Genomic DNA, 120,740 nt, shown 5'->3' with positions numbered 1-120,740 from the left:
CGGTAAAAAAAAAGAAAAAGAAAAAGAAAAAACTCCCTTGGAACTGATGTCAGACAGGACAGAGTCCCACCTCTCCCTGGCAGTTAACCTGCAGTGACTCATTCACACGTGCAAGCCATTAAGCTGCAAGTCAACAGGCAGTTTCCCATGACACATGTGGACCAGCCTTCAACAAGAAGCGTAAGGTGGGGTTACAGCAAGGCTGGAATTTGGTCCACCCAGCTGAGCGTTCTTCAACCTGGGGTCTCCAGATGTCGTAAAGGTAAAGGGGCCCCTGACCATTGGGTCCAGTCGTGACTGACTCTGGGGTTGCGGCACTCATCTCGCTTTATTGGCCAAGGGAGCCGGCGTACAGCTTCCAGGTCATGTGGCCAGCATGACTAAGCCGTTTCTGGCGAACCAGAGCAGCGCACGGAAACGCCGTTTACCTTCCCGCCGGAGCGATACCTATTTATCTACTTGCACTTTGACGTGCTTTCGAACTGCTAGGTTGGCAGGATCAGGGACCGAGCAATGGGAGCTCACCCCATCGTGGGGATTCGAACCGCCGACCTTCTGATCGGCAAGTCCTAGGCTCTGTGGTTTAACCCACAGTGCCACCTGCATGGAACCATAGAAACATAGAGTTGGAAAGGACCTTGAGGGTTATCTGGTCCAGTCCAGCTGCAGTTCCCACCTAAAGCATCCCTGGCAGAGGGCCACCCAACCTCAGCTTGAAAACCTCCAAGGAAGGAGGTCTACCACCTTTCCACAGAGGAACAGCTCTTACTGTCAGAAAGCTCTTCCTGGCGTTTAGCTGAGATGTCCTTCCTTGTCATTTGAATCCATTGGTTTGGATCTCACCCTCCGGAGCAGTGGAAAACTATCTTGCTGCAGTTATAGGAATGGCTGTCCCATGGAAGATGAAGGTGGGCATCCCATCTCTTCTCACTCTCCACTTTTCCAGGTGAAATATACCCACTCAACTGTTCCCCATAAGGCTTCTGGGTTTCCATGAACCTTAATTGTCACGGTCACTCTCCTCTGCACACATTCCCATCTCCTTCTTAAACTGGGGTGCTCAGAAGATATGGGAGAAAATGTCTGGTAGCAAATGTTGGCTTTGAGGCTGACTTCTTGCCTCCAGGGCAACTGGATGGGAAGTCATTGGGTAAAGGAGAAGCTGATTGCCAAAGAATGGATGCTTTTGAATTCTGGTGCTGGAGGAGACTCTGGAGAGTCCATGGACTGCAAGAAGATCAAACCTCTCCATTCTGAAGGAAATCAGCCCTGAGTGCTCACTGGAAGGACAGATCCAGAAGCTGAGGCTCCAAGACTTTGGCCACCTCATGAGAAGAGAAGACTCCCTGGAAAAGACTGTTGGGAAAGATGGAGTGCAAGGAGAAGGGGATGACAGAGGACGAGATGGTGGGACAGTGTTCTCGAAGCTACCAGCATGAGTTTGACCAAACTGCGGGAGGCAGTGGAAGACAGGAGGGCCTGGCGTGCTCTGGTCCAGGGGGTCACGAAGAGGAGGACACGACTAAACGACTAAACAACAACAACAAAATGATCTCTGTACAGCTGATCCATGTCTCTAAAAGAGGATCTGTTGGTGGGTGGTAGAGAAGATGCTTTGTGGACTCTCCTTCCTTGGAGGCTTTCAAGAAGAGGTTGGATGGCCATCTGTCAGGGATGCTTTTAGCTGAGATTCCCGCATTGCAAGTTGTTGGACTAGATTGTCCCTTCCAGCTCTACAGTTCTATGATTCTATATGATGTAATCTTTATATCATATAATCGTTAATTATATAAAAATCATATCATCTTTAGTTAATTACTTACTTAATTAATTAATTTCTATAATGCCCTTCTTCTTCTTTAAAAAATCTTTATTGTAAATTCAAAAAGTACATAATTATATGTGCACTAAACATGGTGTGATGTAAATAAAAGAAAGAGAAATAGAAACCGTGTAAGAGGGGGAAATAAAGGGGGGATATTCTGCCCTTCTTCTGAAGATCAGAAGGCAGTCTGCAAAAATCATAGAATTGTAGATCTGGAAGAGATCCCAAATGCCATTTATTTCAACCACCTGCAGTACTGGAATCACAGCAAGGCAGCCTTGACAGATAGCCATCCAACCTCCGCTTAATAACCTCCAGTCGAGGAGAGTCAGCCTCGTTGCTCTGATCTTCAAACCCGTGCAGTGCAGTTCCATCTCTGGCACCTTCAGTGAAAAGGAACTGCGACCATCATAGAACATCAGGGTTTTCATGGAGGAGATGGCTAGGGACAGCTCTTAGCCATGATGGCTCTACTCTGCATCCACAGTTGAAGGCAGCAATGCTCCTGAATTCCAGTTGCTGGAAACTGCAGGAGGGGAGAGGGATTGTGTGCATGGATCCTGCTTGTGGGTTTTTCCCATTGGGGCATCTGTTTGGCCCCTGTGGGAACAGGAGCAGGACTAGATGGGCCATTGGCCTGATCCAGCTGGGTATTCTGATATTCAGAGGTTAGACGTTTTTCCCTGTTGAGGAGGAAGGCCTCCCAACCCAATAGCCACTCCTTTTGCAAACTGGTTCTGAGTTGTAACTGTGTCCTGTGTTATCACTCTTGCCAGCAAGGGAGCTGCCTAATGCAGAATTGGACCATGTAGCTCAATATGATGTAGCTCAGATGACACAACCTTGATGGCAGAAAGTGAGGAGGAATTAAAGAACCTTTTATTGAGGGTGAAAGAGGAGAGCGCAAAATATGGTTTGAAGCTCAACATCCAAAAAATGAAGATCATGGCCACTGGGCCCATCACCTCCTGGCAAATGGAAGGGGAAGAAATGGAGGCAGTGAGAGATTTTACTTTCTTGGGCTCCATGATCACTGCAGTTGATGACAGCAGCCGCGAAATTAAAAGATGCCTGCTTCTTGCGAGAAAAGCGATGACAAACCTAGACAGCATCTTAAAAAGCAGAGATATCACCTTGCCAACAAAGGTCCCTATAGTTAAAGCTATGGTTTTCCCAGTAGTGATGTATGGAAGTGAGAGCTGGACCATAAAGAAGGCTGATCGCCGAAGAATTGATGCTTTTGAATTCTGGTGCTGGAGGAGACTCTGGAGAGTCCCATGGACTGCAAGAAGATCAAACCTCTCCATTCTGAAGGAAATCAGCCCTGAGTGCTCACTGGAAGGACAGATCCTGAAGCTGAGGCTCCAAGACTTTGGCCACCTCATGAGAAGAGAAGACTGCCTGGAAAAGACCCTGATGTTGGGAAAGATGGAGGGCACAAGGAGAAGGGGACGATAGAAGACGAGATGGTGGGACAGTGTTCTTGAAGCTACAAACATGAGTCTGACCAAACTGCGGGAGGCAGTGGAAGACAGGAGGGCCTGGCGTGCTCTGGTCCAGGGGGTCACGAAGAGGCAGACACGACTAAGCGACTAAACAGCAGCAGCAACAACAACAGCTGAGTACTGTCCACACTGACTGGCAGAGTCTCTCCAGGGAGAGAGTGTCTCTCCCAGCTGTCTCTCTCAGCCCTTCCTGGAGACCTCCTCTAGTACTCTACCGCTGAGTCCTTGTATCTTTCCGACCAGCTTTCCCACAATGCAGAAACCCACCCCTGCAGAATGAAACAGGGGCGTGTAAAGAGAGCTGCCTTCTCCTCCTTTCTCCGTCCGATCCCGCAGCTCACGGCTTGGGATGTGAAGCAACCTTCCCCGCGATGCTACTTAGCACTTGGCTCCACATCTTCAAAGTGCTGCATAAACATTTAATTAAAAATGATCTTGATCTTAAAGCAACGCGCTCCGGGCACTTTTGGCCTCTGGTGGTTGGAAGGAGAGCAAAGTCGGAGGTGCGCAACGGCCGCGCAGGAAGCCTCTATTGCACCCCCACAGAGTCCCGAGTGCTCGAAACAGTTTCTCTTCCCCTGCTTAATTTCCTCTGAGACCTCTCTGAGGCTGAGCCTTGGCAAGGAAACGCCTCCAGCTCTGTGTGGCTGCCTCTGGAGAGCTCCTAGGCGTAGGAGCCCAGAAGGAACGACTGCCTCTCCAATGCTGCAGTCATGGAACTGTGGAATTGTAGAATTGGGTGGGGACCCCCAAGGGCCATCTAGTCCAGCCCCCCACAATGCTGAAGGATCCCTGACAGATGGCCACCCAAACTCTGCTTAGAAACCCACCAATCAATGCTACACAAAGACAGCATGTGGGTTAGGTGGCTCCAGGGGCAAAACCGGAGAGAGTTGTCTGCATTCCAGATCCATCACATCCGCAGTACTCAGCTTGCAGGATTGATCCTGCTGCGTTCAGTGCAATTTGCCATATCCTCTTCTTCTTTGGCGATCCCTCGTAGCTGAGTAAGATTGTTTTCCATAAACACGGTTTTAACAATGTATCCGTAAGTGACTGTGGAGGCCAGTTCTGGATCCACAGTGGGGACATAGGTTTCCGGGCGGGAGTTGATCACAGTGAGGGTTTGCCAAGCATGTCTTCCTCTTAGCACGTTTCTCCCTTGCGTCCTGAGTTTGAGTGTCTTCAAAGCCCATGACACCTTTGGTCAAGGCTGTTCTGCAACTGGAGCGCTCACAGGCCAGTGTTTCCCAGTTGTCGGTTTTTATACTACTTTTTCTTAGATTTGCCTTGAGACAGTCTTTGAACCTCTTTTGTTGACCACCAGCATTACGCTTTCCATTTTTAAGTTGGGAATAGAGTACTTGCTTTGGAAGACGATCATCAGGCATCCGCACAACATGACCAGTCCAATTTTCCATATAAGCGAGAGAAGACCACAGTTCCAGGGTGTGGTCTGAAGGTGCACAAGACCTCCACCTTCCTGGAGCTAAGCAGGTTCGGGTCGGGTCAGTTTCTGGATGAGAGACTGTCTGGCAACCACATACATATCTATGGTTTTATGCCCTGGGTTCTATGTTGGAAAAAATCATAGAACAAATAGAGTTGGATGGGACCACGAGGGACATCCAGTCCAACCCCCTGCAGTGCAGGAATCTTTCGCCCAACATGGGACTTGAACCCAGGACCCTGAAATTAAGAGTCTCATGCTCTACCGACCGAGCTATGGTGGTGTTTAAATGTAAGAAGAAGAATACAATGGGAGAGGAAAGCCCATCCAGGTTGAGGTCACAGGTTGGTGGTGGAGCACTTCAGCGTTGCTTCGCCCAATTTTGGGCTGTTGGGTCCGAACTCAAGACTTACTCTGTCCATTTTAAAAATGACAATATTTTTTAGTTTCTAAAAATTCCAGGGCAGCGCTGGGCACCCGCCACGACTCTACTATACAAGCTGGAAAAGGAAGTTTGTTTGCTTACTTTTTGACACATCTTAAGAAATCATAAGCAAATTGTGATGAGTTATTATTGCCTACTATGGAAGAATGGCTATTGATATTTGGCTGAGATGGCAAAGTTGACGTGCTTAATTAGAGAAAAATCACTGTTGGCATTTGTTAATGATTGGAAACTGCTTTTAGACTTCCTGCACAATAAGGAAAATTGTGGGTTTGAAGACTGGGGGGGGAAGGTTGGTTTGTGGAAAGCAGAAGAGTTTAATGTTATTATGAAGTAAGAATTTTACACAAGTTTTTAAAGTGGATCGACGGAGAATCGGAGGTTTTTCTCCTTTTCTTTTTTCTTCTCTTCTTTAATTTTAATGCTAAAAACATGCTTGATATTTGATGTTTATTTCTGTATATTGTCTTCGTTCTTTTAAGCTTTCATAATGAAAAAAGGGGGGAATCATAACCAAATTGTGCATAATGGTTCCTGAGATCAAACAGCAGGTATTTTTTGTCTCTGTTTGGATACTATGCTAATTTCTCCACTAATTTCAGCGCTATATTGATAATTTGGGGGGGGGGCGGGGCGGGATGGAATTAGGATTCTCAAGGAAGACCTCAGGTTTGAGGCTGCTAGTGTGTTGATGTTTCTCTGTGTTATAGCCAACAAGTTGCCATCTCTGATTCATTTATGTTGCAGTTCTTTGTTGTGGAAGGTTGCAGTCCTTCCTTGCAATTTCTCTATTTCAGCCTCATTCAATCAATGCCCTGTGAGGTCTTGCAGGAATGAGAAATGGCTCACCTCTCTGTCAGCTGGCTCTTCCATAGCAAACACGGTGATATTATGTGGTGATTCTCGCATGTCATACAGGTGTGGAATTCAAGTATTTTCTGGAAGTGAACAGAATTTTTGACGTGGGTGGTCTTGGGAGTTTGGCGGTAGGGGGAGCAAAAAGGAAAGTGCTGAGGGATTTTGAGAAATGGAAAAGAAAAGAAAAGAAAAACGCTGACATAAACAACCAGCAGCATGGCAATGTGCAGGAAAGCAAGACTTCTAAAAAACAAGCAGCCAGGAGCTGTTGAGAAAAGGAAAGGCAAAATTTAATATCTCCCCAAATTATTTGAGGGGCAGAAGTTTGCATGGGTGGGACGCGGGTGGCGCTGTGGGTAAAACCTCAGCGCCTAGGACTTGCCGATCGCATGGTCAGCGGTTTGAATCCCTGCGGCGGGGTGCGCTCCCGTCGTTCGGTCCCAGCGCCTGCCAACCTAGCAGTTCGGAAGCACCCCCGGGCGCAAGTAGATAAATAGGGACCGCTTACCAGCGGGAAGGTAAACGGCGTTCCGTGTGCTGCGCTGGCTCGCCAGATGCAGCTTGTCACGCTGGCCACGTGACCCGGAAGTGTCTGCGGACAGCGCTGGCTCCTGGCCTCTAAAGTGAGATGAGCGCACAACCCTAGAGTCTGGCAAGACTGGCCCGAACGGGCAGGGGTACCTTTACCTTTTACTATGTTTGCATGCCAAGGTAGAAGGGGTCACTTTGCAGCAGCTCCATGATCTCAGATCTCAGTCCCTTGTCAACCTGGTGCCCTCCATATGTTTCGCACTACAGACACTCACCAGCCCCACCCAGACTGGCTGCAGAGGAACAGTGCCAAAAGCAAGCCTGATTGCAGCAGAGACGCTTCCTTTCAACACCAAATCGAAACAGCCCTGAATCCAAGTCTCGCTGCGAAGGAATTATTGGGAACACACCAACAATTTGGCCTGGAAATCCTACCCTGACCTGTGGTCTGAACTGATTGGCAGTGTGGCAGAGTGGTTCCAGTGTCATACTACGGCCTTGGGAACCTGGGTTCGAATCTCCACTCAGCTATGAAGCTCACTGGGTGTGACCCTAGGCCAGTCGCAGTCTCTTGGGACATTCTGCATGCCCAGCAGATGCCCTACCCCTGAGCGGAGGCCTGTCCTGTTTGCGGTTGGCATGCATTGGGTGCCTGTTATTTCCAGGGTCTGGTTTAGTGACGCATCACGCTCTGTTTTTGTTTTGGCACCTACAAAATCTTCTAGCAGGAGGGCCCCATGCTTAACGGTGCCAGGGAAAGGGCATAGACTCGAGGAAGCTCATGTTAATTGCTTACAAACTTGCCTTCTATGGACACCCAGTGATGTCTCACTGCACTTAAGAGCATTGCCCAACACTTATTCCAGCATAGCTGTGGCCTGGGATGAAATTCACCTCTTGCAGGACGAGGCATCGGACTTCCCATACCCCCACCCTTACAGTGGCGCCTTGGTTCTCAAACTTAATCCGTTCCCGGAAGTCCGTTCCAAAACCAAAGCGTTCCAAAACCAAGGTGGGCTTTCCCATAGAAAGTAATGCAAAATGGATTAATCCGTTCCAGACTTTTGAAAACAACCCCTAAAACAGCAATTTAACATGAGTTTTACTATTGACCATTGATTCATAAAATGAAAGCAATAAACAATATACTGCAGTCACACAATCAATCAATCAGTAGCTCAACCGGGTTCCACACAGTCACAAAAATGAAACAAAAAAGCTGCAAAAACAAAAATGCAAAATAAATAACTAAAACAGACAGACCTAAGCGTAACACTCAGATCAGAAGTGCAACACTCAAAACGGAGCATATTCAGCTTCTGAAAAAGGATCGCAAACTGGAACACTGACTTCCAGATTTGCAGTGTTTGGGTTCCAAGTTGTTTGAGTACCAAGGTGTTTGAGAACCAAGGTACCACTGTATAAATAAGAGTCCAAAAAGACTTGGTTTGGGGATAAAAACAGGCCACAACTTTATTGAATACAGATGAAAGAGGTTTGGCTTGGGCATGGAGCGATCAGAATACTTCCGGCCTGCCTGGCTGAAGTGATGTGTGGTCAATCCCGGTGGGGGTTCCTAAGACTTACATCCAATAGGGTCACCCCCACAGGGACCACCTTCTGGGGGAGTGCCTTCGGATCTGCCCCCCCCCCCGGGGGCACGTGGACATGCCCACTCTTCCCAGATCCCTTTAACAGGATACCCCAATGGGATACTACAACCTCCCCTCCATCCAAAACAAGGGATTGCCCTACGCCCAACCAGTTGTGACGAATTGCTATGAGGTAGGCATAACCACCGGGTCAGTACCAATTAGCCCAGTGGGCAAATTCCTACCTGGCCCAGTAAAGAACACCAACCACTGTAGCCACAGCAAAGTCATTGACTATCAGCATAAACTGTGGGTGGGTGGAAACCCAGTACAGGAACAAATAGGCTGTGCCCCAGGTGTGGGCTGCTTAAATGGGCAAGGGACAGATCCAATGGAAGCCCTGTTAGAATTCCTGCTCCGTGATTGCAGTCATGGGATTGTTGTCTATCCCATGATGGTGTATGTTTTGACTCCACAGAGTGGGAAGTGACGGAGAAAGGATGTTTGTGTTACTGTGTGAAGTGGGACTATTGTCCTTTGTTCTTATTCTCTTTGCTGCCTAATGCTAGAGAGAGAGAGAGAGAGCCATCTTGCAGTGCTCCGTGTGTGTTTGGATGTAAATAAAGTAGATTAGCCAAAATGCTGAGTTGCTGAGGTCTGTTACGCAAGCTGCGAAGGCTCTGCAGATCCCTTCTCGGGCTTTCTCCCTGCGGGCCTTCTCGGTAGTGGCACCCGCCCTGTGGAACGCCCTCCCACCAGATGTCAAAGAGAAAAATAACTACCAAACTTTTAGAAGACATCTAAAGGCAGCCCTGTTTAGGGAAGCTTTTAATGTTTAATAGGTTATTGTATTTTAGTGTTTTGTTGGAAGCCGCCCAGAGTGGCTGGGGAAACCCAGCCAGATGGGCAGGGTATAAATAATAAATTATTATTAATTATTATTATTATTATTATTATTATTATTATTATTATTACTAAGTGTGCCGGTGTCGGTTGGCATCGGTCGCTGTGATGTTCGGGCTGAAGAAAGCTTTTGAAGCTCCAGAACAATCGACCAGGAGGGAGGGAACATGCCAGTTGGGCATGTGTCTCTACCAGGGTCCTACTCGAGTGTAGGATGAGCTCCTGACAAGCCCACCATCAGCTCCATTGGTTCCGCCCCTGGCACAGCCCACGTTCCCCTGGCACAGCCAGGGCACAGCCCCCTGGCGCAGCCCAACAAAGACTTGCACTTGGTTGGTAAAAGCACCAGGCTCCATCTTAGAGCTTCCTGGGCTCACCCCGATAAGCGCTGCCTTTTCCACTAACGGGGTTTGCCTCTATTTGCTCCCGCTGGGAAAGCCCCAGGTTCAGGGAGAGCAGAGACAGGGGGCTCCCCCGGCCAGACCTTTGATGTGTGTGATGCTGAAGTGGTAGAAAATTCAGCTCCCAAGCCGAAGGAGATTAAAGTATCCCAGCCGTGGGTGGGGGACCAGAATTTGTTAAATTAACCTAATTAGGGGTGGGAAGCTTTCTTTACTTTTCTGTTTCTAGAAAAACAGGGGAAAATCGGCGAGATGAGCTCTTAATTAAAACTGTTTGCTTACGGTAGTAACTTCAGATTTCTTGGGGGATTTTGGGGGGGAGGGTGGGAAGGACCAAATCCCTCGCCCCCTCCACAGGGAAGTCATTCGTCTGCCAAAAGTGTTTATTTTATTTATTTATTTGTTGCATTTCTGAACTCAAGGCGGTCCCCCTCCTCAATGATTCCTCACTACAACAACCCTGCGAGGTAGGTAAAGGCTGAGAGAAGGTAGTGACTGGTCCCCAAGGTCACACTCAGGGAACTTCTTGGCCGAGTGTGGATGTGAACCCTGGGCTGGCCAGGTCCTAGTCCACCACTCTAACCACTGCACCACACAGCTGCCAAGCGTGAAAGGCTGGCTGGGTCTCCCTCTCAATGCCCGCTCCCATGGCCAACTCTACCCTTCCTGTCCATGTGCACCTGAGTAAGCTGCCGATCACTCCCTGCCTGAAACCTTGGAGAGCTGCTGCCAGTCAGTGCAAGCAATATAATAATAATAATAATAATAATAATAATAATAATAATAATTTATTATTTGTACCCCGCCCGTCTGGCTGGGTTTCCCCAGCCACTCTGGGCGGCTTCCACAAATACCAAAAATACACTAATATGTCATACATTAAAAACTTCCCTGAACAGGGCTGCCTTCAGGTGTCTTCTAAAAGTTAGGTAGTTGTTTATTTCCTTGACATCTGACGGGAGGGTGTTCCACAGGGCAGGCGCCACCACTGAGAAGGCCCTCTGCCTGGTTCCCTGTAGCTTTGCTTCTTGCAGTGAGGGAACCGCCAGAAGACCCTTGGAGATGGACCCAGGTGTCCGGGCTGAACGATGGGGGTGGAGATGCTCCTTCAGGGTTACTGGGCCGTTTAGGGCTTTCAGCAACAACACTTTGAATTGTGCTCAGAAACATACTGGGAGCCAATGTAGGTCTTTCAAGACTGGTGTTATGTGATCTTGGCGGCCACCCCCCAGTCATCAGTCTGTCTGCCGCATATGGAACTAGAGGAGCCAATAGTCTGACGTCCAATAGGCAGCTTCCTCTTTTCCTCATTATATACCGACCAAGAAGGGTGAGGGATGGGATGTAGAAACTGAATGTCTTTATTTAAACACTGGGGAGAACTTTCTGGCCATAAGAGCTGTTCAACTGTGGAACGGAATCCTTTGGAAGGTGATGGACTCTCCTTACTATTCCCCTCCCCCAATAATTTTTATTAGATTTTATACAAATATTATTATCAAATCCAGTGGAACCTCGGCTCCTGAATGCCTTGGGAGCCGAACATTCCAGCTCCCCAATGAACAAAAACCGGAAGTAATTGTTCCGGTTTTCGAACGTTCTTTGGAAGCTGAACGCCCAGCACAGCTTCCGCAGCTTCTGATTGGCTGCAGGAAGCTACTGCAGCCAATCAGAAGTCTCACCCTGGTTCCCAAACTGTTTTAGGAATCAAACAGACTCCCAGAACGGATTAAGTTTGGGAACCAAGGTTCCGCTGTATCTTTTTTTGTTTGAAAAAGTTGGAAAGATGAATGTTTGAAAAACATTAATCTAAGTAAAATAAAAATCAATTTGGGAGCCCACTCTGTCACATTTTACCACTCATTTTTATGATTTGCAGTGTTGCTTTTGGGGCCCGGTTAAGATCCAAAATGTGACCCAGTCGTGAGTCCCAACGCCACAAATTGAAGACTAGAGGTGGGAAACCTGAGGACCTTCAGATGGTGCTAGATCCCCCCACAACCCCAGGCCCCTTGGCCAGTGGTCAGGAATAATAATAATAATAATAATAATAATAATAATAATAATAATAATTTATTATTCATACCCCACCCATCTGGCTGAGTTTCCCCAGCCACTCTGGGCGGCTTCCAATCAAGTGTTAAAAACAATACAGCATTAAATATTTAGAAATTCCCTAAACAGGGCTGCCTTCAGATGTCTTTTAAAAAGAAGATAGCTGCTTATTTCCTTTACATCTGATGGGAGAGCATTCCACAGTGCGGGCGCCACCACCGAGAAGGCCCTCTGTCTGGTTCCCTGTAACCTCACTTCTCACAATGAGGGAACCGCCAGAAGGCCCTCGGCACTGGATCTCAGTGTCCAGGCTGAACGTTGGGGGTGGAGACGCTCCTTCAGGTATACTGGGCCGAGGCCGTTTAGGGCTTTCAAGGTCAGCACCAACACTGTGAATTGTGCTCAGAAACGTACTGGGAGCCAATGCAGATCTCTCAGAACCGGTGTTATGTGGTTCCGGCCGCCACTCCCAGTCACCAGTCTAGCTGCCGCATTCTGGATTAATTGCAGTTTCCGGGTCACCTTCAAATGTAGCCCCACGTAGAGCGCAATGCAGTAGTCCAAGTGGGAGATACCCAGAACATGCACCACTCTGGCAAGACAGTCCGCAGGCAGGTAGGGTCTCATCCTGCATACCAGGTGGAGCTGGTAGACAGCTGCCCTGGACACAGAATTGACCTGCGCCTCCATGGACAGCGGTGAGTCCAAAATGTCTCCCAGACTGCACACCTGGTCCTTCAGGGGCCCAGTTACCCCATTCAGGACCAGGGAGTCCCCCACACCCGCCCGCCCCCTGTCCCCCAAAAACAGTACTTCAGTCTTGTCAGGATTCAACCTCAATCTGTTAGCCGCCATCCATTGGATGATGGAAGATGATGCCCAGCAACCTCTGAAGGCCACAAGTTGGCTCTCCCTGGGGTAGACACTGCGAGAATGCATTCATTTTTATTTGTTGGCTGGTTGGTACCCATCTGTCACTGGAGGCAATGGAAGAGGGCGCCTTCGGGGGTGAAGTCAAACCATTGGAGAGTTACAGCGCCTGCTGTGGCCATAGAGACCGAGAGGGGAGAGACATGTTTTGTTGCAGCTGGGGCAGATCACGTCCACAGCATGGAAGATGGCAGGAACCCCAGGGATGTGCTCTATGGAGACCAGGTCCGTTGGCAGACCAACTCTGCATTGACCCGAGAAAGAGAAATACACATTTCTTTTTTCTTTATGGCTAGAACTGTGTTCAAAGAACAACTGGCAGGCCTGTACATTTTTGTTCCTTTGCATTTCCCATTTTTCCAGTCTGAAGTTCAGCTCCCCACCTTTCCCCAAACTTATATTTCGTTTTTGAACCCCTCGTAAAAATTCAGCCTTTTAAGGCGAATTTCTCCTAATATGCACATTTCCACATATAATCCTGCCTAACATGCACATTGTCACAAAGCGATTTCCCTCATATTTTTGTTTGTGTTATTTTCAAGAATATATACTTTTAATATACATTTTTGAACATGTTTCTTGACTGGAGAACTGCATTGGAAGATTCTGAGGAGCGAAGACTTTGAAGGGTAGCTGTGCTTTGCTTTGTATTATTGTTTCAGAGAGTGAAAATTAGGTAGGCTTGCCTTCAAATAGGAACTGGATTAAAGTTCTCCTCTACCTCTAGAAAGCAGTGCAAACTTGGGGGGTGCTCATGGGGTATATCACCTACAAATCCACACCCCTCCTAGGAGCCTGGCCTAAATGCTGTTGCTTTTTCAAAATGGTTTTCTTGGACGTTGCAGCTCTTAGCATGAGGCACACGATACAAGCATAAAGGAATCAAAGAGCAGAAGATGTTGGCTGGGAAGAGATGAGAGGTGGAGCAGCTTCTTCCAGTAGCCGTCGTCTGCAGATATCGGGCCAAGTTAAAGTTAAAGTTGCTAATAACTCCTCTGATCTATCAGCGGTGCACTTCCTGTCTGTAATCTGTAATGCATGCAAGATAAGGGAAATTTGGCAAGGGGGGAAAAAGGCAGGTTTTGCACCTCTGCTTGGTTATGTAAGTTCCATTTCGGACTCTCATCTGTTGCTTTCCTAGTGTTCTTAAAGATGAATTAAAAAAGGGGGGGTTAAAAAAGTCATCGAAATAGGGTTTAGGGAAAGATCTGCCAAAAAAGCTGAAAAACATCTTCATGTATGCGACAACAGCCGCAAGAGTTCTTCAGGATGGAAAACTGAAGAAACCCCAACTAAAGAATCATGGCAAGAAAAATTGACAGACTATGCAGAACTGGCAAAAGTGACATATAAGCTACGGGACAAGGATAACTGTGACTTTAAAGATGAATGGGAACCCTTTACAAAGTATTTGAAGATACAGCAAAGCGAACTGGACTCCTTGGCTGGTTTTTAATAAACATTCACAAACTTTTTATTGATAATAATCAGCTAAATAGTTTGAGGATCTATACAACTTTGTAACATGCAGAAAACAGCATTTTCAGAGAAATCAAAGACTGGAACTGAGGGAAGTCGGGGGATGGGGGTGGGTGGGTTTTGTGTGGGAGGGTGGGGGGAGGGGGGAAATGGGGAAAAAAATAAGGATGATATGTTTCTGGATAATATTTTTTTTTAATTTTGAATAATTTTTTTATAAAAAAATAGGGTTTGGGAATCAAGCCTTGTGAGGAACAGGTCATAGAATCATGGAGCCATAGGCACCAACCCCCTGCAATGCAGGAATCTTAGTGAAATCACCCATGACAGAGGGCCATGGAGTTGGGCGTGTTGAGCCTGGATAAGAAGAGACTGAGAGGCGGTAGGACAGCACCTGAAGCAATGGATTTCAATTATAGGAAAATGAGATTCCAACTATATCTCATCAGGAAGGACTTCCTAAGTTTAAGAACCGTTCAGCAGTGGAAGGGACTTCCTTAGAAGGTGGTGGACTCTCCTTCCTTGGCAGTATTTAAGCAGAGGTTTGATGGCCATCTTCCTAGTGAATCTTTAGCTGTGAGTCCTGCACTGTGGGGGGTGGGGTTGGACTAGATGACCCCTAGGTTCCCTTCCAACTTCACAATTCTAGGATTCAGTGTTTCTTTGATTGGTATTGTCTATTTTGTGGGGGAGAGGCAGGCTCTGTACTGGTGGCGTTGCCATTTTCAACTTCCTCTCTCCCCTCACTTGCCCCCCCTGCTGTCCTCATTGTTGTTGTTTAGTTGTTCAGTTGTGTCTGCCTCTTCGTGACCCCCTGGACCAGAGCGCGCCAGGCACTCCTGTCTTCCACTGCCTCCCGCAGTTTGGTCAAACTCATGTTGGTAGCTTTGAGAACACTGTCCAACCATCTCGGCCTCTGGCGTCCCCTTCTCCTTGTGCCCTCCATCTTTCCCAACATCAGGGTCTTTTCCAGGCAGTCTTCTCTTCTCATGAGGTGGCCAAAGTCTTGGAGCCTCAGCTTCAGGATCTGTCCTTCCAGTGAGCACTCAGGGCTGATTTCCTTAAGAATGGATATGTTTGATCTTCTTGCAGTCCATGGGACTCTCAAGAGTCTCCTCCAGCACCAGAATTCAAAAGCATCCATTCTTTGGCGATCAGCCTTCTTGATGGTCCAGCTCTCACTTCCATGCATCACTACTGGGAAAACCATAGCTTTAACTATACGGACCTTTGTCGGCAAGGTGATGTCTCTGCTTTTTAAGATGCTGTCTAGGTTTGTCATTGCTTTTCTCCCAAGAAGCAGGCGTCTTTTAATTTCGTGACTGCTGTCACCATCAGCAGTGATCATGGAGCCCAAGAAAGTAAAATCTCTCACTGCCTCCATTTCTTCCCCTTCTATTTGCCAGTAGGTGATGGGCCCAGTGGCTGTCCTCGTAGATTTTTATTATTCACAGTCCCCTTTTTAGGGTCAAACTCTCAGAAGGTGGCTTGCACAATTAGAAGTGAGCTTAAGAGCAATTACATTACAAGAAAACATTGCAGTGCAAAAAAAAGGCAGCGTCGAAAGTTCCGCAAAACCGCCTTCAGTTTAAAATGGAGGGAGTCATCTGGCAGATGTGCGCTCCTTGGGATCCTAGATCAGAAAGAGATTTAATCCCTTTAACTGCACACCCTGGTAGTGGTCAGGCAGATGCCTGGGGAAGCTTCAAGTAGGATATGAAGGCAGCAGTGCTTTTCCGCTGTGACTCTCCAGTATTCACAGATAGACTGCTTCTGGACATGGAGTCCCCATGTCCACCTAAATAGCCACTGGTAAACCTATTCAGTGCTAATTTTTGTCCAGTCCTCCTTGAAAGCTGACAGGGCCACGTCCTGTACCAACGAATTGCATCATTTTCAGGTGTATGCCATGCCAAGGGGTATTTTTCCTTGCCTCCCTCTTGTAAACGTTTTGCAGTCTCCTGCTAGAGGAAGGCACAGGTTTTAGACTTGCCTTTCTGTTCCTGCTCCGGACTCCTTGGTTCAGCGTGTGCTCAGAGAGGCAAGGAAATCTGCCGATCCCTAAATTGCTAATGCTGCAATTATTAATGCTGTAATTATATTTCGGAGCGTGCAGTCCCAGACGTGGACAACATGAAATTACTGCATAAAAAAGAAAAAAATGAAAGGCCCCCATTGCTTTATGTTCCAGTGGGTTATGTTCCCTCCCTGTGACTGTTTCTGATTCCCCCAACTTCTGAAAGAGAGAAAGAGGCGTTATCCAGTTGTGCGGCCACAAGGAGAATGGATGCTGCCCAAAGCTGCTCTTCCTGATGGAAAAAAATATTTTCTTTGTTGTTTTGAAAAATCAATCCCTAGCAGAAGCTCCTTCCTGTAACCTTCCTACACTGTGTGGTTTGGCTTTATGGTATCCTGACCTACCCCAAGGGCTCAGGATGAGTGACTTCTCTGCAGACATGAAAGGAAGGCAGATCTTCTTGCCCCGGGGGGTTATTAGTCCTTGCAGCCAAAGCTTGCTATTCAGTTCTGGGGCTAAACCTTCGGCTGCTCAGACAAGGACCACCAGGTGCTGCTGATCTTTTGCTTGCATTCTTCCCACAAAGGCCTCTGGCTGGCCACCGCGAGAACAGGAAGCCATACTGGGCGGCCCCAGCAGCAGGGATCTTACGGTGTGTCTTAGAGCACGTGCAGAGTGCCTTTCCTGCACTGGGAAGCCAGCATTGCCCGGCCCATCTATTTGAGATTAGAGAGAGAGAGTTTACTGCTTTTTTCTTTTTTGGTCTTGGAAATGTATTCCTCTGGGTATGCTTCAGCCCTGGGGTGAATTTCAGCATTGCTTGTGATTCTGAAGTCAGGGGGGCTGAGAGTTATTATGGGTGGAACTTCTTGTTTTAAATATAAAGATACCTTGATGGTGTGCAGACATTTGCTGTGCAGGGGCTGTGTGAGAGAAAAGTCTTTTCTTTTCTTTTCTTTTCTTTTCTTTTCTTTTCTTTTCTTTTCTTTTCTTTTCTTTTCTTCTCTTTTCTTCTCTTCTCTTCTCTTCTCTTCTCTTCTCTTCTCTTCTCTTCTCTTTCTTAAAAGGAAAGGCTATACAGTGGACACTAGGTGTGCGAACGTGATCCATGTGGGAGGCATGTTCACAACCCGCAGCGTTCGCAACCTGCAGTGGCGCATCTGTGCACTCACGGGTTGCGATTCTGCGCACATGCAAAGCACAATTTAATGCTTCTACGCATGTGTGACCGCAGAAACCCGGAAGTAACCTGTTCTGGTACTTTCGGGTTTCGGCGGTCTGTAACCCCCAAAAAACGCAACCTGAAGCGTCTGTAACCCGAGGTATGACTGTATATGACTTGCAAATCTAAAGTTTATGTAGACAAGGGTGTCTCCCTGCTCCTCTCTGTTTCTGGATTCCCCAACTTCTGAGAGAGAGAAAGAGGGGTTATTCAACTGCGCACCCCCCCCCAGCACCCTTCACTGCCAAGGGCTCCCTGCAGTGAGGAAGGTGTATATAATGGCCACTTAAATAGATCTGCCCTGAAGAAGAAGCAGATCCACTGGCGGAGGGAGGGAGGGTGTGGTGGGTGCTGCCCGCCCTGGGTGTCATCCCTGAGGGGGGGTGACATTGCCCCCGCCCCCTGGAACGCTGGTCCTGCCCCCGCTGACGGCTAGCCCTGCCCCTGGGTGTACATCATGGGTGCTGCTCCTGGTGCCAGAGCAGCTAGCTCCACCTCTGAGCAGATCCAAGATCTCTGGCTTAGAATCTAATAATAATAATAATAATAATAATAATAATAATAATAATTTGTACCCCACCCATCTGGCTGGGTCCCCCTAGCCACTCTGGGCAGCTTCCAACAAAACACTAAAATACAATAACCTATTAAACTTTAATAGGATGCGGCTTTCAACCAAATATTAAAATACAGTAATACATCAAACATTAAAAGCTTCCCTAAACAGGGCTGCCTTTAGATGTCTTCTAAAAGTCTGGTAGTTGTTCTTCTCTTTGACATCTGGTGGGAGGGCGTTCCACAGGGCGGGTGCCACTACTAAGAAGGCCCTCTGCCTGGTTCCCTGTAACTTGGCTTCTCAGAGTGAGGGAACCGCCAGAAGGTCCTCGGCACTGGACCTCAGTGTCCGGGCAGAATGATGGGGGGTGTAGACGCTCCTTCAGGGATACTGGGCCAAGGCCGTTTAGAATCAAAGATGGTAGCGTTGGAAGAGACCCCCCCCTCCGGGGTCATCTAGTCCAAAATCTCTGACAGGTGGCCATCTCAACCTCAGCTACGTAAACTCCAGCGAAGGAGGGTTTACCTGGGGGCTCTGAGTTTGAGTTAGGGCGCAGGCGCTCCTGGCTTCCAATCCTAGGGGTGCTCAGGGAGATGAGATGGCTTCGCTATAGCAGAAAAGGACCAAAGCTCAGTGCCAGAGAGGTTTCTTTGCCTGCGGAAGGTGGCAGGTTCAATTCCCAGTGGGATCTCCAGGTGGAAGATGTATAGCAGATTTCTTTGATTCTGGATCCAGCCTCAGGTGTCCTTGAGTCTGCCCCTCATCCAGTGCCAGACTTACGTAGAAGCTAAACAAGCTATATTTTAGGGCCCCACTCTCTTGCCCACCCCCAAATTCTGAGTCTCTGTAAATTGTGTTTCTAAACTTTTGTTATTGCCAAATGCCAATGCATTTGCATTATTAAGTTTGTTATGAATATAAAATCAATTTAAGTTAGAGCTTAATAATTATTTCACTATTAATATAATTCTTATTAACTGTATTTCACTACTAATATACAGTGGTACCTTGGGTTACATACACTTCAGGTTATAGACGCTTCAGGTTACAGATTCCGCTAACCCAGAAATAGTACCTCGGGTTAAGAACTTTGCTTCAGGATGAGAACAGAAATCGTGCTCCGGCGGCACATTAGCTAAAGTGGTGCTTCAGGTTAAGAACAGTTTCAGGTTAAGAACGGACCTCTGGAACAAATTAAGTACTTAACCTGAGGTACCATGGTACTTCTTCTTAATTGTATTTCAGTTCAACAATTACTTTGATAAAATACATATTTTGTTATGTGCAAATGGCTTTAGATACCTGTTAGGTCCATCAATGACCATCTAGCATGTATTCAACACAAAAAACAGCAACAATTTGTTGTTGGCAAAGGACAGCTGGACATATATTTTTTTTTTTTTAAAGCAATTTATTGGGTTTTACTATAAAAATAAACATAATAAACAATATAACATTTATCCTTACATATTTTCACATTTTCTTTGGACTTCCTCACATCTCCCGCTCCCACTTTCATCGTTGTAACATTTTGTCAGCAATTTATCATCTTATTTAAATTCTTATATCCCTTCTATATTTCATAATCTTATAATTCTCGAAAGGAGCTAAATTTTCACAGTCTTACTTATTTTCTTAAAAACTTCTAAATTTAGTGGTGCTCAGTTATTTTAATCTAGCATCTTATTTAGCATTCACTCAAATTACAATACTTTTGTAAATAGTTCTTAAATTTCTTCCAGTCCTCCTCAATCCTCTCTTCTCCCAAGTCACGGATTCTGCCGGTCATTTCAGCCAGTTCCATGTAGTCTATCAGTTGTATCTGCCATTCTTCCAGTGTGGGTAGATCTTGAGTTTTCCAATGTTTGGCGAGAAGTATCCTTGCTGCTGTTGTTGCATACATAAAAAATGTCTGGTCCTTCTTTGCCACCCCTTGGCCGACAATACCCAAAAGGAAAGCCTCTGGTTTCTTAGTGAAGGTATATTTAAATACCTTTTTCAATTCATTATAAATCATTTCCCAGAACGCCTTCACTTTAGGGCAAGTCCACCAGAGGTGGAAGAACGTTCCCTCACACTCTCTACATTTCCAACACTTATTATCAGACAGGTGGTAAATTTTGGCAAGTTTGACTGGGGTCATATACCATCTATAAATCATTTTCATTACATTTTCTTTCAGAGTGTTACATGCAGTAAATTTCAATCCATTACTCCACAACCTCTCCCAATCCTCAAACATGATATTATGCCCAATGTCCTGTGCCCACCTTAGACAGCTGGACATATAAAGGGCCCCATTACCTTCAGGAGATGAGGGCCTCATCAAACCTAAATCTGGCGCTGCCCTCATCATTGAACCCTCACAAGAACCCTGTGGGGTAGGTTAGGCTGAGAGGACCTGACAGGCCCCGGATTATCCAGTGAGCTTCTTGGCTGAACGAGGATTTGAATCCTAGTCTCCCAGACCGTAGTCCAACACTCTAACCGTTGCACCACACTGGCTCTCAAAGCATGTTTGTTACAGCAGTCTCTGAGTGATATTCCAGACAGAATTATTATTTCTTTTTTTGCTGTAATCTTTAACAACAGCCCAATAAAGTCTGCCAGTATTTTCCTCCATCTTGCAGCTGAGTCTGAGAGGTGACTTTCCTCAGGCCAAGTGCAGAGTTCACGTCAGAGGTGAGATCTGGGGGAATTCCTGGCCTGTTGCTCATCATCTTAATGAGTCGGCTGCACCAACTCTTACTAACGCTCATAGTTGATGAAATGCATCTAATGAAATGTGTATCTGCGCATATTATCATTACGTCTGATGCGTCAGTGTAATAATCTAGGGATACGAGAGATGTCTCTTGTCAGGGATGTTGGTCTCCTTGCAGACTTGTAATAATGGGAGTCAGTTTCGTATTAACACAGATCTCTTCACCGGGAGGAAAGGAAGTGTGGGGAAATTCCAATATATATTTAAATGGCCGCTATTCTTATTTTTATGAGCTGTAAGGGTTGTAGAGCACTACCCCAAAGAGCCAGCTATTCTGTTTCACATAGTGAAGAATCGTGTGTCATCCGAAAGCTTGTGTGTGGTGCCCATCCCACTCCATCCTAGTGTTTCTGGATTTCTCTGTTGCAAACTGAACTGTGCTGGGCAGCACCCAGTTCCCCTTCCCAGGAGTAAATAAACCCTCCCTCGCTTGTCTCCCACCTTCCAAACCCTGAGGACCCATTATGAGTTATACTTCAGTCAGAGAAATTAGAGTTGAAGTCAGCCTCTCCTCTGCTGTCTGGCATAATATAGAGATCCTTGCTTGGCGTCCGCTGTTTCCAACAGGACTCTGGATTTGACTGCACCCCCAACTGAAGGCCACAGCGGCCAGAGACCACAGAGAAAGCAACACCTGCCCCTCCGTACTTGTGCACCCCACCTCCCAGGAACTGGTGCCAAAGGTATATTGCTCCTGACACTGGAGGTTCTTTTAGCTGCCGCAGCAAATAACTATGGGTAAATAACTTTTGAACAAGGCTTTTTCTCTGGCTCTTGGTTCTTATCCCCGTCTCCATTTCCACTGGGAAAGCGCTGAATCGGAGCAAGCAGCATTCGGGTTGTACTGAAAATTGCCATTTGTCCCGATTTACCACTAAAGAACAGTTTTCTGGGGAAAAGCAGGGCGAGGGCAAAATCACTGCAACCCACTTTTTCTAAAGCATGGGGCAAGCAGAAGTCTTCATTGCTGAAGACCCCAGGAGGGAAGAATATTGCTCTAGTGCTTGAATTCTGCTTTGCTGCTTTACCATAATGGGCATCTGGTTGGTCCCTGGGAGAACAGGATGCTGGACTAGACAGGCCATTGGCCTGATCCTGCAGGCTCTTTTTATGTTCTTATGGTCTAACCAGGAAAATGGGAATGGCAGATGCTAGATTTACGACCCACTCTTGCCTTAAACGAGTTGTGCGGCTTGGTTGGAGCATTTTGCAAAAATAAATACTGAACATTAGGCGCAATTTGTTTTGTATGAAGTTTAAGAAAGTTGTCGGGATGCTGTTGCTTCTCTGCCTGCTTTTTCCCCTCCAAACATTGCAAGAAGTGACCAGGAAAAGCCTCTCCGTCCCTTCCAAGCTCTTTTTACATCCCGCCCTCTGTCTGGCGTGCTCCCTCTTTCTCTGTCTCCCTCCCTCCCTCCCTCTCCCTCTGTCCCCTCTTCTTCTCCTCCTTTCCTTTTTAGAGATTGGTGATAAGGATTCCTTCGCCACTTAATGAGCTGGGAGAGGCCTCCCTCCATTGGAGTGGAGCAGCCCAGGTGTGCAACATTTTGACAGGTACAGCCAAGCAGGCCCGCCCCACACCCACACCCCCCTCCTTGCCCGGAGAGGTATATAAGGCAACCTTAAATTATGTAGAGGAGCACACACTCTTGTCCTGAAAGCTTGCAAGCGGGATCGCCCACGTTACCCCAGAGGGTCTTATTGGGGGTGGGGGGTAACTGGTGGAAAGGAACAGCACCCTGGAGCCCGAGGAGAGGACAGCAGCGCTGCTTAACCTCACTGCTAACATGTTGTACCTTGAGAATAATGCCCAGTCCCAGTATAGTGAGGTAAGGAGACATTGCAGGTCTTTGCTAACATTTCTCTCTCTCCCTTCCTTCCAGGGAGAAAGTCTGGGAGGCTTTAGGAAGCTTTCTTTTCGCCTCCCCTCCCTCCCATTTCATTAACTGGGGCAGAGGTGGTTAATATTTGGGTTTTGGACAGTGCTGCAGCATTTTGAGAATTGCAATAATGATAATAAATAAATACCCAAGTTTGTAGAAATTGGGTGCTTTGGTCTCTGTTGTTGACTGTAAACCATTGTAACTGTCTTTCTGTTGCCACAATAGATGATTGGGTGCGAAGAAGCACATTGCGGAGGACTTGACTAGGTTTGAAAAGCAATGCAAAGAGAGGTTCTTTTGGAGACCAGATTGCTTGCAGATAGCGAGTTAATGGAGCTAGTTTTCCGTAAGGTGGCTAATTATCCCGTCCAGGCGGAGAAAAGCCCTTTTTGAATCCCTGTCAACAAGCCATGCATATAATGCGGCTGTAATGTGTGTGCCGAGCATCACCTGCATTCCTTGTTTGCAGAGTCATTCTTTCTGCCTGGGTGCAAGAGGGAGTCTGTGTGCGCAGAGCATGCACGCAAAACATTGGGCTGATCTGAGACTCGGGACGCTGGTTCGCTTGTGTGTGTGTGTGTGTGTGTGTGTGTGTGTGTGTTTATGGGGGAAGCTACACACGGAGGAAGTTAGCCCTTATGTTCTAGGTTGACAACAATATTAGCTTACATTCCAGAGGAGAGGGCAGCTGTGTTGACACGCCATCTGAAAAGAGGAGGCAGCGGAACCCTGTGATTTGAGAAAGCCTCCCGGAGGAGGGAAATCTCCCTGCAGCTTGCCCAGATAGTTTAATAATAATAATAATAATAATAATCAGTGGGCCCATTTGAGAACTGAATTTAATTTATTTCTTAAATTTATATCCTGCCCTTCCTCCGGTAGCCGGGATAGCAGTTGTCCTAGAGTGTGTCGATGGAAAGGGGAAATGGTTCAAAAAAGCAAATGTCTGTCTTGGCAAATTTCTTTTTGTGCAAACGGCTCCAAACAGTTGGGCGAGCGTTCTCTGGGCACGGCTAGACTGGAGAAGCTTGGAAGAGGCTTAAGTAGGAAGACTATCACAAGGGGGCCCCTGCTGGCTTACCCCCTTCCCCATCCAGCTAGTGCCTTGCTTTCTCTCCAGATGTGGCCAGGCAGAGATGCCTCTTTGTTCAGCTGTGATTTTTTTCTGGTTACGTTGCTCCACGCCTCGGTTGCCCATCTGTAAAATGGAAAGATCACCCAATATAGCCAAGTGAGAACACATCTTCTGACCCTGATTCTCTGGGGCTAGGGCTGGAGGTACATCTAACTCCATCCTGGACTGGTCTTGGCAAAATTTACCCAAGAACCAAGCACAGCATGGGCGCTCTATGTTGATGGCCTCTTGCGTTGTGTTTTTGGAATAATTCTGCATCTCTGCTGCCTGTGTGGAGTGAATCTATCTGTCGCTGTTTCTTGCTCCCCATTGTTCTTGTGTCTCTCCACACTGGCCAGGTCTGATCCACGTCCATTACCTCTTTTCAGAAGAGAAGGGGACTCCATCACATCTGAATCTTCCAGGCTATCTTCCCCTTGTCCTCCTGAAGCTTCCCAATGGCCCTTCAGTCACCGGGTTCAAATGTCTCAAACATTGCAGAGTTAGTGGCGTCCCTTTGTTGAAAAGGGGAAGCTTCAGCTCTGTTTCAAATTGGACAGGGCTGCTTTCTTTCTTTCTTTTAAGTGTTGATACCGTGCAGGCCTCGCAAAATACTTTTGGTCTTTTGATGCTACTCTCCTGGTGTGGAAAGAGGAGCGTGAGGAGGAGGGGGCTGGATCGAAGCAAACGGTGTTCATTTCTGCTTCTGAACCACCATATCCATAATTAAGAAGAGAGGGGGCAGGGAAGCTGCTTTGCAGTTTGAGAAAATTACACGGCGGGGGAAATCACAGCGCTTTGCGCTATTTTTTGCAACAGTTTGGCTCCAGCACCATTTTCTTTGCAATTCCGGTGGGACGTGAAAATCGTGTAATTCCAAATGGTTGACATTGTTCCGGAGTCCTCGAAGCGGGTGACAGAAACCGAAGCGAAAATGCTGATTTTTAACAAAGTTTTAGGAATGCTGCCTCAACCACCCATTACCACCACCGCCCGGCTGTGAAAATATCCAGACTCGGGGGGCCAGGGTTGCACAACCCATCTCTTGTTTGGGCCTGAGGACTTCCTTTCAAAGATGTCTTCTGCATGTTGAGTGTCACCAATTGCTGGACCACCTTTCGGAAGCAACCTACACCTGGCCTAAGAGGGATTTTGCCATCTTTTAGATTTGGAGGAGCAAGAAGAGGAGATGGGTCAGGAAGGGTGGAGCAGAAGGGCTGGAGTGAGGGGAGCTGGAGAACTTTTGGAGGTGGGAGACAGTGGATAGAAGCTCTGCCCAGATGAACAAAGCTCTCAATGGCAGCTAGCTAGGATGGCTGAGCTCTGCCTCCACAGCTGAAGGCAGCAAACACTTCTGAAACCCAGTTGCTGGAGACCACAGGAGGAGAGAGGGCTCTGGGGCCCGGATCCTGCTTGCAGGCTTCCTGTGGGCACCTGGTTGGCCACTGTGACTGTGGTCCTTTCTTACACTGTTTTTATGCTCTTGTGGGGCTATAAGAGGTCAAGGAATAGGTTTGAAGGAAAGCTTGATCATCTGGCCTACTGAGGATCAGTGGCTGTGGCTCTTTACAAAGTCATAAGGCCTACAGAAAGGTGGGAGAATGGGTGTCGGCTTCTTAGTTATGGCTGGGGTTGGGCTAGATGACCCTTAGGGGATCCTTTCCAGCTCCACAGTTTTCTGATTCCATGATTCAGTTTTTGCAACTCCTACCCTTCTGGCTCCCACTGCATCTTCTTCCTTGTGACTCATTCCTCTCCGGCCAGGGGTTTCCTGTGAGTGAGTTCCACCCGAGAGCCTGGGAGGCAGAACTGTTGTGCAAGTCCTAATGAAGGGCCTGTGGAGAACAGAGCCCTCCCAGGTACCTCTGCAGAAGAGAGGCCTTTGCACTCCCTTGTGCTCCTTGGCCACGCTCCCTTCACCGGCGAAGTCCAAATCCTGAGCGATCAGCTGGGCTGGGGGTGTCCATAGAACACGCCGCCCCTGCTGTGTTGCACCCAAAGAGCTCAGACCACAGCAGCAAAATCCCCTCATGGAGGAGAAAGCTATGAATGGCTACTAGCCACAATGGCTGTGCTCTGCCTCTTCTCAATACCAGTTGTTGGGAAAACCCTGCTTTTAGGTTTCCCATTGAGGAAACCGTGGCTTGCAAGTTTCCCATCTGGTTGGCCTTTGCAAGAAACAGATGGGCCATTGGCTTGCGTCGGGGCTATATTCTGATGCTCAGATGGAACCTCCAGCCCCAGAGGCAGTCTATCGAGATTCCAATGTTGCTCGGGGCATTTGGCCCCTGTGAGAATAGTATGCTGGACTAGATGGGCCATTGGCCTGATCCAGCGGGCTCCTCATGTTCTCCTGCAAAGTTCATGGAGTCCAATGCTCCAAAGTGTGCCTCCGTTCATGTGCCAGAGCTCAGGGGCTGCTGATGTCATAGAGGAAGAAGTGAGGCAAGATGCAGGCGGGTCTCGCCTGTGCCAGACAGACACCCGACTCCTCCTTGGCCCTGACTCACCCAGAGCAGGGTGCCGGCGACCCGAGTTGCAGCCGTTGGCCAAGTGGAAAGGGGGAAAAGCGCATGAAAGCCACTGGGCGTGAGGCATTGAACTCCCTCACCCCGCTGAGCATTTGGCGTGGTTAGGCAACAGGCAAGACATCTGCCACTTAGGTTGGTTTTTTTAATGCTGGAAGGGGGGAGAGCTAGGGAGGAGATCTACAGGCTGCACACGGTGTGAAGGGAAGGCTCCGCCCTCCTGTGTCTTCAGGAGGTTGTTGAACCCAGGACACCTGACACACAATCCTCTGCAGCGCCATTTTCCCAGGGCTGTTGTGTACAGCAGTTTCCGAGAATGTTTGTACGCCCCGGTGCCTTGGGTAGCTCACAACATGGAGCCACAGCTGTCAACTTTTCCCTTTTCTTGTGAGGAATCCTATTTCGAATAAGGGAATTTCCCTTAAGAAAGAGGAAACGTTGATAGCCAAGCATGGAGTGCACCATTGCTGTCCTGCGAATGCTGCTCCTTAAATCCCCGTATCAAAAGAGTTGCTTGTGCTAGGCTCGAAAGGCAAGGCACCTATCAGAATCATCTCTCATAAACCTGGATAATAATAATAATAATCCAGGCGCAAGGAGCTAAAGGAGAACCTCCATGGTCAGGGGCAGTGAAGACCTCCGAGTGCCAGGGGACACACACTGCGAGGAACGCCTTCTGCCTCCAGGTCCTTCTCATTGACTTTCTGGAGTGGGGGCATCTGGCTGCACAGCATGGGAATTCGATGTCCAGACTATAGATGGATCCTCTTGGTCTCGCTCCACAACAGACAAAACACACAGAGAGACATTTGGCTGAGTGTCGGGCGATGTTCCTGCATAGGCCAAACCTGGCCTTAACCTGCAAACTGGAAGCAGATTGTTTTCTAGTGCAGCTAACTTTCCCCTGGAAAGATACATCTCCTAGCCAGACTCTTTCCTGTGACTCTGGGCTTAATGGTGTTCATTATCAGGCGACCATCTTGAGAAGGCAGTGTGGGGTAGTGGTTAGAACAGGGCCTTTCTCAAACTCAGGTCCCTAGATGTTGTTAGACTGTAACACCCATCATTCCTGACCACTGTCACTGCCTCTCATCTGCACCTACCTCACAAGGTTGTTGTGTGGATGAAATGGGGGGGGTACCATGTGTGCCACGTTGAGCTCCCTGGAGGGGAAAATTGTGGCGGGGGGGAGGGGTAAAATGCAATAATACAATGCAATTGCAATACTCAAAAGTATTTTAGCTTTAAACTCGAGGGCTGCTTTCAAACGGCTATATTTGGGAGGGAGAGAGAAAAGTATGGCGAGGAAATCTACCTGCAGCCAGGTTGCAGACAGCTCTCTCCACCCCTCCCTCCCCTCCTCTTCTCCCCCCTCCACCCCCCACAGCCCATGTTCTCTGGCCCCTTTCCAAGGGGGAAGGCAGTTCTGTCTTCAAAGGAAGAGACTTAACCAATCATTCAGTGGAATGAGTTCCACCACCATGAAGGTGCTGACAAGGAAATTATTGCGGCTATACAAACACTGATGCTCCTTCCCTCCTCCTTCTCTCCTCTCATTCCCCCCCCCCCCCAGCCTGGCTGTTCAAAACGGACAAAGGAAGTTGAGCGTTCAAAATCTGGGAAGGACCCACTCTGACCTTAAACTGGGTACCGTTTCCTTTTATGATCTGGAGCTGCATTAACTGCCATGTTGTTTAATTTTTGCTCTGGAATCTCTCACCCGTTCCATAGCATTTTTTAGTTGCTTTGCTGATTTTTTTTGTTTGTTTGTTTGGGGGGGGAAGGAAGCCAGTTGCCACTGAAGCACAATTTGAACTCTGTTCTGCTTGTCTTTGGCTCATCTGGACTTTGTTCCTTTGTGCTGCCTTCGGAGAAGCATTGCACTCAGAATCCTTCCTAGTCGCAAGTGCAATAGTCCCAGCTCCTTTTCAAAGAGGGTTGCCATGTTGGTTAAGCTGTACGGATGGAGGCTGATTCTCGCCAGGCAGTCAAAATCTGGCTGAAGCAGTCTTTACTGGTCAGGTGCACACCGCAGGACCTGTTATGGATCTGGGCGTTGCGTTGCATTTTGTACTTTGCATTCTGCACACCGTCATATGCCAAAGGTAGAACTGCACCATGTTCTGCAGATGGCATCAGTTGCTCAACTGCATCAGTGCAGCTCAAAAACAAGCATTGGGATGGGAGAATCTGACAATTGCAGCCGCTCTTTGCTTCTCATTTTCCCAAACTTCGTGTCCAGTTCTCCACAGTTCCACATCCGTTACTTTTTTAAAGAAAAGTCCTCACACAAAAAAATGATCAGCCTTTTAGAGGCAATTTTTCCCAAATATATACAGATGTTCACATGCAATTTTGCCTAATGGGCTCATTTTTCCAAAGTTGTTTCCCCTAATATGATGGATTGTTCTAGACTTTCTTCTCACAAATATGCATTCACACACACACACACACACACACACACACACACACCTCTTACCCTTGTGCTTGTGCATGAATTACTTGAACGGAGAATTGCATTGCAAAATTTGGATAAGTGTGAATTTTGAGGGATGGTTGCATTTTGGTTCACTCATCGCTTTGGAAACTGCAGATGAGGTAGAGTTGGCTTTAAGCGCAAGTGGAATTGAATTTATCCCCATATCTAAATTCAAAACCTTGGGATATATGGAAACCTCCCTCAACGCTGACATTTCTCTGTCTCATCAAAGCTATCCTTCTGCTTCGCTCAAAATGTCATTTCTTCAGCAAATCTCTCACCAGATTCACCTTTGAAACATCACTTTAGAGCAGGGGTCAGCAACTTTTTTCGGTCGTGGGCCGGTCCACCGTCCCTCAGACCATGTGGGGGGCCAGACTATATTGGGGGGGGGGGAATGAACGAATTCCTATGCCCCACGAATAACCCAGAGATGCATTTTAAATAAAAGCACACATTCTGCTCATGTAAAAACACACTGATTCCCAGACTGTCCGTGGGCTGGATTGAGAAGGCGATTGGGCCGCATCCGGCCCCTGGGCCTTAGATTGCCTGCCTCTGCTTTAGAGGAATCTTCACCAAACTAGACTGTTGTTACTTATGTTGGAAATGGGCTCCAGATCTTGTGTCTTTAAAATTACCTGTCTTCAAAATCCCCAAGGATCTCCAACCCCACCCTCTTTTGAAGGCAACTTGCAGCTTCTGCTTCAATTAGTTACATGGGTGGGTTTTGTCTCACTGATGAAAAGAATATATGTTCCTCTCCCTCTTTTTACACACTTCCACCCCCCCCAATCCCTTCCTGCTATCGCTTTAGGTCTCCCCTAGTTGTGTCTTCCTTGCCACGAAGGGATTTCTGAGAAATGTTCACACCTTGTTGTGACGCCCTGGGCTTGTGTACATCGATATTAATGCACCTTTGAGCACTAAGCAAGTGATCGACGGCAGGGATTATGGGGCTGGCTTCAGAAAAGGGACGAGCGCTTCATGGGAACCTCACAAAACAATAGGTTTGGGGCACTTCCGGGTGGAGGGTGGTGGTTTTCTTTTTATCTACTGAGTCACGAATGCAGGTTCAGCAAGGCCAGTATAGCTGCCCCATTCGCCTTGGCTCTCAGTTCAAATTGCAAATCGGGATAGTGTATGGCAGGTTGCAAGGCAAAGGTGTAGCAATAGTTTTTGGGATGAATCATCAGAGCAGTTTCCCCCAACCTGCCCCCTCCAGATGTTTGGGAGGCTAACTCTCACCAGCCACTGTTGGTGGGTGTTGAGCTGCAGAACATCTGGAGAACTTCCAGGGAGGCCCCTAAAGCCCTTAGAGACCCAGGGTGAGGCACTGTGGGAAAGGCCGAATTCTGTGCTAGGGATCATTAGGAAAGGAATCAAGCTGCTGCAGACATCAGAACCCCGTTCTACAAGTCTATGGTGCGACCACATTTTGAATGCCGTGTACAGTTCTGGTGGCCTCACGTCAAAAAGAAGACTGCAGAGTTGGAAAAGGTTCACAAAAGGACCACCAAAATGATCATGGGCGTGGAGCAACTTAGGAAGAAAGGTTGCAGTGTTTGGAACTTTTTAATTTAGAGAAAAGGAGAGTAAGAGGCGAAAAGATAGAAGCTTATAAAGGAGGAAGTAGGTAGAGGAAAGTTTTTCTCCCTCTCTCAAAACTTGTGGACATCCAAAGAAGCTGAATGCTGGAAGATTCAGGACAGATTTATTTATGCAGCGCCTTGTTAACCCGTGGAACTCCCTCCCACTGGAATCAGTGATGGCCACCATCTTGGATGGCTTTAAAAGAGGATTGGACAGATTCATGGAGGGAGAGAAGGCTATTGATGTCTGCTGGCCATCAAGGCTTTGCGCTGCCTTTGCAACTGGGTGCAGTAATGCCCTCTGAATCCCAGCTGCTAGAAATCGTACAAGGGGAGAGAGCTTCAATATTGCTTGTGGGTTTCCCATTGGGGCATCTGGTTGGCCCCTGTGGGAACAGGAGACTGGACCAGCTCTTCTGTTCTGACTGATAAGGCTAAATAATAATAAAAAAATCTCTCTCTTTTTTTTGCACACCCTAAATACCTTCTCACTCTGTCTCTCAGGGCTGACCCCAGAACATTCTCCACAAGGATTTGCAGCAGATCACCTTGCAGTGTCATTGAGGTGCAGCTCTAAGAGTTGTGCTTTGCTGGCCTAGCTTCGTCTGCTGCATCCCTGACTTCCAATAAAGATATATCCTCCATTCATGTTTCTCTCCCCCTTCTGCTTGAATGCTCTCGGGTCACAGGATCGTAGAATTGTAGAGTTGGAGGAAACTCTGAGGGTCCTCTAGTCCAACCGCCTGTGCAATGCAGGAATCTCAAGTGAAGCATCCAGGAGGGAGCTGGTCTCTTGGTCTAGTGTGCACCTGTCATTTCCCGATCCCTTAATTATCTGGTGTGGGTTCCCTCCCTCTCCTTCCTCCACTTAGCCACGGTATACTGTTGTGTCTGTGAAGTGTAGGTGGATTCCCATGAGGCAAGACACAGCGATAACAGCAAAACCTTCATTGAACTACATAACTGGGAAACAGGGGCAAAGCAACTGCTTATATACACCTCTGAAAGCCTGGGCCGCTCCCACTCCCAACGTGATTGGCTGTCTAAACTTCCAAGCTGCGAATCACGACTCAGAGTTGGAAGAGCCAATGGCAGAGGCCCAAATCCTGAAATGTTCTGTGATTGGAGTCGGTGGAAGAAGATTGGAAGAAATTTAAAGACTATCTACAGAAATATTGTAAAATTAATGAATGTTAGAATGATGCCGGATAGAAATTAAGTGGTTTTCAGCTGTAATACTATAAGGGAATATGAAAAATGGATTATTAATAGGTAAAAATTTAACGTTACAATATTTTAAGATTAAAGACTAGGATAAACAAAGAGGGTAAGGATTTGCTGAACCAACAAACTGAACGGGAATACAAAAAAGGGAGGCATGAGGAGGTCCGGGAAACAACCTAATGAAAAATAAGTAATGGAAAGATTGAGTTGTTTTTAACTATCTTTATTTTGTATTTTCTTTTTTGTTATTTTTTTATTTTGTAACATTTTGAAAATCTCAATAAATATCTTATAAAAAAAAAAAAGAAATGTTCTGTGATTGGACATCATGTATCAAATCAGAACACAGGAGCTCAGAATCCTTAGTCCAGACCACAGCTGTCAACGTTTCCCAGTTTTTAAGGGAAATTCCCTTATTCCGAATAGGATTCCTCGCTAGAAAAGGGGAAAGTTGACAGCTATGGTCCAGACTCAAGCTCAGGCAAACACATACATAACAGTCTGCACCGGGAAAATGCTAAATGTGGTTAATTTTTAACCAGGGCTTGCCAACCAGCTTCGAACCCTGGTTTCAGACTCATTCACTAACTGGCAATGTGCAGCGCCACACCATAGTTGGTGCTGAAAAGAGATGGGAGCAAGGAATTTGTGTAGGAAGAATGTGGGGCATGGGCACACGTGTGTGTGTGTGTGTGTGTGTGTGTGTGAAAAACCCACAGGTAGCTCCCAGAGCCTTCACAGGAGCTAAAAAGTCTGTGTTTGGGTTGGGTGTTTTATTGGGTTTTTAAATAATAATAATGTAGCAGTGCTTAAGAGGTCAGGAGATGATTCCCTCTGCACCACTATGGCCAGGAATGATGAAAGAGACTCATGTTTTGGAGTTATGCATTTAGGAAATGCAAGGTACTAGCAGTTTAAATTGTGCCGTATGTTCTGGTGCGTTGCAGACCCTTCAAAGTTTTCATGCATACCTAAAAAAAGAATGGAAAAAGTTCTGAGAATCTTTGCAATGGAAAAGGCAAGAGGGTGAGGATTCTGACCCGAGGGTCCAGGAGTTTTTGAAATGATTGTGTGAATGCGCAAGAGGAGTTGATGGGAATTAAGGAGGTTTTGCCTCCCTTGGCAACTTCTTCTTTGAAAGAAATGGACTTTTCCGTGAGGAATGTGTGCCTGTCCTTTGTAAATTGACATCTTGCCCTGTCAGCAGATCTGTAGCATCTCTGCATGAAACTCTATCTGCTTCTGGAGGGCTCCCTGGCAGTTAAATGACAACACATTGACGTTAAAGCTGCCGATTGAGGCGGGAGAATTTTAGAACCCAGGAAACCATCTCGGGGAGCTGGGCAGACAAAACAACCAGCCGCAATGATTTGTTTTAAAAGGCTCTCCCGCGGCGATGCATCTGGGGTTAGCGAGGTAGATGTCCTGAGCTAAGAAGTGACCCATTTGGCCACTTGCCCTGTGCCATTTTGAAGGAGACAATGGCAATGAGTTGGTGTAGCCCTAAATACCGTATTTTTCGCTCCATAAGACACACCTAGTTTTTAGAGGAGGAAAACAAGAAAAACAATATTCTGCATGAAACAGTGGATGTATGATTTTTGTGATTCATGCTGTGGCCACAGACATGTGATCTGATGGTGAATGTGGGGTGACCCAATGTAAAAATCCTGAGGATCCATGGGCTTTTACCTCCCCCCTCCCAGGCAGCCTCCTTTATCGCTAGCGTCCCTTACCTCTCTCCCGATCCCACCAATCAGCTGTTTCCTTTCAACACCCCCTTCCCTCTCGTTTGCCTTAGTGTCTTTTCCTTAGCTGGAGCAGCATTTTGCTCCTCCTTTTCTTCTAATTTCTCTCCTCATTGCTTTAGTCTTCCTGTTCCCCCCATTTGCAAGTTTGCTGTCTTTACCTCTCCCCTCCCAGGCAGCCTCCTTTATCTCTAGCTCCCTTATCTCTCTCCCTGATCAGCAAACGATCAGCGGCTTTGTTTCAACACCCACTTCCCTCTTTCAAAAAAAAAGCATGATCTGCTTTTTGCCCCTGGACAATTCGGCCCCAGGGACCATGCATTCGCTCCATAAGACGCGCAGACATTTCCCCTTACTTTTTAGGAAGAAGAAAGTGCATCTTATGGAGCGAAAAATACGGTACTTGATCCAGGGCAGTGGAGGTTCTGGTCCAGCTGCTCTGAGCATCAACTGCTACCCTGCTTTCTGGGCACTCTGGCAGAAATCTTTGGTTCCCTTTGGGGATGGGCCACAGGCAGAGAATCTGAAGCTCCCAGGCTCAATCCCCACTGGAATCTCTGGGTTGGTCTGGGAGAGGCTCCTGCCTGAAATCGTGGCGAGCCATTGCTGGCAGCCAGTGTAGGCCATATTGAGCTAGATGCACCAATGGTCTGAGATAGGATAGGGAAGCTTCTTGGCTTCCTTTAGCTGCAGATAGCGAGGGTTGGAACTGAGGCCTGCTAATGCATCTGCTCATCCTCTGGGCTTGGTGAGATGACATGCACAAACACAGTCTCCTGGCAGCTATAAATATCTGGAGAGATGTGTTGTTCCTGAGATGTGTGCCCCTACGCTTGTCCTGGTCTTCCCATCCTGTCGCCCTCCAGCCAGGCTTCACCTGAGGTCACATTATCTGCTCCCCTTTCCTCTGCGGGTGACGCAGGCCGTCCTCCTGTCAGCCCTGAGTGATGATGTGCTTTTGCCCATTGCAATAAAATGGGAGATTTCTGCTGATAACTGCTACAGTTGACAAAAGATGGAATGAAAGGAGAATGGCGAATAAACCCCTGGCACCGGCGCTTTCCTTGTGCGCCCTTCCCGCGAACCCTTTCCAACTTTCCCCCAGCTCTGATCTCCCGATACAGCTCTCCCTTCTCTTTATAAAAAAAAAGAGTTGCCTTCGGTCATCCGAAGGCAATTTTGCTCTTGTCTTGGAGATTGCCACCCAAGCTTGTTGAAGCTTCGCTGAGATTGCGGCATCTTTGCCAGGGCTGATTTGGGCAGACAGTTGCTTTTCTGCATCCAGACATACATATTTGTGTGCCAGGCATTGCTTTAGGTTCAGAAAACTCTTCTCCAGCCCTCCCATCATTTATACCTCATTATCCTTTTGCACTGATAATTGATGATGATAAGAAGGATTTCTTAAACTCTGCCCGGTTACTCATCTGGGCAGAAATTTAAATAAAAGTAAAAATGGGAGGGTGGGGAAGCAGAATCCCATCTGCTAGCATTGCTGTAATCTCCATGGAGCCTATAAGTTATAGGCAGGATCCTCCCCCCCCCCATCTTTATTTATACCTGGAAATGGCAGGTAATTTGAGGACTGTGTGTTTCTGAAGCTACGACTGCACATCTCTGTCGTGAATTCCTTGTAAGGTTTTGGACACGTTTTCTGATCTGTAAAAGGATAAACATACCATACTTCAGAATGAAGCAAGGCTCTGCATAATATATATTTACTTACGGCTGATAAACAATCATATTGATAAACTGGACAAATTATTTTTTTAAAGGGGTTGTACTTTATTTTCTAATTTGTGTCTTTGTGTGTGTTTGGTCGTATGTAAGCTCCAAACATAAAGGGATCTAACTTGGAATTTTCGAATCCAGACATATCAGTTGCTTGTCACCGAGTCCACATTTAAATGAAATTATTTGTGTTTTGGGTCCTGCTCTGTGCAATGGGAATGAATGCTTGCAACAAACTTTGGTAGGGATAACATACACACATCCTAGAAAGATTTTATAAACAGTTATTTTTAAGATCGCAGAGATCACCGCTATGTGGGGAAAGCTGACTTGCACTTTGGGGTGAAAAAGACTTGTGTAACAGGGAAAACGAGTCCACACACACGGCACAGTCAGTCAGAACTGGTGTATGTCTCTTTATCTGCAGGGAAAGAGAGCCAAATAAGTTTGTTAAATATATCATAAAAGAGTGGGATCATTGCAGGGCAAAGGGGGGAATCCATACTCTTTCACTGTGATGCTACAATGCCTGCACTTCCAAAAACTCAGGGAATGTCAAGCTCCTGGGTTTCAAAAGCAACGTTTGACATCTTCCCTAAATATTTCTTTGCCGTACACCGATGCAGAGTCTTCATATTAAAAAAAAATAAAAAAACATTTTGCCGTGTGGGGCAAGAGCTCGTCTTGTTTTGCACTGACCTGCTGTCACGGGCTGGCTGTTTTGCTTTAAAAATAAATAAATGTTTCCTGTTACAACTGAAGAAGGAGTAAAGTGCAAGAGGGAAAACCCCACAGATTTTCGGCTCAAGTTGTTTGTCCTTGATGATTCCCCACTGGGGAGTGTGTGTGTGTGTGTGTGTTCTGTCCTCTGATCATCCTGGCCTGAAACAAATTGTACCTTTTTATTATTGTGAACCAAAGGCAGGTGGTAGGAGACCAAAAAAATGGCAAGTATTTTGCCCTGGGGCGCTGTTTATTTGGATGGTGCTCTGATGCTTCTGACAGGGTCTCCTGCGAGGAAGGGGAAAAAGTTCAATTGATCTTACGTTGTAGAACCTGGGTTGGGTTAAGAGTAGGTAATTCACGTCTCAGACAGTGTCGGGCAGAGGCTTAGATCATTTTGGAAAACCTGTCTGGAGTTTTTCAGAGAAGGCTTCGTAATTTTAAAGACCCCTGCAACGCCGTTGTTGCCTTCTGTGCCCTACTTTTTAAAAATAAATATTTTATCTTTTTTTTTTTTTAAATGATATTTATTAAAGTTTCAAAAAATACAAGAAGTACAAAATACAGAAAAAAGAATAAAGTTTTTAAAATATAACAAAAAAGTAAAGAATAAAAAAGAAACATACAAAATAAAACAGTTAAAAAGACATTAATTTTCCATAACCTATCTTCCCTACACTTATTTCCCCGGACCTCCTCATACCTCCCTTTTTTGTATTCCAGTTCAGTTTGTTAGTTCAGCAAATCCTTACCATTAAGCTTTTACCCAATTGTAAACCTTTTTTCCTATCTCTTAAAGCATTACAGCTGGAAACCACTTAGTTTCTATCCAACATCCTTCTAAGATTCCTTAATTTTACAATATTTCTGTAAATAGTCTTAAAAATAAATATTTTATCCTTCACCTTCTCCCCCATACTCAGATTGGACACGAACGACTTGACCAGAAATATTCCATATATTCCTGTTGCCAAAGGGTGAAAGCAAAGAGATTGGCATTGATTGGCACTTCTAACTTCCCACCTCCCCAATTTCAGGAATGGGCAGCGAACCTTAAAAACAGAAAGTAATAAAGGAATGTCAGAATATTGTGGGGGATATTGGGAAGGAGGTGGTTAAAATAGCAGTAGCCTTGAGGTTTTAAGGAGGGGGGGAAATACTGTAAGGTGTCTACGAAGTCTTAACATCCCAGAAGAAAGTGTATTGAGCTCAATGGGGTGCAGAAAATTGCAGCTAAATTCTGTCTCCATATGCAACCTGAGCCTCTACCTTCTTGTATTAACCTTGCATCTGAGTAACATTGCATTCCTAAGCAAGTTTACTTTGTAGTCAATCCCACTCAGTTCAATGGGGCTTACTTCCAAGTAAGTTTGCATGTGATGAAGTTGGCACACTACTTAGTTGAGCCAGGTATTTCATAACATCTGAAGAACTGGCCTGCCTTCTCCTCCTTTTAAAAACTGCTTCTGTGTTTTTTAATAGTTGTGGCCACGTTTTGCTTTTTATTTGTTTTTTGTTTTATTTTTAAAGCACACACAGAAAGGTAAACTGACCTTGTTATTCCAGGGTAGAAGTCAGAGGAGAACTCTTCTGTGAACCATGCTACAGAAACCAAACCTAAAGTTAGAATCGGTTACATATTCTGAGAGTTATTTACTGTTAAAAAGAAAATAACTTTCACCATTTGACATAACTGATTTGTTTTTGTAATTAGCAAAAGCATCGTACCTGTTGAGGATTCAGCTCCTCCCACACACTGTTCGAATGAAAAGGGTGATTTCAAAATTCCACATCAGCATTGACCAGTATTAGCCAATATTTGATGGGTCAACGGACCAAAACTCTTTTGACCAAATACCCAAACCCTCAACTTGAAGCCTGCAGCCTTCTCCTAGGCCAACCACTGATGTGTATTGGTGTACTGAGTACCAACCGCATGCTTGAAAGGTCAGAAATGTTAGTTGCATCAGAAGGATGTGTGTGAGAGATCATTTGTGACATAGGGTTTTTCTTTTACAAATGACTGTTAACTGTCTGCATGATTTTCATGCTTTAGATAGCAGACATTTGACAAAGCAGCAAGCGGATAGCATCTGGGAAATGACATTTTGCACACACTAAATCAGTGTTGGCTGAACCAGGAGGAAGTCAGCTTGGCATCCCTCCTATGGCAGCCAGGCATTCAGATGGTTCTCTGAACTGGCCCCCTGAGCCATGGCTGGGGTGTGTGTGTGGCCCTTCGCATCCTGTTAGACTCTGTTGGTCTGTGATGATGGGAGCCATCTCAAGTTGACTTCCTTCTTCTCGTTCAGGCAAGACTTGGCATTGATTTGGTGCATGAAAAAGGTGGTTTGCTAGATCTTTCTCCCCCCCCCCCCCAACTGGTTTCCAATGCACTGAACAGACTTCTCCGCAATTCAAAGCGTAATTCAGCCATCAGCCTCGCTCTCCCTTCCACATTTCAGGCGGAATGACTACTTTAAATCTCTGCGTTTTACTTGATTGCCAACTTAGGGAACTTGCAAAAGCACTCTAGAGGGAGGGAGAAGTGGGAAGGAGTTCGTGACAACTCGGGTGCCAGCCAATCAGTGCTGTGCACAGACAGATTCTGCTGCATACAGGCAGAACTAGTTCGTCTAAGCTTGATCCTGGCAAGGAAGGCACAGGCAGCTCATATAATGTACATTGTGCACAGTCTTAAATAGCAGATACTTCTCCTGTCTTATGTAGTTACGATTAGGAGTTCCTCTTTCTCTCTCTCTCCTCTGCTCCACTTCTTAAATGTTCAAAAACTTACCTACCCATGCTTCTTGGTTAAACTTCTCTTTGCCACACTGCACACATTCTGCCTTTCCATAACAAACTTATACGCTAGTCCTGTTTTTAAAAAAACAAAACAAAAAAACCCCAATAATTGACTGTGCCCAGTTTTGAATTGCAGTGTGAGGATTTGTTAGTGCTCAGCTGTGGTGGATCTGCAATATTCACTTGTCTCTGTGATCTCTGTGCCCCTTTTCTCTCCCTGCTCTTTGCCACGCCGCTTTCCCTAAAGTAGTAAAGTCTTTCAGACCTTTACCAGTGAATTTCAGCCTTTGAAACATGGGTATCCATTCTGTTAGACAGCTTATTCCACCCTCTGCCAAGCCGGTGCCCTCAGAAACTGTAGGATCACAGCTCCAATCACCCAAAACACCATGGGACTGTGCTGGCTGCGGCTGTTTCAAAATATCTGGAGGGCACCAAATTGGCAGGGCTGCCTTATCCATTTAACACAGGTTTAAAACCTCGAGTTTCTATGGTGCTCTGACAGTTCTGCCTCCCATTCCCCCCACCTAATCTTGTACCAGCAATTTTGCGAAGCCGTCGTTTTTCCACTTGGCTGTTTGTTTGGACCTCTGTACATGTACGGTTTGCTGCGGTTTTCGTTTCGCTTGCACATTTTATTTATTTATTATTTATCAGACCGATATGCCTCCTCCCCTTTGCCAAGCTGCCAAAGCACATTGATTGCAGCACCATTTTTAATTAAACATCACAGCTATGTGGGATGCAATTTACAACAGCGGATTAAATGAAGTATCGAGGAAATAAATTGGACTAGTCAAAGCTGTGATACAGTTTTGCATGTGTACAGGTACAAAGTAATTAACTCTTATTGAAGGGAATCTGAGTGGTCTTTTGCATTTCTCGTTGGAATAGAGATATATAACCAGTGCTGTTTTTCTGGGGGGGGGGGACGGACACAGGGGGGTGCATACCCCTAAACATTTTGTGAATCTTTGTACTTTTGTCCATTTACTGTATTTATTTTTCCTGTTTTGAACTATAAAATAGTGATTTTCTTGAGTCAAAATGAGAGTACCCCTAGACATTTTTTAAAAAGAAAAAAGCACTGTATATAACAGTTAAATTTGGGATTTGATGTAGCCTTTGTCTGAAGTGAGATCTTACTTATAGCAGAGGAATCGTGATGCAGCAATACAAATGCACTGGAATCCATTCCTGATCTGTGATTTAATCTGTGAACACATCCCCCAGGGTGCTTCGAGGGATTATTGCTGTCTGGTATTACAATCCCGTGTGCTCACCTGCTTGTGTGCATCACAAACTGTATGGCTAAACAAGGCACGGAAGCTGGCAAATTGCAGATGTGTCCGTTTCACAATAAATTTCAGAAATTCTTCAAAGTCTGACGGGACAGAAAGTGAAGGAGAGCAGCCAGCCCATTGAACAATCACAAAATGGAACGGGAAATCGCCTGCTCATCCTTGACCCCCCCTTTCTTTGTAGCTCCGTGCATCAATGGTATTGAGACAGGTATCTGTGCAAATCCAGGATTTACTTGGCAAAGGGCTGTGCTGAGCTTTCAGTTTCTGGAGGTGTGTGTGCCAGAGAAGAAAGGCCCAGTTTCAGTCTCTGGCAATGCCAGGTTCAACTGGGAGAAACCCCTGAGGCTGAAACTCCAGAGAGCTGCTGCCAGTCAGATCAGTCAATCATCATCATCATCATCATCATCATCATCATCATCATCTATTATTTATACCCCGCTCATCTGGCTGCGTCCCCCCAGCCACTCTGGGTGGCTTCCAGCAAAACACTAAAATACAAGAACCTATTAAACATTAAAAGCTTCCCTAAACAGGGCTGCCTTCAGATGTCTTCTAAAAGTTTGGTAGTTATTTTTCTCTTTGACATCTGGTGGGAGGGCGTTCCACAGGGCGGGTGCCACCACCAAGAAGGCCCTCTGCCTGGTTCCCTGCAACTTGGCTTCTCGCAGTGAGGGAACTGCCAGAAGGCCCTCGGAGCTGGACCTCAGTGTCCAGGCAGAACGATGGAGGTGGAGACGCTCCTTCAATACTGACCTGGATGGGCCAGTTACAAAGCTTCAGTTGTTGATACAACCTGAAGTACCTTGGTCGAAGTTTTACGATCCCAGACTGCAGGTGGTGGTTGTATTTTTGCTAATGTTCACCTATGACTTTTTAAATGTAGAAGACTAGTTGAAAGCACTAAGATAAAACATTTCTCCCTCTGCTATGCTAGCTTTCTGCATGCGGGGATACCATGCTTTTAAAACGAAGGCACACATTCAGACGTGCAACCCCTACCCCCAGTCTGAAGTGAAACAGTCCCAGAGAAGTACCATATTTTTCGCTCTATAAGATGCACGAGACCACAAGACGCACCTAGTTTTTGGAGGAGGAAAACAAGGAAAAAAATATTCTGAATCTCAGAAGCCAGAAAAGCAAGAGGGATCGCTGCGCAGTAAAAGCAGCAATCCCTCTTGCTGTTCTGGCTTCTGGGATAGCTGCGCAGCCTGCATTCGCTCCATAAGACGCGCACACATTTCCCCTTACTTTTTAGGAGGGAAAAAGTGAGTCTTATAGAGCAAAAAATACGGTATGTATCACGTGAATATTCTGATTGGCCCTTCCCTGGGCATTTTGCTACATCCAAATGGAGCTCGCAGGTCCCTCAACATTACTGAATACCTTGGAAAGGCAAAGTTCATTCCTTCTGCCGCCGCTGCCTGTGTTTGAACAAGAGACAGATGGATATCTCTTCTTGCTGCTTCAGTGAGAGAAATCTTCTAAGGTTACCAGATTGCTTCCTAATAGGGTGGATATTGCTGTACTTAGCTCTGGAGTGCAAGCAAAAAATATCTCTCTTCATTTATCAAACTGTGTGCAATTGTCATCATGCGATAAATCTACAGGCAACAGATGAATGGAGCGAGCTATGCTAAAACCACACACAAACACCCCTGCAATATGTTTTTGCCTTTAACCCTTCTGCGATGGGCGGTGTACCTTTCTGAAGATATCTGCAGTCAGGCAGGGGTGGGTGAAGGAATCTAGCTTGCTGCAGCTTTGTGAAACATAGCCAAAGGAAACTTTAAATCTCTGGATCAGCAACTGTCATTATTATTATTTATTGAATTTGTATTCTGCTCATTATCCGTAGATCTCAGGGCGGTTCACAATGTGAAATACAATATAAAAGCAAAAAAGACACAATAAAAACAAGAACAAAACCCTCACATATTTATGGGCTTGTTCATACTTCCGCTTGTCTTGTGCCTAGAGAGCATGGGTCTGAGCTGTTTTTTGCTTGCCCCATGACTTTCCCCTGGAAAAGCTGCTCTTTAGCACTGAATCGGAGCAAACCTCAATCCACGGAAAACCCCACTGACAATTGCTCCAATTCAGTGGTAAAGATTCAGTGGGTTTTCCCAGGGGAAAGTAGCAGGGCAAGAAGAAGCCTGAATGAGACTGTAGATCAGTGGCATAGCGTGGTTTGCTGGTGCCCGGGCGGGCGGGCGCTGGGGCGGCAGGACGCAGAGGTTGAATGGAACTTGCCACGCCAGCCCAGCATGTGCCATCGACATCACCAGACTGATGCCAGTCCTGAACTGCTTTGCAAGCCTCGCAAAGCAGCTCAGGGTGGCACGGCGGCATGCACAGCGCCCCCAGAAAAATGTTCCGGGGGCCATCGTCCTAGCAGCCCCCCGTGCCACGCCCCTGCCATAGATCTGCTTATAATTCTTGGTACTCCTAATTGAGCATCTTTGTTTCACAGAATATTTGGTGTTATTTGACTGTAATCAGAGAAAAGAGTCCGTTGGCAGTCTTGGAATGGCCAAGAAACCAGCTTCCCAAACCTGCTCTTGGTTCACAAGCCCCGGTGCACTGTTTTGCACGATCTCTTCTTTACCCAGGCCTCTCCTGATGCTAATCTTGACTTAGGTGGCATGATTGCCACCATCCCATAATTCCTTCCTCCCAATTCCCTGTTAACAGGTCTTCTGCACACGTGGTTGGTGTTCATGAATAGTAAGCTGGCGATATCCAGAATGTCACCCCTTTGGCATGAACTTGCCCAACCCTCTTTCAAAGGCCATCACTTTCTCCTGGTAGAGCGAGTTCCATAGTTTAATTATACACTGCATTAAGAAGTCCTTTCTTTTATCTGTACTTTTCATCAAGTACAGTTTTATAAAGACACCTCAGTTAAGTGCAAAGAGGAAACAACGGTCTCCTGTCGTTTCGTGCGGAAGCAGAGAGGTGGAGTTTTGCAAAAAGTCTGGCTGAAACACGGTGGCTGTGAATCATGGTAGAGCACTGGGTTCAGATGGTCATATTCGGAGGGGGAACTGAGCAGGTGCCATTTGTCCCAGTTCTACACACACACACACGTGTGAATTTGCCTCATCTTGGGTGCCCCAGTGGAGCGCCTAGGGTAGGATTCGGGGGAGGCGTGGAGCAGCGCAAGCCTCTGTCACATCACCAACACAGACCACCTGAAATTTGCAAAGAAGCAAACAACTTTCCCCGTTTTCTCCTCCAAATCTTTTGATGGTGTGGTGGCCAGTCAAGCAAGAACCTGAAGCCTTGTTTTGTTCTCAGAAGTGACTCTGTGGCCTTTGGAAGGAAGGAGAGCGAGAGCGCGGGCAAGGGGTGTTTTCATCGGAAGCCAAATTCCGAGTCAAATTCCGTGGCGCCTTTGTCCCCCTGGCTCGGCTGCCCCCTTCTAATTGTTCCCTTGTCAGGAGGCGTACGCCTCCGAGAGAGTTATCTGATGGCTGCCCCAGGGCTCGCGAGCGACTCAGACGCTGACCTCTGGGTGCAAACCGCTTCTCCAAGCCTCTCTGGCCTGGGGCTCGGCTGCCCAGACCCAGTGTTGGCCCTGGGTGTCTTAACTTTCCTCCCCTCACCTGGACATTTTGATGCACCTGTCTGGGGCAGGGGTGGAGTGGGCCAAAGGGTTAGAGGATCACAGGAGGAGCAGGGAGAGCGAAGCAGCCTCCCAGCTGCTCATGTCAAGGCGAGGATTAATCGCTATTTAAATAGCAAGCTGGGAGGGGGTGCTGGGCTGTGGAATGTGGCCGGATCAAGGCAGAGGAATGGCTCTTACCCTCTTCGCCATTCAGACAGATGGCTCCTGGCTTGCTTGGAATGACAAGGCTGCCGTATTTACAATTTACTTTCCTCTTTATTACGATTAAGATTTCTAATCTGATCTGCTGCCCAATGCCTGCTGGAGGGCGACTGCTTGTGCAACAGCCATTTTAAGAGGCAAGATACCTATTAAACACTTTTAAAAAATAAACACGGCTAAAACAGACTCGTCTGCCACATTCCTGACAACCAAATCAAGGACGTGCCAAACCCCCTTGAGAGAGTTTGCCAGGTTTGCAAATTTTGGTGCTTCCTCAGATGGTTTTGCCTGAAGGAACTCCCAGAGATTGCATTTGGGATTTTGCAGTGAGTGGGATGTTGGTGGGACTTGGCACCATTTTGTAATTTTTTCTTTAAATACAAATCTGGGGTTTTGAATGAGAAGGTGTGCTTCGGAGTGCATATGTTCATTGAAACAAGCGACGAAAATGCATTGCATATGGGGAAATGGCTTGCAAAAACACAAATACTAAGAGAAGTTAACACCAGGACGCTAGCCAACTCTCAGGAGGACTTTTAGACAAAAATGAATCACAAACCGATGTGGAAATGTGGCTAAATCGAGGCTGGGAAAATGAGAACCTGAAATTGACTGGGTGGCCCATCCCTTGCAGGAGCAAGCAAGACAGGCTTGTAAGGGTGCTGTGGCAATGGAGCAAATCTAGGTGGCCAAGAGAACGGCCTGCTTTTCTCAGGGCTGAGCCTGCTGGGGAAAGGGCTGCGTTGCTTGAGAAAGGGTGCCCCTCAAGGCGGGGGTGGCTTTGTTTAGGGATTAAGGTGCCTCTAGCTGGCAGGCAAAAGGGCTGGCTGCTTCTCTTGGCATCGGTGCCAGGGGTGCGTGCTGAGCGACATTGCCAAACTTGCTGGTTTCTTCTCTGAGTGAATTGGTTCCTCTACCGTCCTTTCTCTTTACCAACGTAAACACGTTTCAGTGGCCAAGTTCAGGCAATTGCATCTCAGCTTCATAAACCAAAATGTGAGCGAACTGCTTGCACCTGCTCACCCACTAAAGCTCTGCTCGCTTGTTGCTATTTATTAATCGCCTTCCACAGATGTCCCCGGGCGATGGGTGAACTAGAATCAAAACAGCTACAGAAATAACCCAAGAGCAGCTTAAAAGCAATGCTAAATGGACACCTATGGCCGAGATCTTTTCATCTTCGTTGTGTAACTTGGCAAGCAGATCTTGAAGTCTCATAGATTCCTGTTTCATCCAAACCAGGAAACCTTGGTCCCTAGCATTGAACGAGCCAGGATCCTAAACCGTGGTTTGAAGTGGGTTTAGGATCTTGCCTCATTCTCATGCTGCTAACCAGAGTTTCTCCGGTGCAGATGCAATGAGAAGCTACGGTCAATTACAGTCTTCCTGGTTTGGTTGTGAAAGTTCTGTATGCATGTTCAAAAGACTCACGTGTCTTGGTTTATCAATCTGAGATGTGATTGTCCAAACTGGGTCAGGGCTGAGATTCTTCTTACATCTGGTAATCTTCAAAAAAAATATAATCTGATGGATGTGCTTTATGAGTGGGATACAATTAAATATTTCAGCCAAGGAAAATAAAAAGTATGACTTATCCTTCCCTGCTGTAAAATAGTGTGAGGTGAAGGATTAAGATGTCACTGGCGAGGAGGGAGCAGGAGAAGAAGAGCAATCGGAAGGATCTTTGAGCTTGAACGAAATGTATGGCTGAAGGTGGCATCATAACTCCCTGGCTATTTCCATGGAGCAGAGGAAACCCAGGAAATAACCTTCTTGGAACAGACAGCCTCAGAAGGTGGCAATCTCTCCTTCCTCAGAGGTCTTTAATCAAAGGTTGGATGGACGCCTGTTAGGAATCCTTTAGCTGTGATTCCTGCATCAGAGGGGGTTGGACTACAGGGGCCTTGGGGTCCCTTCCAACTCTACAATTCAGTGATTCTATGAGCTTGGAAGGTGATGGACTCTCCTTCCTTGGAGGTCTTTAATCAAAGGTTGGATGGACATCGGCCAGGGATCCTTTAGCTGTGATTCCTAGTGGATTACCCTTGGGGACACCTGCCAACTCTACAATTATATGATTCTGTGATTCTCAAGATTGTGTCAAACTTAAAGGTGGTTAAAGATGCTAAATGTGTGTGTGTGTAGATAGATAGATAGATAGATAGATAGATAGATAGATAGATAGATGATAGATGATAGATGATATATAGATATATAGATGATAGATAGATAGATAGATAGATAGATAGATAGATATAGATAGATAGATAGATAGATATAGATAGATAGATAGATGATCGATAGATAGCCAAACACTGATAGCTGAGCTGGAATTATTTCCAGAGGAACAGAGGCTGGGTTCTTTCCCTTACTGTAACATATCTATGTATTCTCTCTCTCTCCTTTTCAGCCACAGTATACAAACCTGGGGCTCCTTAACAGCATGGACCAGCAGATACAAAATGGCTCCTCATCCACAAGCCCGTACAACACGGACCATGCTCAGAACAGCGTGACGGCGCCCTCCCCTTACGCCCAGCCCAGCTCAACCTTTGACGCCCTCTCGCCCTCGCCCGCCATCCCCTCCAACACAGACTACCCAGGACCTCACAGCTTTGACGTCTCATTTCAACAATCCAGCACTGCCAAGTCGGCCACGTGGACGGTAAGAGTCAGGTCTGGCTTGGGGGGGGGGCGGCACTGGAAGGCTGGTGCGTGAAATATGGTGGCAATTGGGAAGTTGCAGCCCAATGTTTTCCCTGTTAGGAAGGAACTGTGTTCCAAAGGTAATGCATGGGTCATTCCTGGTCATGTTTTCCCATCGACTGGATGGAACAACTCCTCCGTTGGAGGACGCTGGGAATGTGAGCGGTAGAATGAGGGTGGTGAGTCACTAGATTGCAGTAATTCACAGTTGCTCAAGAGGCATAGTAGTTTTCCAAAGTCCACTGGTAGCCAGAGTTAATTTAAATGCCCCGTGCAAAATGCAGTTCCGTTGGGCACAGTTCAAGGGTTAAAGCGTCATATTTTCCTAAGTCCCGATTCTTGTCACCAGGTCGCTTGTAAACATTCCCAAGGGTGGTTTAGACACAATTGAGATCATTGGATAGGGTTCGTTTTGCAACCTGTGTCATGCTCCCATTGGTCTTTGCTTGTGATGAGGTTTGTAGGGTCTGGGAGTACTCTCTTGTATCTTGTGGATACCAACTCTGCACCTACATATGCAAGAGAAAGAAAGATCATTGTCTCCCCTCTCCTCTCTCCCCCCACATCCTCACAATGCCTGCGACAACAATGTCTCATACCGAATGTAGCTGATGTGTCAAAAGGACTCTGTGAATTGAAAAGAGAAGCGTTTATATGTACCTTTGCTATTCATGAAAGTCTTTCAATGAAATAAATAAATAAAACAAACGATTCCCGAGTGTGAGCCAAAGTTGGCCAAGTTCTCGTTGGGTCTGCATCCTCTGACCTGCTGAGAACCAGAGATGGAGCGTCTACCTCCGCTTGGTATCTTCGGCTCTATCAGGGGCTCCTGTGTTGCTGGGGGCCATCTGAGCCACACACACCCTGGATCTTCTTGAGGTTGCCTTGTTGTTGTTGTTTAGTCGTTTAGTCGTGTCCGGCTCTTCGTGACCCCATGGACCAGAGCACACCAGGCACTCCTGTCTTCCACTGCCTCCCGCAGTTTGGTCAATCTCATTCTGGTAGCTTCGAGAACACTGTCCCACCATCTTGTCCTCTGTCGTCCCCTTCTCCTTGTGCCCTCCATCTTTCCCAACATCAGGGTCTTTTCCAGGGAGTCTTCTCTTCTCATGAGGTGGCCAAAGTCTTGGAGCCTCAGCTTCAGGATCTGTCCTTCCAGTGAGCACTCAGGGCTGATTTCCTTCAGAATGGATCTTCTTGAAGTCCATGGGACTCTCAAGAGTCTCCTCCAGCACCCCAATCAGAAGGAATTAAGATCTCATCAGGAGACTGCTTTTTCTTTTGCCTTCGCCTCTTGATGTGACTCCAGGGCTCTCTGATGAATACCTGTCACCTTCCTGTCTCCCTGATGACAGTTTAGGAACCAACCCAACTGGAAGGATTTCTTCGGTTACAGTGACCTATTAAAATTGTGATTTGCATCATGCCCCACCCTTGCAAAGAGTAACACAATTTGAAAGTGTTCTTTCAGCTTTCACTGGCTGTTACCAAAGGGCGTTGGCAGGGGGAATAAGGCGTTCACCTTGCAGGATCTCCGCCTTTTACCCCCTGGTAACTATTCCCTCGAGGACTGTTTGGCCTTGCTGAGAACTGGAGAGGCCCTTGACTGGTAGATCATCTTATTCCCGGAAAGCACAGTACAGCCATAGGAGAGCCGTCCCAGGAAGCTACTCAGCCAAGATGCGTTTAGTTCCCAAGGCTATAATGGGAGGGCCAAGAATTGCTGGCTCTTCCCAAGAGAGAGAGACCAAGAGAGGTTGCAAACTTCAACTGCATTTAGATTTTACTGTTCTGGTGCATAGTCCCAAAATTTAAAAGGGTGTGGCTGCAGAATTATTACCAAGTGACTTTGTTTGGTTAACTTTTTATACTGCTTCATGTTTGAACAAAATATCTCAGCAGTTTACATATCACAACAGCAGTGATATAAAATGCAATACAGTGGTACTTTGGTTCTCAAACTTAATCTGTTCTGGAAGTCCGTTACAAAACCAAAGTGTTCCAAAACCAAGGTGCACTTTCCCATAGAAAGTACCGGTAATGCAAAATGGATTAATCCGTTCCAGACTTTTAAAAACAACCCCTAAAATAGCAATTTAACGTGAATTTTACTATCTAACGAGGCCATTGATCCATAAAATGACAGCAATAATCAATGTACTGTACTATAAAATAATACAACAACAACAACAACAACAATTATTATTTTTTCTTACCTGCACTGATGATAGTTGTTGTTTGGATGGGGGGCTTTTATCCATTTCCTCAGTCACACAATCAATCAATCAATCAATCAATCAATCAGTAGCTGAACTGGGTTCCACACAGTCACGAAAACAAATTAACCGAAAAAGCCACAAAAACACAAAATAAATAGCAAAAACAAAAGTGCCAAACTTAATCCGTTCCGAAAGGGGGTTGGACTCGATGGCCCTTGTGGTCTCTTCCAACTCTATGATTCTATGAGTCCGTTTGACTTCCAAAATGTTTGAAAACCAAGGCGCAGCTTCTGATTGGTGCAGGCACCTCGGAAACAACAGCCGACAGCCACATTGGATGTTCAGCTTCTGAAAAACGTTCGAAAACCGGAACACTTCCTTCTGGGTTTTCGGTGTTTGGGAACCAAGGCATTTGAGAACCAAGGTACCACTGTATAACTACAACAATAAACAATACTAGTAGCAATTCCACTATTCTAAGTTTCATCGTTAAGCAGCAATGTGCATCCATTAGGAAAAACTTTCTGTCAGTGAGAACTCTTTGACCGTGGAACAGACTCCCTTGGAAGGTGGTGGAATCTCCTTCCGTGGAGGTTTTCAAGGAGAGGTTGGGTGGGCACCTGTTAGAGATGCTTTAGCTGTGATTCCTGCGCTGCAAGGAATTGGACTAGATGACTCTTCCAACTCTGCAATTCTATGATTCTATGATATTGTGTACATTCAGTTGTACACCACCCTAATAGCTTATAAGATCATAGAAGAGAGTTTGGATTTGATATCCCGCTTTATCACTCCCCTTCAGGAGTCTCAAAGCGGCTCACATTCTCCTTTCCCTTCCTCCCCCACAACAAACACTCTGTGAGGTGAGTGGGGCTGAGAGACTTCAGAGAAGTGTGACTGGCCCAAGGCCACCCAGCAGCTGCAGGTGGAGGAGCGGGGAAGCGAACCTGGTTCACCAGATTATGAGTCCACCGCTCTGAACCACTGCACCACACTGGCTCTCACACCACACTGGCTCTCAAGCTGCCATCTTTTTCATTCCATCCTGTATTGGGCCCCCGCAGTGCTCTTTCTGTTCTGCTGCAGTTCGCTTCCACCCAAAGCTGTGCTATTCGTTTTCCTGTTCAACTGTGGCAAAATGATAAAATCACATAACTTACATCATTGATTTTGTAATTTGCATTGTCGTTACGTTATTCCACCCCGTTCATGACAACGCAAAGGAAACACAATGCAAGTGGGAGGGAAAGGTAATCAGTTATGCACAATTTGCAGACTGAAAGCAATGGCAGATACTGATTGTATTCAACTGGGTTGATTTCCTGTTGAACACCAGCAATTTTTGCGCCTGTTTCAGTGGTTGTCAGAATGCTCTTGACGTCTCTACTATTGAGTGTGACTTCTGATCTGTTGCGGCCAATTTATCCCAACTCTTTCCAGGTCTGATTCTCACCAATTTATGGTCTGTCATCACAAAAGAGAGGGCCGAATGGACATCACATCATGATTTAGAACATGTGTGAACAAACCTTCTGCTCTCCCTTTTACTCCTCCCTCCCTCCCTCCTCTCTTCTCCTCTCTCTCTCTCTCTCTCTCTGTGTGTGTGTGTTACATCTGGTTTTGTGGAAAGCACAGTTTGGAATTACATCTGAACCAGCAAAAAATATCCCTTCAAACCAGGTCCTGATCCAAGCTGGCCTTCCTGGATCTGGAGGACTTTATTATTATTTTTAATTCACAACATTAATACTGAATTGAAAAATAATAATCCTCAAAGTGGTTTACAATGATATATGTAAAACAATAACATTATCAGTACCAAGAATTAACGGCAACAATTTGAGACTTTCAAAAAATTAAAAAAACTAAAAACAGGTTAAAACAAGTGGCAGCTCTCTAAATATATGGGTAGGCTTGTCTAGTTTTTCGCAAGCTCACGTGACGGTGCTTTGCTGTTTCAGACATAACAGCAAACTGCACTTTCTTCCCAAGTGGGTGTAACGGATCAAAATGGATCATTTGAGTGGGGAGAAGGATGTGCTTGAGTCTGAGGTTCATTCGTGTAAAATGCCCAAGCCGGGTTTGTTTGGCCTGTGAATCAAAGCTGCCTGCCTCCGCACAAAGAAGGGAAAAGAAATGTTGGGAAAATTGCAGCAAAATGGGAAAGGACAGAGGTGAGGGCACCTGACGATTCAAGACCACTCTTCTCACATGAGATGAAAATGGTCTGAAAATCCAGGCGAGAGAGATTCAGCTGTGCTCTTTGAGTCATGAGCAGATAAAGGTGTGTTTACTGCGACGCTTTTGCGTGAGGTCTCTTGCAACTGGAAGCAAAGCTGTAATCAGCTTTAAATGGTGTGTCGGCATTTTATTGTGGGATCTGAGAACTTGCTGGATTCCCATATATCAGGAGTGCCTTCCTCCTCCTCCTCCTTTCTGCTTCTTCCTGGTGCTTCCCCCCCCCCCCATGTGGAAGAAAACAAGGCATTTCGAAAATCCTGCGCCTATGGTGGCTGTTGTTGTTTTTCCCAAAAGAGGAGAGACTTTTTTCTTCTCCCACCAACTCCACCCATTGCAAAAGGGAAAGTCAATTGCCTCTCGCAGGCAGAACCCATTGCAGGATTCGAATTCAAATGGGTTGGTCCCTTAGATCCAAAGATTTCTTTCTTCAGAGGCAGGAAGTGATCCTTTGGGATTAACCCCATCTCTCCCTTCCCTTTTGTGGGATGCCCTATCCATTTTCCCCACCCATCCTTGGAGTGAGCATGTGAAAATGTGATATTCTAAGCCTGATCCCCGCAGACTGATAAGAAGCGTACCTGAAGATGACTAAACCCACGTTCTTCGCTCTGCCGCTGTTTTTCTTTGTGTTCCCGTTGCCAGGCGAGGTGCGTGTTTGCATCTGGTTGGACTGCTTTTATAAAACAACAACAGCCTGTGATTAAAATGTCAGACAATGGGAATTAAGGTTTTTCTGACACTTTGAATGTTATTTGCAGGAGAGGATCCAGCCTGCGAAGGCTGAGCAAAAGTCGATTAAATATGGGTGTGGGTGAAAGCAGATGGTGGACTCTTATCAGTGGCTACCGAGGCTCACAAAAACAGAATACCTGTGCACAGGGTGCATTTGATTTAAATCAAATCAATTTAAATCATGATTTAAATCACCAGTCAGTAAGACTTAATTTAAGTCACTAGTCAGTAAGACTTGGTTTAAATTTTTCTTTTCTTTTTTTTACAGAAAGACTCATTCTTGCTGGTATAATCTTAATATTTACAACCAGATGAAAGTTTCATTTTTGGAATAATAAACTTTCAGAGCAGTTTTTACAGTTATATCAAAAAATAATGATTTGGTTATACTATCAGAAATACATAGACAGATAATTATGAAAGTATTGTGAGGTTTAATAAATTATCAATTTGGACAACTCTTCGGCTGTACTTTATTGGAAGGAGAAAAACAATCATTTCCTTAATAGCAATTTAAACAATTTATTTAATGAAAGCTATAACATTATAGCATATGTATCCATGTTTGTTAACTGATGTGGGTAAACATTTATACACACACACACATACATATAAACCTAGATTTTAGCACACATGAAAAACTTAAAACAAATCCTTATTTCCTGATGAATAGCCTTTGGACTATAAGGTAACTTAAATAGAAAACTATCTTTAGAAAGATTTTTCCTCCAAAAGCATTTTATTTAAAAAATCTGATTTAAATAAAATAAAAAATCTGAATATATTTTTTTTAAATCATTGATTTGTATCCACCCTGCCCGTGCATGCCAGGTGGGTGGCGTTGCCTTCAGATGCCCTTCGGATACCTACAGGGCATGGAAGAGGACAAAGACAGCCCCTCTTCCTGCCCCAGTAGTCAGCCTTAGATCAGATGGGCATGGCGGGGGTCTGGACTAGATGACCCTCAGGGTCCCTTCCAGCTCTGCTGTTCTACGATTCTATGAAACTACAAGAGGGTAGATTTCTGTTTGGAAATTAGGAGATTACTGGTAAGAGCAGCGGGACTTAGTAACCTAGAGGACTGGTGGGCTCTCCTGTTTCACGGTGTTGGAATGATTTCCGCTGTTTAAGTGCCTTTGCTATTATCTATTATTCTTATTTATTACATTTATAGAGCCCCTTTATCTTCCAAGAATCTCAAAGTGGAGGAGCCCAAGGTCACCCAGTGTGGGGATTTGAACCCTGTTGTCCCAGGCCCTGGTCCAACACTCTTAACCATTATGCGACAGTGGCTCATATTTGCTAACGGCCGAAGGATGTGTGTCTTCAAAGAGGGTCAACTATATATTTTTTGGGAGGGGGGCTCAAGCAAGGAAAGGGGTACAGTCAGACTAAATAGCTTACAAAGCCTTTTCCAACTCCACAATCCGATGGCCCCTCTCCTGATCCAGGAGGTCTGCTTTTCTGTTCTTCCATCCTATGCTTCTTCCAATGGGTCTTTAGACCAGGGAGACCAATTGTTCCCAAAATGGGCGATACCACCCCCTGCAGGGGTTTACCTATAGGGAGAGGGGACGAAAAAACAAGGGGGTTAGAGGTGTAAATGACTACCAAAGAGCAGATATCCCTGGATCAAGTTCATCAATTTTGTTGCATTAATTGAACTACCGTATTTTGGCTCTATAAGATGCACCAGAGACACAAGACACACCTAGTTTTCGGAGGAGGAAAACAAACAAACAAACAAAAATTCTGAATCTCAGAAGCCAGAACAGCAAGAGGGATCGCTGCGCAGTGAAAGCAGCAATCCTTCTTGCTGTTCTGGCTTCTGAGATAGCTGCGCAGCCTGCATTCGCTCCATAAGACGCACACACATTTCCCCCTACTTTTTAGGAGGGAAAAAGTGAGTCTTATAGAGCAAAAAATACGGTACTTTTTTGTGTATGTATTACATATATACGCCAGCTTTCCTTCAAAGGATCTCAAGGTATACATGGCTCTCCTCCTCCCCATTTCATCCTCACAACAGCCTTGTGGGGTAGGCCAGGTGAAGACATGGCAACTGGTCCAAAGGTCACCCATGGCTGATTGGGAATTCGAGCTCTGCTCTCTCAAGTCATAGTTCGACACTCGAACCGTCATTTGGATTTTGAGTAAATGTATTATTTGTTGTTACGGTTTGGAATTTTATTGGGTTATGGTCTTCCTGAGTGGGCTGTGCAAAACACCATTCTGAAGAATCCTTTTTATAGGGAAAGGGGCACCGGGGATGAGCCTGTGGAACTGAGGGGGCTCTTGCCTCTGAAGGTTTCGGAACCACCAACATAGATCAATAAAGTAATTAACAGCACAGAAGACAGAAGCAAACACTCACAACGCAACAGAATAAAAAGCAACGCATGCAAGCAAGCCACCATCAAGCCCACCTAGAGAAACTTCTTCCACTTTTTTAAGACAGGGAAAGGACATTTTTAATGCATCACATGGACCCCAAAGGTGTTGCTGTTGGCTTTGGGATGTTGTTGGTTAAGAAGCAAAAGTGGTGTGGTCAGCTGGTAGTCAAAGGCACAGCAAAGTGGAGAGGGCTCTGAGTTCTAGTTTTGACATTGTGGATTAAAGAGGATGCAAAAAGTACACCAAGGTAGGTGAAGGACATGGCAGAAGGTCATGGAGGTGGATCTGGGCAACAGGAGAGGACCTTCTAAGTTGTGGGAACTGGGGGTTCAGTGCAGTAAAAATGCCTCGCCCTACTCAAAGCCTCTTTGCACCAGAATTGCACCCAAGACTTTTGGTAAATTTAGACATGCATGAGGTTTGCAGGCAGCTTTGAGGTCTTACAAGATTTATCCCCTGTTGCTCTGAAACTTGATGACTACCTGGAAAGACCAGAAATCTGACTTGTGGTCTGGTTGGTTTTTAAAAAACATATGAAAAGAAGTTCTTTCTCTCTCCCTCTTCGAGGAAACTCTTAAATTTAGGTCAGGCGAGTCCGGTGAGAACCAGTTCAGGAGGGGTCCAGTTATATTTTGTTTCGGTTCTTTAGGTTATGTTAAATTGCCATACTTCTGAGCAAGAATATATATATATAAAGAGAGAGAGAAAGAGAGTGAATTTGTCTTCTCTACCCACATCCCCGAAGTCCTGTGGAAGATCCCTGGTCTGGTGGAACAGCTCAAGCTCTACAGGCAAGGGAGTCCCTGGTGCGAATCCAGGGGGAGCCCCTGGGGAAGAGGGCAAATCGGGAACGTCTGAGCCAATCAGCATGTTTGGGCTCCTAAGAGCATAAGAAGAAGAGCCTACAGGATCAGGCCAATGGCCCACCTAGTCCAGCATCCTGTTCTCACGGGGACCAACCAGATGTCCACAAGCAGGATCCAGCCCTCTTTTAAATCCATCAAAGCTGATGACCACCTCTGCCTCCTGCCTTAGGGAGTTCCACAGTTTATGTCTGCCTGGAGAAGGACTTTCTTTCATCCTCCCTGAGTCCTTACGTTCTGGATTTCCAAGGAGCAGCACCCGTCCCTCCTGTGCCCCCTGGGAGCGGTTCACCCTCACAGCCCGGGGAATCTGAGGGAGCAGGCGATGGACCTGATTCTGCCCTTTCCTGAGGCTGGCTGGGCCCTAGGACAAAGCGATCTCCATCTGCTGCTCTGTAGCCGCAGCCACACATGTTGGGGAAGCCATCGGACAGTGTCTGGGAAGGAGGAGATCCTGAAAGGGGGGAAAGGCAGGTGTGGGGGGCTCCAAGTGCCAACCCAAGCAGGGCTCCTGTGCCAGCTTCATGGCTCGGAAGACCTTCACCTGTTGCCTAACTGCCTTGTTGTGGAGTTTGGAAGAAAACAGGTACCTACCGGGTGCAAACCAGCCCACAACCCCACAGGAACAGTGAAGAACATCCTCCTCACCCCTGCTGAACGTGGGGTGGGTCTCCTCTGGGGACGGAGTCTGTACCTGTTGGAGCGTGGCCTGCAAAGACCCAACCAGAGAGTCAGGCGGGGCTGCCGATCTGTAGGATGAACCAGTTTTGACAAGGAAGAGCGAGGAAGGGGGTGTTGATGGGAAAAGGTCAAAGTGACTCTTTTCATCGAAGGGGAAGTTCAAGCAAATCTTGGCACCCGGCTGTCAAAACTGACTCATTCAGTGCACCATAACCTCCTGGAAGGATCCGAATTTGGGAACGGGTGGCAGTTCGTGAAGCATTGGGTTCAATAGTGCAAGTGTGCACACACACATACACTCATGTTTTCCTCCTTTAACACACACACAAAAGACCCGCAATCGCTCAAACTCAACCGCAATTATGGCAACCCAAATCCTTTGGCAAGACCTGCGGGGATTGTTGCCGTTTCTCAACTTTTCTGGTGCTCAGGAGTGGCTGGGGAAACCCAGCCAGACAGGTGGGGTCTAAATAAATTATTATTATTATTATTATTATTATTATTATTATTATTATTAGTGGGCTGATGTATTTGGAGTCAGAAGCACCTCTCTTGCCCCTTCAAGATGCAAAATTACCATTTGCTTGCTAATCCATCAAAAGTGGGGCAGGTGATATATAGCCCATTGTGGAAGGTTTCTTATCCCTTGGCAGTTTGACCCACCACTTAGGTTGCTCCAAGACTCTCACTATTTTGCAGGAACGCTTCAATGATATACTAGCCAAATTTAGGTTGCACGATCAAAGCAAATGTAGGGCTTATCCGCCCCTCTGTTTGCCCAGCCGCTTTCCCCTGGAGAAACCCAGTCTTTAGCGCTGAATTGGAACAAACGGCAATTGAGTTTCCAGCGGGTTGTTGTTTGCTCCGATTTAGCAATAGAGAGCGGATTTTCCGGAGGAAAGCAGCAAGGCACAGGCAAGACCACTTGGATCTGTGTCTAGAAAGCAAGAGACAAGTGGGAAACTGCTTGGACCTGGGCTTTCTAGGCACTGGAGAAGCAGGAGACGAGCCCTTGGTGGCTCTGCATCACGAATCTGAACCCCACCCCATATTTTGCAGTGGAGAGGGTGGGATGGCAGCATTGTCCGGTGATGCCACATAACCTTCCGTCAAAACAAAAATCAGCATGAATACTCTGTAAGCCTCCCCCCGAATGGGCCCCTAGTTTATTCCTCTGGCAATTTGACCCCACGTAGAGTGGCCGTGGAAAGGGGAATTTCCCTGCTAGGGATCATTAGGAAAGGAATCAAAAGTACAACTGCCATTAGCATAATGTTGTTATAGAAATCTGTGGTGCGGCCACCTTTGGAATATATTGTGTGCCGTTCTGGTTGCCTCACCTCAAAAGGGAGTTGGGAAAAGGTTCAGCAAAGGGCCACCAAAATTATCAAGGGGGTGGAGAGAAAGGGTGCAGAGTTTGGGACTTTTTAGTTTAAAGGAAAGAAGAGGAAGAGGTGAGAGGATAGAAGTTTGTAAAATTAGGCATGGCATTGACAACGTGGATAGGGAAAAGTTATCCTCCCTCTCTCCTAACAAGACAACTTGTGGACACCTAGTACCGGGTTTCCCTTTTGGGGCAACTGGTTGTTCCCTGTGAAAACAGGATGCCCCACCAATTGCATAGTTCATTATTTTCCTTTCCAATTCAGGAGGAAAATGTTTATCTCCCTCTCTTGTAACATTGATGTGTGACCCTGAAATTCTGGATTCCCTCCTCCCACCCCTGCCAAACTAATGCCAAAGTTTAGTGCTAGTTTTGCTCTGCAAACCCCGCGTTTTGCGCTGCCCCCCAAAAAAACTAAGTAGTTGACACCGCAAATCAGGGTCACAAGTTAATGCCCCCAAACCCCCAAGCTTGTCCAATTGCCTCCAAACAGGCACGTGAATTTTTGGGCATCCAATAAAGTTGAACGTTGGAAGATTTGAGACAGGCAAAAGAAAACAATTCAAAGTTTGGCTCCATCTCCTTCTCTTTCTCTCCTGCCATTTCATCTTAACTAAAAGCTTGGCTTATCTTGGCAGAAAGGATCTGATGCAGTGAAGGGGTGTGTGTCTGTGTGTGTTTGTACTTTGTGAAGTCCTGTACAAACATTTGTCAACTAATCCTCGCAACACTTCGGGCAGCCTGATAGTCACCCGTAAGCTGCGTTCTCTTCTTCCTCCCGCTTTTGAGATGGCGGGTGCTGTTTAAGAGCTGGGTCCTCCTGCTGAGGAAGGAAGGAAAGACTTCCTTTTGAGTTTGAGGTGTCTGCAACTGGCCACCCAAATATACCAGCCATAAAATTTACAGCGTAATGAGTTGCCCAAGAGGCAGGGAGATTCTGCTGGCTTTGTGGCTCCTTCCTCTGATGGTGGAGGGCCATCGTTCTGGACATCCCCACCCCTCATTTGCTCCTAGAAAATGGTGCCCTGGAGCTTTCCAGCTTTGTTCAGATGGCCGGATGTGGCCTGGGTAAAGGAACTGCATTTCCTAAGGTCCTCAGTAGGGTTTTATGTGTGTCCAGAAGTGTAAAATTCCAAGACACCTTGACGCAGTGGAGAGCAGTTCCTGTAAAGTTTCCAAATCGCCGACCCAAATTGTGTAGCTGTTTCTTCCTTCTCCAGACTGATGACTGGGTTGTGGGTGTGCTGAGTCCAATTCAATGGGTCCGTCCCCCTACACACACACACACACACACACACACACACACATTTTGATTTTCTACAGTACATTTAGTTGATTCCTTCCTGCAACTTTATCAGAGAAAGGGGAGAAAAAGGTGAAAGAGCACAAACAAAAAGGGAATACAAACAAACAAAGCCATCACCCCATGTTCGCAATAAGCACCAACGTGGTTTGTTTTAATGGATATTTTAATTCTGGATATTTTGTTGCTTTGAATCGATTGTTTTATTGTGTAAAATCACTTGGAGGTACTTTCTACAATCAGTGTATAAAGTTCATGAAGTAAATCAATAAAGTGATCTGCATGGAGTTTGTAATTCACTTGATACCTGGCAAACCTCATAGAAGTCATTTTGACATGTAAACAGTATATAAACAATATAAACGCGCAGACTTTTAACATGGGGAGATTTTACTTTGGCAGGTTTATACATTAAAACAAGCCAGTTTGAAAAGCTTAACGATTAAAGCAGTTGTTGTTTTTAAACCCGATTAGATGAAGTCTTTCTGGAGGTGGGCTGGTGGTGGCAGCAGCCTTCTCAGTGCCAATTGCAGCCTGCGGAAATAGTTTCCTGACTCCTCGGAGTCTCCCCAAAAGCAGCAGTCCCAAGAGAATCCGACAGAACAGATGATGCATTGATCTATATTCAGGGCTGTCTTAAGCATATGTGGCGCCATGGTGCAAAGATCCGCCTGGTGCCCAGGTTGCCCCGTCCCAGGTGCGCAGGAGGGGGAGCCAGCTGGCTGCCTCAGTGTCTCACTGGCTCGGTCACCCCCGAACTCACGGCACATAGCCACCCGCAGCAGAAGAGCCAAATGACTAGCAGGCTCTTCCCCGGACTCAACTCTCGGGCTCCGGACTCTCGGCCTGGCACCCCTGGGAGCCTGGCACCCAGGTGCCCCACACCCCTAACTCCTATGGGTAAGATGGCCCTGTCTCTACTCCAGGGGAGCAGTCATGAAGGTTAGCTGCAGCCAAAATCTCACTCCATGTTTGAGGCCTAGCAACTTAGGTGGCTTGCGGCGCAATAAAATGGCTGTGTTGGCTGCGCTGCCTGGGGCTGGGTGTGTGTGTGTGTGCGCGCGCATGCACAGGCTGCAGTCCAGGACATATTGAGGGCTCCAGGTTGGAGGAGGCTGACCTCAGGAGTCCCGTAGCGGCGTTTTGTAACCGTTCCATGTTCACACGCTGCTTCTCCGGTGAGTCACAGTTTGGGTGCTGTTAATTGCAGGGTGAAATGTACTCAAAACAAGACCGGGAGATGGGGTAGCGATTGCCTCTTTGTCTGCCGTCACCAACCCAGGGGAAACATCGGTGCTTCTGTTGAGCCTAGCTGCTGCGGCGTAAGGTTCCTTGCCCTAGGCTCCAGCGCTGTGACTCTTCTCCTCCGTTGACCATCCTGTGGGAGCTTTCCTCCAGAGGTGATGCAAAGAGCTGGTTGCAACGCGATGGAGCAACCTGCTTTGCATCTTGTTTCCTCTTAAGAGGAGGAGAAGGAGGGAGGATGGGGAAAAGGGGATTCAGGCATATTTAAAGAGTTGTGCCTTTGCTGTGGTACCTTCCAGGTTACTGCAACACACTCCACAGGGGACTCGATAACTTCAGCTAGTCCAAACGGCATCAACATACGGTATTGGACCGAATACAAGTCGCACCAGCAAATAAGCCACACTTTTAAAATTTGGCGGCTTTGGGGAGACTGGGCACCGTTGTGGAGGAGTGGCGGGCGGACTAGGCACTGTTGCCCCATGTTCCTGGGTTGCTTCTGGGCAGGGGAAGCTGTGCCACTTTGACGGCGGCATAAGTTCATGAATATAAGCCACACTTTAACTTTTCACGATCAGAATTTGGCGGGGGAGGGGGGGAGTGCAGCTTATATTTGTGCAAATACGGTATTGGTGTTTGAAGCCCTAAACAGCTCGAAGCCCCGAATAGCTGAAAGACCTTCTCCATCCCTAAAGACACTCTCAGGTGCCAAGACTGGCAGGGCGCCCGATCCTCCTACGTGAAATTGTCCGGTCCTCTTTTAAAGCCATCTAGGTTGGTGTTCATCGCTGCCCCCTGTGGCAAGGAGTTCCATAGTTCAACTCTGTAAGGAAACAAGTCCTTACTTTTCTCTGTCCTGAACCTTCCAGCATTCAGCTTCACTGAATTCTAGTGTTCGGAGGGAGGGAGAAAATCTTTCCTTGTTCCAATTTCTCTGTGCTATGCAAAATTTTATAAGCTTCTATCACAGCGGTTCTCAAAGGTGTGGCAGAAGAAGAAGGCAAGTGTTGCGGGAAGATTCAAGGACAATCAAATCAAGGTTTAGACATTTCAGGGTTGTGTGGTATAGAATCTATGTTCTGTTTATCACCTCCATTTGCTTTTTTAAAAACCTTCATGGCAAAAACAAAACAAAAATCAAGATGATTTTCCCCCCACGGTTCATCGTAAAGTGCTGAAGTAATCTTCACAGATGGGTGACAACAGCATAGCAGTGACATTTCTCGTAGGCTTGGGAACATGGCTATGATACCTTGGTATTGTTTTCCCTGGAAGTGATGTGAAAGAGGACTCTCTTCCACCTGGCTACTGACTCACCTGTCCCTTTTATGAGCTAATGTCTGTCTACTGCGTCCTACCTGGAATGAGTAAAAAAAAAGGCGATTGGGAAAGCTCTCCCCTTAAACCATGCAGAATGTATGCCTGCATATTCTACACCACAGAGCAGATCTTCTTCCACTCGCTGATGTGTGCTATTGACAGGGATTATCAAATTGGTCAATTTCAGGTTCTCTCCACAGTGGTACCTCGGGTTACAGATGCTTCAGGTTACAGACTCCGCTAACCCAGAAATAGTACCTTTGCTTCAGGATGAGAACAAAAATTGCATGGCGGCGGCCGTGGGAGGCCCCATCAGCTAAAGTGGTACCTCAGGTTAAGAACAGTTTCAGGTTAAGAACGGACCTCCAAAACGAATTAACGTCTTAACCTGAGGCACCACTGTATTTCGCTCTTACCCCTCATTTTTCCAGATTGCTCACATCACTTTGCGACATTATCTGCAAACAAATGGCACTTCTGCTAACATATACATTTCTGGTAATATGTGCATCTTAGTTCTTATCTTTGGGATGCGGGTGGCACTGTGGTCTAAACCACTGAGCCTCTTGGGCTTGCCGATCTGAAGGTCGGCGGTTCGAATCCCCGCAACTGGGTGAGCTCCCGTTGCTCGGTCCCTGCTCCTGCCAACCTAGCAGTTCAAAAGCACGTCAAAGTGCAAGTAGATAAATAGGTACCACACTGGTGGGAAGGTAAACAGCGTTTCTGTGCGCTGCTCTGGTTCTCCAGAAGCGGCTTAGTCATGCTGGTTACATGACCAGGAAAAACTGTCTGCGGACAAACGTCAGCTCCCTTGGCCAGTAAAGCGAAGTGAGCACCACAACCCCTGAGTCGTTTGCGACTGGGCTTAACTGACAGGGGTCTTTTACCTTTACTAATCTTTTGGGATGAAGAATTCAATCGCAAAATTCAGGGCAGTGCAAATTTCATGGAAGACCTGTGCTTTGCTTGGTGTTTTGAGAAGTGGGGATAAGGCATGTTTGCATTACAGAGAGAGACCAAGCAGAATTTCTCTTCCATCCCTGGCCCTTGGAGCCATCATTATTCGAGAAGCTGGTCCACCTGGCAGTTGCTGGGGACGTGGCCCAGATTATATTTCCTTATGATGGAAAATGGTCATGATTTGAGAGTTGGGTGGGAGGCACTACCAGGAGCACCAGAGAAATCTCTAAGAGCAAAGTTCAAAAGGAAGGGGAGCAGGAAAATCTGTAGATGCTGATTAATTGGTGGGGCCAGTTTGAGCTGATAACAGTTTGGAAATTGCGGACCTGGAAGATGGAGCACACTAGTCTTCTCCTGGTCTGGAGGCTAGGATCTGAACCAACAGATTCAAATTGCAAGAAAGGAGATTCCAACTAAACAGCAGGAAGAACTTTCTGATAGTAAGAGCTGTTCGACAGCGAAACTGTCTCCCTCAGGAGGTTGTGGACTCTTCTTCCGTTTAAGCTGAGGTTGGATGGACATCTGTGAGATTCCTGCCTTTAGGTGAGATTCCTTCCTTGCAGGGGGTTGGACTAGATGACCCTCAGGGTCCCTTCCAACTCTACAATTCTATGATTCCATGGCATGTGTGTCTTTATCAGTTGCTGGAAACCACAAGAGGGGAGAGTTGCTCTTGCGCTCAAATTCTGATGTCGGATTTCCCACTGGCCTGATCAGGCTGGTTCTTTTTACGTTCTTCTGGCCGTAATGCTTCTGTAGGCTTTGATCATTAACGAGACTTATAGCACATTTTTATAACAGGGAAAGAAGAGGCAAAACTATTAAAGATGGCTTCCCCATCTAGCGGTGGGTTGTCATGTTTGCTTGTTAAGGGCGTTCTGTTCATTCAGCAGTGGGAAAGAGATGAACAACTTTGGAAAACAAACCCAAACACTTGATCATTATCCATGGGAGGTAGCTATAACCATTAATGTAGGTAGCTTTAAAAGAGGATTCCTTTAAGAAGTTCAGATTGGTGCATGTAGTTTCTCCATACCCAACTCGTACTAATTCGTCTTCTCCCCAACATCCTTGCGAGGCAGGCTAGGCTGAAGGAGAGAGTGGTTTGCCCAAGGCCATGAACTGTGCTCCCTGGCACACTCTCTGCCCTCTCGCCCGCCCCCCGAGTTAGCGTTGCTCTTGCCGCCGCGCCTTGAGTAAGCAGGTGCATTTTCTTCCCCCTCTTGCTCACGCACTTTGTGGGTTCATCAAGAGTTAAAGAAGAAGAAGAAGTGATTTATTTTTATTTTTTCCTAATCCTGTGAGTTTGGGCTGCGGGCGATGTAGGTGAAACGGTGTGTTTTGGAGATGAATGTTCTTGCAGAAGACAAGACAGAGCTTGCTGGGGAACATCTGCAACCAATCCGTTCTGTATGGGACGTGTTTGTGTCCTGCGGCTTGCTCAAACTTGTTGTGCGGTGCGGCAGCGGCAGTGGAAGGAGGGGGGGGAGCACAGACGAGAAAGACTGTTGGCTGGAGAGCAGAGACTTTTTCTTTCCAAAATTCCAGGGAAGGGATCCTGTGCTTTTACTCCTTTTGCAAAAGAGCTTGGAATATGGGGCGCGGAAGCGAAAGGATCCCCAATGTTTTGCATGGCTGGTTGTTTTGTGTATGCGCACAGACCCACACAGGTGGGTTTGCCATAAAAATAAGTGGAGGTGAAAAGGGAGAGCAGTGGGGTTGTGTCAACGGATGAGTGGACAAGAGGAAGGGACCCCCTTTTCCGGGTGGGCCTGATGCCCCATAGCACTACCCATATTCTCTCAGCAATGGTGAGAAACTGAAAGCCTGGGTACCCAGAGTGGCTTCATCTTATGGGAAGGGTTGTTGTTGTTCTTTGGATCCTGGGGCTCAGGCTTGGCACATGCTGTTCTCTTGTATGTGGAGGAGCCCTGCCCAAGATAGCCGCAGGCGGTGTAGCTGGGGAGTGGTCAGAAGTTATCCCGGTGCAGCTCTGAACCTCTCGATTGTCTCTGTGTGGTTTTCAGCACCACACTGTTCCCACATCCCTTGAACCAGCGCACCATGCCTGCTGGCCCTTGAGTGGCTCTCATGTCCCTCCTTCCCCATCCCTCAAAATTAAAAATAATGCAGCAAGGGTGTCCAACATGGTGCCCACTACATGCTTTGGGTTGCAACATTCAGCATCTCTGACCTCGCCGAGTGGGGCTGATGGGAAGGGGCGCCCCCCAGGTGTTTGGGACCCCGTCTTGGCTGCCCCTCCAAGCCCAAAGGCTCCCTTTCTAAATAGTTCAGCCATCATGTCCTCATAACAACCCTTTTGCCTGCTTTCTCATTATGAGTTCCCCGTTTTATTTACCTGGCAAGTTGTGTAACGTTGTGAAACGTTGGGTAATTTTGGCTCTTTTGCCTCCTGGTTCGATCTGCGTGCGTGTTAGCGGCTGGAGCGATTCTCCCAGAACACAACCGACAATGTCCGGCTAGGTTTACAGCAAGGTCCGGGGTCAACTTTCCATTAGGTTCCCCCCAGAGAGCAAGGGATGTCCAATTACTGCACAGTTTACCTGGTGGTGGCCATTGGCTATGGTGCCTTTGAAAGGAAATCAGAAAATGGAAGAGGAAGGGGAGGAGGAGGAGGAGGGTGTTTCCTTTGCTTTAACAGTTGATGGCTCCGTAGAACTTCCATGTTCAGGGGCAGTCTATCTCTGAAGACCAGATGCAGTATCCTTCCCAGAGACTTTTGACTGGCCCCATTGTTGTGCTTCACTTGGGTCTTACCCTATAGAGCTGCTCTATAGAGCCTTTCAGAACTCAGGACCATTTTACTGATATGAGTGACGACTAGCCAGGATAGCTCAGCTCTGCCTCCAAAACTGGGAGGCAGCAATGCTTCCTGGAAACCACAGGAGGGGAGAGTGTTGCTCTTGTGTTCGAATCCTGCTTGCGGGTTTCCGGTTCTTAGGTTCTTACGATGCTGTGGACTGCGGAGAACAGAGACATTTGCATGAGCAGCCTGCACAATACCTGCAGACTTTGCTCTCGTTGACTCAGGAGTTTTAAGTCAAGCCCAGGGGACCTTGGGGCAAGTTTAGCGGAGCCGCCTTTGCGGGACAGGTTGACATTCTCAGCTTCTCCACCAGTTTTCCCCAGCCTGGCAGCTTCGAGGTTATTTGGACAGCCACTCTCATCTACTCTATGATGAGCTTGATGGGAATTGTAGTCCAAAACATCTTGAGGGCACCATGGTGGGAAATGCCATCCCAAAGCAAATTGATGCTTCATAAGCTTCTGCTTAAATGATGAGGAGTTTTCTTTGCCTTAAAAAAATATAAAATGGTTACACAATTCTTCTCCACCCCCCTCTTTTGGGGAAGGGGGTGGGAGATATGGCCCTACCTCATCTAGGACTGTGTTTTGCTGCTGCTGCCTTGAGCAATCTCGCTTCCTATCTCACAAGAAATCTTTCGTCAGCTGGGGTTCTGAAAATCTACAGGGTTTTCTTTCTCTTCCTTGTTGGGAGAATCCTTTTTCTTTATTATTATTTTTTTTCATTTTTAAGTGGTGATGGATGTCTTGAGCAAGAAAGCCTCTGCTGAGTTTGCTAAAATTATAGGGTTTATTTTTTCTCTCTTAAAAAAAAACATTAAAAATCCCCTTTATGCTTTCTTCTTCTTCTTCTTCTCCAAGTGCCCATCCCTGATGTCTCCACCCTCTTGGAATTTGCTCACCAAACCTCCCCGTTCCATAAGAGATCCGGCTTCCCTTACAGACAAGAGTCTTAGAAAAGAACCTCGCTTTATTAAATCTGCTTTTAGATGACCGTAAGAAGAATAATAATAAATTTTATTTATACCCCGCCCTCCCCAGCCAAGACCAGGCTCAGGGCGGCTAACACCAAATATAAAAACAATTGATTAGAATACAGCTTAAAAAACAAAATTAAAATACAACATTAAACATTAAAATGCAGCCTTGTTTCAGTGGAACTCAATTGAAAACTTTTTTGAGGATAAAAACATAAAGTCTTCCCCAAGGCTAACTATCCAGACTGGATTGTCTAAGAACCCACTAGCCCTTTTCATATCTGCAACTACAAATACATAATAGCACAGTGTTGGAAAACAGCTGCTAACTCAAGGCATGATAACAACAACAACAAAACAACAACAACAACAATAATAATAATTTATTTATACCCCGCCCATCTGGCTGGGTTTCCTCAGCCACTCTGGGCAGTTTCCAACAAAATATTAAAGTACAATAGTCTATTAAACATTAAAAGCTTCCCTAAACAGGGCTGCCTTCAGATGTCTTCTAAAAATCTGGTAGTTATTTTTCTCTTTGACATCTGGTGGGAGGGCGTTCCACAGGGCTGGTGCCACTACCTAGATAGACAGTGGGATAGCCAATGGAATATTGCCCTTGTGGAGAAACTTCATGAAACATCTTGGATGCTCAGGAATGCAATAATAGAATCATAGAACTGCAGAGGTGGAAGGGACCCCAAGAGACCCCTGCAATGCCAAATGACCAAAGGCAATTTTGAAACTGCAGGGCTCATTCTTACTCTGCGAAAGACAGCGTTGCACCCTCAAAACCAGCTACCCAGGGCTCACTCTGGGATAACCTGTTAGGATGGAGAGCAGCCTAATGTTGACTGTGTCATCTACATTGTATATGCATGGAATGTTTCTCGCAGGGAGCAGAGGTATCTGGGGGTTGCTTGTTACATGTATTTTTGGAAACCGAAAAATAATGTTAAGAAGAATATTTTCAAAACCACAAGAGCCTTAGAATTAAACCCCCCGACCCCACTTCCATTCTCTGCAAAGTTGTGGACTTGGGCAAAGAGATGCTCAGTGCTGAACATAACCAGAAATTAGGAATGTTCTAGACTTGGTTTTTTCTACATTTTTCACCCTCCCTCCAAGAAGCTCAAGGTGCAACGATCAGGCAACCCACCTGCTTTTGTAGCACGGGTTTAATCGGCTATTTTATTGAAATCTGGCAAACAGCCTTTGGCATTCTCTTTTTGGCACATGTTTAAAACATTTTTGTTTAGGCAACTCTATCTAGACACGTAGATGTTGATGTGTTGTTTTCTTTCTTTCTTTCTTTCTTTCTTTCTTTCTTTCTTTCTTTCTTTCTTTCTTACTGTTAATTTTAATTTCCCCTCTAAACCACTTGGAGGTTATGCTACAATCAAATTGCGTATAAATTTTGTTAAATTATTATTATTATTATTATTATTATTATTATCCCTTCACCAGTGGTTCCCAGGCCAGCTTGCAACAATTAAAAAATGTTTTCTCTCAGGTTCTCATTTTCTCATTTTCTGCATTTCCACTCTCTCCCAGCCGAACCTACCTGTTGGGAGAATAAAATGAAGAGAAGAGAACCACCATATTGGGGGTGTAGAAATGCAATAAGCAAATACATAAGCGTGGAGCAGAGACTGGGACAGTGTAGGAACCTCGTGCCAAACATTGCAGGAAGTTGGGGGGAGACTCGAAATTGGGGCACCATTTTCAGCAGCAGCCACAGGCGTGCTATGAATGTAGGGTTGCCATATTAAAACAAGGGACACCCCTAAAAAGTTGTTGAGCTTTTTCCAGGAAAACCCCAAAGTTTTTCAATTGACTTGCCTAAGATCAATTCTGCCTAGTTCTTCTCCCTTGAACATCATGCTCTCCTCCTTCCTGACTCCCTACCATGTATACGAGGTCAGTGCCAGATTTACGTATAAGCTAAACAAGCTCTAGCTTAGGGCCCCACTCTCTTGGGGGCCCCCCAAAAATTTTTAAGGGAAAAAGCAAACACTGGATGTACATTTCCAAAATATGAGATAAAAAACAAATACAATAAAACCTACATGCAGCAACAGTGCTTTGTGTTTCGTAGGCTCCTATGATGTAAGTCATGGGCCCCACCTGCTAGCCTGCTCCCTAAAATATCACTATCACTATTAATATACTTCTTCTTAACTGTATTTCACTATTAATATACTTTGGGACGCGGGTGGCGCTGTGGGTTAAACCACAGAGCCTAGGACTTGCCGATCAGAAGGTCGGTGGTTTGAATCCCCGCGACGGGGTGAGCTCCCGTTGCTCGGTCCCTGCTCCTGCCAACCTAGCAGTTTGAAAGCAAATCAAAGTGCAAGTAGATAAATAGGTCCTGCTCTGGCAGGAAGGTAAACGGCATTTCCATGCGCTGCTCTGGTTCGCCAGAAGCAGCTTAGTCATGCTGGCCACATGACCCGGAAGCTGTACTCCGGCTCCCTCAGCCAGTAAAGTGAGATGAGCGCCGCAGCCCCAGAGTCGGCCACAACTGGACCTAATGGTCAGGGGTCACTTTACTTTACTTTATTAATATACTTCTTAATTGTATTTCAGTTCAACAATTACTTTGATAAAATAGATATTTTGTTATGTGCGAATGGCTTTAGATACCTATGAGGCCCATAAATATCCATAGAGCATATATTCACCACAAAAAACCAGCGACAATTTGTTGTTGACAAAGGACAGCTGGACATAGAATGGGCCCCATTACCTTCAGGAGCTGAGGGCCTCATCAAACCTAAATCCGGCCCTGTACAAGGTGGCTTTAGGGTCTGGGGTTCAAGCTCTGCAAGAGTGTTTGTGTTGGCACCAAGTCTTCCCACAAGCGCCCCGGGCGCAAGACGTCCCCTGCGTTGTGCGCAAGGCAATGTGGGCAGAGGAGCCACCTACGACATGGCAGTGTTTTTGCATCTTGCTTTCTGCAGGTGCGCCTTGTCAGATTTCCCGTACCTTCCAGTCAAAAAGATGTTAACTCTCCTGTCGGTTGGGAGAGAGACAGAGGGAGGGAGGAAGAACCAACATCAACGGAGATTGAAGAGCCAGAGGGCTGCGATAACCATCCCTAATGATGGCACATAATTTGGGAGGTGCCTAATTGGAAGATCAGATCAGATTGTGTATTCCTAAGGGAGTGGCTGGCCTGCCCTCACAGTTGTTGTTCAGTGGAAGGGTTTGGGTTTGGGGGAGGGGAAAAAACTTGGAACATCATTGATTTTCAGATTGTGTTTTGTATTCCTAACCACCAAGCCTTGGGAAGAATGCCCCTGGTTCACAGAGGGCGTATCCAGTTTGCACAGGGAAATGTGGCAGAGAGTCTGGAGGACAAACAGTTAGAAGATGCAAAGCTGACGTCAGTCATAGAATTGGAGAGTCAGAAGGGACCCAAAGAGGGTCCCTCTAGTCCAGGGGTCCCCAAACTAAGGCCTGTGGGCCAGATAAGGCCTGAGGGACTCATTTATCCAGCCCACAGAGCTCCAACTTCCAGGTTGGAGGAGCACCGGAAATACCGTATTTTTCGCTCTATAAGACGCACCAGACCACAAGATGCACCTAGTTTTTGGAGGAGGAAAACAAGAAAAAAATATTCTGAGTCTCAGAAGCCAGAACAGCAAGACGGATCACTGTTCCGGCTTCTGGGATAGCTGCGCAGCCTGCATTCGCTCCATAAGACATACACACATTTGCTCTTACTTTTTAGGAGGGAAAAAGTGAGTCTTATAGAGCAAAAAATACGGTAGCTTGTGCGCATGCGCAAACATTATTTCCAGTGCACATCCAGGTCAGAGGAAGCCCATGCACATGCGCACAAGCTATTTCCAGTGCTCCTCTGACCCGGAAGTGTGCCAGAAATAGCATGTGTGCACTTGTATGGGCACGCGCTCCCCCGCCCTCCGGCCCACCACGCAATCGGCACTGGAGACACCGGCCCGAGGCGCGGTAAGCTTGCTGACCCCTGCTCTAGTCCAACCCACTGCCATGAAAAGTTCCTTCAGGTGCCTGTAGTCTGCGACTTGCCTGGCTACCTGCAAAGCAGGCTCCACAGGAGGCAGAGGTGGCCACCAACCTGGATGGCTTCAAGATAAGATTGGAAGAAGGGAAGCCTTTTTTTGTATCACTTAAAAAAGTGTTCTAACATGATGAGCAGGATTTGAACTATGAGCCAGAGAATAAATTAGAGAGTATAGCAATGTTGTTGTGATATGAAAGATAGAAGACAGCGTACGGCAAAGGGAGAGGAATAAAAACACTGTGGGAAATGGCGTGGGAAGTCGAGAAAACGAAAGAAACAATTACTGCGCATTGAAATGTCTATGTTAAACTTTGGAAACTTAATAGCAAATATGGATAGGATGTCCCTATTTTCATCGGGGAAATGTTGGAGGGGATGGAAGTCTAGGAGGTAAGGGAGGACTGAAGACTGAGAAGAGAAGGGGGTTGAGGACCTGGAGACAACAATGTGAGAAAGGAACGGCATACCGAGTCTACAGTTGGGTCAATTTTTCAGGAAAGAAATGAGTTTGGGGCAGAGCTCAAAGCTAAGGGGGAAGGCGTCAATGAGGAATTTCATATACAGTGGTACCTTGGTTCTCAAACTTAATCCGTTCCGGAAGTCTGTTCCAAAACCAAAGCATTCCAAAACCAAGGCGCTCTTTCCCATAGAGAGTCATGCAAAACAGGTTAATCCGTTCCAGACTTTTAAAAACAACCCCTAAAACAGCGATTGAACATGAATTTTACCATCTAACGAGGCCATTGATCCATAAAATGAAAGCAACAAACAATGTACTGCAGTCACACAATCAATCCATCAGTAGCTGAACTGGGTTCCACACAGTCACAAAAACAAAAAGAGAGAGCCACAAAACAGCAAAATAAATAGCAAAAACAGACAGACCTCAGCGTAACACTCAAAACGGAAGTGTAACACTCAAATCGGCGCACGTTCGACTTCTGAAAAAAGTTCGCAAACCGGAACATTTACTTCTGGGTTTGCAGTGTTTGGGTTCCAAGTTGTTTGAGTACCAAGGCATTTGAGAACCAAGGTACCACTGTATTTGAAATGAGAAGCAAACCCATTTGAGGGGAGGGCAGAGCGGAGAGCAAAGCTACACAGACAAGCAATGAACTGTTTGTCCCAACTGGCTGTGTACACCATCCTGCTTAATGCAATGTTGCTGTGATGCTTGCATACAACCTTTCCCTGCTCAACTTGCTACCCCTTTTCGTTCTTTAAACAAGGAGGAGGTGGTGAAATGTGCAAATAATAGGCTTCCACACAATTTACTGGGAATGTAACGGCTGCCACTGGGCATCAGATACTGAAGGCAAACTTGGGAATCCAAGGCCTCAGGTTGAAGAGCAGAGAGCCACTGTATTCTGCTCTGGTCAGACCTCACCTGGAGTACTGTGTCCAGTTCTGGGCACCACAGTTCAAGAAGGACACTGACAAACTGGAACGTGTCCAGAGGAGGGCAACCAAAATGGTCAAAGGCCTGGAAACGATGCCTTATGAGGAACGGCTAAGGGAGCTGGGCATGTTTAGCCTGGAGAAGAGGAGGTTAAGGGGTGATATGATAGCCATGTTCAAATATATAAAAGGATGTCACATAGAGGAGGGAGAGAGGTTGTTTTCTGCTGCTCCAGAGAAGCGGACACAGAGCAATGGATCCAAACTACAAGAAAGAAGATTCCACCTAAACATTAGGAAGAACTTCCTGACAGTAAGAGCTGTTCGACAGTGGAATTTGCTGCCAAGGAGTGTGGTGGAGTCTCCTTCTTTGGAGGTCTTTAAGCAGAGGCTTGACAACCATATGTCAGGAGTGCTCTGATGGTGTTTCCTGCTTGGCAGGGGGTTGGACTCGATGGCCCTTGTGGTCTCTTCCAACTCTATGATTCTATGATTACTTAGGTGATGAGCAAGCATTAATGATGATTACTGGTTAGTGAAAGTCTATTAAAGGATGCAAAGAAATACAGAAGCTTAGGGTGGGGGCAAGTTGCCCTCTGAAGCAGACCTTACAGCCCTGTAGGAGTTTTGCGCCTTCTGCAAAGATTGCGCACAAAACCTTGAAACAGAAATAGCTTAAGAAATGCTACCTGCAAAATTCAGGTATGGGGCTTTTCCCGTCATATCCAATATATATGGGGAGAGAGCCATAACAGCTCAGTGGTGGTGTACATTGTTTGCATGTCAAGCAAGTGGGACAGAAACATTTCCAAATACAGAAATTTCTGCATTAAAAAACAAATACAGCTCTTTTCTCATTCTGCAGAGAATTTGGTTCCATGAGCTCATTAGTAGCTATGAATGGATGTCAACGGCAAATAAATATTAGGCAAATGCAGCAATTTCCAAATCTTTTTTCTTTTCTTTTCCTTTTTTTGCTGATGCAAGTAAAATAAGTGCTCTAATTTAGATCCGCAGCTTTAAGTGTTGTTTGACGTGATGTGTGAACAAGGCTTTTTGAGCCTCCCTTCGGTAATTGCACCTGGTCCTGCAGAACGTCAGGGTCCAGGATTCCTCTAATGATGTGCTAGATGTCAGAGCAGACTTCCGTTCCAGAAGTCCGTTCCAAAACCAAAGCGTTCCAAAACCAAGGCGCTCTTTCCCATAGAGAGTAATGCAAAACAGGTTAATCCATTCCAGACTTTTAAAAACAACCCCTAAAACAGCGATTGAACATGAATTTTACCATCTAATGAGGCCATTGATCCATAAAATGAAAGCAATAAACAATGTACTGCAGCCACACAATCAATCCATCAGTAGCTGAACTGGGTTCCACCCAGTCACAAAAACAAAACAAAAAAGAGCAGCAAAAACAAAAACACAAAATAAATAGCAAAGACAGACAGAACTCAGCGTAACACTCAAAATGGAAGTGTGGCACTCAAATCAGAAGCATAAAACTCAAGATGGAGCATGTTTGGCTTCTGAAAAAAGTTCGCAAACCGGAACACTTATTTCCGGGGTTGCAGTGTTTGGGTTCCAAGTTGTTTGAGTACCAAGGCATTTGAGAACCAAGGTACCCCTGTGCACCCAGTTACTTGCCTGGAAAAAATTACCTGCATTGCAGGGTGGGGGGAGGTGGACTAAATGACCCTTGCCTTATTTTCCAACTCTACACCTCCATGCTGACCTGTGGTGACACTGACCTCTATACCCAGCTGACCTGTGGTGACACTGATGGCCTAAATAGCAAAACAAGCCATTCACCAAAGTCTACTTTTCTCGGTCCTCTGGAGGCCCTTCCTCCTTCGCATCAACAGCCAGAGTCTTTAAGATGTTGCAAACTGGGTAAGCAATCTACGAAGCCCTTTGTACCAGATGTGCTGCTAGCATTGGGACTGCCAAGAGAGGTGCTTGTTTTGCCTGATCTTTTTCCTTCGCTAGAGAGAGAGAGATTGTTTTTGTTTTGTTTCCTAATCCCGTAGAGAGGTGTGGCCATGTTGGTTTGTTTGTAAAGATTTACAGGCCTTTGTCTTTGTCCTCATCTGAAAACTTAATTATTTCACAGTCATGGGTGTGTGAACCAGCAAATCACGGAGCAAAAACAGTCTGGGGACCCAAGACTTTCCCAACTCTTTCCATGCAGACATTGCATTGTGCATCCTTGAGATGTTGGAGCATGGATGCCGTTTTGAGGGGATGGGATGCCAAGGGTCAGCAAACTTTTTCAGCAGGGGGCTGGTCCACTGTCCCTCAGACCTTGTGGGGGACCGGACTATATTTTTTGGGGAGGAAATGAACAAATTCCTGTGCCCCACAAATAACCCAGAGATGCATTTTAAATAAAAGGGCATATTCTACTCATGTAAAAACACGTTGATTCCTGGACCATCTGTGGGACGGATTTAGAAGGTGATTGGGCTGGATCCGGCCCCTGGGCCTTAGCTTGCCTACCCATGGGATATGCCCATGGCAGACTTAACAATGGTTTCTTCTTGGCCTGTCCTGGAAAGTGTAATTCTCAACATGGAACGTGCAGGAACATTCTGAATCCGCTTCCCTAAAGCTTCAGAAGTATTGCAAGGTTCAGGCCAAGTGCCAGTTCTCCTGGAAGCTGCCAGGCTACTCTTTGATGTGATCTGACCAACCTAATGGAGAAGCTGATTCAGAAGTTCCCATGACCACGTGACGTCCCAGCTCCCAACCATGCAAAACAGAGTTGGAACAGCGACCGCGTTGCTGCAGAGGATGTATGAGTCAAGCTTGGAGCTGTAGACTTCTGGGAAGAACTTTAGCTCCATGGTAGAGCACAGTTGGTCCCAAGTCCAATCCCTGGTCTCTTCAGGTAGAATTGGGGAAAGATGTCCTTTCTGAAACCTTGGAGAGCCACTGCCCGTCTCTGTAGATGGACAGTGCTGAGCTTTAGACAACTGCATTAGACAAATCCATGGAGGAGAGGGCTCTCAGTGGCTCCTAGCCAGGATGCTCTGCTGTGTGTTCCAAAGGCAGCAACCCTCCTGAAACCCAGTTGCTGGAATCCAAAGGAGGTGAGAGGGCTCTTGTTCTTGGATCCTGTTATGGGTTTCCCTTTGGAGCCTCTTGTTGACCCCTGTGAGAACAGGACTAAGGACTAGATGGGCCTCATTTGATCTGATCCAGAAGACTCTTCTTATGTTCTTAGAAGGCACATAAGACCATCACCTGGCTCAACCTAAGCAGGTCTGCGCCTGGTCAAAGAGGTGGCTGTCTGGGACTCACGCTCATGCCGTTTTGGGTTCCATGAGGAAAGAAAGGCAGGATAGAAACAGAAGAAAGTTGAATAAAAAAGCAAGGAAATAAATATCTGACCTTCAGAATTTTCTTTTCTGAGCTTCCCACAAACTGGGAGTGTTTCCTATGCACTCTGAGAACTTTTATTCAATTGGCTAGCTCAGTTGGTTAGATAATGCCAAGGTTGCATTTTTGATCACTGTGTGGGGCAGCTATGTATTGGACTAGATGATCCTCAGGGTCTTTTCCAACTCTATAATTCTACAATTCATCCACAGACCTATAGCCTATAGCTCAATGGTTAAGAAGTCTGAAGACTTCCTATCTATTGTGCTACATGCATTGCGAAGCTGTGCCTGAGAGTTTATCCGCACTGCTTTTTCTAGACACAGGGGCACCCTTTCATTTGCCCCGGAGCTTAACACCCCCCCAAAGAAAAGCCCTCTCTTCACAGCTGAAATGCAACAACTGGCAATTGGGGTCTTCCATGGATTGCTGTTTGCTCCGATTCAGCACTAAAGAGTGAATTTTCGTGGGAATGCGCAAGGACAGACAGCAACAACAAATGCTCCAGCACAGAGCTTTAAAGTGCGGACCGTGTCTGGAAAGTGCAGAGGTAACTGAGGTGTGGAATTGGGTTCCTACCACTAGGCAGCTTTTTGTCCGAACTCACTCGGAGCCCACCTCAAAACTTGTATCTGAACCTAGATCCAGCTGCCTCGGTACTGAACTCAATTGGGTTCATGGCAGCGACGTTTGGTCAGTGGACTAAGAAGACTATCCTGGTCCCCTAAATATTCCCCTGACGCCTCCTTCCCAAACCCTTGGAAGCTTCTGCCCAGCTTAGGGGGGAAGCACGATTCTCGTGTGCGAGTCGTCACAGCATCCCCAATGCCCTCGCAAGCATGCGCCTCTGGCCCTAACTGTTCTCCTATGAAAAACTTCACGGCATGCCACTGGTTCATAGACCCAAAGTGCAGATGTTCTCCATCAGGGCAAAGGACCAACTTCTCTGAAGTCAGACCCCTTGCATCTGTCCCTGCCTGCCCCCTTCCACCAGAGCTCTTGTTTTACCAACTGTGCTGGGCCCGGAGGTAACCCGTGAAACACAGTCCAGGACCAGTCCAGAATCTGAAGGTTCCACTGGGAGTCAGTCCGACAGGGCCAAGGCAGGAAACCAGGCAAGGACAGGTGCAGGATCTAGCATACAGCAATGTTGCTCCTGCAACCTGGGGCAGGGTCCGACAGCCTTTTATCTTTGTTGGGGTAGCAGCCGGTCCTGATCCCCCGGCAACTCACCTCCCTGTTTCGCCCAAAGGCAAGCACTCCTCCTGCGAGTACTCAGGTATCTCCTTCTCTCAGACCTTGCTCTCTGCAGCTCGGGAGACGTCGGTGGGTTACTAGACCCAGGGGCCGCCTCAGACTCCCCTGACCCAAGTGGAGCAGCTGTAAGTGATGGCCCAGCTGGAGGCAACGAGGTCATCCCCGCATCTGGAGCCAGGGCAGGCTCAGGCCCCTGACTCAGCCCATAGAATCATAGAATCATAGAGTTGGAAGAGACCACAAGGGCCATCGAGTCCAACCCCCAGCTGGTGTTTGTTGCAGGGGAACCTGTGCAGACTGGGACTCTTCAGGATCAGGCCCCAGACTTGGTTCAGGTGATGGCTGAGGCAAAGGATCCGGTGCAGACCGAGTCTCTTCTGGTTCTGAGTCCGAGCCCAAGTCCCAGGCCTTCACACCAACATCTGGCTAAGTGGAAAAGGAACATCTGGAGCAGCTGTGAGGGGAGGGGATTGATTTTTTAGAGGAAATTCAGGAAACAGGGCATGACCAAACTAGAGAGTGCCTGCCTTATCGAGGAGGTGGCTTGCTGTGGCCTGTCTCTGGGTCTGGTTGTAGCATGCTGAGAACCTTGGCCACTGGTCCCTGGCTATGGTCCACGATCCCAGATGTGAATTAAGAAGGCTTTGGACCCTGAACCAAGAACAAAGGGGGGAGCAGAACTGTTGCTTCTCCAGCTCACAGGCCTCTGCCTTCCCCCCGCCCCAGCTTGGGTTTATTTTTGTGAAATCAAAGCAGAATTTCAAGGCGTCTGGCGTGCATGCACAGCGCATGAAATGGGCCGGAGGAAGAGAGGCGTGATGCTACTTGCAAACTATGCGCGGAGACAAGACCAGAGGCGCCGAGTGCTTGAAAGCTGGTGTGTGCTGGGTTGGGACTTGCCTCTGCACTGTAGCCTGCAGGGCTTCTGAGGAAATGGGGGGGGGGGAGACGGCTTGCTGCTGCTGCTCGCTCCAAACCCAAACCTGACAGGACCTGCCCTGCGTCTTAGCTGGGGGTGGAAAGCGGAGATGCAAAGAGGGGGGAGTGAGAGAGAAGGAGAGGGGGAAGGAAGGGTTAACGCGTTTGAAGTCGACAGGAAATTTACTGGCTGAGTGGTGCAATTTGCAGACATCCATTCCAAGCCAAGGGGTCTAAAGGACTCCTGGACAGCTCAGCTTTCCCAGTTCCTTTTGGAGTTACCTTATTGCTCCAAGTGGCCTTTGAGCGCATTGCACTTCTTTGAGATGTGCATCAAAGCAACCTTGACCAAACTGTCCTGCTCGCCAAGGCTGATGAGAATAGTAGCATCACAGAATTCTAGAGCTGGGAGGGAACCCCAAAGGCCATCTAGTCCAGCCCCCTGCAATGCAGGAATCTCAATGAAAGCATCCAACCTCTGCTTAAAAACCTCCAAGGAAGGAGAGTCCACCACCTTCCAAGGGAGTCTGTCCCACTGTCAAGCAGCTCTTACTGTCAGAATGTAATATTATTATTATTATTATTATTATTATGGAAGGCAGCCCTGTACAGGAAAGTTCTTAATGTTTGAGGTTTTATGGTGTTTTCAATATTTTGTTGGGAGCTTCCCAGAGTGGCTGGGGCAACCCGGTCAGATGAGTGGTATAGACGTAATAAAATTAGTAGCAGCATAGGCAGTAGTAGTAGTATCATCATTAAAGTTCTTCAGAATCCCCATTCTTGTTATTTGGATCTGTTGGTTTGGGTCTTGCCCTCTGGAGCAGCAGGAAGTGAGCTTGCGCTATCTTACGATCGACGGCCTTCAGATATTTGAAAACAGCTATCCTATCACCTTTGGAGAGTCGCTTTGGAGTTTGGTATTCCAAAACATCTGGAAAGAACCAGATGTGGGGAAGCTGCCTTAGGGCCTAGTTCTCAAGACACAGAAGTGGTCTACGAGTTCCTCTGCCCCAGTGGCGTCACAACGGGGGGTGCAGGATGGCAGTTCGCCCCGGGTTCCATGTCTGGGGGGGGTGACAAGAAGTCACCCTGCGGGGGCTCGTGGCGGCGCGGCCGCATGTGGAGGATCCTCCATTTGCGGCTGCAGCTGCGAGCAGAGGATCGCGGCACCGGCAGCAAACCGCTAAGTACAGCGCATGTGTGGCGTCACACGCATGCGCTGTAGCGACGCCACACATGCGCTGTATAGTGGTTTGCCGCCACTGGCGCTCCAGAGCTACAGCCACGAGCAGAGGATCCCAGCACCGTCCATATGGCTCTGGAGCAGAGCCGCCAGCAAACCGCTATGTACAGCACATGTGCGGCATCGCTACATACGGCGCATGCGTTGTACGTAGCGACGCCACACATGCGCCCTATGTAGCGATGCCCGCCCTGGGTGTCACGACGCCTTCCTTCACCCCTGCTCTGCCCTGCCATGTTTCAGACTCTCAGTACTGAAGTTTCATCAATACCAAATGAAATGAAAACCCTGCACTCGGAAAGCAAGCATGTCAGGGAGAAAGGTCCTTCACACTTAATCTTTCCCCTGGCCTTTCTGTGCACCAGGAAGCTTTTTTGGGGGGTGGAGTGTTTTCTCAGGTGAGACTTGTCTGAAGGGGTGCAGCAGGGAGGACGGGTGTAGCCCTTTCCCTGCTGTTCGTTAGAACGGAGCCCAAAAGTGTTTTTAGATACTTGGCAGTGTGCTGCTCCTGTGGCAGGGAGTTCCTCAGCCCCAGGACAGCAAAACAACATGTTGCCTGCCCTCGCCAACTACCCGTCAGACAATGTCAGGAGGCAAGCATATTATGAAGGGATAGTCATTTCTGTCTCCTGCAGTTTTCATGCAAATAACAACCATTTTGCAACTGGGTTGGTAGCTAGAAAATGTGATATTAAAGAGGGTTGTATGAAACCACGTCCGTTATAGTATCATAGAATCGTAGAGTTGGAATGCGGGGAACACAACTAAAGAATCCCAGACAGATGGCCACCTGACCTCTGCTTAAATGTGATGTGCTAGTTTATTACACGTGAAGAAGATTTTTAATTTAATTTTGCAAAAAGGAGGATTTGAGAATAATAATAATAATACTTTGTTCTGCTGCCTTAAAGGAGCCTGTGCAACCTGAAGGAGGAATCTCCCTTGTTATTCCTCTGTGCAGAGAACAGCTTTGCTCTTGCACTTGGTGCAGAAAGGCAAAACTCTCCCATTCCTGCTCTGGAGTTTTTGCTCTGACGATCGCAGTTTGGTTTATATAAATGTGTGTGCGTCCAGTGGGTTGCATCTGTCTGCTGCTGGAGATTATTCATTCAGGTTTTATCCCACCCTTCCTCCCACGGGAGCCCAGGGCAGGCATACATCATCAGCATCCATAAAACATCTTAATTAAAAACCTCAAAACAGATAAAACACCTTTCTGGGCTGCTGTTTCCAGTGCTAAATGCCGGAGTGAACACAGACGTCTTCACATTGCGTCTGAATTCTCGTATGTTTTAAATCACAGCTGTAAAAGAAAAGAAAAAATCCAGTGAATTTTTTTTATTCATCTTTCTTTCAAACTGCTTTGAGGTTTTCTTCTGCAATGAAGCAGGAGGCCGGTTTCGTGAAGCAGATGAATAAAATAATTATGACAACTTATGGGTTGGGTGCAGGGACACGGGTGGCACTGTGGGTTAAACCACAGAGCCTAGGACTTGCCAATCAGAAGGTCGGCGGTTCGAATACCCGCGGCGGGGTGAGCTCCCGTTGCTCGGTCCCTGCTCCTGCCAACCTAGCAGTTCGAAAGCACGAAGTGCAAGTAGATAAATAGGTACTGCTCCGGCGGGAAGGTAAACGGCATTTCCGTGCGCTGCTCTGGTTCACCAGAAGCGGCTTAGTCATGCTGGCCACATGACCCGGAAGCTGTACGCCGGCTCCCTCAGCCAGTAAAGCGAGATGAGCGCTACAACCCCAGAGTTGGCCACGACTGGACCTAATGGTCAGGGGTCCCTTTACCTATGGGTTGGGTGCAGTTCACCAGCAAAGGGTCTCCACAAACAGGGAGCCACCACAGAGAAGTCCTTGCTGATGCATAAACCAAGGGAACTCCCTGCCACAGGAAGCAATGATGGCGACCAACTTGGATGGCTTTAAAAGAGGATTAGACAACTGCATGGAAGAGATGGCATTGATGACTACTAGTTAGGGTGGCTCTGCTCTGCCTTCACAGTCACGGTGGTTCTGAATCCCAGTTGCTGGAAACCACAGGAAGCAAGAGTTGCTCTTGTGTTCGAATTCTGCTTGCTGGTTTCCCACAGGCATCTGGTTGGCCACTGTGAGAACAGGATGCTGGACTAGATTGAACAGTAGCCAGATCCCATAGTAATAATAATAATAATAATAATAATAATAATAATAATATTTATACCCCCCCCCCTCATCTGGCTGGGTTTCCCCGGGCACTCTAGGTGGCTTCCAACAAAATATTAAAAATACATTAAAACATCAGACATTAAAAATTTCCCTAAACAGGGCTGCCTTCAGATCTTCTAAAAGTCAGATAGTTGTTTATGCCTTGACATCTGCTGGGAGGGCGTTCCACAGGGCAGGCGCCACTACCGAGAAGGCCCTCTGCCTGGTTCCCTGTAACTTCGCTTCTCGCAGGGAGGGAAGCACCAGAAGGCTCTCAGAGCTGGACCTCAGTGTCCGGGCTGGACGATGGGGGTGGAGACGGTCCTTCAGGTATACTGGACTGAGGCTGTTTAGGGCTTTAAAGGTCAGCACCAACACATTGAATTGTGCTCGGAAACGTACTGGGAGCCAGTGTAGGTCTTTCAAGACCGGTGTTATGGGGTCTCAGTAGCCGCCCCCAGTCACCAGTCTAGCTGCTGCATTCTGGATTAGTTGTAGTTTCTGGGTCACCTTCAAAGGTAGCCCCACACAGAGTGCATTGCAGTAGTTCAAGCGGGAGATAACTAGAGCATGCACCACTCTGGCGAGACAGCAGGGCTTTTAGTATGTGCTAATGGAAGGAATTTGCCAGGAAAATGGTGGAGGGGGGCATTTTTCCTCTATTTCCCCAATGCCTTCTGTGCCCCCTGAAATCTTCAAAGAGTTGGGGTGTTTTGGAGGGGGCCTGCAGGGTTGGCTGGTTTCTTTTTGCCAAAAATTGCACACACCCCCTCCTCCAATCTACCACCAGATTCATCAACAGACAGATACCACCCATTGTGTATCAATTCTCTCCTTAAAGAGCTTGATTGTTCTACAGTGTTTTAAAAACACCGAGACCCACCTTGTTTGTTTTTCATTTTTAAAAGTTTCTGTTTTTGTTTCCAGGGCAATTAAAAAAGGAAAAAAGTAAGATTGCAGGTTAAAAGCACATCAGCATAAAAAACACAAAAACAAACAGAAAAATCATCCATAAAAGCCCTGTGAAGAAATAATAATAATAATAATAATAATAATAATAATAATAATTCTCAGAGCTTGCTTAAAAACTGGGAAGAATGGGTTCAGGTTCCCATGGTATTCACAATTGTGAGGCTACCCCAAGAAAGATCCTACCTTGTGTCTTCTCCCACCCCATATTTTTATACATCCATGTTTGTGTGTGTGTGTGTGTGTGTGTGTGTGTGTTGGGTTTTTGATGTTCACCACACCACATTTCCACACCAACCTGCGAAAATTCGCCAGCCTTTGAGTGCCCACCCCTCCTGATTTGCACACTTTTGCAAGGGATTTTCACAATCATAATCCATTTTTGAATGCTGACACCAATAAATGCCTTTTTATGTACACCCTCCACTAATATACACATTTTTGATCATGTTATTTGGCATCTCAGAATTTGGAGAGGTGTGGATTTCGAAGGATAGCTCCACTTCAGACCACATATTCTTTCCAGGATGTGCAAATGAGGTTTACATAAAATTCCTCCCCTTCCTGCTCCCAATCTCTACTACTGAGTGTAATTTCTGACATGTTAGGGCCAATTTATCCCAACTCTCCAAGTCTGATTCTCACCAATTTTTGTTTTGTCAGAGAGAGAGAGAGAAAGAGAGAGAGAGAGAGAGAGAGAGAGAGAGAGAGAGAAAGAAAGAAAGAAAAAGAAAGAAAGAAAGAAAGAAAGAAAGAAAGAAAGAAAGAAGGAAGGAAGGAAATGGGGCTGAATGTCTGTGCTCTGCCTCCTAAGTTGGAGGAAGCAAAGCTTCTGAATCCCAGGTGCTGGAAACTATGGGAGGGGAGAATTGGCTTGTGTTCGAATCCTGCTTGCAGGTTTCCCATTGGGACATCTGGTTGGCCAATGAGAGAACAGGATGCTGGACTAGATGGGCCATGGGCCCGATCCAGCAGGCTCTCCTTACGTTCTTATGCTTCTACCCTGCTCCCCCCAGCCCTTTGCTTTTCCAAGAGATGGCTGCTGAAATCATAGGTGGTTAGCATAATCCTTTTTTTGTATATATATAAAAAATGAAAATTATTCCAGCAGCTGTAATAGGGCTGCCATACAGCTGGAATTTCCCAGATGCATCTGGGAAGCTCAACAACTCCCCCCCCCAAAAAAGAAAAAAAGCTCAACACCTTTTGCATCTGGATGTTCACTTTTTTGAAATATGGCAACCCTAGCTGTAACCTAAGAATGGGAGAAACAAAGATCCCCAGTGTCGAAGCAATGATTCTTCAGTCTCAACTTCGTTGGACTGGTCATGTTGTGCGGATGCCTGATGATCGTCTTCCATAGCAGCTACTCTATTCCAAACTTAAAAATGGAAAGCGTAATGCTGGTGGTCAACAAAAGAGGTTTAAAGACTGTCTCAAGGCAAATCTTTAAAAATGTAGTACAAACACTGACAACTGGGAAACACTGGCCTGCGAGCGCTCCAGTTGGAGAACAGCCTTTACCAAAGATGTCATGGGCTTTGAAGACTCTTGAACTCAGGACGCAAGGGAGAAACGTGATAAGAGGAAGGCACGCTTGGCAAATCCACACCATGATCAACTCTCGCCCAGAAACCAACGTCCCCACTGTGGAAGGACGTGTGGATCCAGAATTGGCCTCCACAGCCACTTACGGACTCATTGTTAAAACCATCTTTATGGAAGACAATTTTACTCGGCTACGAGGGATCACCAAAGAAGAAGTGGTTTGAATGTCACACTAGAATCCTGGAAACCAGAGTTGGCAAACCTACACCGTGATCAGCTCCCGCCCGGAAACCTGTGTCCCCACTTGTGGATCCAGAATTGGCTTCCACAGTCACTTATGGACTCAATTTTAAAACCGTGTTTATGGAAGACAATCTTACTCGGCTACGAGGGATCGCCAAAGAAGAAGAAGAACCTATGAATGTGCTGCCAAGTATTTCCAGGTGAAAGTGGAAGTTGGAGGAGGTGGTGCAGAAGGATCCAGCCTGCTCTCTTCTCCCAAATTCATGCCTGGAGGCTACCTTTCTTCATCCTGCCTGGCTGCCTCCCTCGCCACCCCTCCCTGGCCAGTTTACCAAAGCAGCCCAGCTTTTCATGTTCTGGGAGTGTGTCCCCCCCCCCCGGAAGGGCACAGCCAGCTGCCTCCTGAGTCCGGCCCGGCATTTTGCGTAGCCCCCCCCCCCCTTACCCAGAGGGAACAAAGGGAACCAGTGTGACAATTCCTTCCCTCTGCCCCTTGTGGTTTTTGCAGCGTCAACGCTCTCCCTTCCCCAACTTCCACCGCGCAGATCTTTCTCTCCCCTCTGCGCCTCCCCTTTCTGCGGTTCACACCGGCTCAGGTACACGGGGAGGGGGTGGCGACATGCCTGGTGTCAACATCTCCTGTGGGCGCGGCAGGGGGAGGAATGCGCCGCTCCCAGCTCTCGCTCCGGCAATTAATCCCCGCAACTGACAGGTGGCAACAGGCGGCCCTTGGCTGGGGTGCTGCGTCGCGGCCAGCAAGAAAGGGTGCTCGGAGCTTGTGGTCTCCGGGGGTTCCTTGGAACGAGGAGCCCTCTGGAAAGGGAGAAGGGGGCGAGAGGAAGCGGGCTGTGGATTACGCAGCGCATTGTGGAACTGCGGGACTCGCCTCTCCAGGACGCAGCTATGGCCAGCATCCTTTGTTGTTTAGTCGTTTAGTCGTGTCCGCCTCTTCATGATCCCATGGACCAGAGCACGCCAGGCCCTCCTGTCTTCCACTGCCTCCCGCAGTTTGGTCAAACTCATGTTGGTAGCTTCGAGAACACTGTCCCACCATCTCGTCCTCTGTCGTCCCCTTCTCCTTGTGCCCTCCATCTTTCCCAACAACAGGGTCTTTTCCAGGAAGTCTTCTCTTCTCATGAGTCTTGGAGCCTCTGCTTCAGGATCCGTCCTTCCAGTGAGCACTCAGGGCTGATTTCCTTCAGAATGGAGAGGTTTGACCTTCTTGCAGTCCATGGGACTCTCAAGAGTCTCCTCCAGCACCAGAATTCAAAAGCATCAATTCTTCGGCGATCAGCCTTCCTCATGGTCCAGCTCTCACTTCCATACATCACTACTGGGAAAACCAGAGCTTGAACTATAAAAGGGGATTAGGATCGTGGAGGGTGAAGCTATCGATGGGTTCTAGGCATCTGGTCTAGCTAATGGTCGCCTCGCCCCAAAAAGGACATTGCAGAGTTTGAAAAATTTCAGAAAAGGGCAGCCAGCATGACCCAAGGGATGGAGTGAATCTCCTATGAGGAAAGGTTGAAACATTTGGGGATTTTACTTTAGAAAAAAAGGCAAAGTGGCATGATAGAGGTTTATAAAATTATTTATGGCAGGGCGAAACTGGATATTGGAAAGTCTCCTCCCCTCACATCTTTCTCCTAAAACTAGAAGGGATGAATGGAGCAGAATTCTAGGAGATTTCAGGCAGGTGAAAGGAAGTCCTTCTTCAAGCAGCACATAGCTGAGCAATGGAACAGAGAAATAAAATAACTAAGATAACTTGAGGATTAAGTGCAGATCACCAGCGAAGGGTCTCCATAAACAGGGAGCCACCACAGAGGAGTCCCTGCACAGATCAGTGGAACTCCCTCCCATAGGAGGCAATGATGTACCACCAACCTAGGTGGCTATAAAAGGGTATTGGGTGGCCACTAGCCAGGGTGGCTATTGCTCTGCCTCTGCAGCGATGCTTATGAAGTCCAGTTGCTGGAAGCTGCAGGAGGAGACAGGGCTCCCAAGCCTGGTTCCTGCTTGTTGGCTTCCCTTTGGGGCCCCTGGTTGGCCCCCGTGAGAACAGGATGCTGGACTAGATGGGCCCCTGGCCTGATCTTACATTATGCTTTGGGAGGGCTTCCTAAGCACACTTCCATAATCCAAAAGCATCTGTTGTGTCTTTGCATGGGAGACCTTCCGTGTTTGGTCTGGCCTGGAAGAGTCTTCGACTTGGAAATGGCCCCATGGCCTTTTCACAGCAAGGGGGCTTTTAACTGCAGCTCAGTTAGTCGGAGTTCACCAGACCGGGGGGCGGCCCTTTCCGTGATAAGGGCTCTCTCACCTCATTCACCAATGTTCCCACTATTCTTTTTTTTAAAAAAAACAACAACTTTATATTGGGTTTTATAAACAAGAATAATGTTATACAAATAAGTGTACCATGTTTTCTCATGTCGTTTGTATATCACAAAAATAGCATAATAAATGTGGAGTAAAATCCATAACATATGATTCATTATTAGTGGTCAGTGTATAAGTTCTTGGCTCATGAATTGGTTTAAATAATTCTAAGTTAAGCCTGCTTTATTATGTATGGTTCTATTTTTGAGCACACCACTGAGGAACTTAATCTAGGGATCCCACTTTTCAAAGTCTGATAGTCACTTGCATCCCTCTTGCTTCTTAGTACCCCCCTGGGGAATTCCAGGCCCCCAACCCCCACTCTAGACCTCTGGATTGCCCGCAGTGGGAAAGTGGGGTCGGACTAGAAGCTCTACAAACCCCTCCATGATTCCGGCCAATTAGAACTAAAGACGCTGCTGTGAAATATCCGAAATGAATCCTAAAATCCTAGAATGGTAGAGTTGGAAGGGACCCTCAAGGGTCATGTAGTCCAACCCCCTGAAATTCAGGAATCTCAACTAATGCATCCATGACAGAGCGCCATCCAAGCTCTGCTTAAATATCTCCAAGGAAGGAGAGTAGACGGTCCTTAAGTTTCTTCACAGGCACAGGAATCTGCAAGATTCAAGGAGGCGGTGTGTTTGTGCATTTGTGTGTCTCTGTGTGTGGTTCTTCCCGTGCTCCACATTTGTGCACGGCCGACGGAATCTCCCCCTGCGAGGTGAGCTCGGGTGTTTCCGTTGCAAAAACCAAGACCCCTTTCCTTCCCGGTGCCCCCTTTTCACTCCCCGCGCTTTGAGCGCTGGAAAGTAAGTGTTCCGCTGGCAGACTTCTCCTTTGTTAAGAGTGAAATAGACACTCCCAAATAATGGCTGTACGTGTGGGTCTTTGAAAACCTTTGTCAACACTCCTTCAGGAGAAGGGTGGGTGCAAGGCACGGAGGGGGGGGGGGGACGTCGTGCCGAGAAACCAGGCAGGTGTTGGCCGACGGTGGGGCGTGCGCATGGGGCGTGCGCGGAAAGAGACTGAATTACCCGCCGGGGTGCCAGCAGCATGTAACACAGCCTGCTGCCATGGGCAGGTGGCGAGGGCAGGGAGGCAGGCATTGGAATGCTCCCCCCCCCCCCGTGTTCCTTGCAAGTCGTATTCTTAGGTAAAAACGGGCCAGTGTGTTGATATCCTCAGAAATTCCCTCCGTGGAGCGCATTTGGGCACAAAGAACAGCAAAAGGGCTGAGATTTCTATTTCATTTTGAAGCATCCCAGGATGTTTAGCCCATGCTGGGTCTTCTTGGTGCCGTTTGTTCCTTGTGGCAACATTTCTTTGCAGCCTCGTCCCTGCCCATTTTGGTGAGACCTCGTGCCCCAAAGGCATTGAAGCCTGAAGTTGTCAGAAACCCCAGATCCTTCGCATGCCAAGCTTTTTTTGGCCCTTCCTGAAGACGATCCATACCACCGTGGGAGGCCACAAATGGTGGACAGAAACCCCGTAAAATGTCGCTTGTGGAGTAAAATGGCAGGCTGCTCAAGTAAGCGAGCCAAGCTGTAATCTCAAGGGAGAGAAACAGTCTCCAGGGAGAGGACTAGCTGCCCTGGAGTACAGCTCCTTCTTGCTCTCTGTTGCTAAAAACATACAGAAATCAACCATTAAAAAACCAATTAAACCTTGATAGAGTTAAAACTATATACATATGCAAAATCCGTTTAAAACATACCGATGATTAAAATAAAAGCAGCAGAGCGCCAGCCCTTTAAATAAATGCGGTCAATTCTTGTTGGAACAAGAAAGTCTTCACCTGTCGGTTATGGTAAGATTCTGCAAGCTAGCCCAGTGGCTTGGGAGAATGAATTGCAATAAAATAAAATAAAATCTTGGCCTGTTGCACAGAACAAGGATAAACTTCTTCATTATCCTGATCGGTTTGACTGTCTCTGGTTGACTTCCTGTGCTCCTGCGACATCTCCATTTAAAAGGATCTCGAGATAGCTGGGTCTGGCTGGGAGATACCTCGGAGCTCAGATCCTGGAGGGCAGCTGCCAGTCAGAGTAAGCAGAACAAGGATAAATGGAGAAACGCTCTGGCCCAGTTCAAAGTACCCACCTGGCCACAGCAATGGACAGGGCGATGGAGCCCCTTGATCTCATCCTATTTGGCTTCCTTCTCATGGGTGCAACTAGCAGCGATGTGAGGGAATCTGTGCTGACCATCTCCCATGATATATATATTTTTAAAGTCGATAGGGAAACAGATAGGATTGCGAGGGGAGCAGTGTGGGAAGGGGGTTAGTCGTGTATCTCAACACCACTTTTTCTTGATGTTAAATTCCTCACTCTCCAGCTTCTGAGGTCCATGTAGGGGGAAGCAGAAAGGGATCACCCAGACACCTGAAAGTGGGACAATTTTTGAAAATGGCCAGGAGGAAAAGCTTTAAACCCCTTGGCCTGATACTGTGGTCCCAATGCAGTCCCTCTCCTCTCCTCTCCTCCCCTTCCAATTTCTCCTTTCTTAAAGTCGCCAAAGATACTAATCTTGAATCTTTTGTCTCGAGACCAGGTTGGCATGATGTGCTTAGCAGAGAAACAAACAAACAAAAAAAAACCCGTCTGCTTTCCCTCTGCCCAGTTCCTTAAAACTTCAGTCTTGTGCCTTATTAACAGTGTTCATTTTAATTAAGAGAGCTTTCCAATGAGAGATTTCTCGGAATACTTTTTATTTTATTTTAAAGAACCCCACCCCCCGCCGTCCAACAATTTGCTTTGAGTGTTGCAATAATCTGGTTTTCTTTCCTCTCCTTTTTCTTCTTCTTCTCCTTTCTCAAACAATATATTGCCTCGCTTGGCACGCTCCCGTTTCCGCAGGCTGTGTAAATCCTTTGTGTGCGTAATCCTTAGCCTGCGGGCAGGAGAAAGAGAAGCGATTGCACAATCCGACATTGTCGCGTTCGAAAGAGGGCTTTAAACAGCGAGGTATTCGCAGCAGTGCCTTTCGCTGCGATGACCTAAATCCTTTGGGCAGCGATGTGAGAAGGGGTGGGGTGGAGCAGAGAGGAGAGCCGGAGTTCATGCTTGAAAATAATTGGCCACTTCTTCTAATTTCCCCCCCAGATTCATGTTTTCTCACCTGAGCAACCTGTAACAGAATAAAATCCCTCCCACCCGCCTCCTTGAATATCCATCGCTAATCCCCTCCATTGCCACACTGCCACCCACCTGCCTAACCAACCACCCTTGCCAGGAGCCTATTATCCGGACAGGATGCAAACGGCGAGTTTTGCTGCAGTTTAACGTGTGCGTTCCTGTCGGCCCTTTTGTTTGCGCCCTTGGGATCGTGCCTGGGAGCACGCAGCCTTTCACGGGACGCTCTGAAAGCAAACAGACAGCTTGCTGCGCACTCTTCCCGCCAGCCCCGTGGAAAGGCATCAATAGCTGGGAAGGGAGGAAATGCCAGCAGTTTTCTGTGGTTGCCGCAGCCAGGGGGTTTCCATGCCGCGTGGAAGCAACAGACAAGCTCCTGCAGCCTTCCTGGCACTTATAATAAATAATAATACATTTGGATTTATACCCCGCCCTTCCCGGTTCAAAAACCGGGCTCAAGGTGGCTAACAAGAAATTTAAAACACTTAATTGTAAAAACAGCATAAAATACAGTGTGAAAACATGAATAACAATAAAATTCAAAGTTCAGAAATCAATTTAGGGGAAATCCATCTAATAAATATTAGATAATCACCAGGGCTAGTTGGCTGAATTAGTCCTAAAGGTAAAGGTAAAGGGACCCCTGACCATTAGGTCCAGTCGTGGCCGACTCTGGGGTTGCGGCGCTCATCTCGCTTTATTGGCCAAGGGAGCCGGCGTACAGCTTCCGGATCATGTGGCCAGCATGACTAAGCCGCTTCTGGCGAACCAGAGCAGCGCACGGAAACGCCGTTTACCTTCCCACTGGAGGTATTTATCTATTTGCACTTTGACGTGCTTTTGAACTGCTAGGTTGGCAGGAGCAGGGACCGAGCAACGGGAGTTCACCCTGTTGCGGGGATTCGAACCGCCGACCTTCTGATCTGCAAGTCCTAGGCTCTGTGGTTTAACCCACAGTGCAACCCATGTCCCTTCAAATTAGTCCTACTTGGGACTGAAAGACTTGGCATTTTGCACACTGGGGTGGAGTCACAGAATCGCGGCGCTGGAAGGGACCCCAAGAGTCATCCAGTCCAACCCCCTGCAATGCAGGAATCACAGCTCAAGAGTCCATGGCAGATGGCCATCCAACCTCTGCTTAAGAACCTCCAAGGAAGGAGAGTCCATCACTTTCCAAGGAAGACCCTTCCATGGCCAAATAGCTCTTACTGTCAGAAAGTTCTTCCTGATGTTTAGTTGGAATCTCCTGTCTTGTAACTTGAATCCCTTGGTTCTGGTCCTGCTCTCTGGAGCAGGAGAAAACAAGCTTGTTCCCTCTTCCATGTGACAGACCTTGAGATATCTGGAGATGGCTCTCACATCTCCTCTCAGTCATCTCTTCTCCATATTTCATCATCATCATTTTTATTTGTATACCATCTTTCTATACTCAAGGAGGTTTACAAGCTGACGAAACAAAAAATCTACATCTTATAACAATCTAATGCAATAAAAAATGTGATAATAAAACAAAACTTTAAAATAAGCAACCTACATCAAATAAAGTAACATTCAACAATTATTAGGATAGTACAAAATAATAATATTAACATATAAAAGTTAAAGAGAAATCCACTCAACAGTTACAATAAATAATTTCTAAACTATAATCAATAAAACATTACGTGTGTGTTGACTGCCTTGGTGCCTATGTATCGTGAAGAGACCTCAGCAGGATTGGTGCAGCCCAGAGGGAAGGATAAGGGACTTTGGCTTGTGACTTCGCTTTTATTTAATTTCATAAAATGTATACATTTCTTGACTGTCAAGCAAACAAACAAACTCAAGCCTCAAAGTGGTTTGACAAAAAAAGATTTAAAAATAACAATAAGAGAAAATAACAACAATAATTTAAAACTTTTGAAAAGTTAGAAGAACAACAAGAATTAACTCACGTTAACTTTCTAAGCATCTGGGCATGCTTGCCTATGTTTTGTTGTTGTTTTTCATTACTATACCACTCTATATTTTTTTAAGGAAAAAGCTCTCAGAGCAGTTAAGACATTAAATGAAACATTGCTGAAGAAAGTCAAATATAAAGCATCCGTTCAAAGCAACTTAATTAACAGGAATCTAAAATAATATCTTAAAGATTTAAAAATAAAACATTACAATGTCAGCTACACATAACACAACACTTTTAGCAGCTGCTGAAGGACTGTAGGGAAGGCCCCTGCCTGTTGTCAATAGGCAGGGAGTTCCAGAGTTTCGTTGCTGCCAAAGGATCGAGTTCTTACACATGCAAAATGGGTCTTCCTAGGCTGCTCTCCTGACTTTGTCTCCCTTCCCTCTTGTCCTCCCATCAGTACTCCACCGAACTGAAGAAGTTGTACTGCCAGATCGCCAAGACATGTCCCATTCAGATCAAGGTGATGACTCCCCCTCCCCAGGGCGCCGTCATCCGTGCAATGCCCGTCTACAAGAAAGCGGAGCACGTCACCGAGGTGGTGAAGCGCTGCCCCAACCACGAGCTCAGCCGGGAATTTAACGAAGGTGAGTTGGGCACCTCCAGATCTTGGATGACGGCTCTTGTATCTCCTCTCCTCTAAGCTAAGCATCCCAAATTCCATGCACCGAGCCTCATAAGTCTTGGTTTCCATGTCTCGGTCGCCCTCCTCTGCACACCTCCCAGCTTGTCAATATCCTTATCATATTGTATAGATTTGGGGGCGACCCCCTCCCAAACCCTAGAAATTAATAAATGGTAGGATTTAATTATTATTATTATTTTTTTTTAAAAATGCATTTTATTTATTTGTTAACATTCTTATATTACATCGGTAGACGTTGTCATATTACATTACAGGACTTACTATAATTTCCAACAAGTATACAAAAATTATATACAAATTTTATATACCTAGAAAGAAAATGAAACAAAAAAGAAAGAAAGAACAAAGAACAAATTTTAATGATTTGGAGTATTGAAGAGAAGATTGGGGGTCAGTGGAAAAGTACAGGCTAAGATTCCTTTCCAAGCCAGGGCCTCACTTGGGATAGAGGCATGAATAAGACAAAATGGATTGATGGCACATCTGAGAGTCTAGGCAGACAGAGGTTGCCATGGTGATGGGGTGTGGGTTTGAAGTGACAAGAAAAGAGTTTTTAGCAGGGTGTTCTGGGGAGAAGAAGAAGGGGAGAGGAAAGACTGGGATCCATCTTGGGCAGGCTGGCTGAAGGCTGGCTAGGAGAGATGCCTTTGGACTCCCTGACTGCGCTGCTGTAGGGGACAAGCCCCTCTTGAAATGTCCATGCTGGCCATGAAGACTGAAGGTGTAAATAGGCTAATAAACCATATTTCCTAAAGCTACGGCAGCCTCCACTGTGCCTCCATTTTCCAGAGGAACCACAGATCCTGGGTGAGTGCCTGGGCAGGCACGCCACTTCTGTAACAATATGAAGCATAGCTATAGAGTGCAGTGGCGTAGCGTGGGTTGTCAGCACCCGGGGCAAGGCAAGTAATTTGCGCCCCCTAACCCGGGGCAAGGCAAGTAATTTGCGCCCCCTAACCCCATACCTGCCGCCGCTGCCAGCTTCTTCTTGCTGCTGCCTGGGCTGGTCTCGTGTGGTTCTCTCCCGCGCTCAGCGCTGCGCTGGGCGGCCGCTGCACTGTCCCTCCCCCAGATAGTCCCTCGCTCTCTCTCCGCACCGCACGCCTGGCACCCACCCCCTCCACAGTGGGCGGCGACCCAGCGGCTCGGATCGGATTCGCACAGCCAGCACTGCAGTGAGAGAGAGTGAGTGAGCCAGGTAGGGGCAGAGAGCTGCGAGTGCGAGCGTGCCCCCCCCAGATGTTGCGCCCGGTGCGGCCGGCCCCCCCTGCACCCCCACGCTACGCCACTGATAGAGTGGCCAGTTGACAGCAGTGAGCACAACACAAGTCCATTTCAGTCACTGTCACTAGGGAAGCTCTTCAAGGTGGAGTTGAGATACGCCAATAGGTGCAGGGATTTTACAGCAAGACATAAGCCCTGGACTGTGGAAGTTTGCTTGCTTTCCTTGGGTTATCTCTCTCCAAAACGCTGGTTCTTTTGCTGACCTTGGTCCTTTGCCGTACACTTTTGCAGGTCAAATAGCTCCTCCCAGCCACCTGATCAGAGTGGAAGGAAACAGCCATGCTCAGTATGTGGAAGACCCCATCACTGGCAGGCAGAGTGTCCTGGTTCCATATGAACCACCGCAGGTGAGTTGTGTGGGAATGTTCAGGGAGGCAGGAGAGGATAGATTGTTTATTGATATCCTTCCTAACTTGCGCTAGGAAGTTCTATAACTTAGCAGAATTTTACATTCCCCCTAAAAATGCACAGCAGGTAGCTGGTTGCAGGCTTGTTTAAGCCTCTCACTGTTTGGTTCCTGGTAAGTTCCCTTATATCCCTCTTAAAAGGAAAAAAAACACGCCACAATCTTGTTTAGAGCATATAAAAGGAGTTTAGTCACATTCTGTTCACAGCTGGATCCCAGAAGGCAGACAGTTACAAATATGTACATATGGATCTACCCCATATGGGTGTTTAATCTCAGTGACTGCAGACTGGCAGTCACTGTAGTTCACATGATGAAAGGAAGATGGAAAAGAAGGGAAGGAGGGCTGCGTGCCTTGTGCTTTTGTTACCTGCACAGGTAAGGCCACACCCACCTCTAGTCACATGCAAGAGGAAGGATGCCCCATTCCAGGAGGAAACAGGAAGTTCTGACTGGCTGGAGCAAAGCATGTCCACTCTAGGAAAACAAGGAATGTATTAACCAGGTTGAATTTGGTTGATGCAAACCCAGCAGACACACCGATGGTGACAGGTTACCAGGTAGATAGTACTGTTGAAGCGTTTTCTGACACTACACTGTACAGATGCATTCTAGGCAAGCTGAATTTCATTGTTAGATGTTCAAGACCTGACATAGCTGTAAGCACTAACCTGCTTAGCAGACATGCCAACAATCCTCCTGTTCAGGATTGGAAAGCTCTGAAGCGCATAGCCCGCTATTTGAAAGGGACCTTGCACTACAGGCTGAGGTTCACCAGTCAGAAGACTGGAGGTCTTGAAATCTTTGCAGATGCAAGTTTTGGAAGTGACACCATGGATGGTTCAAGCACTTCTGGAGTATGCTACATGTACAACCACTGCCTGTTTGACTGGCTGTGCAAGAAGCAGACGACAGTTAGCCTAAGTTCCTGTGAAGCAGAACTCAATGCTCTGTCATTTTCACTCATGGATTGTGAATGGTTGATGCAACTGTTTCAGGACATCAGAGTTTCTGTGAAATGTCCTGTACAAGTGTATCAAGACAATAGATCCTGTTTGGCTTTGCTGAACTCAGAGAGTTGCAAGCAAAGAACCAAGTACTTGCAGATTAAGCTACATCGTGCAAGAGAGTGTATTCAGAAAGGACTCATCCAGGTGTCCTACATGCCAGGAAATGAAATTCCTGCTGATCTGTTGTCTAAGGTTGTTAACAGAGAACAACTTAAGGTTTATGTACAGAGGTTGCAAATGGGTTGAACCACAGGTACTACAGGTTACACGGAAAGGGGGAGGATGTTAGGATATTTCCGTTCTACCTTAAAAGGGGGACAGGCTGTTGTGAGTCACAGCCTGCGTATTTCCTGCTCACAGGAAGTTTCTGTTTTGTATATAGCTGTTGTCTCTCTCTGTTGCCTCAACACGCAGGCAGTCAGTCAGTCATGTTTTTATTTTGTTCTGGCCAACGCTGAATAAATCTGTAAGATATGCTCTCCTGGGTGATTCTTTCATTGTGGAAGCTCTGCGAAAAGGGCATGCATGGGTCCTGGAATGTGGACAGCTATTTCTGAGGCTCGTGTCGCTAATTGACTGATACTGTACCTACGGGAGATTGATGGATCGTCCTGAGACGACGTGGAGGTATGATGGCCTATGTCTCCCTGGCAGTATCCCAACACAGCCCACCTTGGTACAAAACAGGTTCCTATGTCCGAATTAGCGTTGCATCTGAAGCAGACAAGTTTCTTTGGAGAGGGAAAGGGAAGGAAGCCTTTATGGAGGGTGCGTGTGTGTCTTGCATCAGCCTTCAGCAAACCGATCACTTCCTGTATGACTCAGAGCTGACTCAGTATAACTCTCCCTTTTTTCTTCTGTCCAGGTCGGCACAGAATTCACCACCGTCTTGTACAATTTCATGTGCAACAGCAGTTGCGTCGGGGGCATGAACCGGCGTCCGATTCTTATCATCGTGACACTTGAAACCAGAGAGTAAGTCGCATTAGCAGGAGCTCGGAGTGGCAAGCGATGGCCTGACCCTGGCCTGAAAGCCACTGCAACTTGATGGGAGATCAAAAAATGAGTCCCAAGCAAAAAAACACACACCTTGATCCAAAAGCAGAAGGGGCTTTTGTTTTCATTGCGCACAAACACAGCAATTCCCAGTTCACAAACAGGGGCGTGTAGTCATACAATCATAGGATAGTAGAGAATCGTGCCCGGAGGTCCTGCCCCATAACTGCTGCCAAATATTGCAGGTTCCACCAGAGCAGGGTTGATTATTTAATTTCTATACCCCTTACTATATTAGCCATTTCACTAAGTGGTATGCAAAAGAGATATTAAACTAGATATTTCAAAAATACAGTTACATATAAAAAGATTGCATGAATACAAAACTACTAACTTATGGGGGTGGTGGTCCAAGGCTGGGATTGCTCGGTTGGTAGAGCATGAAACTCTTAATCTTAGGGTTGTGGGTTCGAGTCCTGTGTTGCGCAAAAAATTCCTGCATTGCAGGGGGGTTGGGCTGGATGGCCCTCGTGATTCCTTCCAACTCTACAATTCCACGGTTCTATGATAATATATATAAATCAGTTTCGGTTAGTAAGACTCCAGGATGTAGACTAGGCCCCTGGATCGGTCCAAACACACAGGCTGAAATCTTAAAGAGGAGCCACGCACACAGATGCATTCATGTGCTGGTGTTTGGGGCAGACTCAAGCTGAAGGCAAGGTTTAAGGCTCGCGGAAGGCATTGGTTGGGTCCAGTGGTTTGCGAACGCGGAGCTTGGCTCCCAGATTCTTATTCTTATTCTTTTATTATTTGTACCCCGCCCATCTGGCTGGGTTTCCCCAGCCACTCTGGGCAGCTTCCACAGAGACCAAAAATACACTAAAATGTCACACATTAAAAACTTCCCTGAACAGGGCTGCCTTAAGATGTCTTCTGAATGTCAGGTAGTTGTTTATCGCTTTGACATCTGGTGGGAGGGCGTTCCACAGGGAGGGCGCCACTACCAAGAAGGCCCTCTGTCTGGTTCCCTGTTGCTTTACTTCTCACAATGAGGGAACCGCCAGAAGGCCCTCGGCGCTGGACCTCAGCGTCCGGGCAGAACGATGGGGGTGGAGACTCTCCTTCAGGTATACTGGACCGAGGCCGTTTAGGGCTTTAAAGGTCAACACCAACACTTTGAATTGTGCTCGGAAATGTACTGGGAGCCAATGTAGGTCTTTCAGGACTGTTATTATGTGGTCTTAGCAGCCGCTCCCAGTCACCAGTCTAGCTGCCGCATTCTGGATTAATTGCAGCTTCCGGGTCACCTTCAAAGGTAGCCCCACATAGAGCGTGTTGCAGTAGTCCAAGCGAGAGATAACTAGAGCATGCACCACTCTGGCGAGACAGTCCGCGGGCAGGTAGGGTCTTCGCCTGCATACCAGGTGGAGCTGGTAGACAGCTGCCCTGGACACAGAATTAACCTGCGCCTCCATGGACAGCTGTGAGTCCAAAATGACTCCCAGGCTGCACACCTGCTCCTTCAGGGGCACATTTGCCCCATTCAGGACCAGGGAGTCCTCCACACCAGCCCGCCCCCTGTACCCCAAAACAGTACTTCTGTCTTGTCAGGATTCAGATATGTGGGTTCATCGCGGGTTGCCGTTTCCGTGCATAAAATGCTTGCCCACTGTGTTTATTTTAGTGCCAGCCCTCCCCATGGCTGTGAGCTAACAGACCCCCCGTTTTCTCCATCCTCCAGCGGGCAAGTCCTGGGACGCCGGTGCTTCGAGGCTCGGATCTGCGCTTGCCCGGGCAGGGACCGCAAAGCCGACGAGGACAGCATTCGGAAGCAGCAGGTCTCCGACAGCACAAAGAACGGTGATGGTACGAAGAGGCGTAAGTAGGCCAGCAGGGGGCGCTCGAGGCTGTGGCTGGGGGGGGCACGGCTGTGGGGCTCAGAGAACCAGCAGAGGGGAGGGGGCTTTGTGGAGGCGGTGCTTTAGGAATGTGCAAGCTTTGCGGTTCACACAGAACCCTTCGGCATGGATTGAACATAAGAACGATCTGGCCCAATCGTCTTCTCAATCCAGCCCGCGGACAGTCCGGGAATCAGCATATTTTTACATGAGTAGAATGTGCCCTTTTATTTAAAATGCATCTCTGGGTTACTTGTGGGGCATAGCAATTCATTCATTATTTTTCCAAAATATAGTCTGGACCCCCACAAGGTCTGAGGGACAGTGGACCGGCCCCCAGCTGAAAAAGTTTGCTGACCCCTGATCCAGCCCATCACCTTATTCTTTCAGTGGCCCACCAGATGCCCCTGGTTTGCGTAAAAGTAAAGGAAGTAAAGGAAGCACGCGGGACACGGGTGGCACTGTGGGTTAAACCACAGAGCCTAGGACTTGCCGATCAGAAGGTCGGCAGTTCGAATCCCCACGACGGTGTGAGCTCCTGTTGCTCGGTCCCTGCTCCTGCCAACCTAGCAGTTCGAAAGCACGTCAAAGTGCAAGTAGATAAATAGGTACCACTCTGGCGGGAAGGTAAACGGCGTTTCCGTGCGCTGCTCTGGTTCGCCAGAAGTGGCTTAGTCCTGCTGGCCATATGACCCGGAAGCTGTACGCCGGCTCCCTCGGCCAGTAAAGCGAGATGAGCGCCGCAACCCCAGAGTCGGCCACGACTGGACCTAATGGTCAGGGGTCCCTTTACCTTTACCTGGCCATGGAGCAGGTGGTTCACATGCTAAAGGCTCCAGGTTTAATTTCCAGGGAAATCTCCAGTGGTTCTCAAAGTTTTTTCTCTGGTCCACATTTTCAGAATAACAATTTGCTCTTGCCACACCAAGTTTTCTTTTGATAAGAAATACACTGGGAAACAAAAGGAAACAAATTCCAGTGGCACTTGATTCATAACGTAGAACACAACTGCAAAAATCATGGGGCATCTAGAAAGTGCAAAACAACGCAGCTACAAAAGAGCAGGAACCATTCCCAAATTATAATTCTAAACTCTTACGTGTGTATCTTAAGTGACAAGGAGAGGCGTGCGCTTGCTTTTGGTGGGTAATCTCATTTAGATAAGGTCTCATTTGAGACAAACCAACTCTCCTCTCCTCAACAGCACAAAGAAAGCTCAGAATTGAAAATCCTTGCTCACGAATATATTGTCTTCAGCATCATTCAATGCTCTTTTAAAAAATATATATTTATTCACTTATTAAATTTATATACCCCACCTCCTTGATTGCAAGATCTCAGGGCAGATCAGTGCTCTTGCTCTCATTTCGAAAACATATCTGTCCATATTCTGCAATAATAATAATAATAATAATAATAATAGTAATAATAATAATACTTTGATGCTCTACTGTAGTATACTACACTGAAATGTTTAATTGTGTCTTAGATTGCTCTTGAGTTTCTCTGCCACATTTGCCATCTTCTCCTGCCACACCCTTTGAGAACCAGTGGCCTGGAAAACTCTTAAGTACTAGCCTCTCTGAGAAGCCAGTACAGTCGTACCTTGGATCCTGAATGCCTTGTGAGTCGAACGTTTCGGCTCCTGAACGCCCCAAACCCAGAATTGACTGTTCCAGTTTGCAAACATTCTTTGGAACCCAAATGTCCGACGAGGCTTCCAATTGGCTGCAGGAGCTTCCTTCAGCCAATCAGAAGATGCACCTTGGTTTCCAAATGTTTTGGACTTCTGGAATGGGTTCCGTTCGACTTCTGAGGTACCACTGCACTGGGCAAAATAGACCAATGGTCTTGAGACAGTTTGAAGCAGTCTTTTTATTATTATTTTGTGATGTGACTTTTCGAACTCCACCCTTCCGACAAAAAATAGGAGCATGGGGCAGGCTCACTGTGCAGCATGCGCACTGCAGAACAGAACAGAGAGGAAACATGTTCCTTGTGGCTGTGAGCCACCTAATAGGCTGTTGGACTTAGCTTGACAACTGCCATTCTCTCCCCCCTCCCTTTGGCAGCCTTCCGGCAGAGTACACATGGCATCCAGATGACTTCGGTCAAAAAACGACGCACCCCCGATGATGAGCTGCTATACCTTCCAGTAAGTTTGGCGTGCCTGCCCCCCTGTCCTTGCATAAACCTTTTGCCTCATTTGTGCCGAACCATTTCCTGGGGGCAGGGGTGGAGAAAGGTGGGGCGGTGGGGGCGGGTCACCCCGGGTGTCACCACTGAGAAGGGTGACAAAATGCTCCAACCCACCGGCCAGTAGCCGGTCGAACTCCAGTCCTTGGTTCTGCATCAAAACCGCGACTCAGAGCTTCAGAAGCCTTTCAGAAGCTGAGCACGCAAGCCAGCAGAGATAACAAACTCTTCACGACGGAAGGGTGGACAGAGGCATATGTAAAGCATTGGACTAGATGGGCTGGGCTGGTCTGGTCTGGTCCAGCAGCCCTGAGCATCTCTTAAGTCTCTTCCTCCCTCTTGTCTGTGCTCAGGTGCGAGGCCGGGAGACTTATGAGATGTTACTGAAGATCAAGGAGTCTCTGGAGCTGATGCAGTACCTCCCCCAGCACACCATTGAGACGTACCGGCAGCAGCAGCAACAACAACAGCAACACCAGCACCTGCTGCAGAAACAGTGAGTATTCGGAAGCCAATTTGCAGATTGCCCCAAAAGCACCTGGGCTGGGGGGGCTTGAGAGCAATGGAGAGGGGGAGGGTGGCCAGGGGGCTCTCCACGCGCATGACGAGCATCGCTCTTGCTATGCTGCCTGCCGCTAGCGCATCCCAGGACAGCATCCCTTTGGCTTTATTAACATGGTCGGTCGATGAGCATGGCTGCTCAGATTTGCTTGTTGTTTTGTGCAGAAGTGTGTTTTGGCTGGGTGGGCGGGATTCTGGGGCCATCCAAATGCCCGAGCGCAAGAGTCCTCTCTCTTTGTGTGATTTCCAGGAGCTGGTATTCAGAAGCATTGCTATGTCTGACTGTGGCTAGCAGAGAGAGGTGGAATACTACTACTACTACTACTACTACTACTACTAATAATAATAATAATAATATATTTATACCCCACTCATCTGACTGGGTTTCCGCAGACACTCTGGATGGCTCCCAACAGAATATTATTATTATTATTATTATTATTATTATTATTAATAAAGCTATAAAACACCAGACATTAAAAACTTCCCTAAACAGGGCTGCCTTCAGATGTCTTCTAAAAGTCAGATAGTTGCTTATTTCCTCTGGTGGGAGGACGTTCCACAGGGTGGGTGCCACCACCGATAAGTCCCTCTGCCTGGTTTCCTGTAACCTCACTTCTCGCAGGCAGGGAACCACCAGAAGGCCCTCGGAGCTGGACCTCATTGTCCAGGTTGGACAATGGGGGTGGAGACACTCCTTCAGGTCTACTGGACCGAGGCCGTTTAGGGCTTTATAGGTCAGCACCAACACTTTGAATTGTGCTTGGAAACGTACTGGGAGCCAATGTAGGTCTTTCAAGACCGGTGTTATGTGGTCTTGGTGGCCGCTCCCAGTCACCAGTCTAGCGGCCGCATTCTGGATTAGTTGCAGTTTCCGGGTCACCTTCTAAGGTAGCCCCACGTAGAGCGCATCGTAGAAGTCCAAGCGGGAGATAACCAGAGCATGCACCACTCTGGCGAAACAGTCTGTGGGCAGGTAAGATCTCAGCCTGCGTACCAGATGGGGCTGGTAGACAGCTGCCCTGGACACAGAATTGACCTGCGCCTCCAGTTGTGAGTCCAAAATGACTCCCAGGCTGCGCACCTGGTCCTTCAGGGGCACAGTTACCCCATTCAGGACCAGGGAGTCCCCCACACCTGCTCACCCCCTGTCCCTCAAGAATAGCACTTCTGTCTTGTCAGGATTCAACCTCAATCTGTTAGCCACCATCCATCCTCCAACCGCCTCCAGGCACTCACATTTGTTTCTGCTGGAATTTGTAAAGGGGATATTTTTATTTGGGAAACTGCGAACCACACAGGGAGTTTTATCTTTCTCAGTCCCAGGAGAGAATTTCCAGAAGCCAGCCCTCTCTTGGTACCTTCTGAACAAGAGTTCTGCAAGTTTGTTCAGGGCCGCTGTATGTCTGTTTTCGAGTGGTTTGGAAGACTCCCCTTGAAGCACAGGGGTTTTCCAACAGGGGAGGGAGAAGTCTCTGTGTAAGCAGAGCTGCGTTGAAATAAACGAATCCTTTCCTCTTGCTGCTGCTGACAAAATTGCTTTGTGATAATTACTGTTTTTGGCTCTTCGGGTAGGCAAAGCTAGCATTTTTAAGGCTGTTTGCTTTAAAAGCAAACAAACAAACCAACCACCAGCCACCCAGCCACTTAGTTAACAAACCTCCCCCTTTCCCCCCAAATCTCCTTGCAGGCATCCAACTGCAGTAGGCACATAGCAAAACTAGACGAGTCGTGCAGTTAGGTAATTCTAGGCCCTGGACTCCGTGGTCTCACTGGGTTCTCTTCTACAGATGATAATGTGTGTTGCTTCTTTGCTTGGAAGTCCCTGCTATATTTGGGGCTCCATTGATGGCACCGCTAGGCTTCTGCAGGGATTTCAGAAATGTGAAGCTGTGAATCCTCTCTCTTTGAATAACGCAGAGACCAAGACTCTTGTAGAAGGCTGGAATGAATGCAACGGAGAGCTGTGTGTGAACACGAACACACACCTGCGCACTCAGTATTTCTACTTTCCTGAAGTTCTTTCCAAGTACTTCTCCTAATTCCCCTTTTTTAAAACAACAACAACAAACAAACAAACAACTAGTGTTTTCTGGATGCAAAAGCCTTCAAGGTTCCTCCAAGGTCTCTTATCAGGACATAAGAAGAGCCTACTGGATCAGGCCAATGGCCCATCTAGTCCAGCATCCTGTTGCCTGTGGGAAACCTGCAAGCAGGACATCCCCACAAGAGCAGCTCTCCCTTCCTGCAATCCCCATTAAGGGAGTTCGAATAATATGTATTCATTTTTGCAACTCACATTGCACAGGAAATGTTATGGCTTATCCACACTTCCAGCTGCCCCACTGCTTCTCTCCAGGGAAACCTAATCTCCAGTGCTGAATCGGAACAAACAGCAATTGGGTTTTCTGTGGATGTCTGTTCCAATTTAGCACTAAAGAGCGGGTTTTCTGGGGCAAAGGCAAAACTGCTTGGGCCCGTGCTTCCTAGGCATGGGACAAATGGGAGTGTGGCCGAGCCCTTAGTCCTGCCCAGGGGACATTGCCTCAGGAGGTCAGTGTGGCTGTGTGCTGGTCCCGTGGGCTGAGAGGCGAGGTCCGAGTCCAGTCCGAGGTCGAAGGTGCAGCATGGAGGCAGTCCGTAGAAGCTGAAGCTGGGTGCAGGGCAGGGAGTCGGTTGAGGTCTGGAGCTCTGTCAGGAAAGCGGGACAGGGTTCAGGCAGGAGCTGACAACCAGCAACATTGCTCGCGCAACTTGGGACTGGGGCTGGCTGGCTTTTATCTGCCCCGAGGCATAGGGCGGCCCCAATCCTCTGGTGACTTGCCTCTCCTGGCCTGGAGGTGAGCCCTTCTCCTGCGGGAACTTAGTTCCCTCTGCCTCTCTGCCCTGAGCCTCAGAGGCTGGAGGGTCACCGGACCCAGAGGCAACCTCAGCTTCCCCTGACGGGGCTGAGAGTGGAGCACCTGCAGGCAATGGGTCCTCCCTCACCTCAGGAGCCAGAGCAGACTCAGCTAATGCCTGCACCTGAGGACCCAGCACAGGTGAGGACCCTTCAGGCTCAAGCCCCAGCCCCGGCTCAGCTGGTTCTGGAGGCGGGGAATCATGTGCAGGCTGGGATCCCTCAGGTTCAGCATCCGAATCCCAGGCCATCGCAGGCTGCCTGCTCTGTGCAAATGCCACTGCTTGTCAGCAGGGTTAGAAAACCAAGATATGAAAGCTAGGAGCTTAATGGTACATTAAGCCTAGGTTATGGGTGTAACAATGGAATGTCTAGGCATGCTTTTTTAATAACAAGAATACAAAGCTGAAAAGGAATGAACTGCAGCTAAAAAATTATGTTCATTTTTCGCATGGTCTGGTCCTTCCCCTGCCCACCCCCCTAATGTTCTTAAGAGGGTCTCTTCTCCAGTCTTCAAAGAGTAGCCGGAAGTGGGGAGGCAGAAAAAGGTCCTCCTTTCCTCCCACTCTGCAGTTTTAATCTCAAATCTTAGGTGCCGCACTGCGCCCAAAGCTCAGAAACTGCTCGCGCTAATTAAAATCCCAGTCTCAAAATGCGCCTAGAACAACAGGAGTTTCGAATGCTGCTTGTCAGGTTTCAAAATTTTGGGACGTGAGTGTTGCACCTGTGTCTTGCCCGCTAGAGTGGATTTTGCCTGCTTTTTCTTTTGCCTGCTTTTCCTTCTGTGCATGGTTTTCTGACTTCTCTTTGCGTCAAATACCTTCATGATCTCAGTGACTGAACCAGACTATTTTCCTCAACTGAATGCACAGGACTGAGCTCCTGCAACACGAATGTTCAGGGGAGGGCAAGGAGCACGGACTCGGGTGCTACTTCCATCCCAACACCTTTAGTTAAAGATGGGTGGCTTCCCATCAAACCTTGAAAGCTTTTTCAGACGCTGCCGTTTGAAGCCAGCTGAACAAAGTTGCAAAGGATTCTCTCTGGAGTTCTGCCATTGCCCTGCAGGTGCTCAGCGAGGAGAGACTTATACCTCCTTTTAAAACAGCCCACCAACAACACTGGGCTTCCTTTAATATGCATCCAATTCTCCCCCCTCCCCGCTTTGCTCACGTTCAGTCCATTAGGGATGGTTTCAGCTGGTGCAATAGAAAAAAGAGCCTTGAAGCAACTGCAGAGGCCTTGCAGGCTCACATTGCAAACCCAGATGTCTGCAAGAGTCCCACGTCTGCACTCTGCTTGTGCCACTGAGCTGCTTTCTGCCAGAATAGGCCAGACTGCACCACTGGGTCTTCGCCATTCAGAGCCTGCTGCCACCCCAAACCGTTTAGTTTGGCATTGCAGCCTGCCAAGTGCTTTGACCCCACTATGACCCCACCCACCATTTTGCAAGTCCCAGGCAAGCAGCAAAACTGGGCTGGGCTAGTGTCTTGGTAGACACGGTCTTTACGAGAGTCTCTAAGTCTTAAAGCCACCCCACCCCTTGGAAAACCACACCATCAACAAGGAACTGTGCATCCCTTGTTAAATATTGCAGGGCATGAGGGACATCGCCAAATAAATACTCCCAAGCTGTGCCAGACCTGCTCAGTAGTGACTTTGGACATAATTGAAACAAATAGATTTGCTGTACTGAGGTGGACTTAGAAACCAGATTTCTGCCAGCATCTCCCACATCTGGGATAACGCCTCTATTCTAGAATTTCCCCACCTCAAGTCTCAGAATGTTCTGTTTTGGTTTATCCAATACTTGATCCATGTTTCACATGCGGGTTGCATGTGGACAGGAATTTATGCAGAAATTAATCAGCTATATCCCCTGATAGCCACAGAACAAAAGGGGTTTCTGGTTCTCACAGCAACCTGGCATTTTCTCTGCAGGAATCCTTTCGGAAACATCCCCCTGTGGTTTCAGACTGGAGCGATACAGCTTCTGCACTGCATGCAGAATGTCCCAGGTCAATCTCTAATGGCCCCTCCGGGTGGGCCTGGGAATTGCCCCCCCCCCATCTGAAATCCCAGAGAGCCACTCCCAGTCAGAGTCAGGGCCAGATTTAGGTTTGATGAGGCCTTAACTTACTGAAGGTTATGGGGCCGTTTATATGTCCAGCTGTCCTTTGTCAACAACAAATTGTCACTGTTTTTTTGTGTTGAATAAATTCTAGACAGTAATTTATGGACCTCATAGGTATCTCAAGCCATTTGCACATGTTGCCCTGCAACCAATCCATGCAGAATGTAGGGACCATATATATAGAAAGGAGCAATCCAGGGATATTTGAGGGAGCAGGCGAGCAGGCGGAGCCCATAACTTACATCATAGGAGCCAACGCAACACAAAACACTGTTGCAGCATGTAGGTTTTATTGTATTTGTTTTTTATCTTATATTTTGGAAATGTACATCCAGGTTTTATTTCCTTTAAATTTGGGGGGGGGGGCAAGAGAGTGGGGTCCTAAGCTATAGCTTGTTTAGCTTATACGTAAATCTGGCACTGGTCAGAGTAACCAATACTGACCTGGATGGACCAGTGATCTGATTTGGAATAAGACATATTCCTGTGCTCCTAAGATCTGCTCTTTCTCTCTGACCCCATGTTCTGCCACAGTCTTTTCTTCCCTCCTCCTATTCCTCCGGGTTCTGATCATGAAGGTATTTCTCTTTGCGGCTGCTCACACTTGGTGATGGTTCTTTGATCTCCTCTCCTCTCTCTGGTTCCTTCCCCGCAGCCTCCTCTCAGCGTGCTTCAGGAGCGAGCTTTCGGAAACGAGGAGGGAGCCCCCCAAAAGAAGCGACGCCATTCTCAGACATTCCAGCCCCACAAACCCTTCTTCCGTCTACTCATAGACCAAAGCGGGGAGGCTGTTTTTGTGTGTGCGCAGAGGTTTTGTCCAGCTCCCTTGTTGCAAGGGGGGGATGGGAGGAAAAGGGGGGGCTTTAACTGAGTAAAATGGCTTGATTGAAACTGGGCAGGCAGCAAACCGCTGCAAAGGGATCAAGCTTTTGCAGGAACAGCAGCTACCCTAGCTGCGGACATAGCCATTTCCAGGTCTGGTACCACCTTGTCTTCTTCCTGCATTGTAAAATGTGGTGCTTCTGTTTTCACCCCTCGGCCTTCGAATGATTTCTTTTGAGCAGGTCTCAGTCTACAAGCATATCTTAAAGATGTGTGTTTACTTGCTAAGACAGAAGCGCAACTTACGGCCTTGAGAACTTTTGATTGTAAATCTGTAAAGTGCTTTTGATGCTGGTCAGAGACTAGTAATGTGTATAGATTTGAGATGCCCTGTCCCTGCTGGGCAGACGGACGAGACGAGCACATTGTGGATCAGATGAAACTGTTTATTTCCTATGGAGTTGGTGTTGCATTTGTACGCCGCCACTCACAACATTTCTACCTTTGTTTGCAAAAGAGATCACACAGGAACCTCTTAAGTGAGTGGGGAAATTGCTTGGCTTTTGCTGCTGTAAATCAGGCGCTCAGCTCCAAAGTTCCTGTTTTGTTCCCATTTTGTCTTCACTGCAAGGAATTGCCTCAAGTTTGTAGCAAATGATGGAACACAGCCTTACCTGCAGTTATTCACAGTCCAGCAAATTCAGCAGGCTTATGATGCTGGTGGTGGTTCGCCAGCCCAGAAATCAAGAGGGGCAGATGCATTTCATTGGTTAACCTTTTGTGGAGGGAAGGGGCATGTGGGTATTGAGACATCGCTTTGGGATCTGCTGTTCTTCCATATTTTAAGAAAAACTATGCAGCCTCATTGAGATTCTGTTTTTCCCCTTTTTCTTTTTTCGTTTGCTCTGTGATTTAATCAATGCCCATTTGAACTGTCTGGAGTTAAAACAAAGCACAACAGAGGAGTGAACCCTTAGCAGATTGGTGCCACTCATGAAACAAACAAGTTCAGGTATTTTAGGATCCCGAAATCTGGACCGCGAGAATTTTGTCAGCATCCAGGCAGAGATGCAAACATTACTGAGTATTGAGACTGGCTATCAGTACTCACTGGTTGATATCCAACTAATTTGCAGAGTAGACCTGCTGAAACCAATAGTCTTAAGATACTACGCATTCTCTTCAGGGACCAGACCCCATAATAGAAATTGTGGTTATTTTCACCACTAGATCTCAGAGGAAAGAACAGAAATTTACCCCATGAATATCTCCTGGTGCAAAATCGATGTTGACTTGCGATTTTGGCTTACTGCAATCAATAATAATAATAATAATAAAGGGAGTCATTTCTGAGTTTTGCACAGTTACACAAATACATAACATGAACTTGAGTTCCAGATGTTCCATCAGCCCCAGCCAGAATAGTCCAAAACATCTGGTGGGCACCAGGTTGGCAAAGGCCAGCTATAGGTTCACCTGCGATTCAGACCATCTGCTTAAATAGCCAGTGAAGTACATGAGCCATACTGGTGGGCGCAATTGCCTGTGTGCTTAATGCATACATTAGATTTTTGTAGAAACACAAGCGACACCTCATGTTTTCTCCATAATCGATCAGTCCAAACCTCAGTGTGTTGTGGTTTCTTCCAGGTGTGTGTGTGTGTGTGTCAGTTATGCTGATTCAATGTGGTCCACCTCGACAAGCCGTGCAGGGATTGTGGTGGTCACCATACTGACCCTGTTGGTGCATTGGGAGTGCAGGCAGGTAGCCCAGCTGAAGCTAAGCAGCTAAGGACCTGACTAGCAAACCCAAAGGAGCGCCATGTCTGCTTTGTGAGGAAGAGCAGGAAACTCTCGTAAAACTGAAGCGGAAGGGGGCCAGGTGGCACGTCCTAGTGAGAAGGGTTGGGTGGGGTTGGATGAGCAAGCTGCAGAAGATCTTGGGGCCTCCTCCTTTTTCTGCTTCGTGCTTCCTGCCCTTCTGGTTTGCACCTAAATCTTGTGACAACAGAGTGTGGGAAAGTGTCATGTGGGCACAGCCTGGCATAGAACCCAGAAAGTAGAAGTAGGTCACTTGGCTTCTGCCTCTGTTTACAAGAAATGGCTCTGTGCTGTGCTAAGTCGGCCTGTTCTGTGGAGGTGAGGAGAGCCTCCTTCTGAGTGCTCCTTCTGCCCACCACTCCTCGTGCCACTGGCATGCCCGCCTCATCCTGGAGCCAGCTCCCAAGCACCCCCAGCCCACCCCACAGACCCTCCTGCATCTTCCAGCCAGCAGTTCCAAGAGGCAAGACGTGCAGTTGGTTAATTGACCTCATTAGGCCCTAGGAATGGGAAAGTGCAATGAGTTGGCTCGGGGTTCAAAGCGATTCCAAGGTGTAATCTTCCTTGGGATTCATTAAGCATCATTTGATGTGGCTTGGGCTCTGCGTTCCAAATGATGTTTTGGGAAAGGAACTCTGGGAAGAACTTTCTTTCCGTAAGAGCTGTTTGACGGCAGAGCAGGCTCCCTCGGGAGGTGGTGGACTCTCCTTCCTTGGAGGTTTGAAAGCAGAGGTTGGGTGGTCATCTGTCCTGGATGCTTTAGCCACGATTCCTGCATTGCGGGGGGTTGGACTGGATGACCCCAGGGGGTCCCTCCCAACTACAGTTCTATGAGATGAACCCCATTCACTGGGAAACCACACACATCCTCTGGTCAGCCATGAAAAAGGTTTCACCCTGAGCAATATTCCTTTCACTCTTATCATCTTACTCTTCTTAATTTGTGGTGCTGGTTTTCAATAAACTTTTGCATCTTGATTTTAACTGGAGTGGCCTCCTGTCCCTTTGTCTCTCTTTTTTATCTTTTCCTTCTCCTCTCACAACAAATGAATGTGCTGTCCTTTCTGCTCTCATCACTCACTCTCCTCTCCTTCAAACACGCCCTCGTCTGACTTTACCAGCTCCCAAAAGCACCTTTTGTGTCTTGCCAAGTTTTAGACCAGGTCTGTGCAAACAATTCCATATCGGTTCGTTTTCCCTCTCAATATGGGTAGCGTGAAGATGGAGAAGGACTTAGTCGGGAGGAAATGCTAATAGGAATTGGGGAGGTGCAATTCAATTTCCATTTACAGGGGATCTTACCTAGCTTTCATTTTCTGCAAACCGAAGCACAGTTATCCTTTGAAACGTACATTTCTCTGAATTTTGCAGGGCGTTAAAAGGCTGGCGAATTTTCATGACAGCGTTTAAAATAACAATAATGCACAAAGTGATGTGAAGCTGAATTTAAGATTGCCAAAAAGAGAGAAAATCAGGAATGGACAGATCTGCCCAGCCCTGCTCACTAGTCACAAACACACACATAGCTTCGCTCTTCACCCCAGAAGGGGATCAAGCCTTTGCAAACAGGCTCAAGCAAGGGTTTTGCATGCATTCAGTGTGCACCTTGACTTAAGGACCCAGGAACTTACCTGGACTAATAGTGGGAGGCGGTGATGGGTGCACCCTAGACCCCAGTGGAACTTCTCTTTGAAAGGGACTGCCAAACCCTTAATCTCTGGTGGGAAATGGTTACTGCATCCATCATTTCCAAGGAGTCTTCCAGGGAGGGTATCAAAGGCCTCTCTCACTCCACTGGTTTGGAGACAGGCAGAATCAGTTTCCTACTAATGACTCTGGGTTCCTTCTCTAGTCCCAGTTCCTGTTAGGGAAAATGTTCTCTAGTGAGAGCTGGGGAGGGCCTACTGTCTCTGCCTCCTTACCATACCCTGAGGCAAACTTCTGGGAACTTGGAAAAGGGGGAGTCGTGTCAGATACACTGGCTCCCAGTACGTTTCAAAGCACAATTCAAAGTGTTGGTGTTGACCTTTAAAGCCCTAAACGGCCTCAGTCCAGTATATCTGAAAGAGCGTCTCCACCCCTGTCGTTCTGCCCGGACACTGAGATCCAGCACCGAGGGCCTTCTGGCAGTTCCCTCCCTGCGAAAAGCCAAGTTACAGGGAACCAGGCAGAGGGCCTTCTTGGTAGTGGCACCTGCCCTGTGGAACACCCTCCCACAAGATGTCAAAGAGAACAACATCTACCAGACTTTTAGAAGACATCTGAAGGCAGACCTGTTTAGGGAAGCTTTTAATGTTTGACGCACTATTGTATTTTAATATTCTGTTGGAAGCTGCCCAGAGTGGCTGGGGAAACCCAGCCAGATGGGTGCGGTATAAATAATAAATAATAATTATTATTATATAGCTCACAGGTTTCAAGTTTCTTCCGCACACCCTTAGGGGAGATGGAGGACCCCCATGGCAGAAAGGAGCATGGGGCAAAATACGCCAGATGACCGTTCTGTCATCCAGCCTTCTGAATGATCTTAGAGGACAGGATTCTGGGAAGCCCTTCTGTAGATTCCAGGGTGGGGATGGAGCAAGGAATGTAATCTTGTGAGCAATCTGACTGCTCCTCTCCGCTGTGAATGTTGGATTCCGCTGTTCTTCTTAAGCGAATACACAGAGGAAAGCACCTCCAGAGTCTCTGTGAATACAGCATTAAGAGCATGAGAAGACCCCGCTGGATGAGGCCAGTGTCCCGTCTAGTCCAGCATCATGTTCTCACCAGGGCCAAGCAGATGCCCCAAAGGGAAACCCGCAAGCAGGATTCGAACACAAGTCCTCTCCCTTCCTGCAGTTTCCAGCAACTGGGATTCAGAAGCATTGCTGTCCCTGACTGGGGAAGCAGAGCAGAGCCAGGATTGCTAGTAGAAATCCATTGCCTCCACGAATTTGCCTAATCCTCTTTCAAAGTCATCTAGGTTGGTGGCCTTCACTCGTGCAGGAGTGAGTTCCACAGTTTGACTCTTCTTTCTGTCCTTTCTTTCACCTGTCCCAAAGATCCCCGCAAGCAGGATTCGAACACAAGTCCTCTCCCTTCCTGCAGTTTCCAGCAACTGGGGTTCAGAAGCATTGCTACCTCAGACTGGGGAAGCAGAGCAGAGCCAGGCTGGCTAGTAGAAATCCATGGCCTCCAAAATTTGCCTAATCCTCTGTCAAAGTCATCTCGGTTGGTGGCCATCACTGCCCCGTGCAAGAGAGTGAATTCCACAGTTTGACTCTTCCCTGTGTGAGGAAGTCCTTTTTTTCACCTGTCCTAAAGATCCCAACCACAGTTGCCATGTCGAACAACTGAGAAGGATTTGTGGCTCTGTGCTTCTTCGAAGACATGCTTTGCTTTCAGAAGTTACCATAGTCACTTCCTGACATTTCCAAAGGTCTCAGGTAGCAGAGCTCTTAGGGACACGGGTGGCACTGTGGGTTAAACCACTGAGCCTTTTGGGCTTGCAGATCAAAAGGTCGGCGGTTCGAATCCCTGCAACAGGGTGAGCTCCCGTTGCTCGGTCCCTGCTCCTGCCAACCTAGCAGTTCGAAAGCATATCAAAGTACAAGTAGATAAATAGGTACCGCTCCAGCAGGAAGGTAAACGACATTTCCATGCGCTGCTCTGGTTCACCAGAAGCAGCTTAGTCATGCTGGCCACATGACCTGGAAAAACTGTCTGCGGAAGCAGACAGAAGCCAGCTCCCTCTACCTGTAAAACGAGATGAGCACCAGAGTCATTCACAACTGAACTTAATTGTCAGGGGTCCCTTTACCTTTAGCAGAGCTCTTGCTCATTCGAACAGTCCTCTGTGGTCGTTTCATAGCTAGGTCTTGCCTTCAGCCTTTCTGTGGGTCTCTGTGCATCTACGGCCAGATGGTCTGTGCAGCTGATGTGTCTGTATGTGCACATGCACACATGGGGGATGGGTGGCAGGAGAATGCAGGGTGCATTGGAGGAAATGGGCATGGAGGGATCCCCACAACAAGGGCCAATGGACTTCTGAGCCCAAAGCAAGCAAATCACCTGTGATTCACTCTCTGAGGCTAGAGCAACAATGCCTACGGGTCACAAGGGAACATAGTTGCCCTCCCACCAAGTAGGAAAATGGGCTGAGCAGCAGGCCTGTCCTCTGCTGTGCATTTCACGGGACATCCAATGGAGCTGGATGTTGGAAGAGTCTGGACAGATAAAACAAAGTCCTTCTTCAAGCAGCACAGAGTCGGTCCCACAGGAGGCAGTGATGGTCACCAACCTGGGTGGCTATAAAAGAGGATCAGTAAAATTCATGGAGGAGGAGAGAGCTATCAATGGCTACTAGCCGCAATGGCCATGATCTGCCCCCACAATCAGGGGCAGTAAATGTCACTGAAATTCTACTCAATGTTGATCCAGAGCAGAGGTCCTCTGGCTGGGTTGGGACGATATGGGATGGGGGGGGGCAACTCCGATCTCTTGCGGGGGTGCAATTAGTGCCAGCACCGTCCGTTAAGTGTTTGGGTGTAATCTTCGACACCTCCCTTTCCATGGAGGCGCAGATTGCAGCTATAACAAAGGCGGCATTTTTTCATCTCCACCAAGCTAAGCAGTTGGCTCCTTACCTCTCTCACCCTGACCTAGCCACTGTGATCCACGCGATGGTCACCTCCAGACTGGATTATTGTAACTCACTCTACGTGGGGCTGCCCTTGAGATTGACCCAGAAACTCCAGCGGGTGCAGAATGCCACGGTGAGGCTCCTTATGGGGTCCTCGCTGCGAGATCACATTCACCTGGTGCTATATCAGCTGCTCTGGCTCCTGGCAGAGTACAGGATCAGGTTCAAGGTGCTGGTTTAACCTTTAAAGCCCTATACGACCTAGGACCCTCGTACCTACAGGACTACCTCTCCTTGTATGTCCCACGGAGGACCTTACGGTCTTCAAACAAAAACATCTTGGAGGTCCCGGGCCACAGGGAGGTTAGGCTGGCCTCAACCAGAGCCAGGGCTTTTTCGGCTGTGGCTCCGATCTGGTGGAACACTCTGTCACAAGAGACTAGAGCCCTGCGGGACTTGACATCTTTCCGCAGGGCCTGCAAGACAGAGCTGTTCCACCAGGTCTTTGGCCAAGACGCAGTCTGACCCCCTCCTTTGGTAATCCTTCACAGAACTCCAACCCAATGGTTGCCATCAACTTGATTTGAACTGATTTTATAATGAATTAATTTTAGAATGCTGTATTATTTTACTGTTGTTAGCCGCTCTGAGCCCGGCTTCGGCTGGGGAGGGTGGGATATAAATAAAAATTTATTATTATTATTATTATTATTTTTCCAACATATAGTTAGCAGAGTAAAAAACACGTTGCAGGATTTCCCCAAAAATAGACCAGAGGCCATTGTGTTTCATCCAGCAGAGCTTTACTGCTACTGAAGGCAAATGAGCATAATGGTCACAAATCCAAAACATTCAGGATTGGCCCTGTCCATAAGAAATCCAGATGCAGCAAACTTAACTTAAACTTACAATAACTTATAATAAGACGAAACTTTAACACTATGTGCAGAACACCACATCAGAAGAGAGAGATAGAAAGAGAGACCCAGACTCCTTCTGGCCTCACTATTATAGTCAGCATGACCTTGACAGAAGAGATAACAGGACCAGGTTAAGCCAGCTGTACTCAGCTTCTCTGAAGGAATAACCCAAACATCATGAACCTTCTACTTCTTTCTTTTATGCAGAGAAGCTTCCAGAACCCTCTTGAATTAATTAGAACAGGAAAGATCTCTATGCATCAGATCAATACTTTCTGCACTAAGAAATGTGAATTGACAGTAAATGCTTCTGAACACAAGCTGCTGGGTATGCCAGGAGGGAAGCGGCCTCTTCTGCTGCAGTCCTGCTTGTGGGTTTCAAATGATGGGAATCCATTTGAGAATTACCGTAAGAACAGGAGGCTGGACTAGAAGGACCACTGGTCTGATCCTGCACTCCTCCTCTTCTTCCGTTCCAATGTTCTTCTTATGTTTTAATGGATGCACGTGCTTGTTTTCTGCTTGGAATATTGTCGCTTCGAGTCGCTGTGGCCAAAAAAAGGGCAACTAGTAAATTTAATCAAAAGCGCTAAGGTTGTAAGGTTGGCCCTTTCCCTCTCCACGTGGGCCTGACTTCTCCGCCCTTGTTTTCCAACCCTTTCTCAGGAACTCCATCCAGTCCCAGTCTTCCTATGGGTCCACCTCTCCTCCGCTTGGCAAGATGAACAGCATGAACAAGCTGCCCTCTGTCAGCCAGCTCATCAACCCACAGCAGCGAAACGCTCTGACCCCCACCTCGATGCCCGACAGCATGGGAGCCAACAGTAAGAGGCTTCTTCCCCTCGTGACCCTCCTGGAGCTGGAGCTTAGGATGACTGGGGTGGCAGAATAGTGGCCAGAGCAGAACCTCCCAAACTCTTTTGAGCCTCTTCTTCCTTGGTTCAAACAAGCCATCTCCAGTGCCTGCTACCCTACCCTGCAGAAATCCTTATCTGGAATATCTTCAAAAAACAACAACAACCAGTTAGATCTGCTTAATTTAATTAATCAATTTCGGAACCACCGGAAGAGGAGCTCGTGAGTTGACAGACCAGGCCTCCCCACCTGAAATTTGGGAAGGGTTGTTTCACAAAATGCAGGGCGCCTGGAAGATTCTGAGATGGAGTGGCTAGCTGGGCAGGGGAGAATTCAAGTCGCTTCTCATTTGAAGGTGAACCTACCTAATTTGTGGCATCCAAAAACCAAAACAGCCCTCCTGCAAAACCTGCGCTTACTTGAATTTTGCAATCCAGTTCTCCGAAAGCGGAGCTGGTGCCTAAAGAGCTTTTAACCCCTCTGCCTCGCTTGGGGGCAAGGCCCACTCAGCACATAGGCTCTGGAGGCTCATGTGGGGTCTCAGATGGCCCCACAAAATCTCACGAGAGCATCCCAGAGCTGGTGCACCCAGCAGGCCTTGGCCTCCCACCAAGCGAGATGGAGAGCTTAAAAGCTATTTTCATGCCAGTGCTCACACCAGGAGCTTTTAAGTTCTCTGCCTTCCTCAGATTTAACTTGCGCACTTTCAACCAGCCAGACCTCAACCACATATGGTTGAAACCACCTTAGTCATTTAAATGAGAGCAAGGTGAGATTGTGCTATATAAGAAAGGAGATGGGCTAGCTCAGGGGTGTGGAGGACAGGTTCCAGCTATTGGTGCCTCCGTTTTTGTAACTCTGGTCTCTCTTTCCTTGTTCCAGTTCCAATGATGGGGGCCCACATGGCAATGGCCGGCGACATGAACGGGCTCAGCCCGACCCAGACGTTGCCCCCCACCCTCTCCATGCCATCGACATCCCACTGCACCCCGCCACCTCCCTACCCAACAGACTGCAGCATTGTCAGGTGAGTGAGCTGTAGCTGTGCAGGCTTTCCACCCCCCACCCCTCAGATCACGGGTGACCAGCAGCATGCTTCTCTGTTCTGTGGGGTCCTTCGTCTGGGGCTGCTCTGTTCAAGAAGCAGTTTGCAGGTCATGTTAGACCTGCCGAGCTACTTCAGCTGGCTTGCTGCGCTGCCTTTGCCTCCCCTTGCCGTTGCCCCCAGACCTTTTCCTACCACGCACACAAGAAGGAAATGAGGCAGAGGGGATTCCGGTGAAGAATCCCATTGTTGCATGTGATGGAATCGGATAGGGTGGCGATCTCTCCATCTGGAGAACCCTGGAATAGTAGCCAAGGGTAACTCACATCAATTGCATTTGTTGCCCTGGTTTCAGGAGAAAAGAATTAGAGTTGTAGAATTAGAGGGGACTCCAAAGGTCATCTCGTCCAACCCCAGCTGTCAATTACAGCTGAAGAATCCTTGGAAGACGACCAACCTCTACCTAAAAACCTCCCATGAAGGGAGATCATAGAATTATAGAAGGGAGCCCAGGGGCATCTCTTCCACCTTCCTGCAACTCAGGAATCACAGCTCAAGAATCCCTGACAGATAACCACCCTACCTCTGCTTAAAAACCTCCAAAGAAGGGGAGTCCACCACCTTCCGAGGTCACAGAATCATAGAGCTGTAGAGTTGGAAGGGACCCCAAGGGCAACGTAGGAATCCCTGGCAGATGGCCACCCAACCATGGCTTTACAACCTCCCCTGAAGGAGGGTCCAAGATACATTGCAGCATTGAACCCTACCATTTTTATCTCCAGGGCTGGCTGCTGTGGCTCTCTAAATGCACGGCTGCCTTTGAAGACGGATCAGAAGCTGCATCTACTGCAGGATGTTGCTGCTTAGCTCCTGGTGAACATCAGGAGGACTACACTAAGCACTCAAGCAGCACCTGCGCTAGCTGCCTCTTCGCTTCCATGTCCCTTCCAAGGTGCCCTTTTGGCCAAGGTGCCCCAGTATGTGGTGCCCCTCTCCCCATGGCATAGCCTAAGAACGTCAGAAGATCAGGCCAGGGGTCCATCTAGTTCAGCATCCAGGTCTCACAGTTGCCAACCACACTTGCTGTGGAAAACCAGCATGCAGGATTTGAGCACAGGACCCCTCTCTGCTCCAGCATCAGAAGCATAACATAGGAAGAGTCCGCTGGATCAGGCCAATGACCCATCTTGCCCAGAGTCCTCTTCTCACATGGTTGCTTCCAACTGTGGAGGCAGAGCGTGGCCATCGATAGCCTTCTCCTCCCCTCTACAAATTTGTCCAATCACCTTTTAAAGCCCTCCAGGTTGGTAGCCTTCACTGCCTCCTGCGGCAGCAAGTTCCACAGATTAACTACGTGCTGCATGGAGAGGGAGCTGTTGCCTCTTCCTTCCACGAGGCTCGGGATAGCTGACTTCTGTGTCCCACTCAGGGGATATCACCTTCTTCCTCCCGGTGACCAGTTTGGGGTGGGTGGCGACGGGGGTTCCTTCCTGCTCCCACAAATCAAGGCTTTTGCGTAGCAGAGCGCCTGGTGTGGGTGACCTTCTTATCTCAACCTCTCTCTTTCTCTCTTCCTCTTTCCTCTTTCCTCTTTCCTCCTCCTCCTCCTCCTCCTCCTCCTCCTCCTCCTCCTGCAGTTTCTTAGCAAGGCTGGGCTGTTCCTCCTGCGTGGATTATTTCACGGCGCAAGGGCTGACCACCATCTATCAGATTGAACACTACTCCATGGATGTAAGTAACTGCCTCGCCCTTTCGCTGCATGGTGGGGAAAAGGGGCCTTTCTCTTGAACTCGGCACTCTGCGCTGGAGGGGAGAGGGCAAAGCTACGCTTCGGATTTAGGGGCGAGCTACATGTTACACTGCAGCTCGCCAGCCTGTGACCCAACTTTGGCAGCCCCTTCGCCATTGCAATAGTGCCCCCGGGAGAGAGGGGAGATGCAGTTGGCGAAGGGGCGTCAGAGAACGGAAGGCCCAACCCTTTCCCCTGCCAACTCTTTTCCTGCTGAACTTTCTCCCTTTCAACCACCCTCCCCATCTTCTTTTTGGCCTCTCGCTGTTCCAGACCACATAAATGGGTCCAGAACAGTGGTGTGGCGGTAAAAGCGGGGGGTTTTTTGCATGAAGGGGAGGTGGGCAGGCCCAGCTGGAAGAGCCTTGTACTGTTTGCAAGCCACAGGTCTGAAACAGACATGGTTGTCCTGACGTCTTCTGGGGTTCCTTCTGCACCTCCTCCCTCCCGCCTGAAGCCTTCTTGCTTTGCTGGGATTTTGGTGTTGCTTGCTTGGGGCTTGGCCTGTTGGGGAAGCCACCATCCTGTCGGGCTGAGGGTCTCTCCATTTCCTTACTGAATCTTCGCTTCTGAAGCTCAGTGCCGCCAAACAAGACCTGAAGAACCCTTGAGATAGTCACCAAAAGCCCCACTCACCCACCGTTAAAAGACTGTAGAAACCTGTGTAGCTTCTTTTGGCAGGAGTGGCTGATTCTCTCTCTCCTCTCCTCGCCTTCCAGGATCTGGTGAGCCTCAAAATCCCGGAGCAGTTCCGCCATGCCATTTGGAAAGGCATCATGGACCACCGGCAGATCCACGACTTCTCCTCTGCCCCCCACCTCCTGCGTACCCCCGGGGCCGCCTCCGCGGTCAGCGTGGGCCCCAGCGAGACCCGCGGGGAGCGTGTCATCGACGCCGTGCGCTTCACCCTTCGCCAGACCATCTCCTTCCCTCCCCGCGACGAGTGGAGCGACTTCAACTTCGACCTGGATGCCCGCCGCAACAAGCAGCAGCGCATCAAGGAGGAAGGGGAGTGAGGAGCCGGCCTGTGGCTCTCCCTCCGCCCCCCGCCCCACACCGATGGACCTCTGGGCTGCTCCTGCCTCTCCCTGCTACTCTGAGATGGTGCGGGGGGCTTGGAGAGGACGGGGAGGGGGGAAATGTCGTGTGCTCTTCAGCGCCAGCTGCACCTGTCCTTCCGAGCTTGCAGCCTCCACGCTTTGCCGGAAGTGCAGCTATTTTGTATTTTCTCGCAAGCCATAGCTTTCGTTTGTTGGGGAGGGGTGGGGTGGCCTTTGCGACTTCTGCTCAGCAAGGACTGCATGTTGTAAGACGTGGTGGGTGTCTGGAGAAACGCAGATTCCCCCAGTTGTGGCACTTGACCCTTTCCGCCGAACTGGACCAGCTACAGTGCGCCCCTGTGTGTGACCAGATCAGATCTCCCATGCAAACTTTTGTATGGATCCCTTTCTGTGTGGATCCCTTTCCTGGGTGCTTGTTTTGAGGGTTTTAAGGATTCAATGCCTTTGGGGAGGCCTCTCATCTGTGACAGCATTGCCTAGTGGTTGGAGTTTGATGATTTCCAACTTTGAATTATGACGGCTTAACAACACTGAGGTACGGGGTACGATGTGTGTTGGACCCCACGACCAGTCTGGCCATCGCATGCTTTGCATAGCAGGTTTCCTCCTGGGCAACCTTTCAGTTTAAATTTTGCTTTTGGGGGTTAGCGATGGTTTTTCGGCGAGGGTAGTCCACTTCATTCCTTCACCCCCGCCGATTCTTCCTTCAGCAGCAAATGCAAAGAAACTCTTGACCAGGAACCCAGACTGCTAATTCCTTAACAGATTCCCTTTGAGATCACCAAATATGCCCACCCGCCCCCCATTATATCTGGGCTTGCGAAATCTCCCCTTGAAGCAAGCACGTAAATACGGGGAGAGTTGCCACTGTGTCAGATTTCACTTACCATTTCAACAAGTGGGTTATTTGAGGAAGATCTTGGATTTTTCTTAACTCCTGACCTGGGTTTCATGAATCGCCTTGCCGCATACATGCACTCAGGGTGGCTTCTGTGGCTGGATTCCAGCAGATCTGTATTTTCCCTTCTTTCCTTCCTTTCTCCCCACCTGCCTTTCAGGAAAACTAGTTCCTGGGCCATCTGCTGTAAACTGACTGCACTAGACAAGGAACGCTAGAGACCATGAACGCCCAATGGGGCAGATCTTCCTGGTGTTTTCATGCCTGTTTACTATTCTGTCATCTCATTCTACCATGCAAGTCTTTCCCTGAGCTACTTTCCCTCTCCTCAACACATCCTCGGGCTACAAATTTCTACTGACAAACTCACTACTGTCAAGTAAGCTCTGACTTCTTGCAGATATGGTCCTCTCATGCCTAGAATGCAGTCAAAGTACATTTTTCATGTAAACATTGTAAGTACAATTTTGTTTTATGTATAATTTTGTCATGTACTTGGTCAATCATTTATTGAGGGGTGGTTTTTTGATAAAAAAATGTATTTCTCTTTGGGGTTTGGGGCTTTTCAGAACCACATTTTGTTTGCATTTTTTATTTTTTTATTTTTTAAAGAAACAAACAAACCACACCATTTTATGGGAAAGGCTTATATCTGTGTAATGACTTTCAAAGTGTTTGTGATATTGACCTTAATGAATCACGATTACAGAGAGAGGGGAGAGTGATTGCAAAAAACCCTCTCTCGGGGGGAGGTGGGGGGGAGACACCGAGGGTTGACTTCAAGAGTCCTAGATTTCAAAATAAGTTCCTTTGCTCAGTTTGAGTGGTACACATCCACAAGTTCTCCGTGACTTGCAATAAGTATTAATTGGATGAAAAGCACTCTGTTGTCAATATCATTGTAAATAAAAACAGATTACAAAAGCAAGGTTGATGGTTTCTGGCATTCAAAACGGCCGCAGGAGTCTTTCATTGCGGGTCACAACAGCAAAGTCATGTGCATTGGTCAAGTCAGTTGACCAATGAAGTCAGTTCAGATGAAGGACATGGCTGCCCTAGAAAACAGACTGGTTCCTCTGCATGGCCGAGGACTCTGGGGGCGCTAATAATAATAATAATAATAATAATAATAATAATAATTTATTTATACCCTGCCCATCTGGCTGAGTTTCCCCAGCCACTCTGGGCGGCTCCCAATCAAGTATTAAAAACAGTACAGCGTTAAATGTTAAAAACGTCCCTGAACAGGGCTGCCTTCAGATGTCCTTTAAAGATAGGATAGCTACTTATTTCCTTCACATCTGAAGGGAGGGTGTTCCACAGGGCGGGCGCCACTACCGAGAAGGCCCTCTGTCTGGTTCCCTGTAGCCTCACTTCTTGCAATGAGGGAACTGCCAGAAGGCCCTCGGAGCTGGACCTCAGTGTCCAGGCTGAACGATGGAGATGGAGACACTCCTTCAGGTATACAGGACCGAGGCCGTTTAGGGCTTTAAAGGTCAGCACCAACACTTTGAATTGTGCTCGGAAACGTACTGGGAGCCAATGCAGATCTCTCAGAACTGGTGTTATGTGGTCCCGGCTGCCACTCCCAGTCACCAGTCTAGCTGCCGCATTCTGGATTAATTGCACTCCCACCCAGGAATTTGCAAGGCATCGTGAGGACAAATGCCCCATTAGTGCAATGATTTTTCCTTGCAAAGAGGAACAGGCTGCCCATCTCCTCCTCTTGCACCCTCCCCCTAAATATTTCCCCAGTCCTGCAGGCCAGATTTGCAGACACCATGAAGCACATGCCGAGAGAGGGAAGCAGAGGGAGTCTTGTTGATAGCACAGAACTTGGTGCTTCCCAGTTTGTGGGCAGGAGTACAGCCCTGTGAGAGTTTGAAGGGCACCTGGACAAGAGAAGCTGCCATGCCAGCTACATCCATAACTCATGAACATAGTGCAAGGCTTTCATGCAACATAGTTTCACCACCACCACTTGTTTTCTGCCAATGAATGGGAAGCGCTGACATCCAGGAGTAAGGATGCTTTGGGATCTACTGAGACAGTCCACACTATGGGAGCAGTTCAATTTGTGGGAATGTTGTGGGTAGCAGGAGAGGATATATTGATTAAATATTATCCTTCCTAACTCACGCTACTGAGTTTATTCATACAGCAGAGTACATCCCCCCTTTTACACAGCAGGAAGCTAGTTGCAGATTCATTAGAAACTCTTAAGTTCTATTATTCCTGGTAAGACCCCTTTGAGTCCCTCCTAAAAGAATAAAGACCTAAGAAGCTTCTTTTTTAAAAAATAAAAATTGTCCAGTAGCACCTTAAAAAGGTAAAGGGACCCCTGACCGTTAGGTCCAGTCGTGACCAACTCTGGGGTTGCGGCACTCATCTCGCTTTACTGGCTGAGGGAGCCGGCGTACAGCTTTCGGGTGAAGTGGCCAGCATGACTAAGCCGCTTTGGGCAAACCAGAGCAGTGCACAGAAATGCCATTTACCTTCCCGCTGGAGCGGTACCTGTTTATCTACTTGCACTTTGACGTGCTTTTGAACTGCTAGGTTGGCAGGAGCAGGGACCAAGCAACGGGAGCTCACCCCGTCGCGGGGATTCGAACCGCCGATCTTCTGATCGGCAAGTCCTAGGGTCTGTGGTTTAACCCACAGCACCACCCGCATCCCAGTAGTACCTTAGAGACCAACTAAGTTTGTTCTGGGTAGTTGGTCTCTAGTGTGCTACTGGACAATTTTTTAAATTTTTTATTTATTTATTTCAACTGCATCAGACCAACATGGCTCCCTACCTGAATCTTCTTTTAAAAGTTTAACAAGAAGTTTACTCACATTCAGTTCACGATTGGATCCCTGAAGGCAGGCT

At 47.4% G+C, this 120,740-nt stretch overlaps 1 protein-coding gene across 6 annotated transcripts; it reads left to right on the top strand.

Moving 5' to 3' along the window:
* Positions 1-22,180: 22,180 nt before the first annotated feature.
* LOC308478134 (tumor protein 63) lies at positions 22,181-118,796 on the top strand (the record flags this gene model as incomplete). Of its 6 annotated transcripts, none has more annotated exons than XM_081007495.1 (12): positions 22,181-22,362; positions 45,904-46,158; positions 90,401-90,587; positions 92,162-92,277; positions 94,212-94,321; positions 96,087-96,211; positions 98,316-98,398; positions 98,793-98,935; positions 112,887-113,044; positions 113,958-114,102; positions 115,758-115,851; positions 116,629-118,796. In XM_081007495.1, exons 1-12 carry the CDS (start codon positions 22,321-22,323, stop codon positions 116,923-116,925), a joined length of 1,755 nt encoding a protein of 584 aa, XP_080863621.1. In that variant the 5' UTR covers positions 22,181-22,320. The 6 variants fall into 6 exon arrangements, with proteins under 6 accessions (XP_080863621.1, XP_080863620.1, XP_080863619.1 ...); XM_081007494.1 differs by having other exon boundaries at positions 96,087-96,223; XM_081007493.1 differs by having other exon boundaries at positions 96,030-96,211.
* Positions 118,797-120,740: the final 1,944 nt, after the last annotated feature.

The sequence above is a fragment of the Podarcis pityusensis genome (genome assembly GCF_964106645.2).
Source record: "Podarcis pityusensis genome assembly, chromosome: 5".
NCBI lineage: Eukaryota > Metazoa > Chordata > Lepidosauria > Squamata > Lacertidae > Podarcis > Podarcis pityusensis.
This window is presented reverse-complemented; position numbering and strand designations above follow the sequence as displayed.